The sequence below is a fragment of the Plectropomus leopardus genome, chromosome 23 (assembly GCF_026936395.1).
Source record: "Plectropomus leopardus strain MGB_pleo_1.0 chromosome 23, ASM2693639v1, whole genome shotgun sequence".
NCBI lineage: Eukaryota > Metazoa > Chordata > Actinopteri > Perciformes > Serranidae > Plectropomus > Plectropomus leopardus.
The window spans coordinates 15001338-15145516 of NC_142198.1; the positions used below are offsets into that span (position 1 = coordinate 15001338).

At 38.5% G+C, this 144179-nt stretch overlaps 1 protein-coding gene and 1 long non-coding RNA gene across 4 annotated transcripts; one reads left to right on the forward strand and one right to left on the reverse strand.

Annotated features, from left to right (window-relative positions):
- The first annotated feature begins 2326 nt into the window (after positions 1-2326).
- Positions 2327-95491, forward strand: LOC148185671 (uncharacterized). Of its 3 annotated transcripts, none has more exons than XR_015775733.1 (5): positions 2327-2858; positions 24104-24197; positions 45838-45892; positions 72939-73031; positions 95206-95491. It is a non-coding gene; the product is annotated as an uncharacterized LOC148185671 (long non-coding RNA). The 3 variants fall into 3 exon arrangements; XR_015775735.1 differs by having other exon boundaries at positions 95257-95491; XR_015775734.1 differs by lacking the exon at positions 45838-45892.
- LOC121962529 (serine protease 27-like) lies at positions 26473-30495 on the reverse strand. Its single transcript, XM_042512794.2, has 6 exons — positions 30438-30495; positions 29007-29030; positions 28749-28911; positions 27928-28193; positions 27681-27820; positions 26473-26940 (listed from the first exon to the last, which is right to left on the reverse strand). Exons 1-6 carry the CDS (start codon positions 30493-30495, stop codon positions 26473-26475), a joined length of 1119 nt encoding a protein of 372 aa, XP_042368728.2.
- Positions 95492-144179: the final 48688 nt, after the last annotated feature.

A 144179-nucleotide genomic window follows, 5' to 3' on the forward strand; every position in this document is an offset into this window, starting at 1 on the left:
GGGAGTTTGGGGGATCTTCCACAGGCACTTTTTTTGATAACAAACTGTATTTTGATGCCGTTTTAAAATTCTGGCGCCTTATGTATACTGTAACAATTCCCAAAATAACTTATTTTTGTTGTGAATATGAATATGGTTGGGGGGCCCACCTGGCACTCTGGTGGGCCAGATTTGGCTCACGGACTGTAAGTTGAGTAATGGCCATAGTGCATAAAAAGGCACAAAATTGAGCTTGACTATAAAAAAGCTTTGGATGAAAAAAAACTGAAACAGTTTTACCTAATAAGGATTTTCTGAACGTTACATACAGAACTTAAATTATTTTTTTTTCTTTACAAAATCCAACAGTGTTTCTGGAAATATTGTAAGAATTTATATACAAAACAACACATGGACCCAGCTGGCAGAGGAAGAGTTTTTGGAAGAGCATTTTTCTTGTCCTTTTTCAAGGACACCTTGATGGTGGCTGACGGAAGATGCTTTAGTCAACTTAAATACTTATTTACCTGCACAGATTTTCATCAAACCAGCAACCATCTGGACCAAAGACCACATCTCTAACCTTCAGTGCATCCTCTGTTTTAAAGATCTGAATCGCAGGAACAGATCATTAAAAGAAGGAGGCTTGCAGGTGACTAGAGAAAATGTAGTGACCCCGAGTCTCACAATAGGCCTGACTCAGTCATAAACTCATTGTTGTTAGCGTGCACACACATACACACACACACACAGATATACAGCATATGGATCCCTGCCAATTCAATTCAGTGGCTATCATCTCCCACAAACACCCCACTCCTGCATCTGCGCCTGGAGACTTCTGAGCCCATTCTTCCTCTGTTATTCACGCAATCAATTAAAGTGATTGATTGGCCGCATTGTGCATGTGTGTGTGTGTTTGTGTGTGTCTTCCCCCCCTAGTTCACTCAGAGCCACAGATCCCAATAACTCATTCTGATTAAAGTGTGCTGGTGGAGATACTGCCCACTCGCTCGGGGCAGATAGGCATCTAAACCGGCGCTGCCAACCTGCATATGAGCTATTGATCATCGGTCGGCCGGGAAACGGACTTTCACTCTGTTAGCTTTGCACAATCACAAGGAGATGGCAGCTTTTCAGTCTCTGGTTCTCACTTCTGAGATGCAACTGCTGTTCAAGGCGTCTGAGCTGCAGAATAAAGGGATAGTTTAGTTTGGGGGGATTTTCCATTTTTCTTACTTCTTCACAGTCATATAAAGTCTCTCCAGGTCTCTGCAATGCAGTTTTGAAGCTTTAAGAAGTTACTTGATCTCAAAAATATCCAGGAAATGAGCTGAGATAAGCAACCATTACAGCTCAAACTTCCAACTGCATGCAGAGTCATGAGTTTGTGTCTGGATACAGTCCCCTTCAGCTCACAGTCTGGTTCCACCATCACAGGCCACTTGTCCAATTTGTTCTAAAATTCAAATGATGATGTGCCCACTGAAACCAGTCAGGAAAAATGGCCCCAAAATGATGACAAGCATGTTTGAAGTAAGTAGATTTACAGATAAAAACTCTTGAACTGGCATATTTAATTTGACATAAAAGACACTGCATTAATGGCTTACAGCAACATACTGTATCAGAAGTGGAAGTAGCAGAGTACATTTACTCATGTTTCTGTTACAAAGTCATTTTCTCTGGGTTTTTTTCAGTAATATAAATACAGCATTTTTTAAAACTTGTACTTAAGTACTTCTAAAAATAAGTCCTTTACCAGTGGTGAAAGAAGTATTGAGATATTTTTCTTAAGTAAGCATAAAAATATTCCATCATAAAAAAAAATCCTGCATTCAAAATCTTATTCAAGTAAAAGTACAGCAGTACTTATAGTAATCCTTGTGCAGAATGACTCCACTCAGTGTTGTATGTATTTCAGGCTATATATATATATTATTGGAAAATGATTACTATTCTGATTACACTGTGTTACAGTGGGAGTAAGTAGTTACAAATAATTAAATGATTGTGAAATGTAACTGTAATCTATTACAGTAACTGAGAAAAAATCTGTAATGAAATTACAGTTACCAGTCTTTTTGCTAAAAAGCTTTTATGAAAACAATATTTATTCTGATTCATTGCATCTTTTCGTCATGCAGAAATGCTTTATTTTGGTATATTTTCTGACATTCATAAAGCCGGTCAACCATCTTAAGCTGTTTTTTTCATTTTTATTCAATCAGATTAGATCAAATCAAGCCAATTTGTTCTGGTTTTAAATGGTTAATGGGCTAATTTAGTCTTAACCTGAAGTACCAAAGGGGGCGCTGTGCATCAAAAAGAGCGGAAACACCATTTGCCGAGGAAGCACAATTCTTCACAACACCGCAGCCAATTAAAAAACACCTGACTGCTGCAGAATCACTGACCCAGAAGTCACCGTCGACCATTGCGACTGTTATTTTTTTGGTTGCTTCTGGTCGTTAACTGGCCCAGTATCCCAGGATGCGAGAGGTTCAGCATTACTGGAGGTACCTGACATAGTAAAAAGAAGTTCGTATCCGTGATTCAATGCGCCAAACCAGACAAATCAAACACCTGCGGCGCGTGAGGTATACAGTCTGTGCGCGTGAGGAGCAGCTACATAGCGGCTAACACGCTAACTGCTAGTCTAATTGCGGATTTTCTGCCGTTTTCTCGCGGACTTTGTGATTTCTGCGTTTACGGAGGAGCTTTTAACCTCACTGAGGTTTTTTTTAAGGACTTGCGGGCTCTGTTTGAAAACTTCGCAATGGACTGGATTTTATTGTGGACTGAGAAACAAGGAGCAAAGAAGTTCAGTCTGGAGCAGATACTGGAAGACATGGAGTCAAACAAAGCAGTTTAGACAGGTAAGTTACAGCTGTCATGAACAGTAACTTTGTGCAGCTCTCGTTTTTTTGCTTTATTTGTGTTAGTTTGTGGCTGCAGCCGCTGTTGTAGCGTTTATAGTGTTGCTACATCTTTGTTGTCAGCTTTGGTGACATTTTATTCTGCTGCGGAGGCTTAAACAGGTGTCCGGTTGCACCTGCGGTGGTTTTATTTGTTTACAGTCATTGTTGTTTAATTAGTTTTATGTCTTTTTGGTTTAATTTGACTGTCCCTACACCAAGGAAGGCCTTATTATGATTTTAATTGACATTTAAGTGCACTGAAAAGTGCATCCATAGACAATTAAAGGCCTACCTATATTTAGCATACGGGTATTTTGTTAGATTAATTGAAAGTAGTGTTGCTAAGCATTGTAGTATACTTTTTTTTTGCTCATCAACTGCCTTTAGGGGTCGACCAATGTTGGTTTTCGGGGCGATATCAATTATTAGTATTTAAGTGGACCGATAACCGACTTTGCTGAAATACCTTTAGCAAACAAAATTCTCCATACACAGCCAGTGTTATTGTCGGGTTGCTGGTTGGTAGCAGGAGCTTTTAAAGTGAAAAACAAAATTGGCTCTGAATTAAGTCACAGTGAATTTTTTCAGTGTGTGTCAGAAAATTTGTCTATCTATTTATCTATCTGTCTGTCTCTCTGTGTATATATGTACTCTGCATTGTGCATTGAAACTGACCTACTTACTATTATTTAAGTGTATTTTAACCATTTTACTTAAATTGAGTGACAACACTTTAAATAAGCATATTTTTATATAGTAGGCATATACTATTATGCCCTTTCCAACGCTGATTAGAGAACTGTATGTTTTGTTCACTGATGCTTTTTGGCCTATAGAGCATAAATGTTAATGACTTCCTGCACATAAATGGTGTTAAAGTAATTCACTAATGCAGCTCTTCAAGACTTTTCAACTTTAATTGAACTCAGGGGCTTAAACAGTGATATGTATTATCTACATGCCTGTTTTGCTCACTCTGTTTGGAATCTGTCTTTCATCTTACCCCAAAAAAAGACCTGTTTTGTTTTATTCGATGATTGATTAGTGAGATGTAGGCAGACTTGTTTACTATTAATCTTGAGTGGGCCGAGCTCGGCCAATTAGGATACCTGAGGGAGATTTTGGCTGCAAGTAGATCAAGATGGAGCAGGAAGGCTGCGGTTATGACCCTGAGTGACTTCAACTGCTGCCAATAAATTTGCAGTTTAAATTGATTACACTGCAAGGTTGAAATTAGGGAGGCTCTGCATTTTGCTTTTGAAGTTTGCCTTAAATTAGTGAACTTAAAGGGGACTTCCACATATTTCACACACCAAATCTTACAGAGTTTTTGAGTCAAGACAAATTTTAAAATGGAAAAACAAAATCTGGTGGCTAACCAGATAGATCTCTGTAGTCCGCTCTTCATTGACACTTGCAGCTTGAGGAGCCATTTTTCCCTGCTTACACAACAAACTTTGCATTGTGGGTATTGTAGGCAACACCAAAAAATCTAATCATATGGCTGACATTGTTGAGTATCCTATGCTAATGGTTTGAGTACTTTTTTTTTTTTACAGGGGTCTCACGGTCATAGAAAACCTGGAAAAGTAATGAAATTTCACAATCACATTTTCTAGTCTTGGAAATAGTAAAAAGTCATTAAGTCATGTGTGTAAAGAAATTGTTAAATAATCTTGCATGGATGGCCATCTGTGTAACATCATGGCAAATTTATTTTCCGTTGCTGACAAACTAATATAGCACTAATTTGTTTCCATGTGTGAGTTTACATCACCGACGTTTCTTAATTTTTGTCCTTGCGTTCAATCTCTCTCTCTCATCTTTTGATGTATGCCAGCTACCTGAAATTATGTTTGAATACAGTTTACATGAAAAATGCATGGGAAGTAGGACAAGGAAAAAACAGTATATGGTTTGGTCCTTAAAAAGTTGTGGAAAAGTTTTGAAATTTTGCCCAAGAAAATGTGTGGGGAATCCTGTCTTTAAAAGTTTGTTTGTTTATTTGTACATAGTGGATGGTATTGGTTGTTACTTGTTTCATCCTGAGCATGAATCATGATTTCTTAAGTCAATATTTTCATTCCCTGAAGTCCACAGTGACTCAGTCTCTCATTTTGTCGAACTCTCTTTCCATTTAGCTTTCACTCTGTCTCTTAGGCTGAACTGCAGGTTTGTGTTTCATTGCGTATGCATGTGTCACGGTGTGTTTCCTGTTGCTCGCTGATACACGGCGTGTTTTGGGTCTGCCTGCGCCTTTCTGTACAGGTTGTGTGTGTCTGGCTAATTGTCTTGGCCTCGCCGCGTTGCCATTAGCATTCCCTAGCTGGACGGAGACGAAAGGGCAACCTCACCCTGTCGGCGAAAAGAGGGATTGAGGTGAGGCAAGACGGAGCGGGAGGCAAGAAAATAAATGGGCCAAAACAATAGAGCTTCTTGGATTTGGCTGTTGTTGCTCCCAGTGATTGTGTGTGTGTGTGTGTGTGTGTGTGTGTGTGTGTGTGTGTGTGTGTGTGTGTGTGTGTGTGTACGAGTGCCAAATGTTTGAGAATAAAAACAAGCAGCATGAATATGGATGCAGCGGCTGGGGCTGCAAAGCCTAAATATACATTATCAGCGACACCACTGTGTGAGTGTGTTTTTAAAAATGTGACAGTATCTTATAAGGTCATTTAAATGCTGCTTGTGAAGAGCCTTAAGAGGATGACAACTGCAATAATAATAATAAAAATGTCTCATTTTGTGACCCAGATCTTTAGAAAACACCAAAACAAAGGTAATGATGTTGAAGACAGATGGCAGCTTGAACCTGCTGTCGACTCTTTACATTATCCTCATTACATCCCACTGACAAAACACTGTATTGTTATCTGAAAGCACACCCGCAATTACTGTAATGTTTAGACATATCAAATACATTGAGGGAATTACTTCAGTCCCAAAATGATCATTTGTAAATCCCTTCCTCATTAGTTACTGTCACACTGAATTCATGCAGAATTTTTTTTTCTTATGTGCCTTTGATGAACAAAGAATCCAAAAATGGAGAAAATTGTTTGAATTTAGTCACAGGCAACAACAAAACTGTAGCCAAACTCATGCAGTATAATCCAAATCTTATTTATCTAGTTGTCTGCTCAGTACTTCCCGAGCAGACGGACCTTTGACTAGCAGCTGAACTGAATGTGAAACTTATCCATGCCAGACTCTGTTGACAAAAACAGTAATTTTACCTCACTGAACACACAAATGTACCACTGCCTCAATCATTTCTTTGTGTTGTTGTGTGACTTTTGTGTTTTAAAAATTTAGTTTAGATTCACAGAAAAGACACAACAACACAAACAAATTAACAGATGGAGGCAGAGGCAGACCAGAAGCTTGTGTGTTCAGTGAGGTAAAATTTCTGTTTTTGTCAGTGGAGTTTGGTTTTAAAAGCATTGATGTATTTCACTTTTCGTTCAGGTCCCCGTCTGAAAGAGCAGTCTGTTTTGGGAAGTACTGAACACACAAATGTATAAATGAAACTTGGATTACACTGTACGAGTTGTGTGACAGTTTGTGAACAAATATTCTGATACTCTTTTGCTGTTATTTAACGTGGACGCCTATGACTTCAATATCAAGAATTTGTTTAAAGGAGGCATGTGAGGAAAAACAAACTGTCATTTGGGGGTGTTAAGTATTCATTTAAGGAGACTGATATTTAAATAACACATTGATTATATCCCCTAGACAAGTTTTTTGTTCGAACAAATTGTCTAAAATGGCTTTTACTGATTAGTAATCTGTTTACTTTATGTAGCTCTATATATGTTGTTGTTGTAATTTCAGTGAGGGTTAGGGGGAGATATAGGAGCCATTCCTTGTGTAAAATCTTTGTGGGGTCCTCACCTGTCCAGTAGAGGTCACTGTTGTGTTTTGGGTATCTGTCAATATAGGCAGGAACCATTCATTTAGGGACAGTTGTTGGTAGACCGAGAAGCACATACAGTTTTTTGGCCGCAATACCGAGTCAAGCCAGGTGTATGCTGCCCAACATAAAAGTGAAATACTGTTCTTTGGGATGTTAATGGACACAGATTTGGGATGTTTTTTGAAGACCACAATGGTGAGAAATAAATTGCACATCAAAGACAAACAACAGTTGGTTTTGGCTGAGGAGCACGTCAGTTGTCCATGCAGACTTTAAGTTTAGTCCGAGCTGCTCTACTACAGTCGTTTGCACAAGCTGCAAACTACATCTTTGGCTATTATTGTTGGTTTGAACGTGAGGGCTGAAGTTGCTGATGTTGACATTTAATGCAATTTATTTTGTAGCCTAGAGCTGTTCTTTAATGTAACATACTAGTTTCACATATCATTACCCTCCCCCTACCTTTTAAAAATATAAGGCATTGACATTTACTCAGAATACATTTTAGCTGATCCTGTTTTTTACGTTTATCTAAGTACATTTTTCACAAGTGCGCTTACTTGATTAAGTTTTTTTCTCTTTTTTTCCCCTGTATTTTTACTTCATGTCAGCACATATTACCTCAACTGCCACTGTGATATCTTCCAGTGCTATAACTTCAGCCATAGATCACTGATTTATTCAAGTGGTTTAACTTGAACTCCTTGTGTCATACAAATAAATTTCACGAGCTCCCAAAAATATTAATTTTAATACATTTGAACCGTTTAAAATGTGTTTGAAGCGGAAGCGAATACATTTAATTTTCTTCAGACAATTTAGTAATTTGCTTTAATAATAAGCCAGTGTAATGTCAGCTCTTTAGCCACTTTATTTTATTAAATAATATCTGTTTTACCTCTGATGTCATTATCTAATAAAAGATCATACAACATTACATTTTTACTAATTAAGACAAAAAATTGTGTTGAATGCTGCAAAGCACAGAAGAGATTAAAATATTTCAGAGTGAAAACAGGGGATAGAGAGCTAGTTGCCATGGCAGCAAAGAGTTTTTGGCAAGCATGTAATTGGTACGGGGGCTTTTAGCTCTTCATCGGTTTCCGTTGATCTCAAGTGGACAATTTGTGCCACTGAAATCACAAGGCCACGTACACTTTGGGAGCAAGTGTCTTTAAATCGAGTCCTTCCAGCTGGAGAATATATTAATCAGAATGATGCTGAGCTAGCTTGTTAGTGATCACGTTTTTTTCTTTTTGAATTGCTTCAACCACCCGAAATTGCTTCAGGATTTGTTTTAATTAGATTTAATTTCTTCCCTCTGATCTGGAACTCTCTGGCAATTTATTAAATACATTTTCACTTCATCTCTCGAGGTCTTTCAGCGAGACACAACGCATCCTTTTCTAGAGAGGGGTTATTCTGGACCTTTGCCCAACTCTTTTCATTCCTCTGAAGTAAATTGGACATTAATCAAGTCATCTGTTATTGTCACTCCTCTTTACCAAACGGGGGTACTTCCTCTCATCATTCTCGCCTCCATTGTAACTACCTCTGAAAGGTTATTTCAGCAGTGCGGCCGAACAAATCCCTTACTGTCATTTCCCCTTCAGTTTTCTTTGTTAGATATCACAGGGCTCCTCATCTTCACTCTTCAACACAGGATAGTCTCATTCCCTCTGATCACACTGCACATTTTTCTATAAAGTTTGTTCTTCAAACTCTGCCACAGAATTGCACCCTTTTTTCTTCTTCTTTTCTTCTTACTCGATTCTGTGCTTTGTGCACTCAGTCACATGCAGAAAAGGATGAGATTTAGTAATTTAAAAGTCATTCACACGTTTTCTGTCCGCCTCGCTTCGTTCTTTCATTCACTCAGAAACTGCCAACCAAAAAATTCCTCCTCTCGGCAACAGATTGTGATCCCACTGTGGGTGAATTGCAAGTTATTCACACTGTTGACCTCCCCATTAATATCAACTGATGCTTTACTTTACTCAAGTAGGTCCTACGGCGCTTTGAACGGACTGCCCTTTAAATACCTCCTGGTTGCTGCTCCTTTTATCTGAATGATTTAACACCGTGCCTAATATTTGCTCTGCAAATTGGCACCTTGGCAAACATCTGTTACCTCTTCTTTGGTCATCAATTAACCCCAACCCCTCCAATCCTCACAATGTACTCTTATCAGTGCAATCCCGGCAGCAGTTTTATTTTTGCTATATTTTGAAATTTCAGTCAGGAATATTTTTTTTACATTATTCATTCATTGGTAAATTTCTGTTACTCAAGTAAGCTTGATTTTATTTATATATAACCTCAAAAATCAAGGGCTCTGTACAGTATATGACACCTCTTTCGGGCTGGGCAATATATGGATATTATATCGATGTTGTGATTTGAGATTAGATATCTCAGTCTTTTCAATACTGTAGTGCAAGTGTTGTCTTTCCCTGGTTTTAAGGCTGCATTACAGTATATTGAGGTATTTTTGAGGTATTTAAAATTTCATTTCTTCTTAAACTACATTTAAAAAAATGACAATAAACGTACCTTGTACCTTGTATTCCCCAAACCTTTCTTATTTGACAGTAGCTACTTTATTTAACTTTATTGTACTTTGTTTTAACCTTATTGTAACTGCAGTTTATCTGATTATATATATTTTGTAGTTAGCATTAGTTAATAAGACATTTAAAAAAATCACAATATATATCTTGTATTGCAATATAGCCTTAAAATATCCGGATAATGTTTTAAAGCCATATCGCCCAGCCCTAGCTTAAGCAAAAAGTAAACTGCCTTAAATATTCATGTCGACCTTGTCCCAGAATGGTCATCTCCTGTGTTATAGATGGTTCTGGTGCCGAATGGGTTCAATTACAATTTTCAGATTCAACAAAGGACAGTTTTTCAAAGAGTTCTTCCTCCATTACACCAAGACACCACAGCCTTTATCATCTGTCAGGACCAACAATGCATCAGGTTGCTGATCTTTTCCCGGCTGAAAAGAGCAGGTGTGTGTGTGTCAGAACATGTGCACGTACAGGTGTGTGTTTTCTCCTCTTCTCTCATCTCATTCTGGATGTGTGTTGAACATGTCTCTTTTTCTTTCTACGGAAAATTACAGTCCAAAGCTTGTTGTCCTGCAGAGAGACGATGAGACAGTGAGGGCAGAAAAAGACACTGTGGACACCATCTGTAGACAGAGAGCAGTATTTGGGTTTTAGAGGGAATGTCACACCAGACTTCACTGTGAAATGATCAGAAAACAATCGATGCACAGCATGACTTCTAGATTAAAGCGCCTAAATCCAGCTCTCTCAAAAGTGTTTTATCCAAATAAAAGCTCCTGTGCTGCTGAAATCCTGGTGATATGGAAAAAATATTTTCTCCCAAATCGATTCCAGGTCATCAGTTGTTTATGTGTCACTATGCTAAATCATACTCAAGGCTCTCTGCTACTGATGCGGCTGAATGGTGTTGTGGATGTTTATTCACTGAACCAGAATGACTGCGACCCAAGTCACAAACACTTCCCTGCTTTTGTAGGAATACATTACATACATACATACACAACACATAGTAAATACGTTTTTGTTGCTTGACTTCTTTGTGAGACATTTTCATAAACTCCTGTGTCTGTGTGTGTGTGTGTGTGTGTGTGTGTGTGTGTGTGTGTGTCTGTGTGTGTCTGTGTGTGTCTGTGTGTGTCTGTGTGTGTATGTGTGTGTGTTAAATAAAAGATAAAGAATAAAGAGAGAGAACAGCCTCTGGGAAGAAAAGTAGAGAAAATAAGCACACATACACTGACACACACATGCACACACGCACACACAGACACTAGTTCAGATTTCTGTTCTCGAAATGTATAAAAAAAAGCCCATGTTGAATTAGAAAATGCTGCATTTGCATATTTAAATGTAACATTTCAGTGATCGTCTTTAAGTAATTAAACAAGGTTAGTTCCATGGTAATATCGCTTAAATTTGTTTACCCTAGCTTATAGCTTTTTGCCTTAAAATGTATGGAATTGTAAAATACACATTAAAGGGCAGTTTTCTTAAAATTATATTTTTCTCACCATCGGAGCCAAAACAACTGTAGCACATACATACAGCAAACTTTTTAGTTTGATTCCTATTTATATTCTGATGGTTTCTACTTACGGGTTTATTCATATATCACCCATAGCCTGATTTATAGACATCTTATTCATGTAAATACGGCAATAACTGATTTTTAAAAAAAAATGGCTGACAGTATTTTCTGAGTCGTGTGATGTTAAATAGAGCGATTCAAAATTCCTGATCATGAACCAGATGATCTAAAAATATATATTAAAATGCATTGTTCGCATTATAAATAGTATTTCATAGTACATTAAATTTTTTTAACTTCATTTTAAAAATCCTGATAAATAAATTCCCAGATTTTATTCCCAGATATTTTCAAATTTCTCTAATGTGGAAATAACAATAGTTATGATTTACTACATTTCCCAGCATGCTTTTCATCAGCCAACATAACATAACTACTGTTTTCAATCACAGCTGGGCGTACAACAAGGTAATAAAGCCGTCGCCGCCCAGTTCATGATCATTTGGCTGTTGGTGTGATTGCAGCTGTGTCCCTGTCTCGTAGCTGAATTGCATTCTGGTCTATTTTCTGCCGCTGTGGGTGAAGAAATTGGTGTCTCTGCCTTTACTGTGATGAATTTCAAACCCTGTGTGAGTGTTGGATGTCGCTGAATGAAACTGAGAGGATATGAAACTGAAGCCATTACTCTGATGTCTGCATTTGGCCTGTGCGCGATATGAAAATGACACCATTAGACGACAGAATTGGCTTGTAAAGACAACGGTCTTGTGTTGTGCAGAGCTCTTATCAATAAGAAGGCGTGTTTTTCGGTTTTGTTGGAGTCTGTAATGTGCTCATGACAATATGCATGTGTGTGTGTCTGGGTGAAAGTGATTTAGCTAAAGAGACAGATGGATACCTTCAAACATGCTGTAAAAATCCAAAATTTAGGATCCCTGTCTGAGAGAATCAACTTGTGACCTTTTGTTTTTACGTTTTATGTTTTTTTTTTCACATAAAAAAAGAATATAGTCAAATATGATTAGTACTGTATTGTTATTTCAAATCATCTCAATTAATTAATAGAACAATTACTTGTATCATAATATATATATATGTATATAGTTACCGTGAAATAAAAATGACATATCGTGATAAAAGACTGTCGCCATATCGCCCACCCCTCATTTGTGTCTTTTCAGTTAGTAAAAGTATATATTTCCATGCATTATTAGGCAGTGGGGCCGTGCGCCAAATAGCTTCAAGACCTATTTAATATCCTCTAAGTGAGAGCTGAGTCACAGAGCAGATCTGTCAATTTACCGGTCAGTCTTCATTCCGACTCTTACTGATGGTCAGCGGCTGAAAGAATGAGATCGCAGATACACGAATGAGCTGAAATGAGGTTTCTCTGGGTGGCTGGCCCTGCTCTTCGTGGCGGAGCGAAGAGCTCACCGATTAAAGGTGACCTCTGCCGCTCCCTCACATCGAGAGGGGACACTCGAGGTGGTCTGGGTTGAAATGGTGATGGTGATTGGTAGGTGGAGGGAGACCTCGAGGGTGAAAACCCCAAAAAACGCTGGGATTGTGGCTGGGATTCCCAGGAGAAACACAGTCACACATGTTTAACTGAGGGCATATTGATGGTTAAAATTGGATTATTTTGGAGCGCAGCCTCAGTTCTACCTTAAAAATTGGAATTTTCTCGCTTTATGTGTCCCTCCAGACAGCTACATCCATCTTTTTTTCTCCGTCCATGAGTAATACATTCAAATACACTGTATGTCCAAAGGTATGGACACCCACTTAGGGGCTATATCTCATGATATCTGAACTTGGCCTCATAGTTCCCAATGAAGTTAAATCTTGTTTCAGTCTTGTCTCCTACAAATGACATATTTGCAACAGTGTTCTGCAAACTTAAATGGGTAGAAAATTATTTTACTGTGTGGCTTCTCTGGACTGTTTCTCCCCGTTTGGTATGGAAGAATTTGACTGGCCAAAACCCTGAACTCAACTACATCCCAAACCTTTTGGATGAACTTGAATGCAGACTGTGAGCCAGACCTGATTACAGCATAAGGACCTGACTCACAGATGCTCAGTGGCTGAGCGAGAATAAATCCTTGCAACCAGTTAATGCATGTGATTGTTAAAAGAGATTTACAACGTTTTAGTTTTTAATACTGCAAGTTAGCATGTCATTATCACATTTGCTACTTTCCCTGTAGCTCTTTCTTCTTTGCTGTCTTGCCTGCTCTAATCCTTGCCTTCCTGTCTGCGCTCTCATCCCTCTCGTTTGTTTGATCTGTCTTCCTCAGTAGTTTCTATCACAGCCAGCCATCAGATCTGCCTGGATTTGGACATAAAAACCAAAAGCATCAAACAGTTTGATATCTGACATAGGCTTCCTGACTGATGAGGCCATATGTCACCAAACCATCAGGCCTCTGTGGAAATCGCTTAACTGATGTCTCTTACAAAGTGTTTGTTTTACGTTTTATTTTAGACACTACAGTCTGTAGATTTCGGCCTGTCAAATAACAAAAAGCAAATTTGAAAAACAATTCAACATTAGGTATAAATTTCTTTCTACAAAGCCTGCTCACACAGCTCGGATCTAACAGCTAACAGATCTAACTTAGCTAATTTGAAAAATTTGACGCTTTCAATATGCAACCATCAAATGTAAACATGGTGCAGCATGATCACACTTTTTCTGTCACATGAAAAAATTGTTAATTTTTGCATGTGGGTGAGATTATAACGACAAAAAATGTGATAAGAAGAGTGTTTTCTGACCTCAATGTGGGTTCACCTCAATATACTCCTTTTTGCCTCTTTCCTACCGTGAACCTTTAAATATTTGATTCCCTGCTGTTCTGTTTGTTTTTCTCAGGTCACGTCAGCGTGACTTATTTCATCCTCTCCTGACTTTTTCTGCCCGAGCTGGTCTCAAAACTGCGGAGCCATATCAGCAGCAAACACTTATAAATAAGTCATAGTTGGTCTGGTTTAAACTGCAGGATTTTTATCTGTTGTTTTACTTTTAATATGTTTCTGCACATGAGCAACGATGTTAAAATTGGAGATCTTAAATTAAAATCAACTCTTGAATTTGAAATTTAAATTGACATTTTGATTAATGGCAGCCGATACACTCAGGTTTTGTATTTGTGCAAAGGATACAAACACTCATTAACACACACTAGCAGCCTTATCATCTCAAACTGCTGTCACTCTGAAGCAGTTTTTGCCTCAGCGGGTGTGTGTGTGTTTGTGTTTATTCATGTAGCAGAAAGAGTGACAATCAGTGAGAAAAATGATGCAAGAGGCAACGCGTACGTAAAACAATGTGTACATTAGCACGCACACACTCACAGATGCTCTCAGAGGAAGGAGATGGAGAAACAATCACAAGTGCTCGGCTTTGTCTAATGAGCCGCAGACAAACACAGAAACTCAGTGTGATTAGATGTGTAAAGAGCTGAGAGGAAACCAACCGCGGAGCTTACAAGAGCCCTGTGTTTTGCTGATGCCACCATGCTGACTTCTGAGTGTAACCGCAGACAGAAAAACTAATGAATAAGGGAATACTGTATATACAGTATTATACAGTTTACAATTTGACTTATTATCCAAGTATAGGCAAGCCTTTAAAACACTGGTAGAATAGGGAGAGATACCAATTTAAATGGCAAGCACATTTACATTTAGGAGATTAGATTAAATGTATGTATGTATGTAGATGTTAATAAACAAAGTACCCATGATGTCAGGTCATGATCCATCCAGGGAGTACACTGTTGATTGTGAAACACCAACGGGTAGATGATGAAACCTCTTTGTTTGAATCTGACAACATAAACTGACAATTATGTTGGTGATGGCAACAATAGTGAGCAATGTTAAGCAATGATGCTGGAAAGGAAAGAGACTGTGGAAAATCTGAATGTGAAATAAGAAAAAAAATTTGAGGTAATCCTTGAAATTTTACAAGAAAGTTTTACATTTTTATGCCTTTGTGCTGGTGATATACACAGTAGGAGGCATTATGTTTTCAGGTTGTCCGTCTGTCACTTCTTGTGAATGTGGTATCTCAAGAATGCATCATGGAAATTTATTTGAATGTGACTTAAACGTTTACTTGCACTAAACAATGAGCTATTCAGAATTTGGTGGTCAAACATCAAGTTCACAGCATGACCTTGCATCCGTCTTATTCTTGTGAGACTCAGAAAGGCCTTGAGGGAAGAATACTCCAATTGGGTACAAATGTCCACTTGGTCTCAAAGATGAACTGATTAGATTCTGGTGGTTGAATCTGGGGCTGGACCTAAATATTTGGCTGTTTGAGTATTCGTTAATTGGGTAGGTGTTCGGTTTTCAATGTAGGCATTCATATATATATATATATATGTACATCTTGTATTGCATAACTGAGTTTTTTTTTTTTACTTTACAAACTATAAAGTGTCACAACTGCTGACAAGCAGTCAGAGGCACACCGGTCTCTCTCTCACCTAACACTGAAGCTCCTTGCTGACAGTGTCTCTCTCTCTCACCTAATGCTGAAAGTGTGTTGGAATCCCATTTCCCCCTCACCAGACGGTGAGGTGTGTGGTCTCTCCCTAACCTGACAGTGAAGCTCTGGGGCTCAAGGTGTTGGCACGGTGTCTGTCATGCCCCTCTCCCCGCTCCCGATGACAGAAGCTCAGATTATTCGCTGTTGATTAATGCTGAAGCTCCAGAGCTCAGTAAATGGCATTTGGAACAGCCATACAAAGGCCAAGGTCATAATAAACTCACAAAACATGTTGGTCATAACATAAGTTTTGACTGGGTGTTTTTAGGGAGATGCCACTACTTTTCTGGCCGCCTTTGTGGCACTCACAGCCTGGTGTTTTTTTTTGTTGGCAATATCTGTGATCTTTTTCTAACCATAAGCAAGTAGTTTTGATGAGGAATTCTATGCTTTTCATGTGCAACCATCTGGATGATATTTTATCCCATGTGTGTCTCTACACTTAACTCCTGACCAGAGGAAGAGATTCTTTTATTTTAGGGGGAAATTGAGAATATGCAAATAATGTTTAATTGTGTTCTTTATTTAAATCCATACAAAGAAAGAAAAGACTCTATGACAGGAAGCCTCCACTTTGAAGGCTGAAATCAGAGAAAGACATGAAGGAAAAGACAAGATTGACAGTTTTGATGAAGAGCTAAATCTGTCGAAGAACCACCTTTGCTGCAGAGGAACAGGATGATTTCAGCATTGTGGTCTTTTAGAAGGAGGAGAAGAAGATTACAGGATGAAGACGAGGGATGAATGAGGGAGAAAAAAGGACTAAATCCATAATCCAGAATTTAATTTCCCACTTAAAGCGATATTTATACAGATACATGCACGCATGATACCAGCCGTTTACCATGAAATGGAGCGGAAATGTCAAGCCTTTGTATCGTGGGATGATGTGAGCAGCTTGTAAAGAGAGAAAAATTTGCTTTTTAGAATGAATTTGAGAGCTTAAGGTGGAAAAGTCATCCTGGTATGGAGAAGCAAATTACATTTGAAAAGGTAGAGAAGCATTAAGCAGCTAAAAGCAGCAAAAATAAAACTAAAAGCAAAGCCAATATTAGGCTTAGATTTGTTGGGTGGCCAGACGAAGGACTCCATAAATACTGATGCCATTTCGTGTTTGCTGGATGTGTAAATAAGCGACTGTTTGCTATATCATTCCCAACATCAATTTCCTCTATCAGATGTTACAGTTACAGTTGGCTTTGTTGCCCCATGTGGAAATAAGTATCATTTAAAGCTAAACTTAGCAGTAGATTTTTTTTTCATTTGGAAAAATGGAGGGTCTCATGCATAAAGGAGTTGCATTGGACTAAATCATGAAGGAAATGCGTGAGTGCAAGATTCTGCCCAACCTGTTGTGTGCGAAACACAGAGCTGAAGACAGACTATTAAATTTAAAAACAGAAGGAAGAGAAGAAGGAGAAGTGGTGCATGGAAACATGTCAGCTTGAGCTTGTAATAAATGTTTTAATTTATAAAATATCTATATAAAAATTTATAGTAGAAATGTGGGTTTTTAATTGAGCACAGAATTATAAAATAGATGATAAATTATATAAATGAAGGAATGGAAAAGGACACATCTGCATCACAGTTTGTAGCAGCCTCTTTCTCTGTTGATGCAGCAAACCCTTCTTTTATTACTCTACTTAATGAGAACCAGATGGAGTCAAACAATATCCACTATCACAGCCACATATCTACATTTTACAGATGAGATTCAGATGAAATACCCACATAAGCCAATTCCTTTCTGAATCCCTTAAATCGCCCCTCCAGCAGTCTTATCTCATATGAAATGGATCTTCCAGGAACATGCGACAAATTCCACAGAAATGTGGAATTAACTGATATCCATCTCATCTTTCTTCGTGCTAAATTGAAACCGACCCTTCGGGCGGTTTCTTTTTCGTACTGACGCAGCTCCATTTTGCAAGATAATTTCTGGTTTAATGACATATGTACGTGTCAGAGTGTTTTAACTGCACAGGGGTGAGAAGTGGAGGATTTTAATGAGAGGAGGAAGGGGATGAAGATAAAAACAAGGAATGGGTGAGGAGAAAAGCCAAAATTCAAATGAGGAAGAGGTGGATAAAAATTTGTGGGAGGAGGGAAAATTGATAGGAAGATAAAGAGGGAAAGTGATGAGTAAAATAGGGTAATAAAACTGCTCTATAAAAGCGGGAGGAAGAAAGAAAGTGGAAAACGTGGAAGGAAATAAAATTGTAATGGTGGGGAAATTGAGAATTATAGGCAAAAAAGAGGAGGAGTAAAGACGAAAGGACCATAGATAAAGAAACAGGGACGAAGTAATGGAGAATAAAATAAGGAGGAGGTGAGATAATTTAAAACCTGCTAAATTAAAGCTAGAAATATGAAAAAGTATGAATTATTGCAAGAGAAAGCAAAAATCCAAATACAGAGATTACCAGATAAGAGGGCAGGATAAAACCATGAACAGAGGATTTATCTTTGCTATACTTTCACACTAACTCTCCTCCAACTTCCTTCAAGGACTTTTTCCTTCACCCTCTGCTCCTCTCCACTTCTCCAATTCGATACCTTATTAAGAATCATATCAATATCTGGCTCAGCAGAGGGGAGCGCCTCAAATTATCACTTCTGCTCAATACCTCCTCCCCTATCAGCTTCTTTTTTCTTCCTGGCTGCTGCTGCTTTTCTTTTATTTTGTTGATTTGACACAGTGTCTTCTTTTTGTTTTTTTTAAACCCACCTAGATCAAGATATATTTCAGAGGATAGTTGGAAAAGTTTGGCCTGCTGATGGTGCTAGAGGAAAAGTCAGGGGATCACCAAAGTCAGTGGGAGTCATCCTCTGAGGAATATAAATGATTGTATAAAATTTCATGGTAATCTGTTTAACAGTTAAGGTATTTCAGTCTGAGGTTCAGTGGCAGATTGGCTGGTAGATTGGTGACATTAGCCCTGTAATGCTAGCAGTTAGCCCTGGCACTGTGTGTGTGTGATTTTTGTCGTAGGCACAGAGCTCAAACTCCTGTAGCAGCTGTTTCATGAAGCAGCGAGAGCGTTAGAGGCTGAGCGAATCAATATTTTTACTTGAGATCAGTTTTGTTTGTGTTATTGTGTGACTTTGGTAAATCTAATTTATCCCTCCTTTTTTATTTTTTAACAAAGTCTGGTGGCTTTAAAGAAAACATAGATGGGGAATCCCCATTAAAAAGGGCAATCGGTGGCAAGGTAAAGTGGAGAAAATATTTTTAATGGAGCAAACACTTAAACATATAATGACTTTTTTTAGGTGGCTAAAATATGTTTTGCTTAGCTTCTATGGCAGACGTCAAGTCAGCTTCTTGAATCTGGAACCATGCCAGCAGCCATCTACTGTAGCTAATACACAGACTTTGGATAAGTACCTTAAACAACCCCACTTCAAAAGATCCAAACTTTAAAATTTAACTTTATCCCTTTAATGGCTTTACTTACAAATCGGGCATCTCCCTAGTGACCAAGTATGGAGATACCTACAATTATGGTTCTGTCAACATGATGAACACGACTACCAGTTTTTCTTGTTTTGCCAATTTCAAACAAGAAAAATGCTGAAGAAGATGTCATTTTATTGACTTTTTTAGCGAACCAGATGACTATACCATTTTAATCATTCAATCAGTCAGACACACATTAATCAGCACAGTCTGCTCAGATAGAAGTGAAGGGCAACCAGGATGGAGGGTAAAACTTCCACTGACTGAAATGCCTGATGCATACAAATATACATAGCTGATTAATGAACTTGTCAATCACACATCAAAGGCAATGCCCAGGAAAGAGCAGTGTTGAGAGCTGCAGGAAAACTAGAACGGCGAGTTTGAGGGAGGTTGTTACGCTTGATTAATATTCTCAGACGATCAGATAATTTTTCTGGAAAAATTTTGGTTGGTTGTTTTGATCAAGTCAGCAGTCAGATTTCCCTCTGGGCTTCTATGGAGCTTGTTTTTTTTATATTACTGGAGTATTTTTTTAACACGTTTTAGCTAAAACTTTAGTCTTGAGGCTGCTGTGATATGAAACTTCTCAGACCATAATTCCAACTTCTGGTGCTGCTCTATAGTTTCTATATATATATATATATATATATATATATATATATATATATATATATGTATGTATAGTGGTTATGTATAGTGGTAATGGTTCTCTGTTTATTGTACAGTTGCAAAAAGTAAAGCTGTCTTTCACTCTTTTTGTCAGTACAGTCAAGAATGCAGTCGCCTTTTTTGCTGAAACTTTATTGGAATTGTCACTGGACAAAACAGACCAAAGGTGTCATGTTGTGACCGGTTGATCGATCCTTTAAGTGTAGGTGAAAAAGTTGTCATCTGCTATCACAAATAGATTTTTGGAGCTGGACTGGTTATAAGGAGCGCTATTGGAATATTTATACCTTTGAAAAGTTTAAAGCACACTTAGGGCAGAGATGGCACAGCAGAATGTCAGGCGCATTGAAAGTGAAACTTAACTCTTTGTTCTGCTGGATCTAAACGATGACTTTAACTCACATTTTTGGAGCTGGACCATTCATTAGGAGAACTATGAGAATATATATGTTCATTCATCCATTCGCCATGACCACTTATCCTCTTAAGAGTCATGGGAGGGGTGAAGCCTATTCCAGCTGACATTGGGCGAAAAGCGGGGACAGATCAATAGACTATCACAAGGCTGGCGCATAGAGACAGGCAAGCATTCACACTCACATTCACACCCGTGGACAATTTAGAGCTGCCAATTAACCTGCATGTCTTTAAACTGTAGGAGGAAGCTGGGGAACCCGAAGAAAACCCAGGCTGACATGGGGAGAACATGCAAACTCTGCTGCACAAAACACATCGGCTGAATTTCTGATTCTGTGGTAGATACTGCACTTAAAACCTGTTTAGTGAACAAAGTCATGGTTTAGAATTTGATGTAGCTTTAAGAGAAAAAAGTTCAGAGAGAAGTCATTTAGGGAGTGTGGAGCCGAATATCAGCTGCACTGTCATCCCTTTACTTAACTGCAGAGGCTTTCCTGCACATAAAGAGCTCAGTGAAGGGAGAGAAAGGGGAGGTGAAAGGATGAAGAGAGAGAGAGAGAGAGAGTGTGTGTATGTGTGTGTGTGTTTGTGGGCCCCATCTTGAATACATATGAGTGTTGTTTACTGAAAGGTCTCAGAGTCTTGCATACCTGAAAACTTTTGTTTTGCTCACCACACTGTGAAGACAATATGCATCAATATGATTTATAACCATCAACAAAGCAGCCTTAGTGAGTAAATTGCATGTAGTTTTGTGTGTGTGTATGTGAGAGAGACAGTAGTGGCTACTGAAGCAAACAAATCCAGTTCAGTACTGCAGCTGAGGCTGCAAAGAGAAAGATTAAAGCAATTTACTCATGTGTCTCTCAAACACACTTGATCTTTCTCTCTCACACACTTGCTTGGAAATCAACAGATGCTGACTTCAGTGATTTTTCATTTTGTTGTGAGCCCAGAGCAAGAGGACGAGGACACGGGGAGGAGGGGGACACAGGCAGCAAAATGAAAGGAGTGAAACAAATATGGAGGTAGAAGTAGTTTTAGGTGAAAGACGGTTGAATCTCACACATGTGCGGATTTACCTTTTGATGCAGTGCTGAAGACTGAGATGTAAACACACACAACAGGCCATAGCAACAACTCAGTGCTTATTCAGATACTTCTCCAACGAAACATTTTTAAATACCCAGAAGAAAAGTAGGAAACACAGAGGAACCGCAAAACCAAAGCCTCCCTTTTTTCAAAGCTCATGAGACACTTATGGAGGAAGAGTTGAGGGAATAGGAAGTGAAACACAGCTGCATGATTCATGTGCTGGTGAGCGACTATGATTGATGGTCTGCAAGTTCTACTACTGCTGCAACTGTCACATAAATTTACCTGCTACTGTCACTCTGGATCTGCCAATAATAGCTCTAATGCTATGGAAAACCTTTTTTTGTAGGTTTTAATTTGGAATAATTGTTCTCCTAATTTGTGCTTTTATAATATTGTGTTTTGTTCCTATCCCTTTCAAAGAAAATCTTAAAGTGGCCATAGACAATGTTTTTTGTAATACCAGTGTATCAGTTGTTCAGAGTGACAAACCTACAAAGAATCGGCAGCTCCCCTCGACTGTATGGAGCTTTATATTGAGTTTCTGCTTATTGTTTTGCTGTCTGGTCCACAGCTTTACTGTGTTAGTTTACTCTCACTGCCCTAATAGCGTAATTTTCAGGCACAGCAGGCAAAAAAAGCTGTAAAACCACCGTTACAGCAGACAGAGGAAAATGGTGTTTAACTGATGAACTTAGTAGAGCATTAAGTTGCTAAAAAGCCAGGTTTTTGCTCCGTGAGTTTGTAGAGGCCAAAAACAGAGCAAGAGAAGAGTGAATATTGGACTTACATAAATCAGGTTGTCATGAAAAAGACCTTAAATTAATGCTAATGTTACTTTAAAACTTCTTTAGGCGTAAATAAGCAACAGTTTGCTCAAAGTTTACCACATCAACTTGAGCTTACAGATTTTTCACCAGTTTCAGCTGCCCTCAGGTGGCTAAAAATTAGTCACTGCAGGTTTAATGCTCTTAAGGTTTTTGTTATAAAATATTTCATTCATTGCTGCGGTTTGTTTTGTTGTAGGTCTTTGCCTAACATTTAAGCACTTTGGTTTGCATCTCAGCATAAAAGTTGCTTAACAAATAAAGTTTTAAACAGAAATCACAACAGAACCAAATACAACAGCTACTGTAGAGATTTAAGGATGAAAAGCCACAAAGATTGACAAATAGTCTTTTCACATTAGGTTGTATAACAGTGATGTGGAGGAGAGCTCACTAACAATGGCAGCATCTTAACTTCACCATGAGTCATTACATATAAACAGTGAGTGAGTCAGCAGTGAGATGGAGCTGCAACAGGCTCTGCAGTGTGCTGCTGTTTATAATGCTGTGATTGAAAAGTCAGGTGTCATTGGTGTCTCTTTCTCTGAGCCTTTGATTCAATTTTCACTAATGTGTAAGCCCTGGTTTTATCTAATATTCACCAATGTTTTAGCCCTGGTTTGATCAAATATTAAGTTATATTTTAACCATGATTTGGTCCAGCATTCACTGGTGTTGTAGCCCTGCTTTGGTTTAATATTCACCGTGTTTTGGTCTATTGTTTAACTGTTTTTAACCCTGATTTGGGCCAGTATTTAGTGGTGCTTAAGCCATGTTTTGGACCAAAATTCACTGATGTTTTAGCACTGGTTTGCTTCAGTGTTCACTAATATTTTAGATATGATCTGGTCCAGTATGCTCTGATGTTTTGGCCTTGGTTTCCATCCAGTACTGACGTGTATTTTAGTTCTGGTTTTGTGCAATATTAACTGATGTTGTGGCCTGGTTTGGTCCAACATTATCGTGCATTTTAGCACCGGTTTGGTCCACAATTCACTGTTGTTTTAGCCCCAGTTTGGTCCCATATTCACTGATGTATTAGCTCTGGTTTGGTTCAAGATTTACTGGTGTTGTAGCCCTGCATTGGGTTAATATTAATTCAGCACTGTTTTAGTCCAGTGTTCTACTGTTTGCCCCAGTATTTTATAGTGTTTAATCTCTGTTTTTGGATCAATATTTAGGAATGTTTTTGTCCAGTTTTAGCCCATTAATTACTTATGACTAAGCCCATGTTTGCGCTAGAATTCACCTGTGTTTTAGCCAATTTTTTGTCCAGCATTGGCTTGTGTGTGGCCATATTTACCATTATATTTTATGTCAGTTGAGCTCTGTTTTGGGCCAGTGTCTACCAGTTTTAGTCTTGGTTTTGTCAAATATTGACTGGTATATATTATATATTAATATTCACTAGTGTTTTGTCCATTATTTGCTGGTTGTTTAGCCTTGTTTTTGTCCAGTATTGTCTGGTGTTTAGCTCTGTTTTATTCAATATTTACTGTCTTTGTAGCCCTGTTTAAGGCCAGTGTTAACTAGTGTTTTAGCAATGGCTTTGGCCCATTGTTTGCTGGTGTTAACGTCTTTGTCTTCACTGATCTGCTTCATTTTTGTGGGACTACTTTACAAAAAAAAAAAAAGTACATGCCTCTGAATTTACAGCATTCACTGCTTCAATGATTTTCTGCCATGCCATGTACTAAACACCGCTACTCAGGTTTCCAGACAAGATTCCTTCTCTTTTATGATCGTCTTCCATTAAAGGTTCATTTTTCACATGCCATCGCTCCCGTCATTCTGCCTTGAAGGATATAAAACAGAAAATGTATGGTCCACAGGTTAACTGTGCACGTATTTTCCAACGTTGTGAATGTAGCATGGATAGTGTGTCTTTATGTGACATTAATTATTTCATAAAAATCTGATGTGCAACTTAGAAAAAAACATCTGTACAGAAAAGGTATAAAACTCATACATGGCAGTGTCAGACTGTCAATCCCTATTATAGATCCTTCTTTCATTTGATCAAATTATATCTGCTGTTTACTGGCTCAGTAATAATAGCCACATTTCAATGTGTTTTTTGTTAAATCCTGCTGAAGTGCTGCAGCGTTCTCTCTGTTAATTAGCTTTTCTTGTCTGACTGTCTAACAGGGTCGCCGTTTTTCTTCTTCTTTTCTGCTCATGGCTCTGATCTTTGCACCAATGTGATGAAAAGAAAACCTTCAACAAAGAAGACATATTGCAGGTACATATTTTTTCTTGGACTAATTATCTTGTCTTTGCACCTTATCTTTTTCTTTAATCAGCCAAAGAGGGTCAAAATAATGCCATGTAAAGTACACATGACAAAAGAGACACAATGAGACTTATCATGTGAGGCGGTGTTAAAAAGGGCTCTCAAAAGTAATGACAATGGACACAATAACAGGGACACTTTTTCAGTAGTGTTTCTCTTCTAAGCTTTTAGACTGATAGAAAAAGGCCGGTAAAAAATAACAAGTTTCAGTATCATGAAAATGAATAATATGGCTCACAAAAAAAGAGGCAAAAGGGAGTGACACACTGAAACAAAGTACTTCTATTCTTTATTTTCAGGAGGGTGTTCCTCACCCTTGAGTCAGATTTGTTTTTTGTCATCTTTGTGTTGTGTGTGAAAACCGACCACAAACACACAATTCAGGCCGCTGAGACTAAAATAATAATATGCCATCACAGCCGCAGAATAGCAATGAGACCGTTGCTTCAGGCTGCTTGCTAGTTAGTTTTTCCGATCAGCCACCCAGAACATATTGGAGTGCAGGTTTGTCACAAATGATCCGCCGCGTCCTGCTGGGGATAGTGGTCGCGTTCATGTGTGAATATTTGAAAACACTAAAAACAGTGAAAGGAAATGAAAAATAATATACATTTGGCCCATTTAGGTTTCATTTTAGAGGAGGTTTGTGGACCTTGAAGGGCAATTAAGGACAAAGCGGTGCACAAATACACACAAGCCATATGCACATACACACATAAACACGCAGCTAATGAGTGCTCAAACACACTTGGAATCAGTGCATGTAATTTTTCACCCGATTGATCCTGCAGGCCAGGGGAGAAGAGTTGCACTTCCCTGCCAGGTTAACAGGACTGTGTGTGTGTTTCTGTGTGTGTGAGACCATGAGTAATCCTCTCTGAGGAGCTCCATGGGAAATGACAGAGCAGTAAAACAAACCAGAACTCCCAGTGTTTCAGGTTCAGACAGCCAGTTTATGAGCGGATTTTCACCTTGTACAAAAGACATTGAGGTTTTTATACAGAGGTCTGGCCAAATGTTCGGTGTAGTGCTGCACACGTTTTGGCAAGATGTGACTTATCAAGGGTCCAAGTGTGTTCCTTTTTTATTTTTATGCCTCCAGGCAAGCCACAGCTTTAGCTGAAGGCATAATGTTTTCAGGTTTTCTGTCTGTCCATTGGTCCCATCCTTGTAACCTGATACCTCAAGAAAATCTTGACGAAATTCTTCAAATTTGGCCCAAACGTCCGCTTAGACTCAACAATGAACTGATTAAATTTTGGTGGTCAAATGTTGCTGTGACCCTACAAAACATGTTTTTGGCCATAATTCAGGAATTCATTTGCTAAATATGACAAAATCTTCACACAAATGTGTGATAAACTTTTCTCGCCATAATTCAGCATCATAACTCAGAAACATAACGAGTGACACTTGGCCAGATACTGAATCGGTGACACTTATCTTGGGTGTCCACCTTGAAACTGTGCTGATTGTACAGATTTTCTGCGTGCTGGGTTGAAGATGTGTGTGAAGCATCCATGTTTATAGTACGTAGCGTCTTTGCAGCATCATCTATATTTAAACCACTGCCAACAGTCGTGGCTGCATGAGTCTGGGCAGACGTGGATATACACTGTAACTTCAACTTGACTGGTTTAAGGAGGCATAGAACTATAAGGCAATAATATAGTTCTCATTTAAAGCACACAAAACTTTATTTTATATATTTAAACATGGGTCCCTTGACTGTTTTGTGTTATTTTGTGTTATTTTTTTTTTTTTTTGTGAAACATGTCGAAAATTGTCTGAAAAAATGGTTTTCAAGACATACAAATTTACAAGACTTTACATAAATCCAACCACCATGTTTTTAAAATTGATAACTTTTTGATAGCATACAGAAAATAATGATTGATAATTCAACATCGAATCTTCAAAATATTTTTCATGTTGATCTGCAAGTGGTTTTACTTCTCAACCTGCTGCAGTGATGGACATTGTGACATCACAGGTGGGTGTGGTTACAGGTGTAACAGGTCACATTTCTGACCACACCCAGGTTAATAAGGCTTAAAACTTTCCACCAGAGAGATGAGACACTGCTTTTCAGCATAGTGTTAAAACATAATTTGTGATTTTTTTACGACATAATGCAACTTACATTTACTGTATAAGTAAATATAAGTCATTCAAAAAGGTTTGTTTTGTTGTTACCATTTCATTATAGATTGACATTTTCACGTTATACGTCACCAATCAGCACAAAGAGCGAAATAAGCAGAAGACAGAGTGAGGCGAAGTGAGTGAAGTGGGAGAAGTGAATTATGTTCTCACCACTGTCAAATACACTGTCACCTCCCTTATCATTACAGTCCTTGCAAGTGGTGTTAAAGGAATATGGCAGTGAAGTAGTAGCTGTGGTAGTGCGCGTTGTTTTGTTAGTGAGTGGTGCGTAAGTGGGGTATCTGGTGGTCGTAGCGTATAGTGTTGAACAGTCAAAGTATAAGTCATTGTCAAATCCTGAGGACGTGTAGGTGACAAAGCCGGGTTCGTCGCTGCCAGTGATGCCGCTGATCCAGCCCTGGTACTCTGACACACGAGTGTAAACTCCAGGAGATAAAGGTCTGGCGCAGCCATCACCAAAACTTACAACTCCACTCTGGACCCATGTAAAACCCTTTTTGGTTACCAGTGGCGCCCCAGAGTCTCCCTGTGGAAGGAAATTGATAGTTGTTGGGAAAGGATGTCATTTAGTCTCAGAACCGTCCACAATCATGCAGTACTGTTTGGTAACTGCTCAAGTCTGACCTCCTAGGAAATACATATCTAGAACATTATTAAATTTAATTATGTTCCCAGCTGGCCACCAGTGTCATTAGACATTAATTTTGTTTGAATTTAGGATGTTTTTGGCTGATGTGTGACACCGGGTGACCAAAATTCAATGTCACGGCAATGTCTAATGTCAATGTCAGGTTGGCGCAGAACACTGACAACAGATGATGTTGATAATTTGTTTTTTTCTAAGTGCAAATACTAAACCAAAATTAAATTTCTTCCAAATGTCTCATGCCAATATCATCTTGACACAGAGTAACATTTAGTGTTCAGAAATGGAGAAAAATACCCAACGTCTGCAACAAAGAATCAGCGAGAAATAGAGCTAGGACAAATCATGAAAACTATGTTACGCTGTTACTTACATAATAAGATAAAGCTAGTGTGAAACTAGCAATTATCAAAAGACTCAGGGGCAGCTGATATAGAAACACATTTAGATTTCAGGTAGATAAAGACTAGCTAGTAGAGAGGTACGTTATCTGCCCTGCCGAAACTGGAAGACCAAGTACATATTTCCAGGACAATGTTCTGCAGCTCTCTGTAAAATACTTTTTTCCTCTTAAAGTCATCAAAGCGTAACATAACAAATCCATAGAAAGTGGTGGTCACCTGACATGCATCCCTCCCTCCAGCTCTGAACCCGGCGCAGATCATGTTGTCTGTGAGGTAGGGAAAGGTGCATCTGCACTCATTGTTCCCCACTATTGGGACATTCACCTCTTGCAGGATGTCGGACAGGGTGGATGAATCTAATTGGAGATATTTCAAAAGTTACATTTCAAATTGGTGTGCAAAAAAGACAATTCATATGTGTATGCATCATTATGTAATGAAAGTGTGCAGTCTGTCAGCTTACCAGGATCAGTAGCACCAAAACCAGCGATCCAGCTGCTAACCCCGGTGTGGAAAGTGCTGTTTGCCGAGGCTAAGCACACCGGTTGTATGTACTCTGTAAAATTCACAGGGGCCGACAGCTTCAGAAGACATATGTCGTTCTCGTTGGTCAGGAAGTCATAAGACGGATGGCATTCGATTTTGTCAAGTCGCCGTGACACCTCATTCAAGTTTGGACCCCACAGGCTGTTGCGGCCCAGAACAACTTCTGCTGTTCTGAGGTCATCTCTTCAAGAAAAAGAAGTAAATAGTTAGTTTTTCACAGGATAGCTTCCAGTGTGGCAGTTCAGTTGAGCACTGAGAAATCACTGTGTTTAGTTAGAGTGTATGCGTGGCAGTAAGTGACACAAAGAAACAACAAAACCTAATTTTGTTCCTTCGCATGTCTGTGCATCATTGTGTCCCCACTCTAAATCTGTACTTCCTTGAATGCAGCGCAACAGCAGAGTCAATTCCAATATAAAAAAACTAATTTGAATTATTCAAATTGACCTCATTAGTTGATTTTATTTAGTTTAGATATTATTTAAAATTAATCAGTAATTACATTGATCTTGGAATCTTAGTCCTGGTGAAACTTTTTCATCGTCGATACCACGTTAAAGTAACTTCAATATTTACATAAAGTAGATATTAATTGGAGTTTGCAGTCCATGATAAATATAATAGAAGTGATTTAAAATGTGTCTAGACTTATGTGTATTGCTTGTCTCTTAAAAGTTAACAAACCAAAAACATAGAATTAAAAAAAAAAAAAAAAAACTTGCAATAGTGATCCCTCACCTTGTTAGGCAGTGAGCAGCTGTCATCACCCACTGATTGTGAATTAGCGACCCTGCACAGGAGAGATGGCCGCTAACATTTAAGCTGACTAGCCAGGGCCAACTTCCTGGAGACGCATTTTGACCCCCAACAACTCTGGTGTTCTTTACGGCCTGGCCACAAACTGACAAAGGAGAAGAGAGTTAAACATGGAGTATATGTTCTCTGTAGAGCTGAGAGGAGGAAACAAAACTTGTAATGCTGCTATTGGTTGCTTACCTGCCACCTTCTGTGATTGGCAACCTGAAATTTACAACACAGAAAGAAGTATGTTAAGTAAACCCCTTCAGGGTGAAGCAGATGATGACGTCATTTTTGAGTACGTACCAGACAGGATGTGTGAAAGTTTAACTGTGGCATACTTAATTGTAGGCAGAAAAACACCACTTTTGAAATGTTTTGCAAAAAATCTGGGGATCTAGTTTTTGGAAATACAATCATTATAAACTCATCATAGTTATTTTTTTAAACTGTTCTAAAGTCTAGGTTCCTAATACTAAAATGGTGCAACAAAATCATCATTCTTAATCATACTTGACTTCCGACACTACCGTAACTTTAATTCGGCATGCCTTGCCAAATAACTCCATGCTCATTTTTCTTGGCAAATGCATAAAAAAATTCATCAATGCACCTTACAGGGAACATGTTGTACAGCTGCACAAGAGGATACTTTGTGCAGTTATACAATTAGACAATAAGGTCAAAATATCAAAAAGAGAAAAAAGTGCAAATACACCTGTAAAAAATTAGCTCCAGTGTTAACTAGCTAAACTTTTAATGTCTGGGTTAATCCGCCTGAATTGTCAAGAGATTGTTGAACACTGATGGACAAAATCTGATTCAGAATGATTTGGCTTTGCACTCTGATGATGTTACACTTGCATGACAAACATTTCCAAAGAATAACTTGCACAAGTACTCTCTTAGATTAATTATTGTTTAAAATGGAGAAATGGAAAACACAGGAATGGTTTTCAAAATGAAGCACAACTATCCACACTCTACTGACACTTTAAGGCCTTGATTAAAGAAATGAAAAACTTTTTAATTGGCTTTTAGTTTGGGTTCATTTTACTAGTATAATTTTTCAAGTTTTGTTGTTCTGTGGGCATTTTTGTTTGTTTTTCTCCCACTCTTTGCTGTAGCTATTATTTCCATTTCTTCTTCTTTTTAATCATTTATTTTCATCTGATCTGGTCTTTTTAATCACTTTTCACTGCATCTGTCCATAAAATGCAATATATAAATTGTTTTTTTTATTATTATATTTTTATTACAACATAAAATTGGTCATCTTGCATTTTTTTATTGAAATATCTCTGTAATATGAAGGACAAAATTAAAAATCAGTTACACAATTCCTGGTATTTTGACCTAGTCAGGAGGACTCTCTTTCTGCTCATAAAGCAAACTGCAGAAAAACATTTTGATAAATAAAAGACATTTGAGGAACATGGATGAATATCAGGGAATGCCAAATGGGCCTTTTAATAGTAACCAGATAGAAAAATCTTATTAAAAAGTATTTAAAGACCTACCAGAGAGCCCACACATCAACTTAAGCAAAGTGACATGATAGTCTCAGCCACTGTTGACATTTACCAAGTAATGAATATAGAAAAAGAGAAATTAAACTGTCTTTCTTACCTCTGAATAAGAGAATGATCATCACTGTTAAGCCACGCGGAAACTGGAACAGAGCCATTTTTACTGTGCCTCCTTCAGCTTTTCCTTGCTGTTAAATACCATTTTTCTTAACTTAGCTCCGCCCACATGGTTCCAGTAAAGTGACTTTCCCTACATATCATAGCGGATGCTTTAAAACAGGCATCAAGACAAACATGTTTGACTTGATGCCTGTCTGCAGTGTTCATGTAGCTGCACACTAATTACACGCACCTATGTACTACAGGAGAATTAATATACCGTAATATTGAGTAAGAGGTGAACTCCCCACATAACTCATTCAAAGGTCATACTCATGGGCTGGTGCAGCAACATAATTGCCTGGCATCATTGTATTTGTTTTCTAACTGTCATAGCAACTTCAAGGCCAATGGATAAAAATTGCTTTGATTCATGAGAATGTTTCGCTAATGCTTTGATTCACTAATTTAATCCAAGCTGAAATAATGTTAAAAGTTAAAAATGACAAAAAAAAACCAGAAAAAAAACTCCACCCAAAAACACAATATGGCTGTTTCTTTCTAGATTTCAGTCCCTGAAGCTACTATTTGTCTTGTTCTACTCTTTTTACTTTATACTTGCACTTACCTGTAGGCAAAATGTAGAATATCTAACTCACTTAATAACCATATTACTGCGTAAAACCTACCTCTGCAGGGGCTACATATATACATTTATACTTGATATACCTGCAAAGAAAAATAATATTTTTGTCCAAAAATCAGTCAGTAGAGTAAATACAACCCCCATTGTTTGGCTTGAGTGCTCCTCCTAGAGTGTAAAAAAAGTCTAATGAATGTGCATGGCTGGGATGGGGTTATGGCACGCCCAGTCACCCAATCGTGCCGCCTCTTGATCCCCAGCACCTCCCTGCCCCCTGCACACACTCAAAGAAGTCGGTTGGTGAGAGGGCAGCTCTTGGTGATAAAAGCAAGTTCCTGCTACCAGGATCAGCCAATAGTAAAATTTAATTGCAATAGCCAGGTTTCAACCTTTAGATGGCAGTCATGATATATATTTATACACAATATGTAGTAATTTAATACTTTGCACTTAAATGTCAAGAGCTGAACCCGAATCAATCAACAACACTTCTATATATGTTGCCTTTCAAGTTAAAGAAATGGCCTTGAAAGAGTTTCAAAGACCATTCAACTTTAATGTTGTATACCGATAGACACCCTGTAAAAACACACTAAGCTGCATATTTTATGTGCAGGTTTTGGTACTAGAAAACATTTTTCTGTGTTTTGGTAAATGTGACCTCCATTCAATGATACATTCCTTTCTAAGACTGTACTGTAAAGCATTTTTAAAGGTGTCTTACAGTGTGTGGTGAGGAAATGCAAAGCTAGATCACACAGCAAAGTTGCCTTTTGTTTTCAGTGCGGCATTTTGTATGCTGGTTTTGAGCTCCAGATGACTCATGTTTTCTTTGTATGAGAAACAAAATGTTTGATCCAAGTTTGAAAATGTTCAATTCCAAGGAGCAGAAAAACACCTTGTCACCACAGCTTTTTCCTTTCTATTCAGGTTTTTTTTTTCTCTAGATACCTCATGGCCCTGGCTATTTTCATTACCTGTGCTTGCTACATGATTGACAGTAACCCATTCTGTGGCTGCCAAACAGAAGTAAAATGTTTCTTGCTCTGCTGACTGTGTAGACTTCAAAGTAAAGAGCAGAGTAGAGCTCCTTGTGTTTCAGAGTATGGAGTTTGTCCAACTTCAAATTCTCAGAAAGAGAAAGTTTACAGAAGATACTGTGGTTTTGAACATGTGACACCAAAGTCATCAATTTAAGGTGACTTTAGTTGTCTTTGTGACGCCCCTCTCACAGTCCACACACGATTCGGTAAATGAATGGATTCTAATTGATTTGTGGCAAATTTTTTTGGGTTTAGGGTCAGGTATTAGGTAGGATTTTCGAGTAAAGAAAGCTCTAGTCAGAGTCAAGTCTTGAATCATTGGTGCGTAAGTCCAAGTCGAGTTGTCAAGTCTTTTTTTGATTTTGTCAAGTCAAGTCTGAAGTCATCAAGTTGTGACTCTCATCCAAGTCTTGACTAAAGTCCACACCTCTGGTTTCAAGCAGTTTTTGTGAGCTGCTCCAATTTAGTAAATGAAACGTCTTACATAATGTTAGTTGAGCCACCCACAGGTGTGTCCACTTTACTGGCTAATGAGACTTTTTCTCAGGACTGTCTACATGTTTGTGTAATGATTTTCCAACTCCCTTGTTATTTTTGTTGCACCCGTTAGAGCAGGACCTCTCTTACTGGACACACTAAGATGTAAAAACCCAACAAAATCAATGCATCCAAATATAATTGCCAAGATTAGAGGATTTGTTCAAAAAATGGAAATGAATCTGCACAAATCTTCCACATCAAGTCAAACTTTGATGAATGCTGACATATGAATTTGCACCGTCAGCCAATAGCAAGCTGTTTTTACTGTGCTGACCCTTGAGGGAAAGGAAAGTTGGAGAGTCCAAAACAGCGGAACTATCGTAGCCATGGATTAATAAATAGGTTTGCACATAAATTTGGAGGCAGGGGCCTGCTTGTTCCCATAAAAGATACTTGGTGGTGCATTGACCCAAACAGTTCATCTTATGCTTTTAAAATTACCTGGATAATCGGCTCTGCCTCCGCACTGTGTGACCCCTAGAGCAGGTGCACTGGAGACTTTGGCCGTACATCCAGTTTGTTGCTCCGTTAACTTGAATTGGGATAAAATGGTTCAGTCGTGCGTTTCCTCGAGATTTTTCAAATCAGACTTAATGGATCTAATTCTAATTCTGAGTTTTGTGGGGGTTGTGGTGCTTATAAAAATGCACCATTGATTTACAGATGGGTCTTTGCTATGCAAGTCTATGGGGAAATTTCTTTTGGCAATGATTATAATTCCACTGTTTGCAATCACGAGTTTTAGCTTTGCCCGTTGCATTTCCCTGGCCTTGACGTAGCTCATTATCTAACCTCCTTTTTCAGAATAAAAAGTGCTATGCAGCTGCTTTTTGACAGGGATGAATGGGGCAAAAACAGTTTGAATTATAAATAATCATAAATTGTAAATTATTGTCCTGTTAGTGACCATTTGGCAGCTGACAGTTGGCTAGCTGGAGCTTTTTTCCCCCTCACAAATATCTTTTTTCATACAAAATGGTGTGCCATGATAAACAAAAGGCCAAGAGGAAGAAAACGGCACAGTAGAGAAAAAAAAGAGCTGTCTGAGCGGCTGTGACTGACAAACACTAGCTTGGCCGGCTAGCAAATTAGCAGTTAGCTTCACAGCCACCTGTGCCCAGCCTTAATTATTTTGCACGGACAAGTAAATGTCTCTTTGTCGCTTTATCATTTTTAAACAACCTCTGGTAACCTCAAAGATTTTAGCACAGCTTTAGGCTGAGCCAGAAAAAGGGAAAACATCTGTGTGGGGTATGAAGGGCCTTTAAAATATGTTTGAATTATGAAGCTTAAATGTCAAGGCACTTACCTCAAGGCAGCCCTGAGTGATCATACTGACTTCATACAAAACCAAGAAAATCTTTAAAACCAATAAGGCTAGAAAAATTGAAAGCCAAGGATGAGGCCTTCAAAATGTTTTCTTATTACCTACTTGTAATGCGCGGATGATTACACATATTCATTGCATTGCTCAAGGATGTGCCTATTGTTCAAATCTGTCTGCCTTTGCAGGATGTTCCCGCCTATTGTTCTAATCTTTTTGCCCTCGCACATGTGACTAAACACTCCTAAATACCTTCTAAACATTATTAGAAGACATCTAGTAACCACTGAGGATGTGTAGGGAAATCAATCATGCAGTATGACAATAAAAATCAATTAAATATAATTTTATTTTTATGAAAGGTGGCAATAGCCGGCAGCACATTTGTCATTACATATTTCCGCAGTGGAGAACGAGCAGAGAAAAACGTTTCATGTAATCATGAAATAGTAATGTAACAGTTAGTACAAGCACTATATGCTCAGAAAATTAAAGTTCATATGATGATGAAAACAAAACCAGCGTTTACAGGCCTCATTCGGATCCCTCAAAAGTAAAAAGTTAAAAAGGCATTTAATTCATTATTCTAAAAATAAGGCCTTAAGTGACATTGAAATGTCTTAAATCAATCTTCCAAAAGTCTTAACAATAAGACACTGGAGGAATATTTTTTCTGACTTTGCATTGCAAAAGCTTAAAATAATGATTAACTTAAAAAAGTAATACATTTCTGAATGCCTTCTTTTTTTGCGACTGTACTACTGTAAAATTGGTCTTAAATTCCATGTGGCGTCAAAAGAGTTAAAAAGTCTTAAATCCCACTTGCTTTAAGTTTACTTAACTTTAAAAATATTCTTTACTGTTTGCAGTAGTTTGCACACTCTCTCATAAATAATAAAAGTAAAGAGATAAATAAATCAATTAGTAGAAAAAAAAGGTACAATAGCATTTAACACATATTTTAGTTATGTGCTTGTTTTTTGAGTGTATTTGCCACTTTTATTATGCCCAGGGTTGCCCAAAGTTGGCCTGCCACAAAGTTAGATTTGGCCCGCCACATATTTCTTGCAAAAAAATAACAAAACGAATGGTGAAGGCAAATTTTATTTAGTTAGATCACTATTTATTTTTATTGTTTCCATAATCTGAGCCTGGTGGGTTGAGTGAGTCTTGGCACAGGAAGTCAGCTTAAGTGGGAAAAATTGGAGCATGGGCAAAAGACTTTTCAGTTAAGACAACTGGGGATGCTATTACCATATTGCATCTTAAAAATACAATTACTGTTTGTTTTTGGCCCATAACCCACCATTAAGTTTCAGCTCTGGCCATCCAAAAGAAACAAAATGGCAACCCTGATCACACCTGTGCTCCACACTGAACTTGCTAATCATTGTTGAGTCATCAGCAGTAGCCTTCAGCTCTTAGGCACCTCATGTCATAAAGCAGGCTGCAACTGTTACGACAACTGAATACAAACAGTAGGATTTTTTTTTTTTAACGCCCACCAGCTACCTCAATGCTAAAATTAACAAATAATGATAGCGTTAACTGCAGATCCACCTGTCACTGCTATTCATCCGAGATGTACAATTATGACGCACGTACATTTGGCAGCACATGAAGCGAGTTGGCAGCTTTCCCACTACAGCATGTTGCAATGTTCTGTTTGGAGAATTAGACCAGCTTTTGCAGTACAGACTAATGAATGAGCGACAGAAATGGGACAAAACTTCTTGTTTTCCCCAATCTGTTTTGGGGACTGAAGAACGAAAAGTTCCAGAAAGTTGTGAGGCAATGACGAGTTACGCCCATCAAAAATTGCATGACATGTAAGGGCTTAAAGATAATGTGTTTCATTCGCACTTAAATCATATGCACAGCAAATTCAGTTATTAAATCCACATAACAATCATCAAGGTGTAACAAAATGAACTTGTGTGCTCCTGCACATCTTAAACTGATTAGTCTTTTTTTTTATTGTTCTACACAGTTTCTGCCAATGCTAGTTCTGCTAATCTTTATCCAAATTCACAGGTTTCGGGAGCAAAGACTGCATGATTAACCTTGTTCTTTAGACACCTGCAGCATTGCATTTTTTTTTTAACAATAGAAATGAGTGTTTGGCTGCGATGACTGGCAGGGTTTATAGAGCTGTGACGTTTGAGGTATTCAACATTAATTCAAGTGTAGTCATTTTTAGGCAAAAATAGCAACAGTGGGCGAAATAAGTGTTGAACAGTTTTTTTCATCAAACAGATTTTCAATGCTGCTATTCACATGAAATTTCCACCAGACATTGATATAAACTAAAAATATACCGATAAAAAAAATCATAAAATTTTAGTGCATACAGAAAGTTGTATGCAATAAAGTGGAATGAGAAATGAGTATGTGAGTAAAGTATTAAACACACTATCTCAGTTCTGTTTAATACTTTGTGGTGGACTCTTTGTTTTCAATGCTAGCTTCAAGATGCTTCTTTTATGAAGAAACTAAACTCTCTCTCTGTGTTCAGATGGGATTTTGGCTCATTCTTCCACACATACTTACAGTATTTACTTACACAATTTCATGTTATAGCTGCATTAGAAATATGTTTTTTGAAGCTGAATACTTATTTCCACTTCTGAATGTAGGGAAATACATCATAATGTTACACCACATACCATTTCAAATCTAGATTAAAGACTCAAAATCACATTAAGAAGGTTTAACGAGTTACACGTTGTAGCTTACATCAGATATCGTTATGTAAGGTCAATGTCAAGGACAAAACGGAGGAATCAGAGTGTCTCAGAGTGCCAAGATAGACAAATACAGGCTTAGTAAAGGCAATAAAGGGAGGAAAAGTAGAGGTACGTAAGTCCAAGTTAAAAACAGAGTGACAGGTGGAGGCTGTGTTGGGTATGGGGAGGTTGATTGTGGCATGCTATGCAGCAGCCGGACTCGTTGTAAAGATACTGATTAACTGATGCAATCACATGAAACTCTCTCATCTCTCTCAATCAGATGGACAGGGACAGAGGGGAGAATATTGATTGGAGGTGAGCAATGATTAGTGCAGATCTCTCTGTGTGTGAGTTGGAGGCAAAGTGACTGCGGTGTGTAATCTGTTCAAGAACTGAAATCCTCGTCTCTCATATTTTTTGGCATCGTGCTATTTCTGTCGTACATAGTGACAGAAACAAAGGTCAGCTACATCCACTCAACATTCAGCTGCAGTTATTATGAAGCCCGGTCTTTGACTGGTGACGCGTGATGAAACGTGATCAGTCCTCTCAGCTTAATGTCCGAGTATGACTCGAGAATTTTAATAACCAAGCTGTCATGCAGCTTTGTCTATTAATGTTTAACGAGACCATTTGAAAATCCCATCGGGGCACTTATCGAACTAATCGAGGCAGTCACAAAGCTGGGACTTTTCAGATTTAACTTGTTGAAAAATGAAGAAAATGTTTCAGTTACATCCTCTTTGTTGACATTATTTAAAAAGAAGGCTTTACTTCTGATCTCTTGGAGCAAGTGTCCATACTCTGACGCTGCCTCCAAAATTGAAATATATTTTGAACAATGAATCCTAATGACTTTGGAGATCTCCCTTTTTTCCCCCCTCTTGGGTCGCCACGAAGTTGACGTTCATGGTTTCAGGGAAATATCTCGTTTATTGTTTAATGGATTGCCAGGATTTTTGTTATAGACATAATCACTTTTATTTTCATTCAGTGCCATCTTTAGGTCCAAATCTGAATTTTTCCAACACTTTAGGTCATGACTAAGTATCTGCAAAACTATTTACATGATGATGATGATGACTAATGACTAAAGTAAGATTTTTTTAGCATGCTGACAAGAGCCTTTGAAATTTCCTACATACAGACCATTTTGGGGCAGGCAGAACTTAACTCTTGACTGTCAGTATGACAAAAATTGATTCGTCATTATGTACAAGTGTTTGGTAGCATCACTCATGAAAACCGAACTGAGACTGCTGTCAACCAAAATTTAATATCAAAGGTGAATATTGCTCTACAGTTTGATTATGTATTAATGCTTTTCTACTGATTTTAATGGTTATTTTGCTTCCCACAGTGACAAAGATGTCAAGCAAAGCACTGTAATTGTTTGCTGTAATTCCAACTGAGTTACATAATTCCCTAAAACTATTTGGCACATCATCCACCATAGTACCGTCGTCACGGCAGAGCATGCGGCCAAGTTGTTAACACATACATTTCCCAGTTCTTGAATCGTCTGTACTTGTGGCAGACATAAACCTCTGATGCGGATGAATCATATCCAATGCCAATTTCTCCCTTCCTCTGCTTTCACTCAGAACAGCATCATCACGATTGAATCATTTTCATTTTTCATCTGTTCGGTAAATGAGGAAATCATAAAATCATGAAGGATTTGAGCTACTGCAAAACATGAGCTACTCTTTAGAGTAGGGGTTGACTGCTGATTATCTTGTATCAGCGTTTTATTTGAATGATAATGATAAAATTATTTAATCAGTGAGCTACTTTGGCTCCACTGCAGCTCTGTCTCTCTCCCTCTGGACTGTTTTCACTCTCCACTCTGTCTTACCTAATATCCCGCCCACATTTCTATCTGTTCGGCTTGACGTCACTCGAGTAACAGCCAGGCAACACTGTTTTGTGTTGCAGTTTGTTATATTCCAAATTCAAAATTTTGACAGAGAGAATTTCATTTTTATTGTAAATAAATATCCACTCCAAATATCAGTTATCGGTCTAATTAACTACTAATAATCTGTATCGCAATTGACCCTAAAAATTAAACATTGGTCGACCCCTACTTTGGAGGCACAAAACCAACCAGTTCTGCAAGCTGAGCAGATGTGGAAAATTACATCACGTAATTAAGACTGAACACAGAGTACAAGAGCAGGACAACATGTGATATTCTGTGAAAAAAACTTAGTTGTTATGAATGCCCAATCGATTAAACTCAGAGTGTTTTCAAACCTGCCTTCTTTATTCCGGTCGTGTTAAACCCTGAAGTGTTTACCTGTTTGATGCAGTTTGTGTGGAAAGGTGTGAACACACACTGACAAGCACGCTGGGGTGCTTTTCCTGCTATTACAAGTCAAAATGTCTTACCATTTAAAAAAAGGTCTGTAGGACATTGCAAACTGTATAAAGGTTCCTTTTTGGTCCACTAGGCGTCCTCGACAGATTCTACAGCCTTTGCTCAATTTCCTCCTGTTGTCAAGTTGCTAGTCCTCAGCTCTTTGATGCTTGTCGTCTCTGAGCAAAATGATTGATACCTGGTCACTTTGTCTCTTTGTCCCTGCTGAAATGAGCTCACAGTAACCCACACTCAGATTATTATCTGGTCTACTTTTTTGTAACAATATCGCTAGAAACTGAAACTTATCGAAATTATTCAACACTAAAGTTCCCCTTTTTTTTTTTTTTTTTTAAAAAAACAAAACAACCTTTTTCTACCTTGATGAAACAGCGCCAAGATCACTTTCCTCTCTTGCTACACATCATACCTATCTATCTGCTACCCCGGTTAATGTAATTGAGAATGCACAGCCGCAGCTGCTGGCTCATTTTTCTCAGCTTGTACATTTGTCTGGTCAATATATTGACAGCATTTTTACTCGTGCAAACAGCGGCCGCACTGATAATCCCCAGGCTAACACTGGTGTTCAGAGTGCAGTGCTGACTCTGAGTGTGTGTCTGAGTCTCTGAATGAGAGAGAGAAGGTACATGTGTGTCTGCTTCATCACTTGGCATCTGATTGCTTTTTTGTGGAAATGAAAATTTATGCATCAAGAACTGACAGAATCTGCTGCGTGTGTGTTTGCATGTGTTTGTCAGTCAGAGAGAAAGAGAGAAATGCAGCTGCAGTTCAAAATTTAACACCCCCAATAAAGACATACTTAGCTCAGAATATAGGGAAGGAGATCACCATTTTTATAGGCTGCAGGAGCTAGTAAATGTATAAATAAAGAAATAGTTCACATACATATATTTACCTTTACTTTACCAGGGTCTTTTGATCATTTTTTCCCCTAGATTTCAGTCGCTGGGCAAAAAGTCTCAAAAATAAGGGGGCTAAGACATGCACAATCGTCCAATGGTGCCTCCTTTTGATCCACAGTACCTTGCTGCCCCCTGTACACACACAAAGTAGTCTGTTGATGACAGGGTGGCAACCAAGACCCCAGGAAGTACACTAGGCTCTGATGCAAATTTTATATAGTGGCCAAAAGTGGAAGCTAATGGCATCCTTCACTGCTTACATTAGCCTAGCATTAGCCCCCCTCCCACATATTATTCATTGTAGTAAAACAAAGTTTTATTAGGATGCTTTATACAACAAAAGCGAGCTCAGAAAAAAAAGAAAGTGGAGAAAGTTAAACATTTCTTGTCATTACCTGATAAGGCAGCTGTAAATGTCACGGTTTGCTTAGATTTATAATCAATCTTCCAATCGATGTCCATTAGAGGGGCATTTTGTGTGTATATGTGAGTGTGTGTCAGCAGCAGAAGCAAGCATTGTTCGATATGTAACAGCTGTAATGTCCCTTCTCACAGCTTCTATTTTACATCTGCTCGCAAAGGCTTCCGGTATTTGAAACGACAAGAGCAAACAGCAAAACACACCGTGCTGAAAAGCCGGTGAAAGTTATTTCTGGATCAATTTATTTTTTTGGCCTTTTGAAGCGGAATGCAATCAGATTAGCAGCTAACAAGCTATTTCATGCTGATTAGAAGTACAAACGGAGAAACCTTTGCCTTCATGCCGGCTGTACAGGCTCAGCCTTCTGAGAAAGACATTTACATAAACAGTGGAATAACGGATGTGTGGGAGAGTTGGTCGGTAAGACTGTGCGATTCGTTTGAAGGTGTGAGTCAATGAGTGTGTCTGTGAGTGTGCATTTGCTGGAAGTGAGCTGATGAAATGTGTGATTATGAGAGAAAGAATGTGAATATGATGTGTGACCAGAGGTTGTTTTCCCAAGTTTATCTGTTTGTTGTGTCTGATGAGTCATGTAAGCATGCAGCGTGCCTCAGAGATGTGCGCAAATATGCGTGTGTGTGTGTGTGTGTAAATGTATGTGTGCACTTGCATCACTTGATGGCCTGTTAAAATGAAGCTAAAATTTAAGATGTTAAAATCAGAGCACGCAAAGGCAAATATCAAATATTGGTGTTATTTCTTTGGACAGATTTTAAAATTTCTCTCTTTCCATCTAACTCTTCCTGAAACACACACACACATACACACACACACACACACACAGAGGAACATCATTTCATTCCTGGGAACACGCAGTTACGTGATAGAAGCTGGAGCGATCACCACCAATTATGACTTCCTCTCTTTCTCTGCAGCCCTGTGACTCCCAATGAAAGTTGGTGCGTTCAAATTTGGATTTAGCAGCGGGGAAGCATTTGGATGTCAGCCTCACAAAGACACACACTCACCAGAACGCATTGACATTCTACTCTTTTCACGGCTAATTAATAACGTTCAATATAATCTTTTTTAAGACCCCTCTGCCCGCTTGCTGCTGCTGCTGCTGCTGCTGCTGCAAAAAACGAACAGATTACCCATACAGGGGAGTCAATGACACTTTTTCTTTTTTCTTCAGTTCTTTGCTTCTCTCCTGCTTGTCCCTTCAGGCTTGATATTTAAATGTACTCTTCACATAATTTACAGTTTCTGGATTGCTATTTGTATCAAAATTTTAAAGGTAATACTTCACAGAAACACTTTAAGCCTTGAAAGGTTTTAGGTTGCTATTTTTTTAGATGTATGCCACAAAAATCAAGTAGGTATAACTGCAGCAGGAGCAGCTATGTGACCTGCCCACTAGCTACGTGGTTTGCCCACCACACCTACATGTTAATCCACGATCAGCCTGCTTCGCTCCTTGATCTGGAAGTGGAAGCCCCGTTGGAAAGAGCTAAGTTATTATTTAGCTAGTTATGAAGTGTTAGCTTAAAATAAAAGTGGTTGAATTTGGGTAAAAACACAGCGCTATGAAAAATGCCGGGGGCATGGGTGAAGGGGGATCGTGAGGGTTAAAAAACTTAAGAGGCTCCCACATTCTCTCTCTCGGCTGTTAAAAAAGACACCTGTGATGGGCGTGAATATTAGGGGTCAACATGTTTGCAGATCGGCATTTGCAGATTTTTTTGTATCTGCATTTTATTTTAATGATCGCCAACAGATCGAATTAATGAAAAAGTGCACAGAAAGTGTTAGCATAGGAGGAACTTTGATTTTGTAAAACCTCAGGGAGCTATTTTTAATAATTATTTTTTTATTTTAATTTTCACTTGCATATATAAAGAAAAGCTGCTGGGAACTTGCTGTGTATGATGTTGAAAGTTGCCAAAGGTGTAAATGTTTTGTGTTGGAGTTTGTTATATATCCCAAATTCTGAATATTGACAGAAAGATTGTAATTTTTATTTAAATGCATATCTGTCTATTTTTATTGGCCTATTAACTATTAATAATAAGGATCAGTATTGGCACTGAAAAAACAATATTGGTCTACCCCTAATGAATATGACAATCCAAAAAAAGAAAAAAATAGATAATAAATAAATAAATATCAGTTCATAAAAAAATGATTTATAATTAAAAAATGATCTTATGATTAATGCTGATCGAATCGAATTAGTATTCCAGTATAATGATAATTCCTTTCTCCTCCTGATTAAAAACTCGGCTCAGACACATGTACTCTGAACAATGTCAGTTCAGAAACGCTAATATGAAAATGTACAAATGTAACATATCTGTTGTTTGCAGCAACCTACAATGCCAACATTTTTAATCTGGCGACTGGGCTGAAACACATATTTGCTTGTTCAAAGCAATGGTAATTAAAACATTTTAGTTTTGGTTTTCTGACTCTAAAAAGACTTGAACATCCAGTGTCATGCTGGTGTTTTGGAGGATCATTTATTGAATTGTGTCAAACTAACATTCAGAGCCTGCAGTACCTGTGGAGAGTTCTTTGGGGAAATTAGTTGGGATTATAATATAGGGATGGAGTTATTGTGGTTGTGTTCTTCCTTGTACATCTGTATTTGCAGCCAGTGAAAAGCTGAAGGCAGTGATTGCACTGAGAGGAGACTGATTACATCAACATATTCACTTAAAATCAGGGTACTTCATCTTTACTAGATGAGTGATCCCACTTTATAACTGAATCACGAGCCTCTGCAACCAAAGGAAAAAAACTAAAAAATTGGACGGATTTCATGTAAAGAATAAAGATGAAGCTCCCTGATTTTTGGGGCAAAGGTTAGCCTGTTAGCGCAGCATCTTTCTGTACTTTGGTACCAGCACTTTTGTCCTTTCAGCAGTGCAGTCATTCCTTTATAATTCCTCCTCAATTGTCATCTGTTGAGTCTGTCATGCAGCGTGGTTTATTTGTGTCTCTGACATTCTTTCTGATTTTATAAGAGTTGACAGTACATGCCTCGCTCTGTGGGAGAGGGGACTGAGGATTTGGAGCGAACTTGATGACGTCAAAAAGTCTTTAGAAAACTTCTCCCAGCTTCAGTATGAGCTCGTATACAGAAAGATGGATGAATGCAAAGTTCTCCCCGTCTCCTCGGAACTCTTTGTTGCTGCTGTTGACTGACTGCTTCGCTGACTTCCTGTTGTTGTATTTTGTTTTTTTATTGTTCTCTTACTTTCTCCCTTGATATTTTTCGTCTCATTTGTCACTCAGCATCTTCCTTTTTGTCTGTCAAATGTCAATACAGACAGACATCAGAGGTGGGAACTTTTTCTGAATGGATTTAGTCTGCACAGAAGCGTCTCTGTGTGTTTCTGGGTTTGTATGTGCTACTGGTTGTTGAGCAAGGGTGTTATTATTTTGGCTTTTATTTAATAGCAATTTTTGCTGTGTGCTGTTGTGAGATGATTGTGTGTGTGTGTGTGTGTGTGCGTGTGTGTGTGTGTGTGTGTCTATGTGTGGTTTGGAAATCCATTGGCTCAAATCCACTTTTCAATCCATCTCTCTGCATTAATCAGGTGTGGAGTCTCTCGTGGTCCTAATCCCTTCTTTAAATAACATACGCAAGCACCCACGCACACGCACGCACACGCACGACACACACACACACACACACACACACACACACACACACACACACACACACACACACACACACACACACCTGCATGTCAGAAAAATACATGCAACACAGGGAGAAATGAATTTTTATTTGCAGAGACATGCACACATAGTCCCTCATTATGCAACATTATGCAAACCCAACAACACAAGCACACACATGCACGCACATACACACACCTGTGCTGCAAAAAAAAGAAAAAAAAAGAAAAATGAAGCTTGTACTCTTCCAGACATTATGCAAAACGTATTCAAACACACGCTCACACCTCAGCTCTGCCAGATGGGTCCTCTCCTGACCTCTTTAGTCGACCTGAGAGAGTACAGCACTGTTCGCAAGCTGTGTGGTTGTGTGTGTGTGAGTGTGTGTGTGCGTGTTGCATCTGTGTCAAAGCCAGCAGTGTTTTGTGACCCTTGATCTGCTTATCTCTTAATAACCCTCAGCTGTTGTCGGCCACAGTGTGCACTGCTGAGTGTGTGTGTGCGCCTGTGTACACAGCAGGAAAAGCCCTTGCAGGGGTTCATTTGTCAATTTGGCTCGAGTGCTTGACACCTCACTGACTCTGCTGTTTTTGTTCCACCTGTTAGAGCAGAGCGCCTTTACAGTACAATGTGGCTTTTTTTTTTTTACAGTAGACATTTTGACATGTCACAGTAGGAAGCGCACAGGTTTAAAAAGTAAACGGCTGAATTCTTTTTAGTGGCTTCAGTTGTAGGGTTCTGGTTTCATGCATGCTGGCTCATTGTCACACTGTCATGGCTCATGCAGTGTTTACACCACACAGTGACATTCGTTTGTCCCAAGCGGCAACCTCTGGGGCTGAAAAATGAAACCAATACGGGAGTGCTAAAAACTGGCTCAAAGAGTGAGTCAGTCCCCATAGCTTAAACAAAGTCTTGTTTAGTGTTTGGTTGAGCTAAAAGACCCTCTAACAGTGCATGCCCACTATACGTGACCAGTTCGCTTCAATTCGTGCTGCTTGTATCCATCCACAATGCCACGTTCCCCTCTTGACCAGACAAAGTTTTAATTTAGTATTTCCTGTCATGCCCTCTCATTGCGCCACCATCTTGGTCCGCATCGCAGTCATCCCAGCATTCTTTGTACAGGGAATCAGTTGCTTCCATCACAAAGCGAATGGGAGCAGATTTCTGGTCAGGTGTAGCCATGTATAGTGGGCATGCACCGTGAGGGGTCGCATATTCAGATTTTCCAGTACATTTTGTTTCAGTGGTTTTAAGTCAGTCTTTTGAAATTGAAAATTAGCGTTAGTATTATCATTGTTGGCTAATTAAGCTAATGTCGGGGATATCTCCACCCACTTGTCCAAATATGGTCACTCATCATCATCACTTGCCTCCAAGGAGTCCATAAACCATAAACCATCGATGTCCTTTCTGCTATTTTGTGGAGCAGTATTTACTCTTACCAAGGATGTTAAATAAAAGTGAATGGTGCAACACAGCCAGTAAGCTGCAATAGCTACTTTATACTTTATATTTTATTATATCATTGTAAATTAAACAAAATTTAGATTTTGGCTGATTTGGCGGACAAAAAAAAAGCTATTTAAAGATGTTGCTTTGGTGTCTGGAAGCCCGTAAACAGGTTAAAGCTATCATTTAAACATTTAAATGGTGTATTGTTATTTGAAGCCTTGATACTGATCATTGTTTTTCTGTTATGCTTTTATTTAACATTTTTTAGCATCGATGTCAAGCTGTGCCAAACATTAACCTGAGCAAAGGTCTGATAAGATCAGGTAAGATTAAGTTTGAAAACTTTTGTGTGTGTGTGTGTGTGTGTGTACATGTGTTCAGAGAATATGTTACTTCAGGTTTTTAGGCACAAGGGACTTTCATCAAAAGCCCAAACCTGAAGACAAATCAAAGACAGTTGTAAATGAGAAAAAAAAGACTAGTTCAGACTTCTTCATCAAAGCAGTGTACTGTAGAACAGAGTTCGATCAAGTCGTTTGAGTGAAATCAATAGAGAAAGCAGGCAGAGAGAAACAGCAGAGAGGAACAGTGTGTCTGTGGAAAACAATGAAAGAATCATAATTACCTCTGAAGGCTGCAGGGAAGAATTATAGTTGTGAATTTTACATTTCTTGGATGTGATTGTCTTTTTGCAGATGCCACGCTGTCAAAAAACAAATTACGCTCACAATAATTAGAAGTTAAGGTCATTTTTTTCTTTTTTTTCTTTTATAGCAATAATGAATCAAATGGTCGTGTTGGAAATTGAAATAAATGCGTGTCTCGACAGAACATTTCACCTGTTGTTATCAAAGCATAGAGCAAATACACCTACCACATAATTACAAACTCAACGTGGACAAAGCTTTTTACGCAGATAATGTATTTTCTGTTCCATGATAATCACTTCAGTGTAAAATTCAGTGTGTCCTTACTGCATGTTGGAGTGAACAAAGCTGGTGACTCTTTTTAATTCACAAAAGGCCAACAAACTACGACTTAAACAAATAATGGCTTTTAACACAACAGGCCCACTGCAATTAAAACAATGTCTGATCATTTGATTGCATTTTAACAGAATAGTTACTTAATTTTGTGAAGTTTTTGCAACTTCACACAAAGGCTCTCTATATCTTAAAGGTGGAGAGGATCTTTTAAGCAGGTCTTTAATGTGCAGTCTCGGGCATAATGACACTTGAATAAAAAACAAGAACAAAGAAAAAGGGCCTATATTATTAAAATTCTCATAGTCCCATCCTTACTAATGCAGGAAAACAGGACAGTCAGGGGGACATCAGTCAAACAAATGCATCCACTCCCTCACAATCCTGAATTAAAAAGATTTAATCAGGCAAAATATGTGAAAACACCTGTGGGGGTGGGTCAAGAACTCTGATTTTATTTATTTATTTGTAGGAAAACCGCTCAAAACACTTAACTTTTACTCCCTCATTAATGCTGATTTCCCCTGAAATTAAATAAAAAATGGCAGACCCAAAAATTGTTTTAGCAGCAAAAGACAAAAAAGACACATAATCTCTGTTTCTTCTTAAGGAAAAATAACTATTTTTATCCTCTCCGCCTGTTTTTATGTGTTTACTTACTGCAACGGCTTTTTCACATCCAGCACTTGTGTGTGTTCCATTACTTTTAATGACTTGCTCCTCCTGGAAACAGAATTAGGAAACAGATTGAAGTCTTATGCAAATGTGTCCTTCCTGTGTGTCTGTTTGTTTTTTTTTGTTATTTTTTGTAGACACACGTACCAAAAAGACTTGAATCCCCAGCAAAGTGAAATGGCATGAAATAGTAAATTGACAGCTGGCAAATCACGCACATGGTGAGTGAGTGGATGTCACAGTGAACGAGTGCTGAACAAAGTGAATGGATTTGTTAGCGTGTGCACATGGCGGGATATTGGCTGTCATATTTTAGTCTGGCATTCATAGATGTCACCCATCTGTTTCACAGCAATGCCAGGTGGGTACAGTGAGTAGCATGAGTGTGTGTGTGTGTGTGTGTGTGTGTGTGTGTGTATGCAAATACTTCTGAATCTTTGTGTGTATCAGTGTGAGTGCCTCTGTGGGTAATACGTAACCTCAGTGGGGAATGTGAGGCAGTGCTGAGAGAACGCCTGTCAAATTAGTTGATTTAGTTCAAAGGTTTTCAACAACACAGTGACGTCTTCAGAAGGGGTTTCCTGCAGGAGGCATCCAACACACACACACACGCTTATTGGTGAAAATGTCGCATCTCCAGCATTTTTACTTTTTAGGAATTTATTAATTTGCTGCCAAATTGTCACAGAAATTCGGCCATGCATAATCTTAATTAAAATACCCCAGATTTTAGCGCAAGCTTTTTACCTGACATTGGCAATATGCTTTCAGGGGAAAGAAAGAGACCCGAGTACAGCGATAGATCTGAAGCCTTTAATTGTGTAAGCAATCAAGAGGTCTAATAGCGAAGGGAAAATAGGTGAACACACCTCTGTGGTTGGATCATTGATGTTTACAGCATTTAACCCTTTTAAACCAGAGCAAATTGGCTTGATTTTCTACAGAACCATGGGAGGAAAATAATGAGCGACGAAAGAAGAAATTACCCAAAAATAAGCAAGAAATTAGTAAAAGGCACAAGACAATTACTTGAAAATGAGTTCAAAAACAACAGCAACAACAACAACAATGAAATGACCTGGAAAAATGTTTAATAATTTTATAAAACAGTTTTAAAGACGTAGTTAATATTATTATAAATATGGCTTTTATTTAATCCCCACACACACTAAGTTTTTTCAGTAAGTTGTTAAAGTAGTCCTCTCTTAGATATATGTTTTTAGCGAAATGTAATTCCAAGACTACATTTAACATAATGAGGAAGTTTTCCTAATTAACGTACAAGTCGCAAAAAAAGTTCATAAATGTTAATTGACAACGTATTTTATTTGTTTTCAGCTAAAAAAAAAAGAAAATCTCACAAAATAATACCCACTCATTATGACCACAGCAATAATTTTTTATTATTACCTGTTGTATTTACATTTAACCAAAATCACTATATCTCTTTCAACTTTAACTAAAGTGCATTTGTTGCCTAAAACTAACCATAGACAGGAGTATGGACATGAATCTGGAATTCAGTCGTCACTGTCCTGCACTTTGTATGTGCGTCATCCACCTGACCACCTAACTGCAGTTCCAGTGCGGTACATAAATGTCGTGTTTTATTGACTTAAAGTAACGTTTCTAATTATAATCCAGGCAGCGATGATTTTATCACCACTATGTAATCATAAAAAAAAAAAATGTAATATACAAACTTAATTTCTTGGAGACAGGGTTGGTTAAAGAGGTTATCATCAAGACATTGCACACAATAACCGGAGACTGTCAGACTTCAGCAGTAGATAGTTAATGTGCCTGTCATGTCATTGTCAGCTAACTTGTTCAACAGTGAGAAGTATAGCAGATAAGTCTTGTCTTGTTCTATTAAAGTGCCATTTCTCCAGATTGCTGATTTGTGGCCACATAAATATTAATATTTTAGCTGTCACGATTCTCAAGATAAGTAGCCTGAGGCGTAGTTCAGCAAATATGCTGAAATTAGATGATGCACAAGATGTTCTACTGTCTCGCTCTGGCTGATTATGTCAGTACAAGCCTTTTACCGGCAATGTTCAAGGTTGTAACAGATATCTTTACTGTTTGTTGTTACTAACTCAATGGCCAGCTCTCAAAGGTCGAGGAGAGTCCCTGAACACATCACACACTTTAGACCCTTGAGGAACTGATTATTTGATCAAAAAACAGGGCCCAGGAGCTTTTGCTTTGCTGATTCATTTGATATCCTTCCCCCTCAATGATTCAAAGGATACACACATGATGGATTATCTTCTTTGTCTGTGTTTGACTGTGAAAAAAAGTCAGTGACTGGTAAAGCTTATCAGAATATTGGAGGGAATCCCACAGGGACTGGAACAGGGAGAACTGCACTGCTGAAACCTGCACTTAACAACAATAAGGAAAACAACATTTAAAAAAAACTGTATTTGTGCACAGACATCATTTTATTGTAAATAAAAAAATGAACTTTATCCATATAGCACCTTTAAAAACAGAGTTTACAAAGTGCTTTGACAAGCATGGTCACTTAGATTACAAAGATGTGCTGCTACCAAAAGAGACATCTTATTTTCTCTTGTAAGGATTTGGAGTTGTTGATGTGTTGACTGACAGACAGAAAAATGACTGATAAGGTTTGGCATGGTGTAAAACTTTCCAAACCGGTTTGATATTAAGAGCTTGACCAGACTGGTATACCGAATTTTATGCACTTGACTCAACAGTTGCTCATGAGGGAACATAATGGCACCATGTCCTAACAGGGAACAAGGTTCTAACTATTATCAGGTTACCTTGCATAACATTGGAGCTCTCTGTCCACACTGAGTCCATTAAATATGCACTTCATCATGTAAACAAACCATGTAGCTATCAGCTGTTTCCGCGAGATCAGATTGGAGACTTAAACACTTAAAAGTTGGGTGAGTAGCCAACTTACCACCTTACTACATTTATAGTGCTATTTACCAGGAACTTTAAGCTGGTGATGTCCCTCTAGCTAGCAGTCACCTATGTAGCTTTTTGTTGTGAAACAAGGCATTATATAGACACTTCTTAATTTCAACTTTATAAATTAGCTGCTTTCAAAGCGAGCAACGGGTAGTCAGGCTGTCTGACAGAAGTTCAGCTCTAGAGGGCGCACTGTGTGGCCTGTGGCCAATTAAGGCACCTCTTTGGTCAGCTTCAATTCCAAAATGTTGCCATTTTGGTGCAGTTGTAGTATTTTTTAGGGATTCCTCCATGTTGCCTCTTGTCAAACACATGAATGTTTGAGTAAACACACATGTGCAGTGCTACCCTTCCCATCTCTGCCAAAACTTGATGTCCCCCATGTTGCTCCTGCTGGTTCATGGCCTCTCAGACACTGTTGGCTCTCTTTGGCCATTTTTCAAACATAATATAATATATAATATATAATATAAAAGTATGCTACATTTTAATTTGCTACAATGTCTAGAAAATATTGAAAATATTGAAAAATACTTGTTCAGCCAGTTTTACATTAAATCAAAGCAGTTCAAGCTCATACACCAGACCAAGCTGGCAAAACCGGAAATTGACTCAACTCCACTCCTGTTGATTCACATGTAAGAGACTTTATTATTTTAGAAATCTTTTTATTTTCTGTCACCTCCCCACGTGGGACAGATTGGGCACGAGAATTGAAATGGGTCTGCAGTGCAAGTAAACACCTATTAAAGTCAATAGGCTTTTTTGTTATTGTTCCAATTATAATATTCTAAATTAAATGTATTCATTAAATGTACGCAGCTCTTTATCTCAGAGCCAAAGTGCTTTTTATTTTTGGCACTTAATTTGAGCAGCAGCACTACACAGAAATACAAAATGCAAATGTTAATGAAGAAATAATGTTCTTTGAAAAAATGAGAAAACGAAAAACTGCATGCCTGTCCACTTATTCACAATGTTCATGTAACAATTTAAAAAAGACCAGACAGAGATGAGAGTAGCCAAAACCTTTTTTTGAATATGAAGCAGAAATGCAACACCTTTAGCATTATTCAGAGCTTCGCTCATTTATTTATTTTTTTTTTAGAAAGGATCAGACACATGGATTTGAGCATAACACCCCCACAGTTAAAATATTTGACATATTTGTGTGTGTGTGTTCTCCAGAGTCCATTCATTCATGCCTGCATCTTTGTCACAATCTGCCCGTGATCCTGCCAGAGGGAAGCTTAGTGCCAATGACAAAATATGACCTGATTGAATAATTGATTTACAACTGTGGCATAAGCAGCCAATGATATCTGGTCCGTCACCAACTCTTGCAGAACTAATTGGTTTACACTTAACACTGAGGCTGTGCAAGGGTGTCTTCTGTCTCCGTCTGCCTCTTTTTCTCCTCTTCCAAAAGTCAATGACGAAGAGAGAGACAAACAACCCATTTCCCTGATGAAATAAAAAATAATTTAAACAAATGCTTCACCTTGAAAGCGGCTTGTCACGGCTCAGGCAGCTTGAAAACCGCCATGTTGATGTGTAAGTGTCCTCTGTTGTGTGTCTGTAAGCGTGCACGCAGGTTAAGTATGTTTTTAACGGTGTTTTGTGTGTGGTCTTTGTCCCCTGTCGCCACCGTGTCATTGCATCCCATTTCCAAATGCATAAATTATCTTCCATTTTCCCCTTGACTCATCCACTTCCGCTCTGTTTGACCAATTGGGACAATCTCAGGGACAGGCAACTAGGAAGTGAGGTATCAGAACTGCTGACCTGATTAGTTTGATGAAACCTGGACCAGAATGGTAAATTAGAACAGAGCGGAGCAGAGGTGACAGGCGGGGAATAGGAATGAAATGGATCGGTGTTCGGGTTAAGACCCTGGATCGGCAACAATCAAAGAGGATCATGGGCCGTGGACGTGGTGGCTTTGGAAAGCGTTGCCTCGGCCTGCTGAGAAAACAGAGCATTAATCGAAGGGAACAGAAACAGTGTGACGTCTGTGTGTGTGTGATTTCACCCCAGAGAAGTTAGGGAGTGTTTTGCTTCCAAACCGTCCGCTGCCCACTCGCCACTAGGAGCTCCATTTGGATGAGTCATGGTCTGCTGTTTGCACCATGCCGAGAGAGTCGGGTCTGTTGTTAATATCCTTCCTCCAGCCTAGAGACACACAGCTGCAGTTCCTAATCTGTAGCTGAGACACATGGAAGAAGTGTGTGTGTGTGTGTGTGTGTGTGTGTGTGTGTGTGTGTGTGTGTGTGTGTGTGTGTGTGTGCGCGTGCGTGCGTGTGTGTGCGTGCGTGTGTGTGTTCTTGAGTGTCCATTCCTTACATTATTTTTAAAAGGCTTTGAGAGACTTAGTTTTGAAGATAAGGTTAGAAATACTACTGTTAGGTTAGAATTCTACACCCCAAGGATGTACGTAAAATTTAATATAATAGTCCTCCCAGGCTTTCAAACTACATTATAGTGGGGCTGATGCAAGATGCCAGTGTTTATCGCTGATGGCTGTCAGTCATCAACCTGCTGAGCATGACATAGCACAAGAAAACTGATGTCAGTCCAGGGTTTAAAGGGTTAAGCATACCTACACCAGGCAAGAATATAAATGTAACGGTATTGTTTTTGGTCCCATTTAGTTTAAATTTAGACTTTTACTATGCACACAAAATACTTTACTTTTAAAATTTGGGTCCTGGTCACAATACAAGACCATTTTAAAATGTGTAGTGTTTAATAAATATATATAATAAACATAAACTAGGAGCAAAATCAAAAGGGCCGCATTTATATTTTTATTCGTTGTACATGGATTGATCCCGGCTTTCAGTCTCTCTGTCAGCTTGCCTGTTTCACTACAGATTCCCCTCACGTGCTATGATGGGCGGTGAGATAAAATCAATGCATCAATACATAAAAACACAGCTGATGTCTTCCCGTAGAGATTACTTGAAAACTGTTTTGGTTCAGTAAATTTCAGCTGTCAGTCATGTGGGTGAAGGCAGGTTAGTGCTGTCCATTCAGTTCGCCAGGAGCCGCTGCTGAAGGACAGCGGAGACGTTTAGGGAAAACGGAGTCAGTGTGGATTGGATGAGAGGCTGGTTATGTCACCCTTAACTTTTGCGTATGTTTTGCTTACCTCTTGCTTATGTGTCACTTATATCATGCTTCCAGTGGGGATTTCCAGTATGGATAATTGATGGTTAAAAAGCGACATTAGTGACTGAATTAAGTGAGAGTGGAGAGGGTGGTGCAAAACATGGGAGGTTCTTCAGATAACTTATTAAACACTGAGGAGTGTTTCATCAGTGTTTTTTGATTTGGGGAGTGACAGTATTTATATTCAAAACTCAAAACTGTAATTTAATCAATTATTTCTTCTCTGACTATAACTGAATACATTTACATTTATTTGTAATCTGCTAGTTACCAGGGTTCCTATGCTCATGGAAAACTTGGAAATGTGATGGAATGCGACCATCTTATTCTCAAGGTCTTGAAACGTCATGGAAATATTGAAACCCTTGAAACTTTTGGAAAAGTCATGGAATTTTGCTTTGCGTTCTTAAATTAGCCATTACAGTGACCTTTGGTAGATAACTTTCCACTTAATGTAACATAACATCAAATTTATCTTCTGTAGCTGCTGATGTTACGTAGCTCTAATATACGTTGATTTGACAAATTCTTCATTTTCTCTCCACACTCCGTCTCTCCCTAAATATGTACCAGCTAGCTGGAATTATGTTTGAATAGACGCTGGGCAAGAAAAATAATGTTGTGCCAGTATGATGAAACATGTTGTTATACCTTTGCCCCACTACTACCTTAAATTGCATTTTTTTAAAAAGATTGAGTTTACAAATGAACGCCCAGGGCTGCCCATGATAATTGCTTCGAGTGCCAATGTTTTTTTTAATCATCTGTTTATTGGTTTTTCAATTATCAAACAGGACAGATTGAAAATAGATGAAACAAAATGCCACGGAAATGTAAGGAGTTCACACATACAGACACAACTCAACACAAACATTGTATTATGAAATATGCAGTATAAATGTTAATGAATACACAGGGTTATTTTACATGTTAATTATTGACACCACACTTAACCTAGTAGCATCAATAGTAGTAGTCATATTGAATTTGTTGAACAGAACCTTGTAAAAGAAATCTGACCTTTTCTAGTTTAAGGTGCTGCTTAACATCTCTTATCAACATGATGTAGGTAGGAGCATGAGTCTGTTTGCACTTAAATAAAATTCATCTATGTGCTAAAAGGGTTATAAACCTTGCCACAGTTCGTTTAAGAGGACTGTCCTCTCTCAGTACCCTGAATACAGCCAGCAGTGGATCAGGTTCTACAGTGTGCCCTGAAATATCAGACAGAGTTTTAAATGTGGACTCCCAGAAAGTAGACAGTTTTGGACACAGCCAGAACGTGTGCCCCAGCGCAGCGTGAGACAAAGCATAGTTTTTAAAGGAAAACCACAATCGTGTTATCGTGTTAGTTGGTGCCAGATTGTTATTGAAGGACTGCAGTAAACCATTTGGAGCTCTGCTGGTCGAGCTCTTCAAATGTTTGTCAGTTTACTCAAAATGAAGGCAACAGTAGAATTAAACCAATTCCTCCAGCTCTACAATCAATCAATAGCAAGAAGTGAGCAGGTCAGAGAACCTTATTGACCTGACGTTATTGCTTTGACCCCTGAGTGATTGTGACAAAGACCAGCACCAGGACAAGAAATAAGAGCAGTAAGGGCTCAGAAGAGAGGTAGAAAGGATTATTCTTTTTCATGATAAGAGCTTATTAGACCGAGTCCATGCGGACGGTTATGGGCGAGGGGATATGACTCATAGGGGAGAGGACAACGTGAGGTTTTTCTCAAATAGATGGGTTTTCAGACTGCAGTAGAGACAGAGAGAGACCCCGCTGTTCACAGACTGCGGATGGAAGGTCATTCAACCCAGCGGAGGAAGAAGAGTCACGACCACATTCACATATGGTATAATGAGGGAAGTAATGTGAAGCTGATGTTGGGGAGGATTTCTGAAAGAGAACAGGACAGTCACGTTTTGCACAGCATCCCTGGCTGGAGCTGGCACAGACTCAGATACAAACTCACTTTATGCAAGGGCAAATTGTACATTGTTTTGTCGGCTCAGTGGTTTGACCCACAGTGTGCAGAGTTTAAATGCTATTTACTAAGAAGTTATCTAAAGTCGGGCTGCAAACATGGCACAGACTGCAAGCTACATATTTTTGGAATGGGCAACGAAAGTTAGTTTATGTGCTTGTTAAAAGGCTAATTCACTCAAATTAACCAAAACAACAAAAAACAAATGACCTCTGTTGTCATTTGTTTAAAGCCCACATTGCATAAAATAACGGACACAGCTAATGTGAAATCTAACTCAAACTATTGCTTTCCCGAGTCGCACATTCGGTTGAAAATTTATGACACACTTATTGTTTCATTTCCTGTTACTATACAATAGTGAAGTATGTTGATGTCTTTGCATACTAACTACCTGAACGGTTTACTTCGCTGATATTCAACTTAAGGCCTGCGGGCCAAATCTGGCCCCCGATAAGATGGCGGGTGACCCCCCAGTCATTTTCTTATTCACAACGGAAATAGTGATTCACACTGGAAATTATTTTTGTACTTTTAGTATACATAAGGTGCTAAAGGGCATAAAATAGAGCTTATTTATCAAAAAAAGGTGCCAGTGGAGAATCCCCTGCACCTCCTGACAGAGGTCAACGTCCTAAAATCCTAGAAACTTCCTCGAAATGTCCTAAAAAAAAACACATCCTAAAGTCCCAGAAATGTCCTTAAATCCTAGAGACGTCCTAGAAGTCCTTGAAATGTCTTAAAATTCCAAAAACATGAATGGGGCTGCTGTGACTGGCTCCCAACCTCCTGTCCTTTGGCAATAGAGGCCCCCAAGCAAAGTGAGTTGATTATCACTCCACTACGACAGTTAGTATGTGGTACATAATGCACATACTGTAATTGGCTTATTTGGCGCTACCTAGTGGTAGCATCAAGCACACAGCACATCTTCAGTATAGTTTACACTAAGTGCCTTATTCAGGACTTTTGGGAGCTGAACTTGACATTGAATTTAAAATGTATGAGCAAAGGCAGTTGTCATTATCACCCCATAATTGGCCAATTGGTTCAGGATCTGACTGTCAGACTCGATCAATTTCCAGTCAGTGTCTCCCAGATAAATATCTCGTAGCAAAATGTAATCTTTTGAGATTTAGTCTGGCTTTATCGGGTAAAAATGACCTGGCAGCACAGTTAGAGCTACATACTGCAGAGAGACTGCATGACGGGTAAAAGGAGCAGACACTTTACTTTACATAAAACTCTGTACTCATAAAACGCTGATGTGTTAATAAACAATAACATAAGTTTTTCAACCAATAACTTTATAGCAGCACCTCTTTATTCTTTCCCCGGAGCTTTTTTTTTTTTTTTTTTTACCTCCAGAGATCTTTTTAGCTCTGTTGTTTGCTCTGTCCGTTTTCATTTGGGGGAATACGCAGGGATGACTCATCTGGTTTAGAGATGCAGCATAAATAGCCCCGTTGTTTCCCCTCACTGGGTCTCAACCAGTCTCTGCCTTTCCTCCTCCCCCTGTGCACTTTTTGTCTTAAGATGATCCAGAAGATAAAGTGCTTTATTTTTAGCCTCCCAACCTGCATAGAGAGAGTTTCACTCTGAACTGAGATGGCTACCATATGAAATTGGTAAAACCTTCGCCTGCAGTAATTACTGTCATCATTGCTATTGTAGTTATGAGTCTTCTTTTGATATTATTTGTTTTTTTAGGGAATCATTATCTGTATGTTACTTAACTTATTATGACCCCCCAAAACTTAATAACATTTTACTTTTTCGTAATGTCAGGTTTGTTGTTTTTAATATGCCTCCATGTTGGCGATCGCCGTGGCCAAGTTTACCTTGACCTCCCAAAACATGGTTTTGGTGGTGACTCAAAAATTCCCTTATTATACACTGATGACATGAATCTTTGGTGTCAGCCTCGAAACTGTGCTGATAACATAGACCCTCTGTGCTGCTGGGAAGATGTTTAAAATATCAACATTTTAGAATTTCTAGCTTCAGCAACATCCACATTTAAAGCATTATTCAGGGTTTTTTCTAAACCTAGAAAGGTCAAGGCATTAGTAAAAATCATTGAATGTTTTGGATTGTTCATGGGTAACATAGTTCCAATATGCATGCATTGATGAGCGATGTTTCTTTAATTATCATGTATGTTGTTTTTTTTCATATTCGTCTCTCCCTTCATGCATGCCAGCTACATGAAATGAAGTTTGATAGAGTTTGAATCTAATATCTTTGAAATATGCCAAGGAAAAAATGTTATGATGGGTACTAGAAAAGTCACTGTAAAGTTTTGAAATTTTGTCCATTAATAAATATGGGAACCCTGATTATGATGAGTCTGGACAGACATGAATGTAAACTATAACTGAGACGTGACAGGTTTGCAGACGCAAACAACCATGAGACAGTAATTCTAGTTTAAGTAAATGCAAAACATAATTGGTTTCAGCTTCTTAAGTACTATTGTTTGCTCCTTTTATTTGTTTCGTATGAATTGATGGTGAAATTTGTCTGATCGGACAAAACAGTCGTCTGCCTCAAGGAAATGTTTTTCATTATTTTGTGACATCTTATAGACTGAACGGCTAACTGATTATTTGTTAATTGCAGGTATAATTTATCACACATTCAAAACACTTTTTCAGTGAAATGAAATGCAGTGCATTCACACACACTTGCAGGCGACAGAGAGGCTTCACAACAAATGCAGACAAACAGACAAAAGTGATTAGAAGATGCTGTCATGCTGCAAAACCCTCCAAGAGCTGCACTTGCTACTCCCTTCTTCCTCATGCACGCACGCATGCACACACACACACACACATGCACAGACTCCAAACAGATAAGCGAGCCATTTCAATTGTGCAAGTCCATTGCTCCCTATGAACTCACACACACATACCACAGGACAGTCAATTTTCTGTACATGGTGACACAGATTGTAATCATCCACAGACACGACATGCATTTTAATAGAAATATGGCTGAACACAAAGCAGTGCTTACACCAAACATCCTCAGGATCTGTGCGTGTGTGCGTGTGTGTTGTCGGTGTGTGAACCTCTGTCTCATTCAGTAGCCGCTCGGGGAAAATGTGACTTGAATTCTGATGCGTTTAATTGAAACCTGTTTCATCCTCCATTTACCACACTCATCTATGGAGGATTATAGATGAAGACAGGAAGAGGAGGAGGAGAGAGGGAGATAAGACGATGGGAGGGAGGAGGAAGAGAGCAAGTGAAAGAGGGAGAGAAAGAGATAAGAGCAAATAAAGAATCTGCATAGTTAGCACAAGTGTTATTAGTAATGGTTGTTATATTTGTAAAGATCTACAGTTATCATATTTGTGTTATGTTGGCACCATATTTGATGTAATTGTGACTCTCTTTGTTCAGCTGCGGCTGTCTCTGGGCATCCAAATCACCAATTTTTTCATCTGTGTATTCTTTGGACACACGCATGTTAAAGTGCTTTGAAGTACAGCAGCCTATCTGTGCTTTTTCTTCATAAGTTTTCCTTTATGCTGTGTATTTTCTCAGTATACAGTCTATAAAATGAACAAACATAACAGATATAGATAGAAAAATATTAGGGTTGTGCCCAATTCAGAATTACGTCAGTTGAAAATTCATGAACAGCCAAATCTGATTCGACTATTCATTCCTTTTTTTCCAAGAGTTTTTCGAGTGGCGGTCTGCTGACATTGTCGATCACGTGATATAGGAGAGAAGCCACATTAGCCCTCCAAGCTAATGCATGCTACCTATGCAAACAACAGAAATGTGTAACAACATTGTTGCATTGTGACATTTCTATTTAACTTTTTTTTGTGATATTCTGTTTCCTCGGTTGCCGCAAGAGCCGTTATTTCTGTTCAAGTTTCAAATTCTGTCATGTCATCTGAACAATTACAGAGAAGTCATTGGAAGTAAAAATCTTGGCTCTCAGGCCTCCTCTTACAAAGCTAATTAAATATTTATTAAAAAAACAAGAAAAGAAAATCAGTTTAAAGAAAAAAAACAAACAAAATGTTAATCTGATACTTAAAATAGTGTGAAAATATAACATATATACAGTATGAAATAAAGTAACATAAATTTGCGTACATTTGTGGTTAGCAGTAAATGCAAATAAATAGACTGTGGGATTCTTCATGAACTGACGAGGATCATTCATCTCTAGTTGTTTATTATAAATAAATAATCAGAACGTTTGAGAGACAAAAACAGAAGAAGACAAGTCTGGGCGGAAAGCAAATGAGACAGACACGGTGTGTTAATGGATGCTGTCAGGCCAGGTACTTGTGCGTCTCCTCATGCATCTGTGTGACTCAACATGCGAATACCTCTGAGTCACAGGAAATCAGTCTCAATTATGGCTGCTGGCATGCTCATGTGACTGTGTGTTTGTTCATGTCACCTTTCTAGTTTGCACTAAATTCTCAAGCTTTATTAGCGCCGTGAGCATGCCACTGTGTGCGTGCGTGACACCTCAGACTAATTACATTAACACCAATTATCAATGCAGCGAGCTGACGAATACTCTGGTACGTGTATCAATTATCTCGACCCCCCTGTGTGTCATATGTAATTAGAGAGAAGGAGGGGCGATATGACAATAGTAATATTTGCATTTCTAGGTTAGTACTTGCCCGGTGTTGACACGATGTGTATTGTCGGGTTCATTTATCTGGATTTTTTCTGTCTCAAAATGAGGCGGAGCTGGAGCCATCATTTTTATGCACACACACGTGCATGTGTACGTGCCTGCAACTGGCTCAAGGAAACACTTTACAAGCAATGTGTTTGAGGTGATCTAATAATTATATAACTGATGATGATTACGATTGTACATTAAGTAGCCTGATCCGATTTTCTATTTATAGTTTTTAATGAAGCTTTATTGGCATGGGAAATATATGTTTACATTTTCAAAGCAAGTGTGAAATAAAGACAAAAGTGTTTGTGCAATAAGAACTTTTAGAATATAGAAATGTGTAAACAGAGCAACATTTGGAATCAAATCAAAATAAAAAAATATATGATATTATTTGCCTTTATCAGTATTTGTGGCTGTCATGTTCTCCTGTTTTGTAATGAACTAATATCATCTTAAACAGATGTCAGTTTGAAATTTTGTACTAATAAAGTGGGTAAAAAGTTGATAAAAAGATTCCCTTGTTTTCTTACAATTCCCCGGTGTAAATGTTGCAACCCAATCAGCAGAAAAAATGTTGGCACTGAATGTTTCTGCAAATCACAGATGAATTAATTTTGAAACTGAATGTTTCAACAATGCTGTGTGGTTAGGTTATGTCACAAAATCTATTTGGCTATGCCTAGAAAAAGATTATATTTTGGTGAAAAATAACCCATTTGGGGGGCACAGTCCTGGGAGGAAAAGCAGTGATATTTTAATGAAAAAACAGCCACTTCTCGTGGCGCTATTCCTGCTTATGTGTCGCTGCAAAACAGCCACGATTGAAGCCTAAAGATCTGATGGAAATACAGGCAGGTTTATACAAAACACTAACGATTTATGACTAAATAGCCAATGGAAACAGCAATGACACAACTGGTTTTGTACTTGTTGCTTTCAAACAGTGGTCTGCAGTAGTCGAGAGTTTGGCAGCTCCCTTTGCTGCAGCCCAAAACAGATGACTCTTTTCTGTCTCTGGCAGTTTTGGCAGGGCCTTTTAGGGCCGTGCTGATTACAATAGCGTCACCATGTGGGCATAATGAGGCAGTTGCAGTTACAAATGTCTGAAATCTGCCAAGTAAAACGCTTGTTTACAGCTTCAGAGTTTTGTTGAGAGCTGGAGGCAGTTTGAAATTTGACAGAGGCAGCTGACTTGTAATTCTGTGTGCAGGAAAACTCCTTTTTATTGTTGGTGTTTGCATTATTTATGGCAGTACATTCATTTCTTGAGTTTTACAAGACATGCCTTTAAAACATCTTAAAGAAGCACAACATGCAGCCTTTACTGCATCTGGGTTCAAAGTTTATGGATGTAATCTTTTGTCGTTGGTATCATGATCGCACATCTTGGACAAATGAACACTGAAGTTTGTTGTCGTAGCTCAGAGCTTTGCTTTTATGACTTTTGGGTCAAATTTTATTTTATTTTTTGTAATCGCAACAAATTATGAGACAGTATGTGACTTGAAATCAGCTTTAATATATTGAATCCGTCATGTTTTTGTTTAAACCCTGAAGGAGTTTTAAACATCCTGTTAACTGGTTCAGACTTTCATGACCTTTTACCCTGTAAACAGACAACATTTACAGTCCATTTGACAGTTGAGGTTCTTCATCTGTGTAGTAGACAAATATGTCATTTTAAGACATTTTGCCCTTTATTTGGGAATTTTGGGATTGAAAAAGCTATGTTCCAGAAAAAAGACCACACCTCAAACTTGCAACCTCCTCTCATCTCACAAGAGATTCTCACCCCTTAGACAAACAACAGTAATGTTTTTTTGCTCAACAGCCAGAGCCCCAGTTTTTTAGGCCGTGTTTGTTTAATTTTGACAAATTGGCACCATTGAAACTGTGTTAGCTCTCATCTCTAACTCTAACTCCATTTCATTAAATTCATACATACATTCATTCATTTGGTACCACCAGAGGTCAGTGTCTAGACTGCAAGTAGTGGGGAAAACATTACAGGACGGTAAACAGCTGCCTGCAATGACAGAAAGCGAGCGTGGTAAAACCCATATATTCATCTCGATAACACTAATACTGTCATATACTGTATAACCTGGTGAAATTGTATCTATCACTGGGTTTCTTTGATACTGAAGATAACCTAAAATTGTAGTGATTGTTCTGCCATTTTAAGGAGTATTCTCTGATTTCTAAGCCGGGCATTTATCATTTATGGATGTTTGTTCATGTTGGACATCCAACATAATTATTTCCATGGAAAGTGTGCATGTATATCATGTTCAAATTTGACTTACAGACTGTGGACAAGTGATACTCTGCAAATCTGGACATTGATAAGGGTGCTGATTGGTCTTCCAACCATTTTATAATTCATAATAAAGAAACATGATTGACACTGAGATAAAAGCTGGTTTAGCTTCTAATGTCCTAAAATCTGAGAAATATCATTAAATCCTAGAAATGTCCTAAAATGTCCTATAAACTACCTAAATTCCTAGAAATGTCCTAAAATCCTAGAAATGCTTTAAAATCCTACAAATGTCCTTAATTCCTAGAAATCCTAGAAACAACATGAAATCCAAGAAATGTTTTAAAATCCTACAAATGTCCTTAGATCCTAGGAACATGTATGGGGGCTGCTGTGACTGGCCCCTGGACTCCTGTGATTTTGTCAAAGTGGCCCCCAAGCAAAGCAAATTGAGTATTCCTGCTGTAGAACATTGTTTGCATCGCATGTAGCAGCCTCCAGCATTGATTACTTCTACCAGAAAAGTGATGTCTTTAACCTTTGCCTTCTCATCAACACTGCAGCTTTACCTAAGGTGAAATAGCTGCACCTGCTTTGAAATAAAAATTCACTTTTTCTCTCATATGAGTCATTCAGCTCATGGTCCCCGCTCACTTGTCTGTGGCTCACTCGGCTGAATGGCAACAATGATATTCAAGCTTATATAGCACGCCTGAAAATGTGATCCTCATAGTGTGAGAGTGTAATTCTACCTACGGGACACCATCCCAAAAAGCAGGACTTTATTGTTAAAAAGAGGGAAGACGTTCATTCATGTCAGATTAGAAATGCCTGAAAGAAAGTGTAAGTGCTGTGATCACACTCTTAGTGAATACTTACTGACGTTTTAGCGGATGAGTCTCTCTCTTTCTTTCTCACTCACCGAGGAGATTTCACAAGGACTTTGACAATAAAACCCAGAAATATTGATTTGGAGTGAGAATGCATTCTGGCACTGTGATTTTCTCTCTACTGTATTGAACTTCTTTTTTGAGCTAGATATCAACTGACTCATCCATTCTTTAAACCCTTTCTTTATACGTTTTGGACACTACTGATGCACACAGAAATACACAAACTCACACACTGATCCTTTCTCTTTGGATGTGTCAGCAGTGATTGTTTGACAGGCTGGAGAGATGTGGCAGTGAGCCATTTCTCCTTGGTGAGAGTCGCTTTTAAATTTTTCTTCTTTTCATATTTTATTATGCCAGTTGTTTTTGTAACTGCCTTATGCATTGAAAGGCCGAAGGATATAATGTTAAAGGCAAGGCTAGTCACTTAATGAACTGCTAAGCTTAAAAGAATCTCATTTATCTGTGTTTCAGTGGACGGTTACAGGTGTTTTTTTCCACCTTTGTGAGACTGTATATGTTTAAATCTTTGTAGAAAGTGTAAGTAGTAGAGTAGTAATCTGTCAGTATGTGTGTACCAGTCTGCAGAAGTCAACAATTAACAGTCTAGGATGTATTTTGCGTGTTTATTTCCTCAGATCTTATAAAACCACATCAACCTTTCACACAACAATTTACAGACAGGCAGTTTTTTTTCCACTTATCTGAAACACGATAAAGATATATATTTCCTTCCGTAATAGTTATATATAAACCTATTAACCTTGTGTGTATTTAGTGTATACATTAAGTATATGCAGTTGGCTTTTTTTGCCACCGGAAGGCACCCTAAAGAAAGCTGCATGACATTTTCTCCACTGGAAGGGTACCCTAAAAGACACTTCATGGTGTATTCGCCACTAGAAGGCTCCCTATTGACACAGCTTTGCGTTTCCTCCACTGGAATAGCACCTTAGCGGACACTGCATCACATTTTTTTCCTGTGAAAGGGTATTCTTAAGGATATATTTCATTTTTACCACTTGAAGGGCACCCTCAAGGACACCACATTGCATTTTCTCCACTGTAAATATGCCCTTTAGTAGACTGCATCACATTTTCTCCACTGGAAATACACACATATACCCCAAAAGGCACTTTAACAAATTGCTTGCATATTGGGCCACCATAGGGCGCTTTATTGTATTCTATCTACCATAGGGGTATCCAAAAGAGGTACTTTTCCTGTATTTTCATTCAAACATGGGGGCAGCAGGGATCACTTGTGTCTACATGTATCTTAGTCCAGTATGATGCATGCATTTGTATCTTTGTGCATGTCACTTTTTTGTTTGTATGTGTGCTTAAATAATTTATGCAAAGCAGTTTCAGGAGATTATATCTAAATCAAATCTCCTGCTGATCTGTAATAATGTAAAAGTAAGTGTGATTCAGTCATGTGTCATGACCTGACCGCAGGCTGACACTGTTCTCTGCATGTTCTCTTATTTTCTTCACTGTGGGACTCTATCTTGTCATGTTCCCACAGAGTGCGTGTGATACAGAGGCTAGTGTGTTTGATTGAAAAGACGAGTTGTACGAATCACCCCCTTTATTGGAAAATTATCTTTTGGCGCCGTATGATACCAAAGATTTAGTTTTAGCTCCCTTTCAAAGAGACAATTCACTTATGGGGTCTAACATTTTCATTTTCCAGCACGCTTATCTCGCTATGACTTAATAAACCGGTGACATCTGATCCTGGTAGTGCCTGGAATGATGTGCAATTGCCACACTTTCGCTTTTTGTACTGAATACAAGAGCTGAAAATAATAATTCTACAATGCCCAGAGATAGTCTGTGTCAGGGTAATTTGCTCCATAACCATGTCTGCTCCTTACTGCTTTTCCTTCAGTGCTACTTTCCTGTTTGTCACTAAAACCCCTGAAGGTTAATGGACTGCATGCTTCTGCTTTTACATGTCCTAACCCATTACCTACAAATTATATGCATCACTACAGACTATTTCCCAAAAGCTTACAATATGCTTTTTATGATTTATTTATTATTTTTGCAAGTGTTAAAATTCACAGTAACAGATGCACATCCCAGACTGCAGGGTAACAGATCACTGGTCCATTACTGGATGCAAACAGATGCAAAAATGTATATTAAAGTTTGCAGTACACAGAGGTGTGTCTTGGGGCTGAGGATAAAGAAAAAGACTTTGTCAACTTTGTGGCCAACTCCAATCAGCAAGCTATTAAGTAGACATATTTCCTGAACTGTCTCATTTTTTGTATATTAGGATTGTCATTTACCCATCCACAGCTCCCCAAATGTTGAATTACCTCTCTAGAAAGTGTTTTTTTTTATGACTAAAGAGGCAGAATAAATGTGACATTTTCATTGCAAACCAAGTCTGTGTGTTTGTGTGCTAACTGGGCCCTTTTAGTCCATTACAGCAAATCAAAACAAAACACCAGTAATGGCCAATCATTTCCCTGCCATCATTCATTCTCATTTTGGATGCTCAAATATACACATGCTCAACACCAGTGCCATTCATCCATCATCATGCATCCTAATTTATTCTACCCTTTCTTGGGTCCAGACAGGACAGAAACAAATCTTTGAGTCCAGAGAGAAGCAACTCAAAATCCATGGATTTTACAAATTCACAGTCACCCATAGCCTCTGTCTGAAACAACAATGCCTGTAGTTGTAAAATGAAAGACAATGCTGATTTATAGCAAAGCTACAAATACTGCAGCTACAAAAAATATAAACAAATACATGTGTTTGCATGCAATAGATGCTTTGTATTTAAGGAGAAATAAGAGTTAACTGCTATAGCATTTACATGAAACTGCCATTTCAATCAGGAGACTTAATGAAGAGATTCATGAAGAATGGAAAAAAATATTGATAGTGCACAATATGAAAGGTGAATAAAAATACTGAGTCTTTGTTGATTACAACCAATTTTAAAGTCATATTTCTGATTCCATAAGCAGAACAGGAATGTAATTTTGATTCAGGTTTATAAAGCTGTTTCATAACTAACAACAACAACAACGTAAATCGTTATATTTTCTGAGATGGTTATCATATGGTAAAAATCTCCTATTGCAACTGCAGCAGGAAGGTTGTTAATCTAATCTTAGATTGCACATTACAGACATTTTTTGGCAAAATTTCTGAAGTGTTTGATAACCTTCCATCTACAACATTGTTGGGTCCTTTGGTCAGCACCATCAAGCGGGATCGTATCCAAATGGTCCAATGATCTAATCCAGCATTTTCTCCAAGTTAAACGAAGAACTTTTCCGTTTGTAAGATCTGATTTGTAAACAGAATGACGGAAGACATTTTGATCCTTTAATTAACTAACATATTTGGACAAGTTTCTGCGAGTTTCAGTTCCTCACCAATGCATGAGGCTGCTATACTGCAGAGATTGCAGAGTTCTTTGCACAGAGGATTGCGGTTCTCAAAAAGTTCAAAACATGAAGTAGTTCACTTCCACAACTGTCATGCTGAGCCAAAGAGGCTATTAATTATGAATTAACGTAAAGTATTAATTCTGCAAACCCACTGAAGAGCCGTCCTTACATTTGGTCTGAGTTTGGCAAGCTGTGCACATATATACCACTGAAAAATGTGTTTATTCCCACTATTCTTTATTATATAAAAAAATAAATACTTGTCTATTTTTTACATTCACTGCCTCTGGTTATTGGTAATTAAACAGTGGATATTGTTGTTTCAGAAAGAGCACATAAATCCCATTGTTTGGAAACACAGACATGATTAATTATGTATGAATGGAGAGCACCTGTGGCCACTTCTCAGCTTATTAAGGATTACTGAAGACTCATTGGTATATTGTAGGTCCAAAAAGGGTCTAACAGTTGTAAACACACTCACAAACAATATTACAAATTAATTCAGCATTTTAATCCAGTGCCAGGACCCGGTGTCCAATCAAAGTTTGATGTCTTTATGAGTCTCCTTGTCTCTCTTAAGCACTCCTTTTTTCTGTTTGGCTTTATAGGTTTTACATCGCAATTTAGGGATTTAATTGAAGGATTTGGGGATTGTAGTGATGTAAATTGTGATACCCCTCTGACTACACCAAAAGAATTAATCTGGTGAAAAGTAGAGGGAATAATAAGGTCGACGTGCGTATTTGAGTGAGTAAGAGAGCTGGGAAATGATGAAGTGATTAGCTGTTATGGCGCCAAAAAGACACTTAGCAGGGTAGGAGGAAAAAAATGTGCAAATGTCTTCACTCTGAGCTGGTGAGACAGCGAGACTGTTACACACACTCACACACACACACGCACAAGCACAAGTAGCATCAGATAGGCTTATCAGTTAATGGTTAAATTTGACAGTAATGACAGTTTATTCCCTGTACTTTCTCCCCATTACAGCTGTTACCAGCTTTTGTACACTAATTATATTCACAAGCTCTCAACCAACTGTGACATTCTTATCTTATTTATTATTTTTATCATGCACATTAGTGTGTTTTAGTGAGCATGTTTCCTTCCAACTTCTTGTCCTTATTTTACCTGGAACAATCTTAGTGCTTCTGTAAAAATAATGCCTTGGTGATACTTGTCTATCTCAAGTGTCTTGATTGTGTTATTCTTGATATCAGAATTTCCTGCTACATTATTCAGAGTGAGAACAGAAATGGGTGTTTAAAAAATTCAAGGGTTTTTTAGTGCATCTCATCAGCCAGAATAAGCACAGATGAAACATTGCTCACATCACACAGTGATAGGGTTTAGTTTATTCTCTTTTAAGATATAAAAGGTAAATACTACAAAAAAAAAATGCTCCAAAGCATGCTGTGAAAGAAAAGAACATGGCATCAATGAAAATCCGAAGGGTTAATTGTCTTTGGAGTATTAATATTCTTTGTAAACTCCAGCAATTTGACCATTAGAGTTTACATAAAGTATTATTTATTTTATCTTTGACATATAGATGGTTTCTGGACTGCCTAGAATGGCAAAAGGTTCATCCTCTTGGGATCATGAATTTGCTTAGTAATTTTCTGTAATTTTGGCATGATAATAGTGCCACAGGAACAACATGTCCTCATACAATGGTTTGTATGATATCTTACAAACATGCACGCCATGTGTTTAATATCTAAAGAATTAGGGCACCACCGATGAGATTACGTATTTTAACTTAAAGTTTATTGGTCAGTTTATGCAAGTAAAGTTACAAAGGTTAAGTTTAGGAAAAGAAGTGACGAAGAAGAAGTGACGTACCTTAGAATGACCCAAACTCCATTTGTTTTTTGCACTGTTTTTTTTTTTGCACCAAACACCGGTTTGCCAGGGGAAAGTCCTGTATCATGTGACCCACCCCAACTTCCTTCTTTAATGCTGTCTGTGCATTGGTCATGTGGTCACAGTCTTCCCAATCACATGAGTTATACACAAATTGTGGTGCATTACTTTTCAAAGGTACGAACGGAGCATGAGAACAGCCTGACGGGAAATATGGTGCAATAAGACCATCATTTCTGGGATATTTAGCAGGAGATTTTGACCTAATGACGGACAAAAGTTAAAGATTATCCTCTTGGTATCATGAATATTAGAAATATCATAGAAATCTCTCTTGCTGTTTGTTGAGATAATATTTTCTGTGTACATTCTGTGCACTGCCACATGTAGCTGCGTGCAAATGTCTGGGAAACATGTAATCTTGGTTGGTGATGTCTCTGATTTTGGATCATATTTCTGCACGAACATGTCCAGATGTGTTTAGAAGCTCTAGTTGGTGATTTTCAACAGGAGAAAGTGATGTGCAAGTACAATGCCAGGAAAACCTGTTATGTTGGTTTCTGAAGTGTAGAAGCTTTTATTGATGATTTCTCACTGTAGAAAGTGTCACTGTTCTTTGTTACAGTCATTCACTTGCTGCAATGATGCTGCAGTGCAGAGCCACAGAAAACCTTGAAGCGATTCTCAGTTAGCAAACTGGTTTGTTTTTGGGAAGAGTTGCTAAAACAGAGCATTTCAGCCAGAGGCTGTATACAGGTGTTCCAGCACAGACATTATAAGAAAAATTAAGTGTAATGTTGAGCATTAAAGCATGTAAACATAATCTAGTAGAAACCAATAGAAGTATGTACCTGAGAAGCTACATGGTGTAATAGGTCACCTTTAAGACATATTTAACATATTTAATGTAAAAACAAAAGGTGCTTCTACTAACCTATATGATGGAGTGGGCACCTCTCAGGGAGTACAGTATGTATTGTTTGACCAGTCTTATGTCTTGTATTGCAGCTCTACTGACATTGGTGTCTGATTGAGTGTGTGTTTTATACAGTAGTGAATGTTGTGACCACTTCCCTTTTCCATCACTGTTTGGTCATCCAACAGTTATGATTGCAGCAGTTGTTTGCCGATTTGGTCAGCGATTGTCTCACAGTAAGAGCATTGGTACAATTTGCCAGGTCATATGTTTAAATCAGCTTCTTTTGCAACACACTGTTCAGGTAAAGATGTCATGCTGGTAAGGTAAGGATGTCAAGTGGCCAGGGATTATATATAGCATATGCTGTATGTTTCACACTGGAATCCCATTAAGAGCGTGCTGCTCTCATTAGTGAAGACTAGCAGCTTGAGCTTCCCAGTAGATGTCTTCCCCAAAGTTGAAATGAAAATGACAGCCTTGCATCATGGCGCTGAATGAAACAGCAGGGTGCTCAGTGGAGCTCCGGCACTAAAATGATTGGAGTATAAAAGAGTACACAAATAGCCCAGGTGCAAAGAATTGTTTGACGCACTGGCTCACTGTTTCCTAAGTACTGTTTTGACTTGAACTTGGTAAAGCCAGTGTAAGTGCAACCGATGGAGAGCATTTTTGATCTGTAAGTCTGAGTCACTGGTCTATTTCACTGACTCTGAATGGCAGTGTGGCGCCTCCTTGCTGCTGCTGTCTGAAATTTCATCAGATGTTTTACATTGAATTATCTCAAATATTCTAAGCGCCTAAACTTAAGGCTTAAGCATTATCCTGTACAGAGCTTTAGGATTAGGATTAGGTCAAACTATTTCTAGCTGCAGAAGCCATCGATGGTGCAGCAGAGAAAATGCAAATCGAGGCTAAAACAAAATTGGATCATTTAGTCTCAGGCTCTGTTTGCATAGCACTAATACTACCTTACTCCCGAATCCCCTCAATTTTTTTTCATAAATGCATGCTTTATACCTCCTGTTATGCACAGAAGTGGAAACAGTGGCAAGGGATATAGAGGAAGTTTTCTAGTACAAATTTTTCTCTAGTTATATCCATGACACAAATGAATTCAGCTAATTTAATTAATGCGAAAGTTTTGGGGATGTTTCTTACAAACACAAAATAAGTTGAAGAATCAGAAGAAATCTTTAGATCCTTTACTTAGCAGTTCTGCATTCAAAACCTCAGTTAAGGGAATGCTTCAACCCATAAATTATCCAACATGTTCTCATCCCAAGTCGTCACATCTTCCGCGTTTATGTATTACACTCTACATGTCTTTTGGCCTCTGCTCTTTACGTTTTGGGATGGCGCTACAGTGACGTCAACACAAGCACATGATGAGATGATGCTGCACATGGTTTTTCAAAGGCTTACCTTAAATCCAGCAAAGTCACACATGTATTCAAACTACTGAGGCATGTGAGAAAAAAAATCACAAATTCAACATAGCATGGGGCAAGTAATTGATATACAAATCATCTTAGAATTGCAAGGTTCTGTCTGAGATTTTTGTCAAAATTGAGTCTTTCATAAATTCTTCTGTGACAACTTATTAGCATCAGGTGAGGTATTTTTAAGTTATTTGCATTTTCTGACTTTTTATTTAGAAAAAAAATTGAAATCTTTGAAGCTCAATATCATAATAGTGGTGAAATGGTCATTTGTTGGGTAAAGTATTCCTTTAAGTAAAAGTATGCAAATATTTTCGGCAAAATTTACTACAAGTACATAAGCTCAAGTATTGATTGGGCAGTAAATGTACCCCAAGTACATGTACTTGAGGTATATTCCATCACTGTCAAACATATTCCAAAACAGAATAAGCAGAGAAACCGAGAGTGTCTCACCGGGTTTCGCCAAGTACAACCACCCCCAACACAAACACACAGCAGAATGAATGTGTGGACTCAGTTTCCCCGGGTGATTTTCTGAGGATATGAAAGAGCTCAGATTTTCTAAGCTACAATGCTTCTCTGTGCTATGATGAAATTAATCTCATTTGTGTGTAAAAACTTTATGCGTTTGAAATGTAAGCTTCTTATCCGTCGCCGATGGAGCAGGCCCAGAGTGATTCCAGCCGTCTGCTCTGTGGAAAACTCCTTTCTCACAGTAATATGCTGAATATTCAGGATGTCTGCAGCTGCTGTATTAAAAAGAAAGTTTCCTAATTGCTTTATTGTGAATATGAGCAGGATAATATGTAATCTGCAGAGTTCTGTTTGTAACACGATTGCATGATGGTTTATTAAAGGGATAGTTCACCCAAAAATGAAAATTCAGCCATTATCTATTTACCCTCATGCTGATGGAAAGTCAGGTGAAGTTTTATAGTCCACAAAACACTGTCGTAGGTGCATAGGGAAAATGTGTTGCACTCATCTTGCAAACAATTAAAGCAAATGGTATTTATCCATACCACTCGTCCAAAGTAATCTAAGTGTCCTGAAGCCCCTATATGCCAAGTTGTTTTGAAAGTTGTTTTTAGACTTGTTGTACCCTGTAGCTCCAAGTGAGGGAGCCGCGTTCACGTATGCACGTTCGCACGAGACCAGAGATTGCAGAATCTGCACACCATTGTTTACATGCTGCCAGAGGCCTCCCCTACAAACAGAGAGAGAGTCTTGGGGTTAGCAGCAAGCAACAACCCCCTTTGTTGGATTTAAAACTACTGTGTGGTTTTATTTTGTGGTTTTAGTATGTGTTTTTTAAATGTTTGAATCCTGGTCACCAATTGCTTCAATTGTTTGGGAGATTAGTGCAACGCCTTCTCCACGTGAACCTCCGACAGCGTTTTGTGGACTACAGAATTTCACCCAACTTTCCATCAGCATGAGGGTGAGAAGATAATGGCTGAATTTCCATTTTTGGGTGAACTATCCCTTTAAACTCACGAACATAGTAGATCATAAATCAAAGAGTATTTGAACAAAATGTATTCATGTATCTTACATACAGAATTTTGTCAAACATGTACAGCAATTTTTGCTGTAAGATAAACACCCAAAATTACAACTCATTATCTCAGCGTGTTAATGTTTCCAGCTGCTACACAGCAGTTAACTAATGATGATGTGATTAAAGCTCTGAGGAGAGTAAGGTGGAGTGATTACAACACTCACATTGTGATATTTGATTATATGCAGGGTGAAGTGCATTTTAGTCATGTTAACAACTTAGTCACAATGTGATTCTTAAACACACAAGCACACACACACTTTGCATCAAATATTTTTTTCGTTGAACTGTGTTTCCTTCTCTGGGAACACGTACATTGAGAATTAAATTTTGCACTGTTAGCAGGGCTTCAGAGTGTGACCAAAAAGCTGTCAAGTGTGACTAAACTTTTAACTGGTCGCATCAGTGTGCTTGGCATTTAGCATGTCTATCTCTGTGTATGCATGTGTGTAGTGTTAAGCGTTTAAGTGTGAAACTGCGCCCTGGACTCCTCCTCAGGCGACATTACAAGCTTCAAACACAACAGTAATTTAAAATAAAGAAAGCTATTTTTCTTTTCTCATTAGGAAAAAATGCTGCGCTTCCAAGCCCTGAAAGGCCATGCCCAAAACCGACATCACTGGCAGTGACCGCTCCACCTCGGGTCTCCCCTGTCCACGGTAAGATGCTTAGTCCTGAACTAATGTCTTCTGTGTTTACAACATTGGTGTAAAGTGTGAAATATGAGCCTTTGCCCACTTGCTACACAGAGCTGGTCTGTGTTATGAATGAAGTTTGTGCAATAGCACATGTGGCATACAGGTCTGCACAGCATGTATGTGTGAGACAAAGCCGCTTGTTTGTTTGAGGTTGGGGTGTGTGTGCTTGTTTGTGTGTGAGGTAAATTGAAAGCACGTTGCTGTTCTACTTATTGGGCCTAGTTGGAGTCTATCATACGGCAAAGTTTTTTGGTCCATGTTGGTAGCGATTCCAGTCTGCAGTGCATTTCATACACTTTTCTGATAAACTGCTGTACTACTAGTAACATTGAGCATCATTATCAAAGTCTTAACACCATTTTAAAGGTATTTGTCAGTTATGTTTTTATAATATGGATATTTCAAGTATGTCTATGTTTTAAGAACAAATTCATGTGAAAAGTCATAGAAAATAACTTTAAACTCTATCTGACACTCATGAATTTAAATATTCTCAAACCACAATGGACTCATTTGATACTAACATAATCTTGCTGCAATTTTGTTGCCTGTGTGACAAAACTGTGAACCTCTATAGCATCAGTGCTGTGTGCAAACAAGATAAGGTTCAAATCACTTCCATAATGTGTCAAGAAATTACTAGTGAGTAAAGGAACGGACAAAAATCTTAAAATGTAATATTGTGAATGCCTAAAGGTTCAGTGAAAAGAAAATGCACCTAAATTATGTGCTGGTGCGCCTAAAAGACAAGTAAGATGCACCAGTGCAGCCAATGTAAAGAGTTGGTATGAAGCCCTGGTTAGTAGGGTTGGGGGGAAAATGGATGCAGCATATATTATTATATTTTAAAAAATTATGAATACTGCAAATACACAATAAATAAACTTTTGGTAGTCTTTTCAAATGATAAAATCAGGCTTTCTTTAGTCCACTAGATACATTTTGCTGCAATAAAAACAATTTAGGTGAGAAACTTTATCTGTAAAACTTTATCTTATAAGCTAATTCAGATATTGACAAATTTTCTTTGGGGACATAATTTAGAGTTGTTAAAAAGTAATAAATTGCAATAAATGTCATCCCAATACTTAGCATAGCCCAAAGTCTGTAATTGTTATAATATTATTTCATTAAAAATTCTTGTTCTCAAAGTAACATTTGCATGGCCATATTAAATAATTTAGGCTGGAAACTTGGTGGTGCAGTGACTACCTGCAGGGCTATATTACTTGGTGAGCTGCTTTTTCGTTTCTTTATACGCTCATTTTTTTTTCAGCGCGGTATTTTCCTTAAAGGCCCACACAAGAGCAGTACATGTTACATTCACTCCTGCAACATAATGAAGCAGCTTTTTGGTTTTAGTTTTAAAAGATTTCCTTAAAGTCAGTCATTAACAGCACCTTTTGTTGTTTCAGTAACGGTCAGTTATGGAGCTTTGAAGAAATACTGAAAATGCTGAGTAGTGGAAAACTGAAGCGATTTCAGATCCGTGTGTGTTTACAGAAGTGGTGTTTATGGTTTAATGTATTGTATTTCTGCTGAATCCAAAAACCAATTTGGTCTTACACGGAGGGAAGTTGTGTGCAACAGTGAAGAAAAAGAAATGAAAAACACACACACACACACACACTCTCTCTCACACACTTCTGTTCTGTGGCATCTATGATGAGTGGGCAGTTTGTTCAAACCTAACAAGCAGGTTTCTGGTGCACGTGGGATTTTGTTTTTCCCCTTCGTCAGATTTCACTGTTACGACTCACTTTGCTCTTTTAGGAGAGTTTTGCTGAGTAAGCGAGCTACATATCAGTGACACTCTGCTTCACATTCACGCTGCTGGACTCATTCACACCTGCCAGCTGCTGTACAAACACAGTCTGCAGCACACTGGGCTGATGTAATGGAGCAGTTGAAGGTTAGGTCTCCTGCTCAAAGTCACCAACTTTTAGTTACAGTGAGAAAAGACTGAGCCACATGTTAATATTCTCTGTCCATTTTTTGGCTGTTGAAGGAATGTAATTTTTAGTATAATGATGATATTTCAGTTGTGATCTCCAGTGACATTTAAAGTAGAAAATATTAACAACTCAATCTATCTCAAAACTTTCACAAACTTCCTGTGGTGGAAGGATGGTTTTTGATAACTTGAGTGATAAACAACCATTTATTTATCTGTTGCTATAGTTACATGATTTTTGTTTCCTCTGTATACTGCAGAGGTAATGACAGCAATATACATGCAGAGATGCATGTAACTTGTTAAAGCTAGTAACTAACGCATTGATACAGTTGACACTTAACACATTCTCTCACACCACACGTCCATTTTAACATTTAACATTTTAATATTTTAGTTCAAATATCAGTTTAAAGTTTTTCCAGTGTCTTTATGCGGACTTATCAAAACTAGTGATTATTATGATTAAGAAAGTATTTTAAATTGGTCTCAAATTTCATTATTAATGTACAGTTTATTTAATTACAGTTAATATTTCAATAGAAAATAGTAGCTGTTTCAATAACTTTCATGTGGTGACTCAGATAATACCAAAATATATCACTGCACAGGACGCACCTATTTTTATAGGATTTCAGTGCTTTTATTTTAGGCTATATGAGGTTTTTTTTTTTTTTTATGAAGAAGTTTTAAAAAAATTCAATAACTTCCATGTAATGTAACCCAGCGACTCATATTTAATATAAAATATATCACTACACAGAACAAGATAGTTTACAGGCCATACCAGTGAAATCCATACAGGCCTTGGACAGTATACTGTATATTGATCTATTAATAAGGATAAATATTCATATAAAACAGAAGAAAAGAAGTCGACAAAGAGGTCCTAATTTGATTAAAAAAAACCCCCAAAAAAACAAATAACAAATGTTTCCATGAAAAGTTTCCATATGAGCTTTGCTGAAAAGTGCTTCTATAACTATTTATATTTCGAAGTAGTTGAATGTACGTTAATGCAATTGTGGTCAGAAAAGGCCACAGCCATGGAGTCAGTGCAAAAAAAGAAAAAAAAAGAAGGACAAATAAACCAATTAGGGCAGTGAAAACATGATGCGTGCACACTAAAAAAAGTTAGAAGGCAAACACAGAAAGGGTGCATGAGGAAAAAGGAAATGCCTGCATACTTTTTTCATGCTGCACTAGTTTATCAAGTTTATTGTCTTAAATAAACTTGTGTGGCAACAAGAAAGTATGCAGGCATTACCTTTTCCTTCATGCACGCTGTGTTTTGATAACCTTGCACCTACGTAATGTGCGTATAATTAACCTCTTTCAACTTCTTTAAACTCAGAAAGGGTTAAATTTGTGAAGTGGTCATTTTCCAACTCCTTGATTTGTTGAGAACTAATGAAATGCAACATGAAACTAATTTAGAACCAGCAGCAAAATATAGATTTTGATGTTTATTTACACGGAACAGTCGTCGCTCACAGCTGGAATACACTAATAATTCTTGTTGTATTATGCATGATACAAGAAAAACACAAATAAGACTTCACATTGTGTGAATCATGTTACAGAAGAACAAATAAGAAACACAAATAATGACATGCAACTGCTCAGCCAAACAAACTATGAAACAGCAGGCATCCTTAATCCTAATTTGCCCTTTTATTTACGCAAAGCATTTGTGCGATGCATAGTCATTCCATGTTTATTCAAAGCTGGGATGCATGTCTCTGCGAGGTCAGCCAGGATTTATTTAAAGTTTTGCTATTGTTATTAAAAAGTACAAAAACTTTTTTCTAATGTTGCGCGGTTTTTTAAAAAAAATAATTGCTTAGCTTTTCTCTCAAGATGCTGAGATGTTATTTGGCAAAAATACGTAAATTAAAATAAAAAAAAGGGGAAGAAAAGAAAATGTTGGAAGACTAATTTTGGTTGGACTCTTTTCTTTAAATCTCGTCAATCATTTCCCAAAATCTCCTTGAACCAACTGTTCAGTGCTCAAAATCCAGTGTAAGGCATAAACCAACCATTTTAAAAAATCGTGTCATGTAGCATCAGTAAACGCTGTTAAGCTTATATTTGCCACCCTGACCTCTCAGTAATGGTTTCCATCAAAGCAAACTAAAGGGCCGAAAAGAGGGAGCAGATCTAACGGTACGGAGTTCAGATTTCTCTCAATGACAGTTTGATCTCTGCAAACAAAACATCCTGTCCTTCCTTGACATCAGGATTTATTTTAAGCATAAACATTAGCAGGATTGTGATGCTCTTGGAGATTACAGCTCTGTTTTGTGATTCCAGATAAGACAGGCGCATACATTTACAAAAAAATCTTCCCCGGAGCAGCTTTTATTCAGTACATGCAAATAAAAAACAAGTGTGTCTGAGAGGCAGCGCGAGAGAGAGAGAAAGGCTGAGTGACGGTGAGAGAGAGAGATGAGATGAGATGTGAAGGGGATACAGGTGCAGAAACGCCTCACTCTGATCTCTAATACTCTATCTGGAACAAACACAGACCCTCCAATCCAAAAGCAGAGAGCACGCCAAGCTCCAGCGGAACAAAAGCCCGAAAAACTTGTGATGAATTTACAGCCAGTCGGCCTGACAGATATGAAGACGAGACAATCGCTCAATGTCAGAGTAGCGCCGACTCCATATTTAAACAGTGGCAGCAGTCGCAGAGAGAGAAGTGTGTAAACAAGCTGAAAGACAAGGGTGTGAGCAAAACATAATTACACATATGTGCATTAACATAAGAATGCAACATTTGGTGGATATTTGTATGCCAAAGCCGTGCTCAGTATTGTATTTATAGCACGGAGGACTCACTGTGGCAGGAATATTGATAATATGACATAAAGTGTTGGCGATAGTTCAGTTTATCACCCAAAAACATTGGTAGTGGGTTTTTGGAAATCTCAAGGCTCTCTTTTTCATCTGAAACAATTAATTTCAATCAAAAGTTAATTAACTGATAATTGAAAGATTCGGACATTTTGGTAAATGCGCATTTGCTTCGTTGCAGAGAGTTACATGAGAAGATTGATTCATGTTTATACGAAGCATAGACTGTATATAAAGATGGACGACATGCTCCTACTTACCCCTGCTATGCTTAATTGAGGTTAAAATACGACCGTTGCCATCTTGTGATGGTGATGTCATTGAGAGACGGATTCTACGCAGTAGCGATATCCACGGTGAGGGAGTTCCTGCCCAGTTTCTGACCAGTCACGAGCAGCTCCATAGAATGTGAGCGCACAGATTGGCTGTCAGAGCTGTCAGTCATGGCGGATTATTCCCCTTTTGTGTAATTTAGTAACTCATTAAAACCAAACTTATAAAAACAAACGAGTGATAAGAACTACCTCCAGTGACAGAAACCATCTTTGGGAATAATTTATTTGGCATGTACTTTGAGTTTTCAGTTTGACCAAATCCCATTCACTAACATGGAGGGGCGGGCTTTATGACCTATACTGCAGACAGACACCAGGCGGCAATTGAGATTGAAAAGTTACAATTTGGGGGTAGCTGTCATGTCGTCCATCTTTATATACAGTTTATGAAAAGAACCTACAGCTACAGGTCCTCAAGTTTTCACAGTTCCCCTTCTTTTAAATTTTTAGGCTTTTTGACAAACAACGTTGATGCACTGTCCTTTCTTAACTATCTGTTTATTGGTTGTATCTGTTTATTTAGAGTGTGCAGGCATATCTTATGTTGTTATCGTTTGCCTGCTGTTTAAAATGGAGTTGCTTTGGCGCTCTTGCACTTTTGTAGGTGAAGTTTTTCTTTAATCATATTGTAACCCCATCAGATTTATCTTGGGGCCTCTCTGGAGCCCATGACCCGGAGGTTAAGAAACGCTGGTCTAAATGACCAATTTAAAATAACGAAAGTCAAAATTCAAAAAGAAAACAATCATTAGCACAATGTTCTCTCAGCGAATCCATATTCATTTATTTTCATGAGCATGATGGTCTCAAGTGTGTGGCTTTATAATTGTCTGTGGAGGCAGACGGTGTGTGACACTGTGGAAAACAGATTTCTCTTGGTCAAAAGGCTGGTTTAATGAACTGCTGTGGCTGTTTAATCAGAGTCAGGTGCAGGGGGCTGAATGAAGCAGGTGCATAGGCTGATTGAGGCAGCAAATGAGGGTTATGAAGGATGCAGTCATGCTCTTCCTGTGACTTTGTTGTGTATTTAAATCACGTTTTCATATAGTACAGACACACACACACACACACACACACACACACACACACACACACACACACACAGTTGCACCTTCTCTCCCCAGATCATACAGCCTTGATTCTGAATGAATAGACTGATGAAAAAAGTTCAAATCCAGTGTTGAATGAAATTCAAATCGTTAAAGCAGCTGTAATCAATATTTTTTATATTAACAATGGGTAAAATGATTTTGTGAAATGATTGTCTTGTACTGCTAAACCACAGGCTGTAAAAAAAATAATGGAGGTAGCCACCATGACGTAGCCACCATGCCAAAACTACTTGTGAGTAACTTTCCCACACAGTGTGCTCATAAATTTGCTCTTGAGTGGTTCCCATGAAGCTTTTCCGAACACAGCAAAATGCAACAAGTTAAACTTTTTCAATTTGGTCACGACTGAAAAAAATTGTGATCGCATCACATTATTCTCTCTTTTTCAGAGCTCCCCAAGCGGGTCCAATAAAGATAATGTTTCACGGTATCAACATGTGTTATGTAGCTGTAGGTATTTCGAACGACATTTTAGGTGTTTTCATGGGAAGATATGATGTTCCAGCACATTAACAGGCTTGTCAGATAGCTTATCAGAACAAAAAACGCTACGCTTCTGCTGTAATTGAGAAAGATCCACTACCACCGGTGCTCCCTCAAGTCAAACAAGCCCGAATGAAAACAGTTTGCAGGGGTGCGCACACACACAGACATATGTGTGTATATATATTTATATATATAGACTTATGAAGCAGTTTTATACCACCCAAAGCACTTTTACTGCAGTTTACAGCTAAATGCAACACTGAAGTCACTGGAGTGATGCCTGACCCACTCAGCTCTATTTTAACGCCTGTAGACATCTGTTGGTGTGTGTGTGTGTGTTAGTGGAACAGGAATAGAAGGGTATTAAAAATCCTCCAAACTGAGTCCCGCTGCTCCTGCCTGAGGGAATTAAGGTGCATTGCTGTTCATTTGAGCTCTGATGACGGAATTTGCTTCGTTAATCCCTTAAAACAATAAAATGAAGTTGTCACCATGAACACTGAACCCCTTGTGCTATTTCTGTAAGTCGTGGTTGCAGTAGAAAGGATGATTTGGGTTAGAATAAGTGTAAAGGTACAATTAAAGCTCCTTTAAGTCAACAACCGAGACACCTTGCAGACTAGGCCACTATAGTCACCTTACAAATTTCACTAGCCCAGTATGCTTTACATACAAGCTGTACTTAAAATAATGTAGGCTTTTTTGCTCATAAAGGTAGTTGCCCAGGGCATCATAAAATGCCACTGCTGGCTGCGTCTCATACTGCCGCTAAAGGGTGCCTTGGTGCGTTGGTGTCTGATGCTGCAGATTAAGTATTTGTATTTGACAAGTTGGGAGTGAGACCGGGTTACCCATGAATATGTAGTTTGAAAATCTTTTTATCTGCCTTAAACTCTCTGTGCAAAATTGGTCTTTCAATTGTCCTCTTCCTGCAGACTGTGACCAGCCTCACAATCGTATTGTGGTTTTGCATGCATGCATAAAGTTATGCATATAACTTTGGTCTGAGCTTGTTTATCATTTTGCTACATTTTCAAAGTATGAGAGCAGCACAGATGGGTGAGGAGAGTTGATGACATTACTCTGCTTTTTTCCCCAATTTACATTGTAGCATAACAGTCCAGGCTTTCACACCATCTGGATTGTGCACAGTCTTATAGTTTGACACTGATTATGACTAAGATTTTATTATACACTATTAAACCCATCAAATTCATTAGACCAATCTTGTACAGTGTGACATGCAGTGAACTTATAAAATTGTTATTGTACTAAAGTATTACAATTGCAAAGGACATAAACAAGCAAACAGTGCATCTCTGATGTTTGTTAGATTCAGTGCACAATTAAAAATTGGTGTCATGATCAAAACTGTATATGAAGGTTGATTGAATAAAGCTGCTACTTTTAATAAATGTATGGCACTAATTTATCTAAAAAATCTCCTCCCATTTGTGCCCTCTAAAATTGTTAACCCTTGAAATGATGTACACATTAATTAGGTCATATGCACAAATGTCTGCCAACTTTCAACCTTACTTCTTGGCCCAGTCTCCGCATGAATTATGCTCATAGGAAATATTCTTAATGTCTGATTAATACACATTATAATCTAAAGTTTTGCATTAACTATCAAAGTCTAACACTGTGTTTGGAAAGTGGTTTCCATTTCTACATGCAAAATAGTGGTGCGCACAGATTAGTAAATCAGAACTGGTACTTTGGACACATCCAACTGCCTCAGTGCCAGCACTTCGCTTACTAAGCAGCCCTTAGTGTCTGAGGAATTCATCAAAGTTAATGAAGTGTCTGAATGTGTTTTCTGATTTCACTCCAAGGGCTGGAAGACAAAATCCTACACTTTCCATCCTTCAGAGCTTCCACATATTCAATGCAGTCCAATGCAACAAAAGAGAATGCGTATACATCTTTTGCCTGAGAGAACTTCTCATTTTCACTGGATTTCAGTGTTTTTTTTCTCTGAAAACAACCATACATTCACCCATTTTAATTACAAGCAGTTTTGTCCATTCAGCTTATTTTTTTTTTTTAACCACTATCGGGAGCAATTTGGATTGAGTGTCTTGCTTTAGGACCCTTTGACATGTTGACAGAGTGTGCGAGAGTTTAGCCACCAATCCTAAAGATTAATGGACATATTTATCCATCAGAATCATCTAATCTTTCAACGCAGCTTTCTACATAGAGCCCTGGCACACCAAGCTGTTGTGTGTCACGCCTTGTTGGTGCTAGTCATCCCTTGTCAGCTTTTTACGTCAGATTGACCATGTAAAATCGGCATTGGAGTTGGCGGCGCCAGTCTGAGAATGAAATAATTTTGAATGGCAGTTTAGATCAGTGGACAAAAAAACATTACCTCGGTGGCAATTTGTTTTGGCAATTATCTCTTTTCCAGCACCTATTTTTTTTTGTCATCACGATGTACGTGCTATTGTGAACATTTGTAAGAATATTGTGCTCACCATTGAGCTCTTTGAGAAATGATTTCAGTGATTTGTGTTACTGTTCGCTAATCCTTTGTTCTGTCGACATAGGATTGTGCTATTAATGTGGAAAGTGGCTAATTTCATCCTGTCAGTCTCACAGTTTCCCTCTATTAATGACCAATACAGACTACGGCTGTCTGCTGGTAAGAAGAGTTATTTCATCTTATGCAAGCGCCACACGTATGTGCGAGTTGAACGTTGGCTTCAGTCTTTGCGGTTTGTTCAGGTGCAACTTTTGGCCAAGACACAGGTGACATGAGGCGATGCAACAGTGGCCGCCTTCTTTGCTGCTAATTCTTTGATGTCAGTTTGGAGAGTCTGGAACTTCAGGCAACAACTTAAGCTACACAACATTATTTTCCTACTCTAAAAGCAAGCAGACAACCATATTGTCAGAACAGATTTTAGTTGTGATAAAATGGTAGATATTTCATGCAAACACTCCTTCCTGTCTGCCTCTGCTTTAGTTTCTGTTGTTTCCCAGCCCCTTTACCTTCATTTTTGTCAGAGATAGTTTAAGCCTTGTCTTACAATTCCTATGGGGTGAAGTGCCTGCAGCAAGAAGGCGACTATTTACCATATAAACCTTTGACTAAATAAAATAACACCAAGCCGTATTCTGAATCGTCGGGACTAACACAGACAAGCTGAGGTGAATTGGAGCTGATGTATGAAGTGAGAAGTGTGAAAATACAATTAAGAGCAGATGAATGTGAGAAAAATAAAGAAGAAGGGACGGAAAGCAAGGGATGATGACCGTAAAGAGAAAGGGAGATCAAGATGACGAGGGAGATGGGGAGATGGGGAGAGGAAAAAAGTAAAAATCATGTAACATGCACACTGGTTTTGTTTGTTTACCAAGTGTATACCTAAGGGGTTGTCAAAAGATTTCAGGTACTACATTCTCTGCAAACATGAAACTCAAAAACACAGACTTGGTGGAAGATATTTGAAGCAAAGCAGCAAGATTATAGATGGAAAATACAAACCTGCATCATCATTAGACAGAGAGTTAGAGCGAGAGAGCTCGCAGAGATATGAATCTTCTTTAGCTATCTGGAGCATCTGGAAGCTGATAGGCCTGAAAAAGGTTAATGTGATTTAGTCTGGCCATATTCATTACAGAGTGGCATAAAAATGATTCATAACGATTTGGTCTAATGTATCTGCAGTTACTTCATTATAATGGGTTTGATAAGAATGGAAAGAGAGGAAACAGAGAATAGGGAAATAGGAGGAAGAGAATTGCTGAAAAAAGGATGACAAACAGAAAGTGTCTTGAAGTTTCATAACAGTAAAGGTCATAAAATGTAAATATGTACTTACTGAATTACATTAAAACCCCAGTGACATTTCCTTATATGCACAAGGTGCAAAGAGAGCTCTAAGATGCGATGGTTGATTATCATGTCCAAACTCTGCAGCTACTTCACAACACAATATGCTTCTCAGATTGATCACCTGTGACTTTTTAAGCAAATAGTCAATGTGCAGATCTGTTATTTTTCACAACACTTTATATTCAAGTTTGCAGCTACTTTTTTTGTGCCAGAAGATGTCAGAGCATGATAGATTGTGAAACTGAGGAGCAGTGCTTTTCCAAACTTGTACAACTGGGACAACTATAGTGCTGGAAAACCAGGGCTTTGAGTCCTGGTGAGAAGTGAGAGAAAGGAGAGGAATAGATGTGACACAGCACCTGCAGTGATCATGGCTTAAGATCCAACATATACTATGAGCGGGTCAGGTACTTGAGATATCCGACCTCAGATCTTGTAAAGGGTAATATGCCTTAGTAATGTCAGACCAAATCTGTTTTATCCAATCCATTCTATTTATAGCATTTAACCTTTATTTAACCAGGTAAGACCCAGTGATGTAAAGGGACCTTTATTTCAAAGAATACCAGAACAAATATGTAATTAAATAAACAAATTGCATGTATGATAATAAGAGCTGACATACATGCAACATAAAGACACAGCAGCTACATGGTAAGCAGCCATGGCAGCTACATGGTGGCAGGCTAAATATTTACATAATGTTCAAACTAATATTTATTTTTTTCACACTGTTCTTTTTCACCCGCTGTCTGAAATATACAATTCTAGTGACTGTCTCTTTAAGGCCCTCCCGAAAAAGCCCAGTCTGCTCTAACAGTGTTTCCAGGTATTCTGCATCTCAGCATCTCTGCACCATAATTGCAGCTATGGACTGGATGTAATCAAGTGTAGCAGCTGTTCTTACTGTTAAGAATCATCAATAAACACAACTGTACATGTCTTAGCAGAAATATGATCTGAAATTAGGAAGAATTAACATTGGCAACTGAGATTAGGCTACATGTTTCCTTTATATTAGCATGTAGCTACATGTAGCAAGGTACTTTCCAGGGAAATAAATGAGTGTCGCGGCAACTTCAAAAAGTGAAAAATCTTGAAAAGTTTCTAAACCAAAATCTTCATAAGCGAACGTGTTAGCGCAGAATTATGATTTGTATTCAGGTAACGATTAACAACATCTGCAACGACAATTACTTAAAAAAGACTTAAAAATTATATTAGCATGTAGTTACATGTAGCAAAATACTTGCAGCCGAGGAATGACTGTAAAAAAAATCGCCTATAAAAGCCTCTAAACCAAAATCACAACTGGATGTACCAGCAGGAATATGATCTGAAATCTGGGAGAAATACATATCTGCAACCAAGATTACATGTTCCCCTTGATGTTTGCAGGTAGTTACATGTAGCAGTGTAGGCTACGTTATATAAACATTTGCAATTCCATGCATGGAGCAAATGATCTCATTGAGAAATTTGTTAGGAGGCGATATCAGCTTGTCTTGAAAGAAGAAAAACTGCTGGAATCAGTGTATTCAGAGCTCAATCCTAAAATTATTGCTCACAGGTTTTACTTTTACATACATGTACCTCATCATTTGAAACTCTAGGCCATGTTTAATGTGAACATCCGACATTTTAACACTATATATGAGACAGAAAATGAGGGAAATCAAAATAGGCCCCTTTTACAGGAAAGCCAAAGTAATTTAGCATGATATTCTGGTGAATCAAATTTTCATGGCAATCCATTAAATAGCTGTTAAATTAGTCTGGAACAAAGTGGTGGATCACCCAACATTATCATCTGTAAAGCCATGACACTAGCATGGCTAAAAGGGAGAAGCAGCCACCAGCTGTTTTCCCAGCTTAAGTTTTACACATCTATCAATTTAAGTCACAGTCACAAGACACCAGTTTAGGATTAAACATGTTTAATGCTCATGCTTGGGGCTGTAGGCCTCATTAGTTATGGAATTGTTAATATAAGCATTGTGTTGAATTCCTTCCATAAACACAGATTAACAGCTTTCCTTTTAATGGTCACCTAATATGGTGCTCGAGGCACATTGTACCGTGTCTGCCAGCTGTGGCTGCCAATATTATCCTTCTAAAAATATACATTAATTTAGGAATTAAAATGTAAGAAAAGTAATCGACAAGAATTCTCACTGGTGATGAGGTTTTGGACTGATCCAAAATGGGAAAGATTGGCTGCTTTCCTCTGTTTTATTATGTTATAAATTAATTCCTTGGGTTTTTGGCCTAAGGTTTAACATCATCAACTTGGGCACCAAAAAATGATGTCATGATTCTCAGTGTTTTATAGAGTGCCTGAATTATTACTCACTGCTATTGGGTTTTAGTATGCCTCTGCACTTTGGTTTGACACATTATGTTCCCGGGTTGTCTGTTGGGCCCATTATTAGGGAGGTATCTCAAGAACACCTTGAGGGAATTTCTTCAAATTTGGCAAAAATGTCCACTTCGACTCAAATATGAACTGATTAGATTTTGGTTGTCATAGGTGTAAGTTTAAGGTTACTGTGACCATGTCCTTCTCATTCTTGTGAATGTAATATCTCAAGAGCACCATGAGGGAATTTTCTTTGAAATTTGGCCCAAATTTTTTCTTTGACTCCAGGATGAACTGATTAGACTTTTGGTAGTGTAAGGTAAAGGACAATGTGACGCTGCATCCGTCTTAATCTTGCTGAAGAGATATCTCAAGATCATCTTGAGGAAATGTCTTCAAATTTTGCACCAACATTCATTTGGACTCAATGAAGTGATAAGGCTTTGGTGGTCAAGAGGTCATTTGCAGGTATCTTGTTGTTTCATATGATTGTTGAGCTGCAGACAAATGTCCACCCTGGTGGACAATGGAGAGCTGTTCTATTGAAAAACAGAATGAGTAATGGTAAAAATAAACTTTATTTGCACCCGTAGAATAAACAAAGGTAACCAGTTTCATACTTCTGTGATGTCTCAGTAATTTCTCTTGTATGTCGACTCCGTAAGCTACTTCCTGGGACTTTTTTAAAGAATTCATGTGCAGCTGTTGGCGACAGCTTAAGACAAAAGAGCAGTTTGATAGAGCCTAAGAGAAACCACAGGGATGCAGTGATGGAGCATCTTGTGGATGGGTATTTTAAGGTTGTGTTGGTATTGAAATTATAGTACTCTGAATGCACTCCTCCCCAGTTTGGTGTCTCTTTCTCGTCCTTGGTGCAGTTCAAGTGCACCAGTCACATGCAATACATCATGTCTCCTGACCGCCATGACCCAAAACCTTGAACCCACTTTTAGCACGTTGTTTTTCTTGCCCACAGAGCAGAAATTAATCTTGTTATTTGTCCAAATTAGCTTTCAAAGTGCCACAGCATAAAGTTAAAAGCATGATTGGCTAACACCTGTCTATAAAAGATGATATTTTTAATCATAATTTTTTCAGAAAAACACTCGGTCAACAGCAAAGAAAGGGGGATAGACAGACATTATGGGGTTAAGATAGAGATTAAATTAAGTTGAATTAATTGTGAAAGAAAACAAAGGGAGCAGAGACAAGAAAGATGGAAAGATCTGCTAATGGATGAGACAGAGGGATAGAATTGATGGAAAAAGATAGAGCCTGGGAGTGGCTGCAGCACAGATATAAATAGTGGGGCGGCTAAGTGGTTTGAGGCAAAGCGGCGGTTTCGTCACAGTCATGACAAAGGATGATGTTGCGCCAGTGTAGACATAATGCCTCATGGACTACTACGGGCAAAAGTTGTGTTTTTGCAGTTTCTACCTTGCGATGGCAAAGATTCAGAAAGCAGGACATTGGACATGCACAGCTTTTTAATTTCCCATGATGATTTTTGGGAAATCACTCAGATTCAGCTGATCAGTATGTAATTAAAGTTGGAGGAATGGTGCCTATCACCATTCTGTTCTGGCATTTTAAAATTGCAAAGTGCTTCAAATTCACTTTCTCATCAGTACTTTGACAGTTTTCTACACTAGAACTATTTGGGTATTTTGTTAATCCTTTTTGTATATTTGCACTGTATAGTTTGATTCACCATTATAGGCTTTTACAGAGAAAACAAGGTGTATTTGGGGCTTTTTTGGAGCTTTCAAACATCACATGATGCTAATCAGCAGATGGAGTTGGCTCAGTTGACACAGAATTATAGATGTTTAAATTTCCAAAGGACTTCTTGTGCATGTTATCAGCCTTGAAGAGCAAGTAAAAGTAAAACGAGTAAAATGTGCAGAAATGCTACTAAATGGATAATTGTAATTCTTCTCGTACGGTTTCCAAGGTCAAGAATGAAATTCTAATTTAATCTTAAGACTTTATTTTGTACTGTTTCACACCAACCATGCATATTTATTTTACTGGCGCTCAGTGTTTCCTGTGGCTTATGAGTGTGAACGCTTGAAAGCTGCTTGATTCATTTTGGCCTTTATTTTCAAACCTGGCTGATGTTGCATGCGATTTCTCCAATGTAATAGCTAATTAGTAACTTAATCTGTCATCTACATGCCTGCCATTCATCTCCACCACATAATATCCCATCTAGTCTGGGACTTCAGTCCAACAATCATCCTGTTGAGAGCATATTTTTATACCTACTAACTTAGCAGGATTCACATGTTTATTATTGAAAATAAAACTTTTGAAACAAATCTTTTTTTTTTATCCAAAACTGAATCAACAGAGTACTGCTTTTCCATGTTCTGCTATATTCCTGCTATTGTACAAATCTTTGCATCAAAATATGACTTCAAATAGGGTTCTTCTTTATCTGCGATCACTGCATCTTTTAGATTAATATTGTGTCATGACTTAAGTATTGTCACAATTTTGCATTGTGGGCCCCACACTCAACCATATTCATATTCTCTAGACTGCATTCAGGGAAGTTTTTCCCAGGATGCTGCTGGATGCAGTGGCAGGACAGCTATGACTGTTGGTCGAGGTAGCGCTTGATCTGATGCCGTTTTAAAACCTATTTTAAACTGAAATATTACAGTCTATCATTGACATGTAATTGTGGGAAGCCAAAATCCTGATTGTGATACTTTCACTTCAGTCATGACTTTAGATGGAAAATAAACTTTTAAATTCAATGAGAATGTTTAGTTCTACACTTATTTCCCTTTTATGAATAGCTTTTGTAAGAGGGGTTTTGTTAGGACTACATTCTTTGCCTTAGCATTCTTAGTTATAAAACTTCTCACAGGAGGAGTCCTTGTCATATTTTTTCCTATTTTCATGCTTCTCACACTTCTCACGTTGTAACCTTCCTCTTCTTATGTCTCACTCTTTTCAATCTCCTGGGTTATTTTCTTCGACCAAAGGAGAAAAAAAAATCCAACTTGTGTTAAAAGACTGAAGACAAGCAGCTCTCCAATGGCCAAATACATGCATGATTTCTGTCTCACACACTCTTCCCCACACACTAACTCCCATTAGGTGTACAGGCAGAACACCAAGTCGACAGGGCTGCCATACAAAATGGCATCGCCTGCTTGGAACTGATCCCGCTGCTCACCAGCTGACTCTATGTTTAGACTGCTTATATTCATGTGTGCATTGACCTGTCATCCTAGGTTGGCTGATCATGTGTGCGTGTATACATTTCCTGCTCCTTTTAAAAAAAACTACCCATCCGCGCCTCTGTGTGTTTGCTCTCCGACAGCAGAGAACAATGATGAATGTGTTCTTCAGGGCTGCTTAGCCAAATGCTTCTAAATGTGTGTGTGTGTGTGTGTGTGTGTGAGTGCTTATCAATCTTGCACCCTTAATGATTGTTTTGCCTCCACTGAGAACATATAATGATTGGTATTCAGTTTGGCTTCTGGTGAGTGTGTCTGTGTCTGTCTGTCTGTCTGTCTGTCTGTGTGTGTGTGTGTGTGTGTGTGTGTGTGTGTGTGTGTGTGTGCATGTGATGTGTATTGTAGCATTTTATTTGCAAATTTATGTACATATCTTTTATGCATACCTGTGGTTAGGTCACAAGTAAGACATATTACTATATGAGCCCACATTATGCTAATGCAGTTCTAATGTGCAATGTGTATTGTGGGTGTGTGTATGTGTGTGTATGTGTTCTAAGGGTTTAAGCACAAAACATTTTTTCTAGCTGTGATTGTTTGCAAAATAAATTTGAGCCTGTAACAATATGATATTTTACTTTTTCAACCTTAGTTATTGTGCAGCATTCCACATTTCAAGATGCACAGTTTCAGGATGTAGCATTGCTAGTCTGAACAGATACTGTACAGAGCTTACAAGCAGCAGTGTGCTGCTGAGAGTAGCTGGAATCAAAGCCCTTTCCTGCAGGCTGCTCTCTGTCTGTCCACAAACAGGTACACAAGGCAGCAGACGTTGCTCATCTTCATTACATTTGGCAGTTTGAAGTTTACCCAAACTGTAAAAAGCTTCTGCGGTGAATTTATTCACATCCCCTGTGTTTCTGTAGATCCACATTTTTATTTTATCTCACAAGCAAAAACCCTGAGCACCCTGGTGTATAAGGCTGGGTATTGAACTTTGATATTTGTATGGCACCAACTGAATTGCTTTGATACTACTGTGTATCAGAACTCGTCATTCGGTACAAAATTTCAAAACCTAAAGAGCAAATGTCATCTGAGTCAGTGAGACAATAAGGATGGAGTACGCTTGTACCAAGATTGGTGCAGGAATGAGTCCTAAAATCCAGAAATGGGTTTGTATTTCTGCACTTCTGGTTACCTTGTCTCAAAGTCAATTGGCTTTTTTTGAAGGAGTTTTTGGTTTAAGTGCCTGAAATAAGGCCTGAAGCTGAAAAGCAGTCACATTTTGTTCTATGACATAAAATGCAAGTAAATACCTCACTCTTTATTGAGAGGCTTTTATGTTTCTTACAAAAGGCCTAGTTTGGTGGTAAAGTTGGAGTCATGCAACCATGGCGTTCTTTATAGCCTAATTTTAGCTTGTTTCCTCTGGTGATTACATTTATGCTTCAGAAATCATTAATGTGATGTTCATTTGTGAAGATTAATTTGCTGAACAAAAAGTGTGTTATACATCTTTCATTTGCCACAGAGTTTATTTTTGGTGTCAACCTGAAATGTGATGTAACAATCCCTTTTCTTCCAAGTTGACCAGAAAAATAGGTGGGTTTCCATCACAGATTTCTGCAAAGCTTTAGTGACATTTTCGAAATGTCGATAAAACACAATTGCGAGAAGACTGCGTTTCCATTGAGGGATGTTGTGCGACTTCAACATTTTTAGAGTTATGCGATAGAGTAACACCTCTTGTAGCGCCTGCTGCAAAAAGCATTTATTTGTGTTGTAGTATGCATGTCATTGTCTTTTGGTTAATATGGATTCCATAAAATTTGTGTTGAAAAAACTATTGTTTGTTTATGAATATGGAAGTCATCCTGTATTGGCATTTTTGAATTATACCGAGTTGTGCTGGTGTTTGCAGATATTTGTTTCTGTATTCATAATCATGTCTAATTTGTATTCATACCTGTAAGTTGTTTATGTATCTAAGCTCACCTTGTCCCGAACTTGTCGGAAACCTCTTACTCAGGTCATTTCAAGTTAATTATAATTGGAGTCTTAGTGAAGTGAGAGATATAAGCAGATGCTGTCTGCTCGGAGCCTGATTGGATATTTCTGCCTGCAAGAAAGACATAAATGAGACTCAGTATTTGAGTCCAGTATCGCTCCATTATCTCGCACTCTGCCACTCTCTGTTTTTTCTCTCAATTTCCACTTATTCTCTTTTTTTTTTATTTTAATGCGACCTTCTCTCATATCATTTCTCTTCCTCTTTTCTTTTTCTATCTCACACACATTTATCCCTTTATCTTTTTCAGGGCCGATCAGTCACCCACCTCTCATATAGATCCCTCTCAGACATAGTTTGCACTCGTTCACCCTCACTTTCTTTAACACACACCCATGAAAAACTCCCTCAAACATGCTACACCCTCCGCACTCACACACACACACACACACACACACACACACATATCACACTCCCCTTCGGTGCTTTCACACTACGGTCCTCTTCTCATTCTCCAAACTGAATTACCCTGAAAGTGAGGCCAGGGCAGACCCATTACCAACACATAATTACATTCATTTAAGCTTCAGCTTCAGCTTCAGCTAAATCCTCTGGTTGTCATCTCTCCTCCATCTCCCTTTTGAGCCCGTGACTTTATCTTTTGTTCCTTTCCTTAGCACTTGTTGTCCTTTGCACTAATTGAAATTTCCACTTCGTTGAGATAGAAATAATTATGGCAACATGAATATCGACTTGTTTGCTTCGTTTATGTAACTGTCTAAGCCAGTGGTTCCCTACTGCTCCAGCCACGGGGTCCAGATTTCTCTTAGTCATTAGCTCAAGGTCCACACATTAGATAAAAAAGCAAATTTTTCAGTCTCAGTTTTATTTAGAACACAATGAAATAAAATATATTGCAAGAATTAAGAGAAAATGTACTTCAAAATAAAAGCTCTGTGGCAGACATACTATAAATAAACATTTATTAGTCCCTTGGGGTCCATTCAGAATGGACTACTTTTGGACCGTTACCCACCAATTGGGAGTCACTGGTCTACAATGTTTTGTAGAGCTCCAGGTTTGTAAGAGGAGCTGCACCACATGAGTTGCATATAAAGTGAGTAATGCATTATAATGACATAATGCAATGTTGTGACACATTCAGCTGGTTTCAGAATCTCTGATAAGCAAAACCAGACTGTCAGGGAGTATTCAGAAAGCTTGTCGGACCATACAGAGGATTAGATGAGATGATGCTGCGGTAGCCACTTCAGAAAAGAAATAGATTAAGAGTGGCAAACCATCAGTTGGTCCAGTGAATTACAGCCTCTGCTGGAGATGGTTCAGTGAACCTGACTCTAACAGTTACTGCAGAAGCCTGTGGGCTGCTGAGATGAGGTGTAACAGGATGTGTGAAGCGTCAATGCAGAGCTGGAAAACCAGCATGCTTTGAGAAACAAGTTAGAATAAGTCTAAATGTCACACTGACAAAAGCTATGTTGCGGTAGAAAGGCAGTATGGCAAAGTTACAACCAGGTTCATGTGATAATTAGGTATGCAGCGATTTAATACACCAGATTGCTATTGGTCCCAAAATATGTTTGGAGTGAATTACACGTTGGCCACGAATTGGCAGTTCAGGTGACTTGCCTGCATGTTGGGTCTGGCTTTTTCTTTGCTTCCTGGCTGATAAAAAGACCAGGAATCGCTGGATAAAACACATCAGGTGAAATAACGTTACATTTGTGCATGCAACATAGCTGTTACCTAGCTAGCTAGCTGGCGTAGGTTACGTATATCGTGTGAGATCAGAGATGTAGTTCAATTGGCAGTTTCACACAAAACTAAACAGTACTGCAATAAACTGCAACTTTCTTGACTTACAACAGTTATTTGTCTCTCGCTGTTGACTACCAAATATATTTTTTCATCATGTCATACTGTCAAGGTTAAGGCAAAAAGCAGTTAAAATGCTTTCATCCTGTGACAGGTGATCTCTTTCTGGATTAAATTCATATTACATTAATGGAGGCTATGTTTATTTAACTACAAAAAATGTCTCAATGACAACACCAATCAAAGCTTTGTGGCTAAAATCGAAGGCGATTGTGACTGTTTGGTTCCTGCTCAGTCAATGACGGTTTTTGGGATTGCCTTTGTCATTTTGTCTTGGCTACAAGTGAGTGGTTGAGCGAATGAGTGTAGAGGTGATTGCAGGGGGCTGATTGTGGCAGCCGGACAGCTACAGATTTAGAGGCCAACTTTCCCGATTCCTGTCCTCCCAATGTCAAACTCTGCTCTGCCCTTTATGCCCTGTCTGTGTAGACTTCTCTACCCTAATCATCCTGTCTACCAAAGTGCCCAGTCTATTGAAAAACTAATAAAATAAGTCCAAAACAATAAATTTAGCATTTTATTTAAGCCAAATTTAGCCCAAGGTGGATGTTGGTTTTTAGATCACATAGCTCATTTGCAGCAAACCAACAAACATTGAGACATTGAATGGCCACCTTTTAAAGGGATACTTTGCAGACTTTCAACCAGCTTTATACCAAACAATGTTGGTAGTATGTGTAGATAAACGGTGGCAGACTTTCCAACATCTTTCAAAAGTCTTTGTGTCTTTCTGCTGCAGAGACAGCCTAGTGTTGTGTGTGGACCTTCTTTATGTCAGCGAAGAACTTCTTTCAGTATCAAATCAAGATGTCCCAATATGCTGTAAAAATTACTTATTTAACAACCTGAAAAATGTCTTTTTACCTTGAACATCTCAACCAAATCCCAACCTTGTTGTGATTGTCTCTTCAGTGTCTTTATAATTACATTATGCTTGGTTGTTATTGCCCAAGAAACAACAGTTAACATCCCATACTTTACCAGAATGTAGCTTATCTTCTTTGGGTGCTATCATTTAGACTAATATATGACACCTTATATATTCATTTTGTCAGAAGTTCAAGAAGAAAATCCCAATTGTTAGAGTCAGATAAGACAGTTTTCTTTCATTACCTATGTTGAAGTTGCCTTTGAGCGAGGCACTTCAGCTTTTCTAGTGTTTCTAGTTGCATAAATGCACACATTTGCATTTAATGTATGTGTGTCACGTTGCTTCAGGCCAATGCTGAAAATCCGAATATATTCATAGTCAACCTGCCTGGTTAAAAGGTTGAAAACAGTGTCACTTGTCCTCCACAGAGATGTAGAAACATGGTCATTTCCCACATTTTCCAGCAGGTATTATTCAGTTCAATTCAGCTGTTGGAGCAAAATGACACACAGAAGAGCAACCTCTTGTGCAGCTATCCCACACAAATAGCTCCCCTCTTGTCTTCTCTCTGCATCCTGTTTCCACTCCACACCTCTCTCCCACCCGTCCTCCTCTCCATGTTGTAATAATAGCACAGTTACCTTCAAGAGAACAATTACACCAATTACCCCGAGAGGAGAAATTAGCATTATTCACTAATATAGCTGCACAGACACAATGGTATAGTTAGGGTTAGAATAGCTATATATAGTGATTATCAGATGGCAGCTAAGGCTTTAAAGCTGGAGTCCAAAAGTTTGGTGAAATTACATATCGTCTATTACATAGGTTGGAAGAAATAGTCATATTCTGTAAGTACATATAGCAGTATTGTATTATAAGAAACCGTTTTTGGGAAATACATACTTTTTACCGCCAACAGCAGTTAGCTTAGCTTAGCATAAATGAAATGAAAGTCATGGAAGTGTGTAAAAACACAACAAATTTGTTCAAATCATCATCTCTGGTATACATTCACTGTTAATGTAGAAAACAATATTTACACCTTCTCCCAGACATGTATACTGTTGCTGTATGACAAATTAGAAATATACAAACAACATGCTAATGATTTCCCAGGATGTTAAAGAAAACTGTGTGAGGCCTATTCCAGGTCTGTGAGCGTGCACATATGCTCGTGATCTAAAGATATAACCTGTGTGTTTTGTGAACAGGTGAAGTGTTCCACTGAGTAACCGGCTCATGTCCTCTCCGTCTCTGCACAGCAATATATCTTCCGCCTCCTACCAGAATTCCTAATTACTCCAAGCCACTCGGGAGGTGACAACACATCAGTTAGACACACACAAATGCCAACACAAGAACGGACACAAACACCAAACACTGTGAAGGAAAAAGGCTTCCAGAGAGATGGTGAGATCACCTCAGGAAACGGTTGGATGAACTTACGAGTTTGAGAGATGAACAAAAGAGGCGTCATGATTACGACTTTGACATTGTGCTGGTTTCAAACAGCTGGTACGTAATCAACCTCCTGGATGAAAGCTACCATCCAAGCAGCCAAACAGACCATAGTTTCAACTCCAAGAAGGTTGCCATGACAACAACAGCATCCCCTGTGCCTCATACTCTGGACCATTGTCAGTCTGAGTAGCCCTTTTAAAAAGAAAAAAAAAATCAATCCATCCTTGGCATCTTGTCTTTCCTCTTTGTTTTATATTCATTGAAAAGTGGGGGGTGCTATTTTTTGTGCCAAGGTTTTTTTTTTCTTTATCGGCAGCATCAAATTCCTTTGTCCCGGATGACTGTTGACTTTATTTGGACTTGACGGTCTGAGAGATATTATTTGTTTGTGCGTTCCCAGTATCACTCTGTTATTTTCGGGAGGCTTAAGCAAGTTGTCACTCTGGCTGCGTTGCTAAGCTGTCCATGACAAGCTCTGAATAATGATGGAGGGGGTGGCATTTGAGAAAGGACATGGAAAAGAAAGGAGTGGAGAGTCGGGGATAAGTCACAGCAAGCAGAAACTATTTGGTGAGAACTGAAGCAGCAGAAGACTGAGTACTGATGGTGTTGTGCGGAATAATGATCTTAACTACTTACACTCAAACAACGAAAATACTCAGAACTTTGTCGATGCAGACTATTTTAATGTCCACCACAGTGAAAATGTGTGACTTTAGTTTTAAAAAAGTTGCAAAAGCCACTTGATCAGGTATTTATACTTGGTACAAATCCATACACATGTTATATAGGTTTTAATACTATTCAGGTTTTTACAATAGTTTCTGTTTATTTATGCGTACGATGAGGAGTCTGCAGGTGTGGATCATCATAAGTTTTGGTTGAATTAACCTCAGTGGGTCGGGCTAAAAGTAACATTAGGCAGCATTCACATGTTGTCATCTGTAATATTTCAGGACTAAAGCCTGATTTATGCCAGAGCGCTCGACACTTTTGATAAGTGTGCTCGACAGATGCCTGCCTACATGGTCCCCCGAGATTCCCTGCCTTTTTATATAGTCAGACTCTATATCTGTTGCGTTTAGTAAAGAGTCATCTGCCCAGAGTCAGCTGTTGAAATCACACAAATATCACACTGTATATGTATTCTTTTTTTTAATTCATTAATCATATCTACATTGATTGATCAGCTCCCAGTCTGTCCGTGAGCGGCAGATTCCCCTCACTCGCCACACGGGCTGGGAAATAAAATCACAGAATGCTAACAGACGGCTGCTTTTGTGGACAGAGATGCTGAATACAGGTTGGAGGTAGTGTAGAAAAATTACTATGTTAATGGTTAATAACACTACCAATAACAATGGCCTTACTTTAAACTTAAATGCTAATTTAGGATGCTCACAATGACAATACAGACATGCTAAACTAAGATGGTGTACATTGTATGCTTAACATTTCCATGTAAGCATGCTGAAAGGCTAATTAGCACTAAACAAAAAGTAAAGCTGAGCCATAGATGTCATAAGTTTTGCAGGTATTTGATGATAAATTGACCTTTACCTGACGATGGCGCTGAAGGAAAAATGAGAAAATCCCCACAGTCATTAGGATTCTTCATCTGGATATGTGTATCAAATTTGATCACAATCCATGAAGTAGTTGTTGCAACATTTTAGTAACAAACCAAACTGTGAATCTCATACTGATGTAAGAAAATGAGTGAGGGTTTCACCAAAGTAATTAGGATTCATCCTCTGGAAACCATAAATATATCTGTACAAAATGTCATGATTATCCATTGAATAAATGTTTCAGTCTGGACCAAAGAGATTGATGGACTGACCTGGTCAGGTTAACTCTTCAGCCTCGCACTTTAAACTATAAGTACACTTACATACTGTATAGCTACCATATCAAGGTAAAGTAGTTCGTTTTCATTTACTGTACATTTTCTGATAACATTTTTAACAAACTATTTTGACAGTCAGTCATGTTTGTATTATTTAACTTGTGCTCCAAATATCTGCCCACTGGATTTTAATTAAAGATTAACGCCTACATGTTTTTGCCTTGAGAGCAGCTCTGGTTTAATTTAGCAACTTCAGTCAGCAGAGACAGCAAAACTTGAATGAACTGATGATCTGACTTTGAAGAGATGATACTCAAAACAAAGTTAAATTGAACATTGACATAAAGAAGATCCAGCAAAACCACATGAGTAAGATCTCAGTGCAACATGAATAAGAACAGAGTGGATGTCAAGCTTCAAGTGGACTTTCTTTTCCTTGATTTACTGAGTTAGATAAGTGCTACTCATGCTTTGTCAGTCGAATTAAATTAACACACACAAAGCAGCTTTTGGGAAACTGAGCCAAGATTTAGAGTTTGCAGTGTCAGATGGACATCACTGATTACAGCAGCTCCTATATCACACAGACCAAAGTCAGCACGATCCAAGTTCTCCATTAATGTGGAGCTGATTTCACTCACTCAGTCGGTCTAAAACCTCAACTCATTTAAAACATAGAGCGAGAAATGATGTTGAGGTTGCAGTGGAATTCATGTAGCAAAGCTGATACATAAAATGGTATAAAGGACTCAGTTCTGGTTTTAAATAGGATTGCCTGAGTTAACAATGTTTGTCTTAAAAGTTTCAACAAAGTGAAACTGTGAAGTTATTTTTCCAAGTCTCCAATAGTACTGTATTTGGACAAAATGTGGCATTTAGGAAAAATCAGGGGGAATCATCAGGATTCATTCTCTGGGGACTGACCTGACTTTGACCTGCCAGTGGCGTTAGAAGAGCAGACAGGGAATCGCCAAAGTCAGTAAGGTGTATCCTCTTGTGGCATATAAAGAAGCTAAGCCAACTTTCCAAATCGCCTTTTTTCTTGCAGGGTTTCAGAAACACCAACAGTGGATGATGAGAGAGAGGCAGTGAGTATCAACTTAACTTTTTACACCCTTTTTCTTCTTCCATTATTAAGTATTTCGTTGTTTTAAACAAACAATAAGAAAAAAGACTGCAGTCAGAAGGGACCCCATGTAACTGGTTTCAGGCAGCCAGCAGGGCCTTAGAGTGCAACATTATCCAAAACATTCACCCTCTCCACATGGTCTGGGGAAGAGAGCAAATCAAAGCATTCACAAAAGCACTTACAGGATACACGCACCAAAAACAGAGGTCCACTCTCACGACTCAACTGTTTTGATAACAGGTGAGAAACAGAAACTGTGATTGGACTCTGATACTTTCAATGTTAAAACTTTAGACTCAATGCAGTGTAAGTTAAGTTATTGTTACGGCAATATTTTAAAGCCAAAATTGAATAAATTCAATATGTCTTGGCTTTTAAAAACACTTGTTACAAAGATTTGATTTAACTAATTTTTAATATTTTCCCCTTAAACCTAGTTTAAAAAAATACACTGGTGACTATTTGGAGATATTATTGCTGATTTGATTTCTTGAAGAATTTATATTAATATTGCAAATCAAGATAGATGGAGGAGATGAATCAAACAGATGCCCCCGTTTAATTTGATCAATATTTGATTATTTTGCTGGGGTCCAGAGGATCTATTAATCTCTGCAGCACTGTAGAAAGAAATGCAACAGGGGAAAAAGTTGCCAGTCATTTCAATAAAATACTAAATAATAAAAATGACTACAAGGGCCCCATTTAAATGATCTATAGTGCATGGTTTTAAGTGCATGGTGCAAGTGCATGTAGGGCATGTCAAAGTCTACTTTTGCTCCCTAAATGGCGCATAATTAGGGCAAAAGTAAGGTGCCAGGGTATTTAGTCTCAATAAAAATAGATGTATGCTGGGTGTGACATGAGTTCAAACAATCAGAGCGTTATTTTCCATTGCCTCTAAAGCCAGGTGTGCTTGCACCTGCTGCCTCGAAATAGCAACGCATCAACAATGCATCTGACCAGACCTCATTTTAAGACCTACATGCCCATTGGCCCCCTAAATGGGTGCAAGTTCTTTTGCTGCTTAAACACATGAAAATGACAGCTTCATGGGATTGAAACAAGCAAGGACAATAGTGCTGTGTTGTGTGATAGTTCTCACCTCAAATAAAAAAAATACTATATCGTATTAACACTGATTGATTACAATTAGCTTTGTACAAACCCTCTAGTTGGACATGTCTGATATTGTCCCTCAAAGCTTGAGATAGCATTTGTGAAAAAAGTAGTAGTAGTTGGTGTATTCCCGCTGAAAATATGACACAATTAAGTACAATCAAAGATGTTTATAGTGTTATGTAGATAGCATATATTGTCCCACAGTGCATTGCAAAACCAAACTGTAAGCACTACTTACTGCAGGAAATAATCACAATTGTAAACAGTGCGAAGTTCAAGGAAGAAAGCACATTTTACTTGTTAAGCAGTATTTTTTTTCACAGTTTTATTGATGTTAGATCAAAAATAGTATAATGTCCTATGAATGCAATAACTTTGACGCAGCAATTTGTTTTTTTGGTTTATGGCTTTAGCCAATAGGTGCTGAACTATATATAATTATGTTGCAACATCATGTTTCCTGGAAACCCTTCCAAGGTTGAAAAATGCAGGGAAATATGGGTGCTTTTGCTAGTTCTGGCAAATATGACATAAAGGCCCCACAAATTTGCATTATAATGTCTTTGCATGTCCATGGAACATCTTCTACTTGATATACATGTGAGGATTTGATGTCTTGCACACCATGTTTCAGTGTGCAGCTCCACTCTGGAAGTTTTTTTTCATGCATCAGTGTTTGCAAACTCGTGCTCTTACAAAGACATGTATACAAGCGTCATTACAGCTCGAAATGTTCGTGATCTACAAGCAAATACAAACATCAAACCACATTCAGCGGCAAATCCCATCTTAATGCTGTATTTAGCGCTTGGCAGTGATAGTAAGCTAAAATCCAGAGCTAATGTCGTTTAAGGCCATTATGTGTAGATGAATGTGGATATTTCAGAGTGCGGTGTAAATGAAGACAAAGCCCACACTGTAAACCCACTGGGACAGACACATCTCCTCTGTCTGCCAACTAGCCCACTGATACAGATAGCACAGGGATAAAGAGACAAACAGGAAACTATTTTGTGCAAAGAGGATAAGAGCTTCTGTCCTATTATGCTGAAATGGCAAAGCTATTTGGCCCTTAAGAGCTCTGCGATGTGGTAGACTGCAACAACAATTTTCAGCTGAATTCAAAAGCATAACCATATCTATATCCAGATAACTACTGTGGAGTAGATAAGAGCACCATGTTAAATGTTGGGAGCGCTTTTCATGTCTGAAATTGTTTCTAATGAAAATAATATAGGTGCAGTTATAGAAACTGCAGAGGTAAGAGTAAAAAGTTCATTTTGGGAGCAAGAAGACCTGTTAGAAAAGTCAGATCTTATCAGTTTCAATGTCATTAGCAGCATCTGTCAGCTATAAAAGTTTTGCGGCAATTAGCTCTTTGACACGTCTTCGAAAACTCACTTATCAGATAGCTTAGAGTTTCAGAGAGGCCAAGGAAGTCCCACACTGACAGCAGACACAGAGAGAACGAGTCAAAAGTCAAAGGGTATTTATTTGAGAGTCACTTAGTGGAGTGGAGGGATTAGAGGTAAATGGAGGAGGTCAGCAGGAGTGGGATGCACAGGAGACCAGAATGGGCTTGTTGAGCGAGGACTAGAGGCAGCTGAAAAGTAATGGATGGAGACGGGTGAGTACAGACTGGCTGTGGACGACAGGAGGAAGACTGGCAGGCTGAGAGTGAGATTCTTCAGGAAACTGGTGGGCTAAGGCAGGATGTTGGCACAGCGCAGCATGTGAACTGGAGAGGACTGGATAACCGGATGCACAGTCAAATTGTCAGGCAGAAAAAAAGGAAATGTTTTTGGCAGACAGGCTCACGGTTGAGACAGCAAAGCAACTTGATGAGATGAGAAGAGGTGGGTGAAGATGCTGTCTTTAAAAATGTGGAAGAACAGGGAGCAGCTGGGGAGTTACGGAGACAATGGACATCAGCTGGTGTGATCGGGTAGACTCTGAAGCTGAGAACAAAAGGCCAAACACACCGGCATTGAAAACAGCTCTATTGCAGAGTGAAACACATCCAGTTTAATCTGCTAAAGTGCAGTTGACCAGTGGACATTTTTCACAGCAGACATTTGGACTTGTCTTAGTAGGAAAGCACAGATGAAATTAAAAACAGGATACTGGCTCAGTCAATTATTTTAAGTGTACTATTGAACTGTTAGCCTGCATGCACAATACCGGGGCCTCCCCTAGAGCTCAACATACAAGGTATGATTTGAGCCTCTTTATGACCCAACTTTAGATCGCTAAATGAGGGCAACTGTATGATCTGATCGTCATATCAATAGTTGATTGGGCCATGATCAATCTTCGCTCCCCCCTGTCGTTTTGCAACTCAAAAATTTGGTCAGAAACTGGCAGAAATTGTTGTGTATGCCTAGCTTAACTGGATAAATGGACGCCTAAGGCCTAAATCAGCTATTGTAATTGTTATGCATACTTAAAGCATATTCAGGCAGTGAAACCAGATATTAACAAAAGTGCAAATCTTTTTTATTGGCTGAACCGATTGCTTTAATGTTAGGGTTATTTGGTTTCGCCACTGGTGTGCTGTCAGTTGTTGGAGACGTAACTGTCAAACATTTGCAATTACAATTCTAGAAAGTAATGAGGAAGTTTTCCCTCTTGACTTTTTGTAATACTGTCTGTGTAATATGATGTGAACATGCCATAAGTCATGACATCAAGAAACAGATGCACAAGAATATTACTCTGAATTTCAATGGAAACAAAGCAGATCATACACCAAAACGATGAAGTGCTGTTTTAAAGAGGAGCAACACTGAGAAGTGGAAATGAATCATTTTGTATAAGCTTGTATGAACCACCTTGGTAATACCATATTATACACTGATTGTGTCGTTCTGTACTCATGTGGCTTTATTCTCCACCATGTGTTCCAAAATGTCATTGTGTTATATCTGCAGTGAAGATGGAGGCGTACTATAGCATTGTGGCTTTATGACACTTTGCTGCATCACATTTTATTTGGACGACAACAGCAGTGAGCAATTCACACCAGAGTATAGGCCATGAAGTTGTAACCGGCTTGGCGTCTGCATGTAGCAGTTTGTGTCATTTTTATGACTGCAACAGTTGTGATGAAAAAGTGTCATAAACCAGCAAGACCACCGTATAAAAGTGATTAAATTCCCTCCTTTCTGAAATGATGCAGAGACCCCATCAAAAATGTTTTATCAACCCTGAAGAAATAATTACCAGCATTCATCAGCTGTTATAAAAGCTTTCTTATAAAGTATCTACATTTTAAGGGATTTAACCAAATTTGTTGTTCTTTTAAACACCATACTGCACTTAAACCTGTTTTTTAAAGTGGCTTTAGAGCAGTCAGCCTTTTGCTCTTGAACGTGATGGATTTATTATTTTTTATTTTTCGGTTATCACCCACCCAGATTCAAATATTGCAGCTTTAAGGCTGTTCAATTTCCTTTATTGCCTTGTGTTGGAGAGTGAAAGATGTGGGAGGGAACTTGTTTTGGGCTGTGCAGTGGCCTGTTAGAGTGAACCTGTTTCGTTTAGTTTGCTGTGTGAGTTTAATGGAGCCCTTGGTGTATAATAACGTCTTGTGTAGCTCAATTGTAAAATGACTTTGCGGATAACAGAGAGCAGAAGGGACAGAGTGACACTGAGGAAAAGAGAGAGTCCTCTGTTATTAGCCCTGCAATCCTCAATGTTTGCTTTTTATAAAGGTAATTTCAGCTGGGATGGCTTCATATGTGCTTTTCTTTCCCTTGTTGACATCAGCATGAACTCGTCCTCGAACATTCACAGATCACTGACGGTCTGGTATATTATACAGATCATTGTCGCTCCTGATGGCCATTACTTTTCCCTTTAGGTATCAACTTGTATATAGTAGCCATAGTGTGTTTGTAATAAGGGACATCGGTCTCAGTTAATTTTGCCTCCAATAACCTGACACCCATTAACCGAAATCTAACCCACACAATAAACAAAGTCAAATACAAGAGGCTTCCTCTCTTAATCTGATGCTCCACGGACTCAGTGAATTTTAGCATCACATTCGAAGTGCTAGTTGGTGAAAATTCATTGAAAGTTTTGTGATGTAAATGTCTTGCCTTTCATTTTTGTTGGCTTTGCTGACAGATATTTTGAGCCACAAACCCCCTTCAGCATTGTTAACTATGCTAATACCACTAACCCTGCTGACTGCTAATGGTGCTAACAGAGCAGTGATAACATTGTTTACAGTGTTAAAGGGGGGTAGACCTGAGGGTGGGCTCAATGTTTCCACAGCAACGCTGTTGGGTAGAGATGGCATCAGTGGTGTTAATCACCAAATATGCAGAGCCGCTAGCTAGCTTCTACCCAACCTAGCTGGTTGCAGTGCAGAGCAGCAAAGACTCACCTTAGCAAACCAGAGACTGGAGGAACAAATTATACTACGGTGCCCGACTTCCTCCTTTGCTCCTGTAATAATTATTAAATACTACGACTGCTAGAGATCACAGCCTAACAATAATCTAACATGTGTTGTAGTTTCTGCTTGAAAAGATACCCATCTGGTCTTATTTTGGAGGAGGAAAGCCTCAATATATATGATTCTAAAATGAGCAATTCTGCAAAATAAGTGCTTTTACTTTTGGTACCTGACTTACCTTTACATGTTCATACTTTTGTACTGTCACTTGGGTAAGAATCTTTTCCTTGTAACAGTGACAGAGTATTTTTACACTGTAGCACTGCTACTTTACTTGTGTAAAAAAAATCTGAGTACTTCTTCCACCACTGCCAGCAGGCATGAATAGGCATTAAATTAATTAACATTCATTTTGAGTCATTTCTTGCCACCTGGCAAACCATCCAATATTTAGTGTCCTCTCTGTATGAGTCTCCACAAACTCTGGAGAAAAACATACTGCATTTAAGCTACTAAAAATTCAATAATTAACCATTTCTGGCTTGACCTCTGTCAAGAGCGCCACATTATATGTTTTAAAGTTGTTGTCTAGACTTTCGGTGTGGCTGCATTACATCAGGGTGAGTAACAGAAAATATTGGGATGAAAAGCAGTTATCTAGACAGGCAGAGGGAGAGGAAGAGTAGTGGAGGTTACTCGGGAGAGAAATAAAGATAGGGAGGCAGGTGGGAGGGAGAGAAAAGACAGACAAGGAGAGGGACAGGAGACAAGTGCAACAAGACACAGTGAAGCAGGTGGGGGGGCAGAGGAGGGAGCGAGAGAGAGAGACGGCATTCGATTTTAATGAAGCCCTCAGTGCATCACACTATCTGATAAGGTGACAATCCAGAGCCAACGAAATGGCGGGGATGCTAGTGTGTGTGTGTGTGTGTGTGTGTGTGTGTGTGTGTGTGTGTGTGTGTGTGTGTGTGTGTGCATGTGTGTGTGTGTTTGTGTGAGGTAGAGGGAGAGCTGTGAGATGTGATGTGCTCGCCGGCCCTCTTGTTGCTGCCCAACAACCTGTATGCCACTGCAGTGCAGGTATTCCAGTCTCTCACATTCAAGCCGCTGCTTTAGCTGTGAAACGTAATGATGTGTGCATGTGATTTTTTTTGTGTTCACACACGTGCTCGTGTGAATTTCCCTGCACGTGTGAGTTTGCCAAAAACTGATTGGGATTCATGATTAACAGGTGACTCTGGGTAAGGTTGTGTAACTGATCACTGAAACACTCACACTGCAGATCTTTGCTATATAACTAATTAGGAAAGTAATATCTGTGAATAAGTAGGAACGCAGCACAGAAGTTAAGGGAGCAGCGTGTATTGAAAGGAAATATTAATTATATTAATATAATTTTAATTAATTTTATGGATGTCTGTTTTGGTTAATTTTGCTTTCAAATTATGTTTTTCTGTAGGCCAGCAGAAAAAAACCTCCTCAAAAAGCCTACAAGATTTTTCTGTTAGATTTTGGATCATTGTAGAATATCAGCTCTGTAGCAAACATCTGTATCCATTGTGTTCAGCAAGATAATCTTGACAAATGAACACCGCTTTCAGGATTTTTGAAGCCTAAATGCAGTCACCAGAAATGAAAAGCTACTGTTAAGCTATAAACGAACTACATCACTGTCGCGTCGCTATGGCCATGAGGCTGTAAAGCCGTGTTCGGCACAGCTGGATGTGATGACATTCTGCAGTCTCATTTAGCCACTTGTTAGCAACGGCCTTTTTTCAGATGCATAAAAAACTTCAAAGTTCACGAGTGGGGTATTTACTGAGATATTTTCTGTTGTAGGACAAAATGCAAAAGTCTCTTCAGCGTGTGTTAATCACAAACCTTATTTCAGGCATCTAACCAGACACCAATTTGAAAAAATAAACATTGACTGTGAGATGAGGGAACCTGAGTTTTTTTGAAACCACAAAATCCTTTAGGAATTTTTATTTATTTATTTCGTTTTTAAAAAAGAAAAGCCTACAACATTTGTTTTGGTATACAACATTTATGTCCTTATGACTTTTTACTAAAGAAATGAAGGCAACAGGCTTTCTGTTTTTCTTTTTAAGAAATTTTCTCAAACAATTAACTTTAAAGACGCTGACATGGTGTTATTTAATGTTTTTGAGTGCAAACAGAAATGCTCTCAGTATATAAAAAGAGCATTTGCCTCTGTGAACAAAAAGGTGGTGATAGCTGCAGACATAAACATCCTATTAGCAGCTGTCACATGTCAAATATCAGTGCTGCTTAGCTCTTGCATGTAATAATGACCAAAAACACATTTAATGTGTCACCACTGCCTTTTGCCAACAAGCAAATGTGGGCAATAAGATCTCCGTGATTTGACAGTTGGCATAAAAGAACTGCTTTTCATACCCAGGAATGACGGGCTGTCAACGAATTGTGTTTAGAAAAATGAGTTGCGTAGAACAAAGCGGAAAACAGGAGGGTAAGTTGAATCCTGAGTCACTGCGTTTGACAGCAGCGTCATTAGAAAAATAGCAGGAGGGAAGGCTGTAAAATGCACCGCTGTGAAACCATTAAGGGCTCAGAGATATGATGGTGAGACGCACGGGGAGATGAGAGGCTATTTGAAGGGAGGAACAGTGACAAGGAGGAGATGAGAGATTTGACGGTGACGTGTGTCGACAACTCTGAGAGTGTTGACAAACATGTAGACATGAAGGCATGCATATTCAGGATGACAACACACACGTACATGCAAATCCCACAGACAGTCGAGTTCCACGCTGGGAACACGGCCGTCAACACTGTGTCTAAAAACAGCGAATGTGGCAGCAAAAACAGTGCCCAAAGGAAGACAGAACAGGCGAGGAAGGGAAAGAAGATCGAAGTGGGATTTTACAGTTTTGTGGCGAAGAGATAAAGTGACAGAAAACCTCTTGCAAGCAGAAGAACTCACATCCAAGCAGAAGCACAAATCTATAAATGGATGACTGAAATATTACATGAACGTCAAGTGAGTTCCAGCCTAGAGTCGGGCCCCCTGCAAAGGGTCAGAGGACAAAGCTGAAGGGTCGTGAAATAATTAATTGGGTAGAAAAGAACAGTAAAGGAAGTCCTGCTGCATACATTTATTTTATTTTTATTGCAAAATGTAATTTAACCTCTTTGTACCTCAAAGAAAATATGTACAAAGAATCCTCACCCGAATTTACAGCATTGCAGAACTTTATAGTGATTTAACTGATCGTTTAACTGTCTAGCCCAAAACTTTACTGATGTGGTTCACTCTCACTGCTCTCATGACGTTATTTTGGGCCACAGCAAGACGCTTTACACTGCCTACTGAGCACCAAACACAGTTAAGCCTCGGACATATTTCTGTGTTGAAAGTTGGTGAAGAGCTGCCGATTTGTACCTGTTGTGTGGGCGCGCATGCCGCTTCATTTATTCTACAATTGAGGATCAGTTTTGGTTTAACGTCCCACTGGCACTTCGTGAGGAACACACTGTCTGTGTATTCCTATAAATTATATAGATGTTGGTGATGGAAGATCTCCTCTCTTCTGTCTCACAACTTCTCTTCAAAACAAGCATCCGTTTTGTTGTTTGAATGAACAAAACTTACTCAATGTGCAAAGGCCTTTACTCTTTTTGGGAAACCAGCTAGAGGTGCATTCACCACCAACAGGAGTTTGGGACAGTAGATTACATTTTCTAACTGGAGCATTTACAGTTAGCATGCTTGCTGAGCATGCAGTTCACTTGTTCAAAAATTTTGGGCTGCACAAGTGGACTGTCGTGTTTATGAGTGGATGTGGGCATTTATGTTGTGCGGACAAAAGCATGTCCTTGCGGAAAGCATAATGTTGGATTTAGCTGGTAAATATAATGGAGTATTTCAAGATTCAAGGTTTCTTCATTTGTGCTTAAGGATCAATTTGTTGTGCAGATGAGAAATTCAGCATTCCTAAACAAGACATCACGGCAATGCAGATGGAAATCGTATGAAAACAAAACACATTGAAGCAGTTAGCATCTAGCATCAATCATTATTTTTGATGTATAGGAACTCCTTTTGCAGCTAACAGTGGCAGGGACCAAAAACAGAGCTAAAAGAAAGGCATCCTTGTATCTTCTTCAGGTGGACACAAACAGGACTCCTCATTAATGATAAAGTTGCTGCATTTATCTGCTAGATGTGTTTATATGTAACTTTGTAAATAATTCCTCCAATACAAGCTGAAAAATGAGTCATTTTTATAAAAGACATCGGCATTTTATCTCGTGCTCTGAGTGCGACGGCCGGTAGTTTGTCAAGCCCAAAACTTTCCTCGACCCACTGGGAGGAAACTTTTGCAGAAGGGAAATGAGGCAAAGCTCCATGTAATGAAGGGCAAAATGGTAAAATTGACATTTAGCTTTAATGGCTAAATGTAGGAGAGTCAAATCCCCTGGTAGAGTAAAGCTATGCATGACTCTTCTCTTAAACGCGCTGGAAGACTTGAACTTCAGTTTCATTCAGTGGTTATTATTCAGTTATTTACGTGGGTGTTTACAGAGATCAGTTTTTTTTTGTTTGTAAAATCACGACCCGTTTGCACCCTCACTTTCATTTACAGTGCACACATATGTACACACACACACACACACACACACACTCTCTCTTGCCCCTTGGGTGTGATATTTCTGGAGGCGAGGTGACACTGGAAGGGCGTTAAATGGCAAGGATGTGTTCTTGAGCTGACAGTTTCACTCTCGCTATCAACTGACAGGAAACAGGACAGTCGTTTAGGGGCATCTGATAAACCACCCCACACACACACACGCAGCCTGAGAAACACACACTGACACACAAACTCACCGAAAAGGCCATGTCAGCTAACATATGGTGCATCATCTATCTGCAACGCGTGTGTTCGTAGCTTTGACGCACACATCATATTTACAGCGCTGCGTGCCATATGGCGCCGCTAATCATGACACCTGAAGTCATGAAGGACACATGGGGGCGACGCTAAATGGGGAAGATAGGAGAAGGAAATAGAGGAAAAGGCAAAGGAGGTGATAATGTGATAACTGGCCGTAGAGGGATGAATGGAGAGTATTGACTTTTAGCGGTAATAATAGCCGAGAGGGGGTGCAGAGTCGGAGCCACACAAAGAAAATGAGGGACAGTGGATGGAGGGAAATGTCTCTCTGGAATGTTCATGTACATGCATGAGTGCTTGAGAATGTGTCTCTTCCTGCTGTTACAAAGTGTCTTGAAGGTTGGAAAGATGATGGGGAAAAATGTCCTGTGTTTAAGAAGGGACGAGATTCCATGATAGGTTTTGGAAAAGTTTGGGATTTAAAAGCTTTGATTAGACCTCTCTGACCTTTAGAGGCACAATTTGAATTTGAGAAAATAACTTTGAATGTTAAAAGTCTGTTTATTTTTTAAAAGATTTAAAAAAAAAAGATGATGATTATGTATATAGTTCCAAAAATGCAGATAGAGCACTCTGCTTTTGGATAATCTTCACGGAGTGCTATTAGGAAAATGCTGTTTTATAATGCCAATTATAAATCCCTAATTCACAGAGAATACATGTACTTCCATTTGGCTATTTTTCTGTCTTAAAATAATATTTAATTGAATGTACTAAATAAGTCTTTTCCTATATTTTTCCTTTTACCTGTAGTGCTATCTATCAGTCTAAATAGTTTTGGTTTAAGTTTTTTAGTGTTAAAGATATTCAACTTTTTATCACTCCCAACTCATGAAATATCAGCATTTGGTCAGTCGACTTTCACACCTACGAATGATGCACAGATAGGGTTGGGTGCGTCTGTTGACATTCAAGGACAACTTGTTAATTTGTGCCTCTTACATAAATCACGTTTTTTTTTCCAAAATAAGCCTAAAATGTCAGTAGTACACCTCATATTTACATTTATTTCCTTGTGCAATAGATGCACATGATTAGGTTTAGAAAACAAAACAAAACATGGCTTTGCTCAGTGTTTATGCAGGAAGCAAACACTGGGCTCCTGAATGAAAGTCCGATTTTGTCAGGCCCATCCACTGTTCCTCAAAACTCCCAGCTCCTTAAATTTCGTTTTTAATTTGGCAGTGTTTCACACTGACACTGTATGTCATCGTTAAAAACTGACACTGGAAGTATGTCATACTGCCTCGAAAGAATGCCTTTTTTTTGTATGTCTGTCGCCGAATTTACTGACCGATTGACATTATGTGACGTCATCGTAATGACAACAGCCATTAAATTCAGTTATATTCGAGAGAAAGTAGACATCTCTGCTACTGATATCCCTAACACTCAGAAGCACATACCAAAACAATCTAGACCGAGGAAAACAGTTTTGGTTGAAATGTCCCTTTAAAGGTAGCACAACCACACCAAATGAGATAAATTTTAATATTCAAAAACTGAAATTAAGGTTACTGCTCCTCTGCTAAGCTATTAACCGTTCAAGTTTTAGTCAATCTGATTACACAGTAAGTATGAGATTAACATTTTGCAAAGTTTTATATTCAGTAACATTGAAAGGGGCATGCTTTGTTGCACATTTTTATCAGTGGATAAAAAAAGAGAAATATTAACACAAGTCAATATTTCAGCAAAATATTGAAGTGTGAAAGGTACAAGGTTGGGCTGACATTTCCGAACAGTGCTGTGGGGTGTTCATGTGAGCTCATTATATAATTGTTCCTGTTCTCATGTCACATAGAAAATACAGCAGAGACCAAAGCCTTTCATTGTGAGGACGTATCTACTAATACCATCTCTTGCCAAACATTTTAGTGTCTTCAGAGACAGAAAAAGTAGTCCCTGGTACTGATCATATTTCATATTCAGTTTTTGAATGTTTTGTTAGTGCTAGAAACAGCTGCACATCTTTTTTTTAAGATCAGAGCACTCTAAGGTTACTTTTTACCTCCAGCGCTGCGACTTTACTTATATGTTATTGGCATGCAAAAGATGTGTAAAAATTAAGGTTGAAGTGGCACTAATTCCAAAATCTAACTTAAATATAACAAACTTATTTAGATGTCTAGGTTATGTAACTGGTGTTTCCACAGCATTTAACTTGTCATAAGTTAGTCATTTAAACGCTGCTCAAATAGCAGTTATATAACTCGGACGTCTCAAAAAACTTTAACAGAATTTTAACCGAGACACTTAGTACTTAAGATATTTTTTTTTAATTGCGTATGGATTTGGTTGTTTTCTGAGCCAACAAGATTGCCAAGTTTGTTGTTTTTTTCCTGCCATTCAGGAAGCATATTTATGTACTTCAACCCACCTGATCAAAATAATCACTTTATTTTTTGCATGTCATTAAATTTGCATAAAATTCACTTGACACTTGGAAAGGAAACACAACTACAGTCTGTCTTCCACAGCTAGAGTCAGTGTGCGTGTGTGTGTGTGTGCGTGTGTGTGTGTGCGTGTGTGTGTGTGTGTGTGTGTGTGTGTGTGTGTGTGTGTGTGTGTGGGTGGGTGGATGGGTGTTTTGGCATGTAGCGAAGAAAACATGATTTTCAAAGGCTAAAAGGAATTGACGTGTGTGTTTGTAATAAGAGGGCAAAGGAGGCTGCACCGTGGTACCTCATGCTGTCTCCACATTTAGGTAACCACAGGTTGAACACTGTGAGAAGGCACTGCCACACAGAGAGATAAGAGGTGTGTGTGTGTGTGTGTGTGTGTGTGTGTGTGAGAGTGACTGACTGTATTTTTCCAGGAAGAACATTGCTTAGCATGTAGTCTGTTCAACAGCAGCAGTCTGCTGAATGTTTGTAGTGTTGCTGTCATGGTTGACTTGAAGCTACTCCAACTAAGCCAAACATTTGTGGACACATGCCTTGCTCAATGGTACTTAAGAAGCAAATATCAAAATCAACGTGCACCTTTGCCACTTCCCTTGTATAATAACGGAAAAAAAATAAAAAATGTGACCAGTGTGAGTGGATTACAGGTGAAATATAGTATTTTTAGCCATGCAAGCAGCACATTGGGATGGCATTGTCAATTAGCTGGTCACTTTGCTCCAAACAGAAAGATCTCAACTATTTTAGAAACCTACCATGATGATATCATCATAGCCATTAATCCTTTAGGTTATTTTTTACACATGCATGCATGTACACACGCAGAAAAAAACCCATTTGTGGTATTGGAATATTGGATTTAGTACACATCTCTGTTGACTTGTAATGCCGGTGAGAACCTGCCCACTTTGAGCACTAATATATGATGGTTTCATCCAACTGTATGGGAAAAATTGGCTGGGTTGGATGCATATAGATACATTTTTCAGCAGTAACCCTTTCCTGCATCTCTGTGGACTGAGTGAAGTCCATGTATGCATGCGGAGAACACGCAGGCTCAGCGCAAGAAGGCCTGCTCCGACCTTTATGCTGTGAGTGGACAGTGCTAATCAGTGCACTGCACGACGTAAATGAAGATGGATTTCTTGAATAAATAAAGGGAGAGAGAGGACAGAAATGATGAATGAATCCAAGCCTGAGAGACAAAGATGTGTGTGAACATGTTTTCTCATTTTGTAGAAATGTCTCTTCTCTTTCCTGCTCTCTCTCGTCTGTTCTCCTCCTCTCCTCTTGTCCTTTGCTCTTTTTCGCCTCCTCTCCAGCTCTTTCCCGGCCCACACAAACACACGAGCTGTGTTGATATTCACAACGGGATTCTTCTCTATTGTCTTATTTGCTCTGTAAACTACTTTGTGACAAATGTGCTTTTTTAACAGTCGCTCTCGCCTCTCTCATGTGTACCTCCGCTCCCTCTGGGCAACATCAGATGCCTGAACGTGAATTTCAATTATTTGCAGACTGATTACTTGTCATACAACTCAGGTTTGCAACTGGAGTGAGGGATCGGAGTCTTCCTGGATATATTCGGCTGTTAGAATAGTTTAAGCTGTCTCTCCTCCTGCTTCTCCTCAGCCCTTTGCTCCCTCGGTTTCTCCCCTTTGCTGCCCTTCATTAGTCTGATCCTGTCTGAGTGAGGTCTGTGGCAGTCACATGACCTCAGCTGCTCTCTCTAGTTTGCATCACATTGAGGAGGATGGATTGGATGAAGGAAGGAGGGAAACATTCATTTTAACACAGACTGCAACTTCTTGTTTTTTGAATGACTTTATAAGTCCTGCTGATTAAAAAGAAGCAATGTTGGACTGAATTATTTAATCCTGGGAAATAATGAAAGAATACAATAGATTTCATGTGATCCTTTGAGGAATTTGCTTTAAAAATCAAGAAAAAGCTTCATAGTATCAATGTTTTCATTGTAATTGTGCCAATGTATTCTCTTCATAATGTTGATTTGAAGTGTTACAGTGACAGTGTAGCCTTAGCTCTTGCCAGTAACACGCACTCAATTTACATATTTTCATTAAATTTTGGATCACAATCAGCGCGACATCAAATTGTGATTTACTGGAGCTGCAGCTAATTACACAGGGATTGACAGGAAATGCTCAGAATGCTTGTTAAGTAAGGCGACGTGCCAAGTATGGGAGAGCTCCAAAAGATCTGCAAGCTCAAAAAAGAAATAAAAATGGAGAGATGCCCAATGCTTAGATTGATGTATCAAGCATAAACTACAGAAACTGAAAAAAGTCAAATGAAATATTTGAATGAACTGACAATTACTTCCTAAACTTGTTAGCTGAAGATGTGGGCATTTAATGAGACAGTGGGCCCCTGGGCACAGAATGAACGGGCCCCACCAACTCTCCTACATAGGAGAAAGAAGTGCAGGCTTTGTAGTGGTTTTACATCTTTTTGTAGTCTTTAGGCACCTTTTTGTGGTTTTGTCTTTTGTTGTGGTCACTTTTATCACCTCATGGTTGTTTTGTATCTTTCCATAATCATTTTGGTCTCTTTTAGGTAATATTGTGCCTTATGAAGTAGTTTTCAGTCTCTTTGAGGTAATTTTGTTTAATTTTTGTCTTTGTAGTCATTTTGTGTCTCACTGTGATTGTTTTACGTCTTTTTGTAGTCTTTTGGGTCACTGTGAGGTAATATTGTGTCTTATTGAGGTAATATTGTGTCTCTGAGATAATTTTGTGCCTTTTTGGTAGCTTGTGTCTTTGAAACCTGGAGCGACATCACTTTTATTGTTTCTGTATTTAAACCTTTGAATCCGGAGCAAATTGGTGCAATTTCTGTCACAAACATGGGAAAAAAGGCTTTGAGCAATTTGGTTAGAAATGTTACACAAATTGCAAAAAATTAGTAGATTTAGAAAATGATTTTGGAAAAAAAAAGCTAATAAAAAATGTTAAGGATGAAATAAAAAGCTAAGGAAAAAAACTATCTTTATAAACATCATAATTACATATTGAATTATGTTACAAACTTATTATAAAATTTTAATCACTTCAGGTTATTTCCTGTTCTGTTTTTTTTTAAAGGTTTCGTATAATGTAATAATAATGTTTTGTATAATGTCTTACACAATTTTCGTAATCAAGCCAATTTTATACTAAAGAATTTTTTCAGAGTTCCTTGGGAACTATTCACATTTTTGTATGTAGTATTGTAGAGTTGCCTAATAAATAATGAAGAAAGATGCAGCAAACTAAAGTATTCCTTATGGAATACTTCAGCTCATTCAGCTTGTCAGTGGAAAGCCAGTTAACCCGGAGGGAGAGATGGTGCAACAGATGCTCAGAACGTAAATGGTGCTGAAATGACTGATGTCTGCCTGGAATCTCAAGATGCTGAAATTGAAACCACATGTAGCCTGGCAATATCTTTTTATAGGAGTTCAGTTATAGCATCTTAGCGACTCAGTGAAAGACAAGTTCAAGGTTAATGAGCACTAACCACAACAACTTTCTGTTTTTGTGTCGTCAGGTCACATATTTCGCTGATTTATTTCTGGCTGTAGCTGCCTTTTTCCTTGCTGGACTCTGGACACATTATGAAGGTGGGGCCCCGTGTGGCATAGTTTAACCTCACCAACATGCACCTGGTAGCAGAAAAACATTAGGGAATTAGAAATACAAATGACGAGCTTAGCTAAATACTATCATGCATTTTTTCACTTTTTTATTTATGTTTTTTTTAAAAAGAGGGCACTTGATAATTTTCATATTTTGGAAAAGAAAAAAAGGGAATAACCAGATTAACATGAGGGGTTTTGGTCTGGTGACATTCTATTTAATTGAATGCTTCCACTCACGTGATGAGTTGAATACACTAGAAAACAAGGAATCATATGAAGTACTCTATCGGTATCCCTTTAAGGGCACTGGTATTATGAGTGTTTTTTTTTTTTAAATGATACCCAGCCCTAATGTTAGCTAGTTGTAGAGGTTTATGAAGATTTACAATTTTTTTAAAGAGACATGACTAAAGTAAAAGAGCAGAAACACTTGTTGCCTTGTAAAGGCAGAAATACATACAATAATTACAACATATAAGCAACATTGTTGAAATCAAAAGCCGCTCTGTAAACCGCCTTATCTCTCAGTTCTGGTGTGATGCCTGCATTGTATGTTTATTAGGCTGAACACAAACAGCTATTCACAGCAGCTGTTCACCAAGGAAGCTCCAATATGGCTGCCAGGGAGTGTGTTGTGTTTTATGAAGCCCCTGTAGGACAGGACTCTTTATTTGCTCGAGTAAATCACATCTGCTTCCACTGGGACTTTTTTTTTTACTTTATGTATCATATCTGTTTTCACATCCTTATTTTCTTTGTCTTTGGAGGGCTTATGTGTTGCAATACCCTGACATGTTTCACTAACACTGAGCTGTGTGTGTACATGGTTGGAGGGCACGTCTTTGGAAATTTGCTTTGGTCAATGCGGGAGATGAGGGCACAACGAGGAAGAGGAAGAGAGCAAGGTGTTACAGAGCTGTGAAAAAACACACAAACACACATACACACACACACACACACACACACACAGATACTTGTGTAATTCATTTGTTTATACACACCTTACGGCACTGACATACATCACATATCACGCAAACAACCCAAAACACACAATCTTTTCTTAACACACGTGCTTCTTGTGTGACAGACATCACCAAAAAGTACACACACTCAGTGCTGCCCATGCCCACTCACATTCAAGCACAGATGGAAAGCTGAATATGCCCAGAACACACACACACACACACACACACACAGACACACACACACACACATACGCATACAGTGAATAGAGTGTGTGGGCAGTGACAGGCGTGCTGCAGCATACAGAGACGAGGAGGAGGGAAGGGAAGGGGTGTACTCCAAAAGCCAATGAGAGCTGACAAGTCTTCCCAAAGGCTTACAACAACCCAACCAACCCGCCACAGCAGTCAACCCTGAGTGTGTGTGTGTGTGTGTGTGTGTGTGTGTGTGTGTGTGTCTACATATGTCTTTATATACATATTTATATGTGTATGTGTGTGTGTGTGTGTAAGGGTTTCAGATAGAAAGAGAGACAGAAACAGGCAAAAGAAACAGGAAGAGGGGGGAAGCTGAGAGCCAGACACTCAGAGAAGACTGACAGTTTCAGGCAAAAGAAAAGTGAAAATGGAACAAAGACAGTCTTCTGATTGGTACCTTTTAAGAAAATTGCACAAAAAGCTTCAATATGTGGCAATTTGAAGTCATAATCCATAAGTTTTTTGTGAAATCAGACCCCATGTTTGATCATTTATGATGAGCATTTTTTTTCTGCAATAGTCATTCAATTCTCCAGCCTTTCTTGGAAAAGAAAAGGAGCTATGTGAGATTGCTGTTCATTGATTACAATTCAGCGTTCAGCACCATAGTTCACTTCAGCATCTACACAAAGCTGAAGATCTGGGATTTACTGTGCCCACTGTGCATGTGGATCCTCAACTTCCTGATAGGCAGACCCCCACCCTAATTAACACCGGAGCACCCCAGGGCTGCATTTTGAGACCCCTGTTGTACTCCCTGTACACACATGACTGTGTAGCCACTTCTGACTCCATCATCATGTTTGCTGTTGACATAGCTGTGGTGGGCCCAATCACAGATAACAATGAAAATGAAGATGACAATTTATAAAATTTATGAATTTTGTCAGTTTATAGTGATTTTTAATGGAAGTGGCGGAGTCCGCCATTCCTGGTTTGGATATAAATTGCCTTGCACAAGAAAGCATGCATGCATGTAGTTCTTCTCTGAGTCTGCTGTTTACTGTTCACTGTCTTTACACCATGTCACAGTTGCAAAAACGTCCTCCTGTGTGAACAATCCACCACCATTGCTTCTTATTTAAGGCATTAACTTGCCAAAACCATTTGGCTTTTAATGCAAAGCATGTGATTACTGCATGTTTGCCCTGATTAGTACAGTCCGCAATTATTAATCAAAGTGCATCAACCATATGATCATTTTCTGCTTTTTTCATGTTTTGCAGGGAAGTAATGGAACAAGGGCGAGCAGCCACTGTGGGCTGTTGGATGAAGAGCTGCAGGCTTCATCTCCTAAGGTAAGAAGGTAAGAAACTCCACAGTACCCTGCTGTTGTGTTGTGTCTCTGTGTTTTTGCACCGTTACTGCAGCTAGCAAATGACTGTGAGTATAAAAGCACAAAAAACAGGCAGTTCTAAGCAGTTTTGAGCAGGAATCTGATGCAAAATCAGGAGAAATTAACATCAGCAGCCAAGATTATGATTACCTGGCATTAGCGTGTAGCTGCATGAACCATTTGCAGCCATAGACTGAGAGTGTTACGGAGTATAGCTGCACTTTCTACCATAAAAAAGTGACCAATGAAATAAATACAAATTAAACAAAAGTCTTTGCAGCCGGACATGTTTCAGCAGTAATATGATCTGAAATCGAGGAAAAAGTTAACATCAGCCAACGAGCAATCTGTCAAGAGTTGACGTGAAAAGGAATAGCGATTCCTTTCACGTACTTTAACCTAATTATATGAAACTTTGGCCACCTTAAATATAAACGTTCAACATTGTAACATTATATATATGTATGACAGAAAATACAGAAAAGCTGAGTATGTTCAAATCAGGGTCAAGAGATCAAGTTTTGGGGTGAAATACAGGACACTTTGGAATAAAGTTTAGGAGCTGTCTTGACATTAGTTGTCAGCTTCTGTAATGTCAAGTAGTTATTTCTGCTCTCACACTCGTCACTTATTCCTACAGATTCCTTACATACATCACACTGACATCTGCGTCTGATTCATGTCTGCTGCATGTACTCCCACTAAAATCTCGAGCCTCCGAAAATAAACACAAGGTTAAAGTGACATCTTTTGAAAGCGGGTGCACATAATTCCCCAAATAAATCCAGCAGCATGTTGGAGATTCCACAGGGAGGCCAATAAAAAACTGCCAAGAGATATAGTTCCATAAATATAAAACTAGCACCAGAGAACCAGACCTAATTCAGTAGCTGCTTACACTGCATTGAGTGTGTACCTTAAATGATAACAGCAGGAGAATGTGGTGCTGGAGGGAGGCGGCAGTGACCTCAGTCACCAGCAGCAGTGTCATCGATGTCATTCTCATATTTCGCAGCTTTAAGCTTGAGAATGATTTCTTAACTACTGAATCCTTTTGCATGTTGGAAACAAAACGCTTTTTGATGTTGAAAACTATAAAAATGAAATAAAATCACTAATTATACAGATGGTCCATACCACTTTAATAATTGTAATTCATGTTATCCCTGATTTTTTAGCAAATGCATAAAATGTACACATGACATGGTGTTTGTCCAATTGTTGAACAAAAGTCTCAGATATTTCTGGTGAAAACCCACAGTACCATAACAAAACAGTAAAAGGTAGTTCAATTTTCATCCGTGTTTCTCTGTAAATTCATACAACACATTTTCCTTAGGTGTCTGTCATTAGGCTGAAATAATCATGAATAACTGCTTTTTCATACAGTCATACAGCGTCATACACACTGTAATTTTCTCCAACACTGACTTCGATCACAAACACTATAATCATCTTTCAGCAGAATGGAGGAACATAGGCTCCTCTGTGCTCCAAATAACTAATTTACTGTAGATTACTATCACTTGTACAATGTCATACAGTGACATGTCACGCAGTCCCGGCACTCTGACTAATGAAGGTAATTGTCATTGTGGTTCTCATTCGTATTCTGAAAATGAGTGTGTCTGCCTTTCAATGGCTTTGCGTCTTGTTCAGATAATCGCAGTGGTAAATGATTATAGATGAGGCGACTACCTCGCCACCGCAGAGCCAAGATCAAAACTCATTCGGATTTGGCGTCTGGAAGTCTGATTTTGATTGATGATTGCATAGTTTACTCGAAATTGGTGTCGCTGGTTATAGTTTTTTTTTTTCTTTTTAAATTTGCGCAGCATCAACCATCAAGGGTCCGCCTCGGATTACAGCAGATATGTAACACCGCACAGATCAGCGATTTTCAACCCTATCATTAGTGTACAGTACAGTATACTCCTTGAGCTATCTTAAATGTGTAAGAGAAGTTTTAGGCTTTAAATGCTGGCCTTGAGGTTGGTGATTTTATTTATTTATTATTTTTTTTCATTAATTTGTGTGTTTTTTTTGTTCTAAACCATGTAGCCTTTGGTGGTTTCTATTCTTTCATACCTTCATACTTTAATGACATTTCATGGGAGTGATGCCAGCAGAGCGCTGACCTCACTACCACAAGCTCTTTAAAGTTTTTTCAGTTATGTAGTAGTAGCAGTAGCATTAGTAGTGGTAGTAGTTATAGTTGTTGTTGTAGTGGGAAAAAATGCAAATATAAAATAAACATATAGAATATCAAGTACGTGCAAACCCAGGATATACTCAATGCCAAAAAATACAAATAGATTAATGGTACGAATGGTTAATGCTAAATTGCAAATCCAAAATATACACAATCTGTTATTGGTTTACCTGTTGGCCACTTTCCCCCAGCTTCAACTTTTTGTGCTTAGCTACACTAAAAGTTATATTTACACTCTAGGCGTTAAGCAACTATTACTCCAAACTTAAAAAAGGGCTTGCAATAACGGTGTGCAATGATGCATTGTGCTCATTCACTGAGCTGCAGGTTTAAAATGGCAAACTTGTTCTGCTCCCATGAGTACTCTACCAGCCTCAGGTGCTGGGTGCTCAAACCCACTCCCCCCAGCTGTACACAGCTGAAACGAGAGATGGTAGAAACACCATCTACATTCTCTTGTAGGCTTCACACCTGGGTGGCAAAAAGACCAATTCAGGGCATGTGTTGTGGTACAGACAAATAAACAAATACATCACCCCCCTTTCACCTAACCACAGTAACTTTACTGGCCTACACCCAAAGATGCCCAACCACGTCTCTTTTTCTAAATCTAACTTGAACCTGAACTTGAACTTGTCTTGCCTAAACCTAACCTCCATAACTTTGCATTAATTACATTTTACAAGTACGAAATGTCATTCATGGGGTGCTAAGTCATATCATATGGACAGTTGTGTGAGGGTATGATGAACTGATATATTTCCCCCAATCCCAAGAGTGTAGCCTCATTGTGGTATTTGCATGCATTAAAAATGCCTCTAAAAATTCAGCAGCAAACTCTTTTTCCAAAAACAATTTCCTCACAACTTCAGATAAGAACCTCCAAGGAAAAAATGATTTATTCATTCTCCTGTTTGTAATTCGGGTGGGTTGACCCTTTAGCTTTGGTCAAACCTTGTGCCTTGCTGTCTGAAAAGCTTGCTGAGTCAGGATCGCTCCATCCCCATTGGTGTTACAGCTATCAGTGAAGCTTGTTCAGTTCAGCCATTGGAAACAATGTGGCGAAGTGGCTGTTAACACCCCGAACACAAAGACTTGAAGATAAATCCTCCCAGGACACTGCAGAGATTTACTGCGGTAAAGAGAGATTTTCTTCCTCATTAAATCGATCCATTGTTGAGTGTGTGTGTGTGTGTGTGTGTGTGTGTGTGTGTGTGTGTGTGAGAGAGGCGAGCGCATTTGTTTGTGCACTTTCATGTTCGAGTGTGAATGTGTTTGCAGAAGGGTTTGACTGTGTGGGCAGGTGAGTTAGTGTGTTACTCGGCCCAGGTGGGTATTTCATTCTTCTGCTGCCAGTATAATTAAAATCTGCTGTTTTCCACGAGGGCGAAAATCATTATTGTATTAAGAGAGGGGATGAAACAAACAATTAACCCAACAATTCATTTGTGAGTCGATGAAAGGCTCTTTATTGCCTTTAATGAGTTAGGTGGCGTCCTTGAAAGAACACTGAAAGAGATTTATTGACCTGGGGCTCAAACTTTCAGAGGCAAAGGGAAGAAAGAAAGACACAAAAAAGAAAAAAACTATGGATTTTTTTTGGGATGGAGTTACAAATGAAGTCATGGTCATTTGTTTTTTGAAGGTCATGTATAGGGTTAGCGAAGCTCAGGTGGCAGAGTGGTGATAGAAACTTACTTATTAAAAAATAATTTCACATTTATGAGTACTATGCTTACTTGCATTCTTGCCAAGAGTTAGATGGAAAGACTGATACCACTCTCACGTATGTATTAACATGAAACTATAGGCAGCGGCTTTTTTAGGTGGATTATGTAACCCAATTTCCAGAGAAAATATTGGAGTTTCTGCAAATCATGGATATGTTACATTTGCACGTCATTATGAACACCTAATGTTTCAGCAACATTGTGTCGGGGTGATTAGGTTTAGGCAAAAAAAAACACATGGTCATGTTCAAGTCAAGATTATGTTTTGGCCTAAAATACCATGTTTGGTGGCCACAATCATGGCAAAAAAACAGCATTAATAACAACCCTCTTTTTGGGCTACAAACCCAGCTGGAAAAGCAGTGAAGACATGGTAAAAAAAATGTCAGTTCTCCTGGTACAAAATCCCTGCTGGAAAAGCAGCTACGTGTCTGTCCAAAAACAGCTCTTTTTTTGGGCCCAAATCCCAGGAAGGAAGGCAGTGATGTCTTGGTAAAAAAACAAAACAAACACCTTTTCTGCCAAAAACAGAAGCTGGTAAAAACAGCAACACTCTTTGGGGCCTAAAACACCGATGGGAACAGAGTAATGACTTGCTACAAAACAACTAATTTTGTTGCAGCTTGGCAGGTATCTGGCCTTGATGACACTATATTCACCATCCCCTCAGTGTCCAAAAAGTCAGCTTATATATTGTGTCAATTAAGAAACATTGATATAATATAACACATATAAAACATGCAAATGTAACATTTTCTTCATTTGTAGAAACCTTCAATGCCAACATATAATTCTGGGATCTAGGCTGGGTTTTGTGCAGGGCTAGGCGATAACACGGCACAAAACTTGTACCCCTCAGTTTTACACTTCGGTTTTTCTAAGGATTTTACAAATGAAATAGCATTTCATTAGTGAGTTCTAGAGGTGCTGTTTAGTGGATTTTGTTTCCTTCAGAAAGTGCCAGGCAAGCTGTTTTTTAATACAATGACAAACTTGTCCCTATTACACATTAATGCACTTACACATCAAATGTAAAGCGCTGCATTACTCCTGCTCTAAAAGGACAATTAAAACCAACAAAACAGTTATTGCATAAGAGGCCGCAGGCATTTAAAGGCAGTAAAAACAACAACAAAACAGTTGCGTTTAAGACATGATTAGAATAACAATAAAATGAGCAGCAACAGGACAGTTCTGTTGCGTAGTCTGTGGGAGTGGGTGGACTGAACAACTTGTTTCTGACAACCTGAGGGTAAATGCTGCCTCTGAAGCACCTGATCTGTTTTCTGATGGTTGCCCAGCGCTTTCAAGATGAAAGAATTGTGAATAAACCATGCACAGGACTCTTGGAGAGCTCAGCGCTGCTTGCTGCATGACATAACACAACACTTACAGAAAGAGTTATGAAGCTTACAGAGTTGTGTTTTTTTGCTTTCACAAAATATTACCACAATGAGATTTTTGATAGTCATCAGTATAATTATCAATACTCATCATAATAAATGGCTAAATGCAAGTCCACCAGAAATCAGCAATATCTTACAATTTTGGATGAGGACATATTGTATTATTGTAGACTACGGTACTGAACGCCTCTGCTGCTGCTACATCTGACTGTCGGGGTTCATTAACACCAGTGGTTTCTTAGATTTAAGCCCATTCGTGACACATCCCTTATACCTAACATCCCATCTGTCAATTGCACCAAGCATCCATTGGCTTCCATTCATTTTTGCACAAAGTGGTAATCTGTTGGCAATAAACAGGAAGTCTGTTGTTGTGGATTGATTGTCATAGACAAAAGCTATGATATTGCCTTAAAAAAAGTAATAAAAAAAAACAAAACAAAAAAAACAATGTATTGCTATTTCTACTTATGCACAGCTGTAAAGTTTCTCAAGTTTGCTGGTTATTTAGTTGGTTCTGCCCAGTGAGATTTATTTCTATCCATCAAATTCCTTCTGGCTCCTGAACAGACTTTGCATGGCTTTGAGAAATGTTTGGATACATAAAACTATGATGTGGTGTGTGCAGGGGAGCAAGGGAGGAAGGAAGGAAAGTGGGGAGATGGCTGAAAGGGAAAGTCAGGAGAGGAGAGGAGAAAAGGCGAGTGGAGAGGAAGAGAGGGAAGAGCAGAATGAATCACTGGCGACTCATTCATCCTTTTGGGGTATAGTGATCGATAGGCGGTTGGGTGGATTAATGGGAGAGAAAGACGAGTACGGCTGGGAAGGAAGCCCACGCACACCTGCAGGGCCATTGATTGGTGCACCGTAAGTGCCTCTGAGTATGCGATTGGTACTGCTGTGCTAGAGGTAGTGCGTTTACCTTGACGGAGGTGTGTGTGGGTGTACGAGCATGTCTCCATGTGTGGTTGCAAACACTTTTCGCTGTTGTTAGGGCACGCTGTGTGTGCAGATAGCAGCCAAGGCTTGATAAGCGGCCAGCGAAGGAGAGGGCCGCGGAGCAATTATTCTGAATGACTCAAAGGCGAGACGGGGGGGGGCGGAAGGACGAGAAATAGAGGGGGGTAGAAAAGATGAAAAAGGGAGGACATAGAGGAAGAGGTTGGGTGGGGGAGAAGAAGATGATAGTCAGCGAGATAGAAGACAGAAAGAATGAAAATGTAAAAAGTGGAAGAGACATGTTGAAATGGACTAAATGGCAGAGGTAAGAGAAGAAGGGAGGATGAAAGAGGGCGAAGGGGAGTAAAACCGATAGAAACCATGTCAGACAAAGAGAAGAGAGATTACTACGCCTGACAGTTAAAATGATGAACTTGTCTTTCTTCCGCATCTCCTCTATTTCTTAGATCTCCCCATGTCTCTTCTCTTCCGCTCCCTCCATCTGTTGTCTCTGCTAATGTCTTCAGTCTCGAGCTCTCTCTATCACTCTCGCTCTCCCTCTCTTCTTCCCTCCGTCAGTCCCCCCTGATATGAAGGTGAATCAGACCGTGAAGAAGGCCGTCGCTGCACTGTTGAAAAGAGCCGGGATCAGAACTTCTGGGGAAACTTGATACTTTTCTTTTTGCAATTTGAAACTGCCAAGATCGGAAGTGTCAGAAGGTTATTTGAGGAACCCCACAGAGAGCGATGAGAGTATTTCATTACAGTCATGATGCCGTCTGTCAGTTTCACTTTTTGAGGAAAGACTTGAAGGGGAGAAGCACAAGAAGCCCGACTGGAAGTATATTAAATGGATCCATCTTGAAAAATTGTTGTCGACAACATGCATTAGTCTTTTAACCATTTGAAACTAGAAGTGAAATCACTTTTCTGGTGCTGCTTTCAGACACTTATCACAGTATATAAACCTTTGAACCCTGAGCAAATTGGTGCAGCATCCTTCAAAATCATGGGGAAAAAAGAAAATGAGCAGCTTCGTAAGAAATGTTTAGGGTTCTCACTGTCATGGAAAACCTGGAAAAGTCATGGCATTTCACAGTAACATTTTCCAGGCTTGGAAAAGTCAAGGAATTAGTGAGAATCATTTTAAGTTTTGGAAAAGTCATGGAAATTGTGTTGTGTGTAATGAAATTGTTGCAGTAATCTTTAATGGATAACTTGCCATGTAACGCTGCTGTTGACGTTAGGTCTCTCTAATATGTGTTGGTTTGTGAGGCTGTGCTTACCATCATGTAGTTTCTCTGTTTTTTCTGTTCTGTCTTAGAAAAGATCCTTGAAGGATCCTTGAAAGTCATGGAAAAGTTTTTAAATTTTGCCCATGAAAATATGTGGGAACCCTGTGTGTTCGACAAAATGCAAGAAATAAGTGGATTTTGAAAATTAGTTTAAAAAGCTAAGGAAAAAAAGCTAAGGAAAAATCTTTTTTTATAATTAGGATAGATACATATTTAAAATTAGGTTACATAATTATTATAATTCCTCAAGCACTTCCCCCCCGATCATTTCATTGTTTTTACTTTTATTTTTTAAATTATTATTATTTTGAAACTAATTTTTAGGTAATTTTCTTGTACTTTTGTTGTAGTTTCACACTGATTTTTGTGTCGTTTCCTCCACTAATTTATTTATTATTATGTATATCACAGATTGGGATTGATTCATTGTCTGAGTCATTTATTGAGCAACGAGACCAAAAGCCTACAGCCACTGATTATGTTGAATGCTGTGCCACAGACTAACTCTCAGGTAATTCCACCATTTCCATCATCTGACCTTCCCCGCCCATCTGCTCACCTGCTTTCCATTTCCCTCATTAGTCTTGCAATATATACCGGCCCCTTTGCACTCACTCCCTGCCAGATTGTCTTGTTAGCTTTCGCCTTAGCTCTCCAGCCTTTGTTCTGCCTGACCCGCTGCTCGATTGGATTGATGATTCTATGCCTAACCCTTTTTTGGATAAGTTAGCCTGATCCATCTGCTTAACTGGTTTTGACCCTTGCAATCTACCCAATAGTTGTAGCAGTTTTTCAGTCTAGACTAAAGTGGTGGGCCGACCCATGGACTGAAATTTCCATGCCTAAGAATGGCAAACATTCACTGGTTCAACTTCTCAAATAGGAGGATTTTTTGCTTTTCTCTGTCATATCTCTATGTAAATCGAAGAGAAAATGTCGTCCAAAGCAACTCACTCCTATGCAGTTCTGTATGTATATTAAACAATTATTCAGATAATCGAAACATTTACAATAAAATTCAGGCCCCAAAATTGCAGGAACTATGCACCAGTGATAGCCAGTGGTGGCAATATGTTTTTGGGTTGTCTGCCCGCCTGTCCTTCCCATTCTTGTGAACACGATATCTCAATAATTCCTTGAGGGAATTTCTTCAAATTCGTCCAAAACATTCACTTGGACTCACCTATGAAGTGATTAGATTTTGGTCGTCAAAGGTAAAGGTCACCGTTACCTTGCAGCTATCTCTTTCTTGTGAATGCAAGATCTCATGAACACCTTTAGAGTTTCTTCAAATATAATGGGATAAACATTAACTTTGTCGTTGTGGAAGACTTTACACAGCTTTGCATCAATGAAGTGTTTAATTACTTATTGCAGCTTAAGGATGTTGGAAGTTCATATTAATTGTGGAAAATGTTTAAAATAATTAGGTAAATGTAAGTAAAAGTATTTTCTGTGAGGAAAAAAAACCTCAGGCTTCAGAATATTCTAAATACTTGGTTTCCAGAGTATGCTTTTTTTCCCTTTTTTGCGCAAAGCTGAAGTCAGACATTGAGAGACTTAAAGAGCTTAAAGGGCTTAAAGAGACAGGTGCTGAAATAAACCAGTTCAGACCGGGGGTGAAAGTTTTTGTCTTTTTTTTTTCATTTTTAACATAAAAGCATGTGCACATGGTCTTGTAGAAACCCAAAGTACAAGTATAATCCTGAAAATGAGCGAAACATAGTTAACTACTTTTTTATAGAGAAAATGGGTAAGACAGTACTCTTTCTTTCCACCAATGCTCTGCTGTATGTTCACCACAGTAAGGTATTTAACTGTTTGACACTTTGCACCCTCAGAGGAACATGTTATAGCTCATTGCTCAAGGGTAATCCAGTGATCAGTTTTTCACTAATGCCCCTCAATCTTTCACAGTTTTCTTTGGATTGTCTGCCAAGAAATTTATGCAATTCATGTACCCAAAAACCTTCCAAGAATCTAAAGTGCTGCTGAGTGTCTTTGAGGTACCTTTTGCATCTTTGAGGCACCCAGGGACTTACTATATTTTGACATAATCGCTGCAAGGATAAAGGGTTCAATTCTCTCTGGGACATCCAATGTTAATGTATGCGCTCATTGTGCTGGAAGGCAGTTCGGATAAAGAAAGTGCCACAGAAGCCTATTTTATCTGAAGACTTGCCCTGAGGAAAACACATCTGAGATGTACTACAAAGAATTTGTCACTTTTAGCTTGTTTCTGTGGCCAGTTACTTCAGAGACTGTAGCTGTTCTCTCTTCTTCACTGGCTTTATTGTGGAGGTTTCCCCGTCCTGCCTCTTCCTTACAGCCCGCTTTCAGCAACATGCTCATTCCTATCTGTTTCCAGGACCGTCTCTGTCTCTCCCACCCATTTTTGTTTTTACTTCATTTGCTCTCAATGCGGCTGGCAGCATCTTTTCATTCAGTGCATATTCTGTCTCCTCTTGCCTGAATCTCTCTCCCTCATCTCACACGAGTCCCATGTCCTTGTTTCACCCCCGTTTTTCCACCTTGCTTTGTTTTGTTTATTCTCTTCATGTCTCTTCCTGTGTCCCTGGGTCCAGATCTCTCAGCTAATCTGAGTGTTATTTTCAACCAGACCCTGAGAGCAGTCGAGCCATTTGCTTTGAGGCTGGGGACCCTTCAACTCAAAAAGAAATACACGCAGAATTCTGCACACAAAGGCACATACGTAGGCCTGCGCACACATGAACACAAATATACCCCAAAATACACAAAGTGTGCTTTAGAGCACAAGGAAAGGTCCTCCAATCTGCAAATTTAATGCCTCAGGTAAAAAAAAATAGTTAACACTAATGTATAACCAAAGTTATTTCAAGTATACTTGAAGTATATTTAAAATACAATTTTGCAAGATGTACTTAAAAATAGATGTCATTAAGTTCAACTTGAAGAAAGTATACTGATTTTGCAAAACTTTAAACAATTTTTAGTGTTCTTTTCAAAACTTTCCACTATATTTTAAATGTATTGTAAATTGTATGTCAATGCACTTTTAAAGGATATACTACATTGCAAGTATAGCGCTAAGTAAACCACTAATTACAAATGTAAAATATTGAAATACTGAAAATACAAATCCTTTCAAAGGACTTTTCAAACATGGAAAGGCTTATAAGAGCAGTTACAAACATTCAAACTGCACTGTATTCCCTGTTAACTCTTATGACTCATACCCCCTCCCCCTTTCTCTGCCCTGCATGCCATATTTAATAAAGCAGACATGCCATTAAAATGTAGCCCTTATCTCATGCTGTCAACTTTAACTCATTTACATGGACTGCAATATTGCAATATTAATCATGACATTGCCATGATGACCACAGCATTTTCTGATTACCCTCATCCAAATAATTTCATATTCAGAGTATGTATCATTGAATCTAATAGTGTGGAGTGTTTCAACTTATTTTAGATTCCCAATGACGTTTGAATGGCCTTATCATGTAGCTCTGTATTAGTCTTTGCTTGAAGATGTTTAAAATATGCAAAGGAATGGATCAAATATGTGTTTTTGATCATTTCGTTTAATGTGTTAACATGGCAGGAAGACAACATGCACAGCTCCATTCTTGAGTACTTAAAGGAAAAGGCAGGTGTTCTTTTATATAGGTCTTAATATTAACAATTACAAAAAAAAAATAATCAAAAAATAACCATGAGTTAGTCCTTCCTTTGGTGCACTTAGCAAAAAAAAAAAAAAAAGCTCAGTAATTACCCTGGATACTGTAGTTTTCAGCAAACATTAATCAAACATGATGAAAGAGAGCAATTGTTGGGGACTATTTTCACATGTGGATTAATACATATTTGGCGTCCAACTGAGTATTTAAGGTATTAGGATTTTTATGTGGGATTGACTCAAAATAAACCACAGTTTGAGTGTTTGTAGTAGAGAGGAATAACTGCTGTATATCAGGCTTTGCCTCTTAAAGATTCAAGTCTAGTTACACCGAGCAGTGATGTCAAAGTGTACTAACACAACCTGACTGTAGTACAGTCCTTCATCATTACAGTAACATAAGTAGTTAAACTACTGAAGGTCAGCACAAGAATTTTAGCTGTGAAGTTGCTTTTTAAAGACTGTAGTGGCTCTCTTTTGTAAAGTGAAGACAAGGACATGGACTATTGTACATAGCTTAATCAAAAAGGGGACTTGAGGCTAGGAATTATCAGGGGCCTTGTTGTGAGATGAGGTATTGATTTTTAAGGTGCTGAATCAAACTGCATTGTAAGTTTTAAGCTTCAGTTGAGTTTAGTTTGGTCATTTCCCAACAACCGAAAAACACATTGTGTTGTTCTTTTCTCTTTTGAAATGTACAATCAAAATGAGAGAAACAAGCAGAACAAAATATATCTAAAACAGAAATGCATATTTATATCTTACTTTTTATCACTCAATATAATATTTGTTAATCATCTTATTGTACCTATGTGCTGATGACTGCTGTGGCTGAGCTTATGAGATTTTGGTGGTCAAAGGTTAGGGTCATTTTGACCTGGTTCATCTCATTCTCATGAAAAAATATCTCGAGGGAATTTCTTCAAATTTAATTTTAGTTCAAGAATAAACTAAATAGGTTTTGGTGGTCAAAGGTCAAGGTCAGTGTGACCTGGTCCATCTTATTCTTGTGAACTGATATCTCACGAACACCTTGAGGGACTTTGTTTAAATTTGGTACAAACAACCACTTGGACTCAAAAATAAACTGACCAGAATTTGGTGGTAAATGATCAAGGTCATTGTTACCTCAAAAAAATGTATATGGTCATAACTGAAGAACTCAAATAGGATAGATTTTTATATATATCTTAAAAATCTAATAAATCTATCAACACATTTACATGCCTTTTTCAAGTCTATTCCACGTTTATACATTAAGTGTGCAGTTTTTAAATCCACCAAATCTCTAGATTTGAGAGTATATGAGTTTATAAACAATTTGTAGGTTGTAGTTGTTAAACTTCTCTTCTATCGTATTAAAATTTAATATGTGATTGTTTTGTACTTCCCCATGGCTCCACACAGTAGGTAATTTGTGGAACTATAAGAGTATATGGAAGTATTTTCAGGATTGTAAAATTGTGTTTTAATATTGCCTCTTTTAATTGTATTTTCTTCTAAATATTCAGACAAGACTCAAAAGTGTGCTTGTTGTACTGTTGGATAAGTTAAGCCTCAGTTTACTTCCATTCTTTGTTTACCTCCATTTGGGGTCTAGCCAGGAGCGCCTGCATGTTGGCAGTGCTACCACAATACTTCACTTTGCAATAACAAATTTCCAAAGAGTCTTAAATTATAAAGCCCAGCCCAGTGCCAGCCTGTTGTGGTGGTGTGTGGATCTCTGCAGGTTTATCATCATTCTCCGTGTTGTTTTTGCTTTTCGGTTTGGTAATTGGTCCCACTTGTGAATGCTCATAAACAATACATGTGAAGCTGTTGTTACAGCTGAGCACTCTCAGCATTTTTTTTTAATTTCAACACATCTAAAGACATTTTTTTTGCCCCAAATTTGCCAACAAGAAATGTTGATACCCCCATCACTGATGAGCTTTTTTTTCAGTGCTGGAGGAAAATGTAGCTTCTTAAAACCACACCTTTGAATTAAGAGAGAAAAAAGTGCTTATCATTTATATTTCATCACTTTCCAGAGGCTTGCAGCTGGGTCAGTGTAACTTAACGAGACATCAGGATAGTGTGGGAATTAATATGTAATAATCCTGTCACACTTACCGGCCTTAAAGGCTTTGATTACTTCGTTGAGTCTCCTAGAAGAGAGAGAAATTGTGGTCGAGAGAGACTGCAAGTAAAAGAGGCAAAGATCCATCCTTTCTCTCTTACACACACCGAATAGCCCATAATGTGATATGAATACATGTGTAGTATTTTTGTCAACCCATGGGACAAAAACTACTCTCATTACTTTTGATCATATCAAAGTCCAAATCCAGTAGTATCACTGCATTTAATATTTGAAATTTGCTGTCATTTCATTTTCTTTCAGACCTTTTTAAACTGATGTGCATTTTATGCTTATTTGTAATTTCAGCACTTTGTACCTTCTCCTCACAAACCCAACGGGAAACCCCAAAACATAATTGTTATTCATTTTTACCTGCTATTCAGCTGTGTGTTGCATCATCAAAGCTATTTTCTCACAGATGTCTACAGTCTTCATTTAAATTCAATATATCCAAAGACTACGCTGCACTTTTCTTCTATCCATCAGTGAAAGTATGCCACAATAGCTATGGCAGGTTGGATAAGGGCTCTTTTATACTCCCTGTAAGGATTAAAATAGATACAGCTGTTTTAAATGTTGTAAATGCCACTGCCCTAATACTGATATGCATCCCTTTATGATGCCGTTGATACTGCCAATAGATGGCATTAGAGGGGAAAATTAAAGGTTTACACAACAACAGTCAAAGGCACAATGGAGGAGGTTGTAGACAGCGATGGTCTTTGAGGCAGTTAAATACATCGCAACATGTTGACGAAGAATTCTCTTCACTTTACAATGGATTTGTTCCATTTCACCTTTTATTAAACGTCTTTGTCGTCTCCCACGTTCAGCTCTAGTTTAAAATACGCTACACTGCCCCCATGTTTTTCGATGATAGTGCTCTTTTTTTGTCTGTATCTGTAAGCTTTTCGAACAAATGTGCATTTGAGGACTCCATTCATGTCTGTATACGTATCTAAACCCTTAATGGTGTATTCAATAGAATTGTTGGTTTAAAATTAGTTTAATTTTCAGGAGTAATAGATAAATCTTTCACAGTTTTACAGATGTCTTTGACCACACCATACTTAGTGAAAACAAAAACAAACAGTGTAGCTAGCTAGCCTGCTAGAGCTCCTGCTGGGTGAGTTAGCTTGGTAGGTAGCTCTCTGGCAAGTTAGCATGCTAGCTCACTCAGAAGCTAGTCAGCTCTCTAGCTAACTTAAATGTTGTTAACAATAACATTGTTTTTCTTTGAACAAAGTTTTGCTTTGGTTGAGATAATGTTGAGCTATTAAAGATGCAGCCAGTTGGCTCACATTGTAGTTAGAAACTAATTTCCATTAAGTTTAATTAAAAATGGTAGGCTTGAGGGCATGTTTGCTATCTCAACTCCAGCCAGGCCTCTCTCTGCCAAACTTGTGTTTTTTTTCTATCTGAAAAATATGCAGGTGAGTACTTAAACCCATATTCACATTTTAAAAACCTTTAGTTACCAGTAGTTAACATCACACATGATGTGTATGTTTTTCCTCAGTTTATTATGACCAATTATATAATCCTCCCCTTCTTCAGGGCTCTTGAAAGGATTTATATAAATTATATAGTAATCTTGGCCACATCTGTTAAATATTTAAACACTGGCGACAAACTAGAACCAGCACATTACCCAATGTCAGAGAAACCCATTAATATATGCACACAGGTCAAGCAGGATATACAGGCCTATACCTTCATCAAATATTTTAATTGACATGGAAAAAGGAGCTACCAAACAGCTATGTCCTGTCCTTTTCAACAAACTTGATGTTAAACTTTTCTGGAGAGAGTTTTGTAGCAATATCTTTTGGAGGAGCTATAGGGCGTATCATGCTTTAATTTCGAGTTATTTTTGTGACTACTGGGTGAACATGACCAATATTCAGTGTACTTTTGCCTCTGTTTTGTTGTCCATCACCTCCTGAAAAAAATATCTGGTGCTTTAGCTGCAAAGTGCTTTTACTTTCCTCAGCTACTGTCTTTAACTTTGTTTGTCTATTGAGTACACATTATACAATGGCTTAATTATAGCTCTTCTTTTTTTTACTGAAAACTGTTGCTGTGTCCAAAAGCTATGCTGTAAGACTGAACCAAAACAGGAAATTGCAGGCTAGAAAACCAAAGAAGTGAGCTAAAACACTCCATGAAGCTGAAGATAACTGCAGAAAAGCGGACACCTCTTTTATACACTTAGTTATCCAACCTAATCTTTATATAAAAATATTGGTCATAGCAGCTTTAATGAAACACTAATAAGAAGCTTGTTATTATGTGTTGCATTAAGGTTTTAAAATTAAAATTTGTATACCATTAAGAGTAGGTGAGAAAATATTTGTGGGATCTGGGTGTACTAATGCTGTAAGGCATTACCTTGGTGCATTATTTATGTAACTGTTCAATCTTTAAAGGCAATTTACAGATTTACTTCCTGATCAAATGTACTTTGGTCTGCACTTTAACTGGCAGAAACTGTGTTTTGTTGCCTCTGCTGCACTGCTGCGGTGTTGTTTACCTGCGGTGCTTTAGGGGAACTCCTCGCCCACCGGAGTGTGATCTTTGTCAAAGCTACTGCAGCCGCTGAGCTGAACTGCCTGGTCTTCTGAAACAACCAAAAGCACACACAGCAGCAGCGGTGGCAGCAGAGTTTTTATTTGAATGGAGACTCTGTCGAGAGAGATTACTCGCAAGGAAACTAGGGCAGTTGCTTTCGGTCAAGGATTGCGTCTGGCAGTCTGACCTGGGTTTCATTCTGAAGCTTCTTGTGTGACACGCACAAGCACCCACACACACACACGCATACACACACGTAGAGTCTCCCTTGCTTCCTCTGCACTCCTCTATTTTCCACCCACTCGCTCAGCCTGTGGATTAGTGGTTGTTACTTCATCGCATATACTTGTACGAGAGAGACATAGAAGGATTCAGATATTGACAGTGATTGAGGAGACACACGGGTAGAGAAACAGAGAGAGGGAAACCGAGAAATACCTTTCCAATGTCAAACCAGGTTATTGTTTAATCCACTCAACACAAAGATAAGGTTGCAAGCACACACACACTCTCTCACACACACAGACACACACACAATACAAGGGAACATAAGATGAGATGAAACAGCATATTCCTGGAACTCACTTTCTCTCTTGACCCCAGTGCTGGATTAGATAGGACTACACACACACATAATTCATTTTTATTTTTTTTAAATCTGTGATCCAATCCCAATGCATGGCGAACACCAATTACATTTCCTCTCTTAAACCATGTCCTCAACAGAAATCTATGTATAGAAATGTGATTTTATCTCCCTGTGGCATACGTTGCTAAGGAGATTGCTTGGAAGATCCTACTATATGTCTTGTCACTTGGATAATTGAAGTTTCCATCCCTGGAGGTTCCTCAGGGCTCACTGGGTTCTGCAAAACTAACCCAAATTTTTGAGTGATGACAGATTTAATTCAAAGCTCTTTCTATTCTGTCTTTTTTTATATATATAAATGTATTGAGTTGTTTAATCCAGCAAGTTAGGGCAACACCAACCTGACTTGGGGTAAATGGCCGAATAACAATGGATAGATAATTACATTGGTTGTATATCAGACCAAGTGTTAATGATTCCCAAGAGAAACCTGGGCGTGATTCTGAAAGAATTGCAATAAAGGATGGTTACAGTGATAATCTCTGTTGCCTGAAAAGAGGTCGTTTGTCATTGTGTCAGACGAGGAAAGGATCATTATTAGCGCCGGGGCGGGAGCTTCTTAAATTCTGTGCACCCTGCATTGTGGAAACCCAGACTTAAATTGAAATTCAGAGTGACATATCTTGACGGAGCCACCTTGCAGACAATTCACCTAGTGTCTCTTGAGGAGACGTCAGCAAATCCAGTCCTGAAAAAGATGCAGCAAACACAGGGGCATACTTTTATACAGCTAAACAGTCTTAAGCAGTTGTTGGTGTGCAAATGGAAAAGGCATTTTTGTTTTAATCCTTCTGCTTGTTTCATCTTTGCTCTCACTTTTTTGCATGTTTCAAGCTTTTCGTGCCTCCACACCAGAGATAGCCATGGCCGGAGGCGTAATGTTTTTGGGTTTTCCTTTTGTCCCATTATTGTGAATGCGATATGTCAACAACACCTTGAGGGAATTTCTTCAGATTTGGCACAAAAGTCTACTTGTACCACAAGGAGTACTTGTGGTACTTGTGGTCACTGTGCAAAGGACAAAGTCTCTATGGCCTTTTTCATCTTATTCCTCTGAATGCAATTTCTCAAGAACACCTTGACTATTTTTTCATTTTGTCCATTCAGACTCAATGATGAACTGATTAGATTTCGGTTGTCATGTGAACATGACATCTCAAGAAGGTCTTGAGGGATTTTTTTCAAATTTGACAAGAACGTCCACTTGGAGTCAAGGATAAATTGATTAGAAGTTGGTGGTGAGAGCTTAAAGGTCAAAGTAACCGGGATCTCACAAAAATGTTTTTTCATGTGCTAATGATATAAAATTTTCACATAAAAATCTTACAAATCTTACTTTACTTGATGTTCTTCTTGGTCACATCATCAGTATGCGTTTATTTTAAGTTGACATGCGTCTTCACTAAGAACTTTAAAATACATCCAAACAGTGTCACGCACAGACTAGTTGTGTACCTGGGCAAGCGTGTGCATTTAAACTTTGCAAAACAAAACGCACAAGTGGTGTTCAAATGCATGCTCTTGCCTTGGGCATTATTCATATGCAGAAGTGTTTTAAATAGTAAGGTTGCAGCAAACATTTATGTGTTTGTAAAGTATTTAGCATATGACTAGATGAATAAGACTTGGATTATACTGCACGAGTTTTGTGAGAGTTTGTTAACAGATGTTTCGATACAGTTTTGCTGTTCTTAAAGGTGGTCCCCTTTACTTCAATTTATCAAGAATTTTCTCAGTTTTTGGATTCTACCTTCACTGTGGAGGCAAAAGGTATAAAGGCTATTGTCATGAATTCAGCATAACAGGATGAGTAAATGATCATTATATGCGTAAAGTATTCCTTTAATGCATAACGTCTATCACTGTGTCAAATTTTTAGAGGAAAACATAAAACCCTTCTTGAGTAATTGATACTGCACACTCACACATATTACCGACACTGTTGTAAGCTTCTCCTTAAAGGGATAGTTCATAGAGATATTTAATACGAGGCTGTATGAGTTACTCTCTGGAGGTGACAATGATGGATGGGAATTAGCTTGCTCTATGAATCCTCAGCTAATGTCATGCAAATGAACTGAAAGACATTTTGCAGAAAAAGACGCAAGCAGAAGAATGAGACATAGAACCTGCTGACGACCCACTTGCAATTCACACGACTGTACAATCCCAACTCAATCTTTCATGAGCATATAAAAATTCTACATTTCACCCTCTGTAAACTTTGACTGCAAGGATCTGACCTGACAGGCCATATAAATCATTTGTAAATAGTGAAGCTAGATGGTAGACAGACTGTGGCATCCATCCAGTGTTCAATAGCCACTCTCTGCCCCAAAGACTCAACATCATCATTCACTGAGAAGGCTGCCATCTTTACTTGCATAGTAAACGTACAGAGTGGGATTTTAAAGAGTCTCTTGGGAAGATTTATACTTTCTCAAAGCTTATGATAATTAAACTTTATCTCCAGAGACTGATAGGGTCATTGATCAACAACAAATGACGCAACAACTGCTTTGTCATGTGCCAAGACTTCTGGCTTTTCAAAATGAACTGGCAACTTGCCCAAAACTCACCCAGGTGGAGATAAACTCCACTGATGATGCTGAAATTCCTAGTCTGCAAAATCAGGTTGGTAAAGCCATTGATTATATATGCCTATAATCTAAAATGGCACCTCTCCACTTTGAATGTTTTACTTCCTAAAAGTATCACAAGAAAAACTTAACAACTAGCATTACCACCTTATGATTGCATGCCTCAACGAACCAAACATGATGCAAATTCCAGTAGCTCCATTTCATACTGGCAACTATAGGCTCCGACTTAAATCAAATGTTGGGATTTAATCCCGCAAATTTAGGACTAACCCTTCTTTGGAGCAGGGCCAGCAAAAATTTGGGTTAGCCCAATTTTAAATGTGCCAAGATTGTGCCAGTGAGAAAGCTTTATTAGCTCCTGGCAAACCGCTCCCTTAGCCTGGAGCCTTATGCAGTGTAAAAAGGGCTATATGTTGCCTTTACACGGCCTCGACTAAAAAAGATGACTTTAGCACAACACATGCTTGGCATATTGCATTTGTAGATGTCTTTTTTTTTTTTTTTTTACTGAAGAATGCCAGCTACTCAAACACAATAAAACAAGATAAGTTAATTATATGCTTACATGTAATCTTTGTTGTGATGAGAGGACCTATTGTTGAGTAACGCATGTGCATCTTTATGTCTGACAAGAATTTGAAGTTTCTCTGAGCAGCCTTTTATGTTTTCACATAAACATGCCAAATTGCTTTAGCGACAACTTGAAAGAAGCTGGTGTGGTGTTGAATAGACCTTCATCCTTGTAGTGGCTTTACATACTGTCATTATATCATACCCACACCTCACAAACTGGTAGGAGGTGTTACATAAACTCTAGGAGCAAGATATAGTCAAAGTGCTGTTTGTATGTACTGGAAAGTGTTTTTCACAACGGAAGTAAATTAAATCAGTTTCTGTCAATCCATTTGCCTTAATTGGTTGGCAGAGCAGGTACAAAAGCATCTGCAATTTCATGTTACAACATGTATCGCAATTCCACTGTGTACACACAAGCTCCTCAGGAGCCATGGGATTTTCAAACAGGTGTGAATGCTAAAAACCACTTGTGTCTGTCGGAAATGGCATTGGGAATGTGATAATGTTGCTGCCAGTGTTGATCTAGCAGGAAGTGAGAGGCTACAGTGGTTGGTCAGACAACAACAGTATGATGATGAATGATATAATCTTCTATGTTTTGGTAAAAGTGAAAGGCTGACACCAATCAAACTGCAGGATAGTTGAATACTGACTCACAACAGGGGTGCCATGGGTTATGATGCATATGTAAATATATCTTATTGGTAAAACAAGATAAAAACAACTTTGATGATAGATTTTCTTTGACTCAGTAACACTTTACATGACCTTCAGTTTGTCTTTAGTCCTGGATATGTCTCTTGACAATGAATTGCTCATTTCTCTCGAGGTATATCAAACGCTCCAGATATCTGCTGGGAAGAACAATATTCCTGAGGTCTGCCAGATGTGAGCTATAAAATATGGGAATGACATAGTGCTTTCGCTTCAGAGATGACTCCCCTGTCAACTTAAAATTCCAGTGAATCCATCTGAAGCATGCAAGAGAGTCGCGTATCAGCATTTTCAAAGAGTATGAATACAAATGGTCAGTAGTTTGTGTTTTTTTAGTTGAGTATGATGCAGTGAAGTGTCAGGTTTAGGTTCAAATTATGTTTTAATCATGTGTGAAGAATATATTCATTACAAGTGTGAACTTTCTGTTCCCAACCACTCTAGTGACAGGACAAATAACAAATTTCAGGGTGATTTCAGCTGCCACTTTCATGGTAGTCAAGTCTAAGATGTTACTCCTAAAGTGATTTGCTATTTACACAAGGCATGCTCTTAGGAAGGCCCATGACCAAAATGCACCACCAGTAATACTGCAGACATGCCAAGCCCAAGCCCAATCGCACTACCAAATTGAAATAATTACTAGTGTAAAGTCTTGTGAGTTTTTGTGCATCCTAAAGCCCTCAAGTTTCAATAAAATTAAAGTTCAAATTAAAGTTCAGGCAAAAATACTGAGATGTCTGACATCCTGCTGGACAAATTTTCTTTTTGTAAAATAGGTATGCTTTTTTATGATGAGAGCAATGATCAATCAATTTTTTTGTCCTAACACTGCAATTTTGGCCACTTCTGATGTGTATGTGAGTTTTCCAGTTTTCCAAGCCCCTATAAAAAGTAATTGAACATCAGAACAACAACAAACCTCTACACAAACTATAGCGACCATTGGGCCCTGACATTTTTGTACTCATGCCCTAAAAATCTTTTTCTATTTCTTATTATTTCTAAATACAGCACTTGAAGCAGCTTAGCATATTTGTCTTAGCTGATGCACTGGCAGGATTCTTGCACTTTTTCCGTTGTACTAATTTTTTGATTTTGATGCCTGGCTTTTATCTGTTTTCAGTATTTAATCAACACTAAGTGATTGCCTGCATTGTAACCGCTCCCAGAACTTGTCCTGATAAGCCTCTATTAATTATCTCCTCAATTACAAAAAAAGGGTTTTCTAAAATCCTTGGAGCAATTTTTGTGATGTTTTCATTGAATATTCAAGCAGAATCCTGTGGCATGTCACTAACTAAAGCTTCCTGCTGTCAAATAAAGAGAAGAACATTGATATAATGAACTCCTGGTCCAGAGCCATTTTTCATTTGCTGTCCTAAACAAAAAAAAGTGTCCGAGCCGATGTAAATTTAATCAGGACGATCGAAGGCAGGAAGTGTTGGTGACATGATGCAGCCTAGACCATGGAGGCTGGCCAGATACAGGAAAAGAGTTTGGGTGTGTATGCTTGTGTGTGTGACAGTAGTATCAAGGTGAGGTCATGAGAGACAACTTCTTAGTATTCATGAGAGTAACTAAAGTCCTTGGTATCTGCTGTGCCTGTCATTCCTCTCTCCTTCTATCAATCAGATTCATCTCTTTTGTCGTATAAAGAAATGTATCTCTCTATCAATGCACAGATGGAAGTGGTTGTACTTACTTATCTACAGTGTATAAGCTCTCTCAAATTAAATGAAAAGCAAGGGCTGCTGTGAGGGGATGTTTGCCTTAAAAGGCTCTGGATGTAGGATATTGGTGATGTGGATATTTGAGGTATTTTAAGGGAAGGCTTGTGACCAAAAATGGTGTGTCTATACTGTGTTTGTTAAAAATTAGGTGGTGAATCACTTTTTGTAACCGTGTTGTTCTGATGTTTTTGTGTTCCAGACATTCTGCGTTTTCAACGTTCTGTGCCTTCCCCTTCCTGTGTCAGGAAAGCTGTCTAGACATGGAAAGAAAGGCATATACAGTAAGTCTATCCACACATAAACATAAAACTAATAGTCCAGAAATGTTTATATGTGTGCATATGTGTGTATGGTACATGTAAAATCAAATCAAGCCTATTTTTATAGCTTAAATAATGGACAGTGTCTCAGAGGCCTTTTTTTGCCACACAGTCAGTTTGTTTCAGTTCAGGCCAGTTCGATACACATTGTAACAGTTATTTTTGCGTTTCTATTGTCAAAAGTTGTGGATGGTGCTGATAGAAGTGTTCTGCTCTATCTCATTATTTATCAACTCTCTGTTAAGGTACCTGGCACACTAATGTGATACTAAAACGTGGAACTAGAAACACTGCAGTCCGTTAGTTGGTCCAGAAATAATCATCATCTGACTGAAATTGTACTAAATCAAATTTCTCAAAGTCGGACAAGCATGCTTAGCTCATATGGTTGGCGGTCGAATGGACCTGAACCGGCCTAGATGTTCTGTACATGCGCCATAGTTCTTGCGTTGGGCTTTGACCTGGAATTTGAACAGCTCGAATTCATAGAAGAAAGCCGAGAAAGAGAGTAAAGCCATATGAAATGCACAGTGTTGAAAATCTATCCATGTTTTCACTGTTTGACATGCAACATGTTTGCCGCTTGCTAACTTGTTTGGTAAGTGCAACTAGCTGAAAGGGGGCATATCGCCACCTACTGTGGTGAAGTTGGATGTACTTAAAATTGATTCTCCAATGGTGCTTATATACTGTGACAAGGACAGTAGTCCAGTTAAATGGCCTAATCAAGCTATAAAAGTTTGACTTAACAGCATGTGAACCTACTGACTCATGTAGGACTCAGTGCACAAACCTGCCATTTTTAAATATCCCATGGAGTGCAACTGAGACTACTAACACTCCAGCTTGTTTGTTTTAATCTTTAAATGTTGGCTAGCACCTGCATTACATGGATGATCAACAAGGTGCAGACGTACCTCTGCATTGTTGATGAGCAGTGGCGCAGCTATTACCATCCAGTAGCAACCCCACCTACTTTTAAGAGTAGCCTGCTGTCTAAAGTGCAAATGCGAAACAGGTATATGGTTTATGTGCATATCCATATGGGTTAAGCACGGGTTCTAAGGGGACTATACTTAAAGTATTTGGTGGAAATGCAGCTAAAGTAAAACTTCCTAACCTACTCCAAGGTCTCAAAGACAAGATGAAAGAAACACAAATGGTACTATAATCCATCTATAAGATTAAAAGAGACCCCACACTTAATGCAGTAAATCCAATATTAGGAAGCCACAGAAATGGGTCAGGTTTATGAATAAATACAAGATCAGCTCTTTTATGTCTTTCTCTTTACATTGTGCCAGGATTCTTCCTCTGTTTAGCCACGCTGTCTATCACCAATCATGCAATTCTACTTCCAGTTATTCCAGACCAAATATAATTGCAGTATGCACGAGACAGAGGCTAAAGGTGAGGGTCAGTTGATGGGGAAGCTTTGAGGATGGGAAGCATGACGGATGACTGCAGCTTGGTGGAGTAACTTGATGGATTCAGCTCCCCCAAGACATATGAGAGACAGTGGTAGAAAACACATTCCTGAACTACAAGACTGTGACACACGTATGATGGGGGAAGTGTGGTCCAGCATGTATATCGAAATCTCACCATTGTAGATGTAGAGCTAGCTGGTGAGTCATAGTATGTCGTAGTATGTCGTAGTAGTAGCACACAGACAGTGTCAAAGTGTTTATGCCTTTAATTATGTGGAACTGTCAAGTCTTAATAGAATGTAAATAGATGAGTTTTAGAAAAATTTAGCCCCTTTACAATTTAATGAATGGGAAAATTAACCATAGTGAACAAAAAAAACCTTGTGTACCAGACTTTAAACCTGTTAACCTGTTTTCTGCTGTAAATTTAGGCATTTTAACATATGGAGATAAGGGATCTAAATGGTTTAATTAATTAATTTGTGATGTGTGATTTGACAACTATTAATTTGTTCACTATTTATTGTTTATATTTTACAGCCCAGAACATTTTTGACCAGTTACACGTTAGTCTGTGGGTTCATTTTGCTAGTCTTTAGTTTACTGCACTTTGTACCACCTAGGTCTGAGCTACCAGGGAGCTGAGTAGCTGCGCCACTTGTTGGGACATTACTGCTAGTAACGCCATCAAATATCACAGCAATCAGTCCAACAGCTGGTTTGACATTTCACTCAAAACTACAAATGTCAACCTTGTGGAAGAACATTAAAAAATAAGAGGATAGTTAAGTTTCATTTTATTTTATCCCATAATAGCTGTTGAGATATTTCAGTCCAGACCAAGGTAGTGGACTGACCAAAGGCCGTCCTAACTTCTAAAGCTAATAAAAAGAGATACAGACTTACTCACAGTCAAACTTAATGGCAATAGAAAAAAAGAGAATGAGAAAGGAGAGTCACTCAAGGTCACTGAAGGCGGGATGACTGGTTACTCTTCAGACAGTTTTCTAATTTGTACTTAAAATATGCCCAATTATGATCAGTTTTGATAAGAGGCTCCATAGCTGCCTGACCAAAGCTGTCTGTCCAAAGTAGATTTTGCGATAAGACACTTTATAATTTCCCCAAAGTGAGCTTCAAAGTGCACTTAGAGTTTGTAAATTTATCAAAATTTTAATCATTTAGTTCCTTTAAAACCATCGGGATTTTGTCCACAACACATCTAATGTGTAGTTTTAGAAGGGTTTGCTTGAGTTAATGCAATGACTTAGTCATGAAAGATCATTCTGCACTCTAGTATTTACATAAAGAACAATTTCCAGTAAATCTGACCTTATAGAGAGTTGCTTTGCTGCTCTATATGCTTTTTTCCCCAATTTTTTGTGTTGAAATCTAACACAACACCTTGAGTGACTTTGTAGCAAGACCATTCGTGCAGCTATCACACCCGGATGATCTATATTTTACCCCTGCCTCATCAATTCCCACCTAGAAAATGTCATTCTTCCCTAGGAACTGATCCTATTCACATTCACAGTTTCAGGGTTTTTCCATTCTCTGCAGAGGTGTTAAATTTGTCTGAATTCACAGATCTGAGATGTCAAGGTTAATCTACAGGAGACGGCAATAAATGTTTAAAGAGCACTTTGAAAGTCCGCTCACATTTGACTAATGTTTGGGCCCATAAACTCGTCTAAAATTACTACCTGCTATAATAAACTGTCAGGAATTCGCTGGCACATAAGTCACTTCCGTTATGATGCGGCGCATAAAAATCATTTGCCACACTCCACTGCACGTCATTCATTAAGAACCCGGTGATGCAGAGTCTGTCGTCATTCCAGACGAGTAATTGTATATCTGGCGTCATCCACCCCTCCTTGCTGTTATTACTATAATTTTCTGTGACACAATGAAACCTGTAACCCGGCTCACAGAGCTGGTATAAAAGCCCATTGCTCTATTAATCAGCCCCTACTCACTCCTAGGAGTGAGTGTGTGTGTGAATGAATATCGCTGCTTTCACTGACACTTTTTTATGTGACTTGCTGCAAATGTGTCACATCTGCGTCTATAATCAGTGTGTAGGAGATTGCATGGGGTCAGCATGTGTTTAAATTTGCATGGTGTGTGCATGTGTGCCACAATTTTTAAAGTCAGATGAGATAGATAAGGGGCTGAAAGGTTTTTCTGTGACTCATGTAAATGTGTGCAGAATATGTAATTGGGACTTCCGTGAGTTTCTACTTTCTACTAATGGAGAAAGATAAAATGCAAGAGAACTAAAACAATTCGAGTAATAAGCAGTGAATAATTGCTTGATATTGAGGCTGAATTTTTAAATTGTTACTTGACATTGCTTCCGCTCTAACTGATTTCCATGAGGATGGGGTTTGATATTTCCCTAATCAGTTACGAGAGACGGACATATCCAACTGAATCTAATGTCATTTTCAGGCTACACTAAGTATAGCTATGCCAACATACCTGTATTGCCAGGGTTTTATTACTAGAGTGGACTGACGTAAAACAAACTACATATTGAGAGTACATGTCAGTTTAGTACAACCTTAATTATTTTTATTGTTGATTAATGTGTTGCTTATTTTCTTGATTAATTGATTAGCTTTTGGTCTATAAAACTTTCGAAAATAGTGAAAATTGTCTCTTTTCTAGGTGTTCTGAAGCCCCACTGTGCCAAGTTATTTTAAAAA

Bases quoted from the DNA above. Each gene is read 5' to 3' on its own strand.
- LOC121962529 (XM_042512794.2), bottom strand. From the start codon at position 30,495: ATGGCTCTGTTCCAGTTTCCGCGTGGCTTAACAGTGATGATCATTCTC. The intron at 29,031-30,437 runs GTAAGAAAGACA...TGTAAATTTCAG, and splicing joins GATCATTCTCTTATTCAGAG to GTTGCCAATCACAGAAGGTG. The intron at 27,821-27,927 runs GTAAGCTGACAG...ATCTCCAATTAG, and splicing joins TTTTGGTGCTACTGATCCTG to ATTCATCCACCCTGTCCGAC.